This window comes from Oryctolagus cuniculus, chromosome 5, assembly GCF_051225735.1.
Source record: "Oryctolagus cuniculus isolate XC-2025 breed Fujian yellow rabbit chromosome 5, ASM5122573v1, whole genome shotgun sequence".
NCBI lineage: Eukaryota > Metazoa > Chordata > Mammalia > Lagomorpha > Leporidae > Oryctolagus > Oryctolagus cuniculus.
Window position 1 is genome coordinate 17,614,809 of NC_142871.1, and position 144,179 is coordinate 17,758,987.

Genomic DNA, 144,179 nt, shown 5'->3' on the forward strand with positions numbered 1-144,179 from the left:
CTGACAGCAGTCAGGCATTGATTGCTGACCAAGCACTTTTGAAAGAAAGCACCCCAAGAACAACTCATCATGAGCCCTATTTCCAGGAGAATCAGCACCCCGCAGAACCAATCAACAGTGGGCGATTTCCTCTTCTCTCATCATCTTTCCAATGAGCTAGGAATCCTGTGCGGTCTGAACTCAGCGGTACACAGACCTGAAAGGGTTGTGTGATTCTCCTACCCTGGGCTTCCACCCAAAGTTGCTGCAGAAGTCTGCAGTTCTGGCTGGTCAGGTTCATGTCCCATTGCCACCCAGAATGAGGAACATGGACAGAGAAAAACAAGTAGAGATGCAAGATTCTACTGCAGCAAAGAAAAGCCCCCCAGTGGGGGGCTCTCGGGGAGTTTGGCTGACAGGAGGTTGTCTAGGAGTTTATATCCTCTGGGTTGTGAGGAGGTTTGAACAGGGTTACCAGTGACCTTCTCGCTGCTGGGGAGTCAGTATCTGGAGCTGGACAGGTCCAGCTGTAACCAAATCCTGCTTTGTTTTCAGTTTCTCTATCTGGTTTTTGAGTAGCGGGAGTTTTTTTGTTTTGTTTTGTTTTGTTTTTGTTTGTTTGTTTTTTTCCAGACACATCCCTCTGCAAGTCAGATTTGAGTTTCCTACCTCTTGGGCCCTGTGTGTTCCCGAATAGCTACCACAGACCTCAGCTGCCTCCTGTCTATCAGAGCTGTAGAACCAACCCTAGAATGGGAGCTCCCTCCAGGCCCCGCCTCTCCCTCACCTTCGTGTTACCTGCACCTACATTCCTTAGGGACGGTCACCTCTCTGTGCACCTCAGCTGCTATTTTGTGAATTATGTCTGTATCAGACAGGTGATGCTGTGGGAACGCATGGAGGAGCCTGCAGCACTGCACAAATACAGAGTGGTAACCAGCGTGGGAGGGATTCAGCCCGAAGCCTTGCACAACCAAAGCTCATTTTCACATGGAAATAAATGTAAAGTGAGGAAATAACTCCTCCAGTCATATAAATCAGCAATCATGTAGGAATGCATTTTAAAAATTACTGTGGCATTACCTCCTGTATGCTACTGAGCTTGCTACGCTCTGATTAATGGCATGCATGGTGTATCACAGTCTTTGGCCTTCATCATTGACTTTTTAATTTCCCATTTCAATCCCAATCCATATCTTAGCAATAGTACCACTACCTAAATAAGTGTTTATAATAAGATACAAAGGTAGAAGTTGAAGCATAACAATAATGGTGTCAAAATAAAAGCACATGGCCCCCACTGTAACTCCAGCTGGAGTTCTTAGCAAGGAACCACAGTGTGGTTTCCAGTTGGTTATTTGTTCCTTAGCTAAAGGACATTGTCTTGGGGCCAGTGAACAAGCATGGTTTCCAGTTCACTGGGCTGCAGATTAAATTGTGCCTTCCAAAAGGATGGAGAAGTTCAAACCCCCAGCACCTGCGCATGTGACAGTAGTTGGAAATACTCTCTTCATCGATGGTCAAGTTGAAATGCAGCCAATAGGGTGAGCCCTAATCCAATACAGGCTTACAAAACAGGGAAATTTGAACACAGAGACAGCCACACATAGAGGGAAAATTGTGTTAGCAGGCAGGGGAAGACCCTGTACACACCAAGGGACACTGAGGCTACCAGAAACTCGGGAGAGGCCTGGGGTACTTCCTACCTGACAGCCGTCAGAAGGAGCAAGCCCTGCTGACACCTTGACCTGGGCTTCTGGCATCCTGAATGCTGAGACAGTAAACATTTGTTGCCCAAGCTGCCCATCTCTTGCTACTTTGTTAGGGAAGCCCCCAAACTGCTCTACAACACTGTTCTTGATTGCTTTGGTTGAGAGGGAGTCTCTTCCATGAGGTAATAGCTTATCAGTCATTCTGCTTGCAGTGAGCACAATGAGCAGTGGGAATGTAGGCATCTTGGAAATGTTTGGGGAGGAAGACGCTGTAGAAGTTGGGGTTTCCAACAAGTGAAAAATGTGAGCTCAAAGCAAAAGAATCTGGGGTACATGGGAAGTAACAATAGAAAGACTAGTTAACATTGGTTGGGCATCTCCAGGTGCCAGGCACAGAGTTAAGCTCTTTGTATGCAGTATCTCATTGAATCTCCAAAACAATCCTATAGTAACTACAGTGATCATCTGCATTTTTCAAAAGAGACAAACAAGGCTCAGAGTTTAGTCACTTATGTAAGATGGCACAGCTGGAAAGCGGGGATTTTATGCTGTGATCCTAGACAAGTTCTAGAGCACACGTCTTTCTTACGGCTGGAAGAGTCTGAGAACCACCAGTTTTTTAGACTATGATTGGTTATGTGACAAGCATCCACAGGATAACAAGACCAGTTAACACATTTTCCTCCATCCAGTACTTACTGCTGGGTCACCACGGCCAAGAGTTGTGCTGGTGTGGGAGATGCAAAGTCAAACAGATGCAAACGGTCTTTGAGGAACACATTGTTGATGGAATCAACCTCTGGCTTCACTTTCTTCCCGCCATGTGCTAATTCTTAACTCCACCCACCTAGCGGTTAAGATGCTCACATCCCATACAGGAGTAACTGCGTTTGATTCCTGGTTCCAACTCCTGAGTCCAGCTTCCTGCCACAACAGACCCAGGGAGGCTGCAGTGACGGCTCCCATAGGTGAGCTCCTGCAGCCCACATAGGAGACCTGGACTGAGTTTCCAGTCCCTGGCCCTAGCCCAGTCCCTGACTGTTGCAGGTTTTTGGAGAGTAAACTAATTCCCTCTGTGTCTGTTTCTGTCTCTCTCTCTGTTTCTCTGCCTAATTAATAATTTTTAAATTTAATAAAAGATGCATACACATTTGTGTGTGTGTGTATGTGTGTGTGTGTGTCCTATTGATTCTGTTACTGGGGAGAACCCTGACTTTTTTTTAGGATGTACTTATTTATTTATTTGAAAGGTAGAGTTACAGAGTGAGATGGAAAGAGATTGAGAGAGATCTTCCATCCACTGGTTCACTCCTCAAATGATTACGATGGCTGGGGCTGTACCAGGCCAAAACCAGGAGCCAGCAGCTTCATCCAGGTCTCCCACATGGGTAGCAGGGGTCCAAGCACTCAAGCCATCTTGCACTGCTTTCCCAGGCACATTAGCAGGGAGCTGGATGGGAAGTGGAGCAGCCGGGACGTGAATCAACACTCACATGGAATGCCGGCCTCACAGGGGGCAGCTTACCCTGCAGCGGTGCCACAGTGCTGGCTCCAAGGAGAATTCTGACTTACACTATCAATAGTCTAGCCAAAGAATTACAGGAGTAAGTGTGGAAGATTTGAGTCTGAGTCCCCCCTCCACATGTACCAGCTCTGGGACTCTCAGAAGTTTCTGAAAGTCCCAACATTCTGTTCAGAGATTCTCTTCAAGCTTTCGCTTCCTCACCTGTCAAGTAACTATAAACATAGTCTCAAATAACAATGCCTGCCTCACCTACTTTACACTGTCAATGTGGATATCAAATGACAGACGTGAAAACACATAAAATGCCACACTGACATCAGTTGTAAAATGACAGGGGTATATTTCTCACGGGTGACAGCCAGTCATCTGATTTGTCCTTCAGAGTTTGTAAAATTGGCCTCCAATGGGGTCCAGACCAAGGTGGCAGATCAGCAGAGTCAGTTCACGGAGGTGAGGGAGACGCTGTCCACCAGGGCCTGAGCACCTGGGGACATGTTCCTGTCCACTCTCGGTTGGTGTGAAGAGAGAGGGAGACAAGGAATCGTCACCCACCCCTGCAACCTCCTTCAGAGGTGAGTGACCCGGGGCAGATGTGTCTGCTCACGCCCCAGCTCTGGGTGAACTGTGTTGGGCAATGGTGGCTGCACAGAGCTTGTGTTCGGGCTGTCTCTAAGCAGCAGCTGAGCAGGTCCCAAAACAGACCTTCAGAGATTGTGAGGTAGACGCTGCACTCACCTCAGAGGAGAGGCGCCGAGCTGCTGCCTCTCTGTGGGTTAGCCGACAAAAGGCAGGGAAACCGGAACCCTGAATGCTGGGTTCCCACCCCAGAAGGTGAGCCTGTGATCACAGGGTTGTGTGGGGGTGGCACCCTGCGCAGGGGGCAGTGTGCACAGGCAGCATCCTGGGCAGGCTCACCCTGTGCAGGTGGGCACCCTATACAGGAGGCACCCTCTGCAGGTGCACCCTTGTGCAGGCATACCCTGTGCATGCATGTAGCAGTGCAGGCTGGAAGGGGCAAGTGTGCATAAACCAGCCACAAAACTGTCAAACAGCACCCTCTCGCTGTGCCTGGGATGCGCTCTGCATGGCTCCCTGTCTTCACCACCCAGAGGCCAACACTATGGATTGTGCCAAGTTCCTCTGGCCACCTGGTGGTAGTGACTTTCACATTTTCCTCCTCACCCTGCAGTCCAGGGAGTTCCGCAGCCATCACTTCTCAGGAGTTCTCTGGGCAGCAGCCTCCAGTGCACTCCTTCCCCCATCTCCAAGGAAGCCAGTGATGCACACGACGGGGCCAAAGGGCCAGGTGGCCTTTCCCGGGTCTTCCGAGACACTGGGCTTTGTTCAAGGTGCGTCTTCTCTTGCCTGGATGGAGCCAACTCCTTCTAAAACAGCCGGTGTAACTGGCCTGAACTTGTTAGAAGCCCTGCTGAGCCTGGCCTGGGATTGCCTCATTTTGTTAGACCTCCTCCCCACACACTTTCCCATAAGAGGGTTGAGTCGGGCTCACCTTCTGGTGACTTGGCACACTTTTCTTTCATAGATTCAAAACTGTCCTGAGCTGGCATTTGCTTGGTTTTCCAGAATTGTCTCCATTGCCCAGCTATGTCCCCCTGGATACTCATAAAAATCAGAAGCCATAATTCACTTCTACCGTAAGTACATCAGGTGATTCAAACAGGCTCTGGCTGTGGCTTCAGTGGGAACGGCCTATCACTCGTCTCCCCATAAAGGTATCTCTGGGAGCAGAAATTTCTGGAGGCAGCAGACAGTTCCTGCACTGTGGGGTTGAACATCATTCTCGCAGAATTCGGTATGGGGTGTGTGACTGAGGCATGCTGATTCTCAAACAGCACGAGTTCATGTAAGAAGGACTTGAACTACAAAGAAACAACACGGTGCACAGGCTACATGTCAAAGGGCAGGGGAGGGCAGGGAAAACGGGGAGAGGGGAAGACAGAGAGCCATGAATTACTGGGGAGAACGGAGTGGTTGGCAGATTTTTGAGGCTCCCTAAAACCCCTGGGAGCACATGGCAATATCTAGTCCTTTTTTTTTAAGATTTATTTATTTATTTGAAAGTCAGAGTTACACACAGAGAGAAGGAGAGGCAGAGAGAGAGAGAGAGAGTTCTTCCATCTGCTGGTTCACTCCCCAACTGGCTGCATCCACCAGAGCTGTGCCAATCCAAAGCCAGGAGCCAGGAGCTTCTTCCGGGTCTCCCACATGGGGCCCAAGAACTTGAGCCATCTTCTACTGCTTTTCCAAGCCATAGCAGAGAGCTGGATTGGAAGTGGAGCAGCCGGAACTCAAACTGGAGTCCATATGGGATGCCAGCGCTGCAGGCGGCAGCTTTACCTGCTACCTTCATGGCATTGTTTGCAGCTGCTGGAAGTGAGCCGCCTCCCTTAGAATAAATCAAGTGGCCGCAGTTATTAACACAGAAAAGTCCTCACATGTGAAAAGCAAGCTGCGGATAGATACACAGCATGATGCTAAGATGGAAAGTGCTCCAGCCGGCACTGTGGTGCAGCGGGTTAAAGTCCCAGCCTGCAGTACAGGCATCCCATATGGGCGCCGGTTCAAGTCCCGGTTGCTCCTCTTCCAATCCATCTCTCTACTATGGCCTGGTATAGCAGTAGAAGATGGCCCAAGTCCTTGGGCCCCTGCACCTGTGTGGGAGAACTGGAGGAAGCACATGACTCCTGGCTTCGGTTCAGCTCAGCTCTGGCCATTGCGGTCATTTGGGGAGTGAACCAGCAGAATGGATGACCTCTCTCTCTGGCTCTACCTCTCTCTGTCTTTCAAATAAATAAAATGATTCTTTAAAAAAAAAAAAAGAAAGAAAGTGCTCACTGCACAAAAGGAGTAAGAGCAAACGGACACAGACGTGATGACCTCCGGGAGGGAGCACAGAGAGAACTGCGTCAGGCTGACCAGGGCTCATCTCTGAAGTGTGATGTCAAGTAGATACAGAGAAGATCCTAGAACATTATGGCTGTGGTTTTCCTGTATACCAGAAAGGTTTTGTTGTAATAATTTTGAAACATTCCTGAGTGATTTCCAGCTCTTAATTAATTCCGAGGGGCTGAACTCTTTCAGGGATAATATATGGATCATTGGACAGAAGCTCCACATTTGCTGGCACCTTTTAAAATGATGACTTTATGGAGCAATGAAGAGCTTTTTTTAAAAAAAATGATTTCTCTAATTGCCTTAGGGGCAAAGGTCAGCGGGGACACGCTTGCTCTAGGGGCCTCCTCCACCTCTTTTCCCAGAAGTCCTTTCATTTTTCAGTGCTTATGGCCAAAGGAGCAGACATCACTTCCAGGAAATGCTGGTATATAGCGTTATTAAAATACTGTGGGCAGGTGCAGACAGGGTCGGTGTTGGGGGAGGGAGAGGGAGGGCCAGCCCATGGGGTGGTGATGGCTGAAGAGAGACCAGGCTCTGGCTCTCCATAACAAGAACACACTGGGAAAAGCAAGAGTGCAACCTCAGACCGCAGGGGAAGAAACTGCAGAGTGGATGCTTCCAGAATCAAACGCTGCAGATCCCAGGGAGTGGTGCACGCCGCAAATGAAGCCCCAAGGCCAGGAGGAAGGATTCTGCTAATTGGAGAATTTATTTAAGAGGTCAGGGCAGCACAAAGCCCCCGAGGAGCCGGCGGCAGGTTTAATTAAAGATGATCTTCCATAACCTTGTCCTTGATTTGAAAAACACTGGCCCTGAGGAAGGCTTGGGAAAACATGTGCGCTTTGTTAGATGGGTTTCTCGTCCTTTGAATCTTAGCAACGCGGGTCACCTGTCCACTTGTAATTTGGCCCACAGGGCCGGCTGCAGGGTTTAGGACTTTTGTCCAACTGCCGCCCTCATCTCCAGCCACACATGACCCGAGAAGCAGAAAGGAAGCAAATACATTTCAATATTAACAAAGGGAAAGTGTAACACATACAAAACAAAGATTATTTTTCCGGTGTCTCCAAGCTTCTAAGGAAGGAGATGAGAACTCTGGTCCTCAGTGCAGGAGCTTGTCCTGTGGCCATGCACACCTCAGCGCGCTGTCAGCGTCACCGACCTCTGGCGGTTTTGCATTTGCGTCTCTGCTGAATCAGATGAATGCCAGCAGTGGCCCCAGAGGAAGAGGCAGGAGGAAAAGCTAGAGCCTGGGCACAGCGGTCACTACTTTTTAAAGCGACAATGAGCAAGGAAGCATTCTAAGTAATGACCTGCAAGATACTCCTATTCACAGCACAGAAGGAAGGTGGTTCACGGATGCACAAAGGATCCGCAGAAACTTCACGGAAAATGCAAAGAAACATAAGTTGGGTGCAAAAACCTTGAAGTCCATTCATAGTTTTCATAACACACATTTTCCATAAATGTTTTTCAAGACCCTGCGTGATAGAGCAAGGACAAAAAGCCTTCAATCCATATGGACCCCTCACCGACATAACAGCAAGCAGGTCCCCATTCCTCTGCCCTGCTGATGCAGGTCCACCCTGCCTGGACCGCTGGACACACCACTATCAGCCATCAGCCTGAGCTCTCCCCGCTCCTCCCAAGCCCTCTCCCCCCAGCTCAGCAGCTCAGCCCCAGAGCCCAGCCTTAGCCTCAGCCCAAACCCCTCCCAGCTCACACTGAACCCTCCCAAGACCTTTAGAAGGAGCCCAAGCACTCCCTCTATCTCACAGCCCAGCTTTAGCTCAGACCCCCAAGCCCCTTCCTGTCACTTTGTACTAACTATACAAACCACTAGTCTGTAGGGAAGGGGCTCGTCGCTGCTGTGTGTTGGTTGGCATCTCTGCCGCACGTTCACCTGGGCGTGAGCCCCTCCCAGGCTTCCTTTTTCTGAATAAACCCGCTCTGGTTGTGGCTTCTGCCTCTGTCTCTTCTGCCCTGACACTGCGTGGATGCCTACATCTGAGATGCAAACTCTAAGCCTGCACTAGTTTCCACTTTACAGATGTAGAAAGCAAGGAACAGAGACCTAAGAGAGCACCGGGAGTCACACAGACAGTACAAGCAGCTTTGGAGCAAGCATAGACCTGCTTCCAAGCCCACGCGATTGATTGATTGATTGATTGGCACCACGTCTTTGCAGCTGTTCAACTTCCAGGCTCATGAACATATGACATTACTCCTGTGTATACACTGTGCCAGGCCTTTTCATACCAATTGCTCACTTGAGCCATTCCTGCTCCACAGATTAAATCACTTGCCCAGACACCAGGCAAATCCAAGTGTTCTTCCTATTCTATCAACTTCCTATACTCCACGTGAAGCTCACAGAAAGACCACAATAAAAACCAAATCCTCTTCCCCCTGCACCCCTTTGTGAGGTGTTATTCGGAGCAAGACCTTTCCAAAACACTGCACTGCATGAAGCAGTCCGTGGAGGATATGTTCAGATCGATGAACTAGACTCAGACTGCTTTGTCAAGCGCCTGACCTAGGGCCAGCCTCAGCACCCACACACACCAGGTGGGAGGCAACAGAAACACAGCCAGCGCCGTGGCTCACTAGGCTAATCCTCCGCCTTGTGGTGCCGGCACACCAGTCGGGGCGCCGGATTCTGTCCCAGTTGCCCTCTTCCAGGCCAGCTCTCTGCTGTGGCCCGGGAGTGCAGTGGAGGATGGCCCAAGTACTTGGGCCCTGCACCCCATGGGAGACCAGGATAAGTACCTGGCTCCTGCCATTGGATTGTTGCGGTGCGCCGGCCGCAGTGCGCCGGCTGCAGCGGCCATTAGAGGGTGAACCAACGGCAAAAGGAAGACCTTTCTCCCTGTCTCTCTCTCTCTCACTGTCCACTCTGCCTGTCAAAAAAAAAAGAAACACTCACCCAGGTAACCAACTCAGGATGTAAGTGCACCCTGTCTCCACAAGCTACACACTGTTCAGCAGAACTGCTTCTGCAATCAGACGGCCTTGAAATCCAGCTCTTATCCTCTCACTGTAGGACCTCAAGACTTTCCCAAACCTTTTCCCCTACCTATGTGACAGCAAGAGCAGCAGCCTCCAGAGGTCAGGATAACCATGAGGACTCCCTGGATGACACGTCCCAGGGCACAGCAGGGGGCACAGTGAGCATTCAAGGGAGGGTGACTGCTGGCACCGCCACATGCGTGGTTTTGGTGATGGGGATGGTGACAGCATTCCTCTGGGAAAGCAGCCTGGGCTTGGAGGGGATTTACTACAGATTCTTTGTGCAGTTGTGTTAGCTGCATAAGGACAACAGGCGGAGCTGCGCAACACTGCATGGAGCCATCCCAGATCCACAGCAACGTGGGGACGTAGACTCATCGGGGACTGCTCTCACCTCCACCCCTTTGGCCCATTCTGGAGAGAAACAACAAACCCATCCCTTCCTTTTGTCAAAACGGTGGAGAAGGGGACCTGCCCCACCCAGCTCCCAGTTCTCCGACACTGCTGTGTGTGTGTACCGCAGTCACCCCTTATCTGCTGGGATGCAGTCCCAGACTCCCAGCAGATGCCTGAAACCATGAATATGAACAAACCCTGCATATGCTATGTTTTTTTCCCCTATACGTAAGAGGGAATTTCAGGGGGCCCTGTGTTGTGGTGCAGTGGGTTAAGCCAACACTGGTGATGCCAGCATCACATATCAGAGATCTGGTTTGAGTCCTGGCTACTCCATTTGCAGTCCAGCTTCTTGCTAACATGCTTGGGAAGGCAGTGGAGGATGGCCCAAGTCCCTGCCACTCATGTGGGAGACCAGGATGGACTTCCAGGCTCCTGGCTTCAGCCTGGCCCAGACCTGGCTATTATGGTCATTTGGTGAGTGAACCAGTGGAAGAAAGCTCTCTCTCTCTCTTTCTCTCTCTCTCTCCCTTGTTCTCTCTCTCTCCCTGTAACTTTTCCAAATAAATAAATAATTGTAAAGTTTAGTTCCTAAATTGGGCACAGCAAGAAATTAACAATAACTCATAAAATAGAACTGTAACAATGTACTATAATAAAATTATATTTAAAATGTATGAACTATTTCTCAAGTTTTCCATTTAACATTTGTGGGCTGAGTTTAAGCACAAGTAAGTGAAACAGCGACTATTCATGAAATCCCAGATTGGGGGCGACAGCTGTGATCCCCTCCCCGCACCCTGAGGGTCTGCCTAGCCCTTCCCACTGCAGGCTGCAGGCGGTTTGGTCCTGTTTTCTCACGGAGCCCAACAGCCGCCCTCTGTGGATCAGGAGAGGGTTTCAGGTGACCAAGGCCTGACTGCACCTTCTCCGCCAGGGCCCATGGAAGCATGTCCCAAGCCTCACGGGCCCGACACACAGGCCCCGCTGGCCACCCTCGTCCAGGACAGTCGTGTGAGGGCCACAGGGGACAGGGAATGGAACACGTGGGCCAGGAGCAGCACTGCTGAGCTCTGCAACCTTTCGCAAAGGGGTCTTTTTTCACGCTCTGTTTCCTGATTTCAAAAATGAACGTATTAAGATGAAAAAACAAAAATATAACAGAAAAGGAATAGACAATGAATGACACCTCCTGCTCCTTACCCCATCCTCACCCCAAGATGACACTGCTGGCAGTTAGGATATTCTCTCCGACTTAAAGAAATGTGTGCAATCATATGAAGTATCTATTTATTTTTAAATAATATGTAAAATATGTTTTAACTTAAATCCTCTCCTGCAATCTCCTTTTCTCATTTTTGTAATATTCCATGTTGATACCTCACTCTTTTTTTTAAAGATGTATTTACTTATTTGAAAGTCAGAGTTAGAGAGAGAGAGAGAGAGAGAGAGATTTCTTCCATTCGCTGATTCACTCCTCAAATAACCGCAACGGCCGGAGCTGTGCTGATCTGAAGCTAGGAGCCAGGCGCTTCTTCCAGGTCTCCCACGAGGGTTCAAGGGCCCACGGACTTGGGCCATCTTCTACTGCTTTCCCAGGCCACAGCAGAGAGCTGGATCAGAAGTGGAGCAGCTGGGACTCAAACCGGTGCCCATATGGGATGCCGGCACTGCAGGCTGTGGCTTTACCTGCTGCACTACAGCGTCAGCCCCAGTACCTCACTCTTTTTGTGAAAAAATTTTTTTCCATTAATGAGCATTGGTCACTTCTTATTCATCTCTATATTATAATCATAGACAGCCTTTTACATACATATTTGCACAAGTTTCTGGTACAGTTTTGAACATAAGGGGATCCAAATGTTGCGACTTAATAGATATTTCCACGCTGCCCTCCAAAAAGACAGCTCCAGTTTGTCTGCCTGCCCTGCTCTGTCACTGGGCAAAAGGGCCCAGCGTTTCCTCCATGGGTCCTAAGTGGCAGTGCAGGCCTAATGCAGCTCATCCTGCTGGAAGCAGATCAATGGGTCCAGATGCACTCCAGTGGTTCCCATCTCCCCTGCTTTCACTAGCCCTTACGGCCCTGGCCCTGTCACACCCAAACCTTCCCCCTCAGTGAGGAATGCAACAAAGGCACCTATGATCGGAGCCTGGGACCCCTCCCAGGAGACTGTGGTGAGTACAGGGTCTTTCGGTGCGTGCTAACGCCACCACTCCTAATACTCTGAGATCATTACCCAAGGGATCCCTCTCTTTTAAAATCTGTGGGACCCTAGCTTGGCTGCAGGACCACTGTTTAAAATAGTGGGAGAAGGGAGCCGGCGCCGTGGCTCAATAGGCTAATCCTCCACCTTGCGGCGCCGGCACACCGGGTTCTAGTCCCGGTTGGGGCGCCGGATTCTGTCCCGGTTGCCCCTCTTCCAGGCCAGCTCTCTGCTATGGCCAGGGAGTGCAGTGGAGGATGGCCCAGGTGCTTGGGCCCTGCACCCCATGGGAGACCAGGAAAAGCACCTGGCTCCTGGCTCCTGCCAGGATCAGCGCGGTGCGCCGGCTGCAGCGGCGGCCATTGGAGGGTGAACCAACGGCAAAAGGAAGACCTTTCTCTCTCTGTCTCTCTCTCTCACTGTCCACTCTGCCTGTCAAAAAAAAAAAAAAAAAAAAAAAAATAGTGGGAGAAGGGCAGGATGGGGGCAGGGAAGTGTGAGCGCTTCACCCACCTCCTGGGGGAGACAATTCCCTGACACCTGCAGGGAATTTAAAAGCTTTCAGGAAGTCTAGGAGGGAAACCCAATGAGCTTTGAACACTTAGTCATAAAACACTCTCTCCCAGTCCACCGCAGATGCTAACATTTACTTTCCCAATTACCCATGAATAGCCCCCAGGGACTTTTCCCTAACGCTCTGACAACACAAAAGTAATTACCCTCTTTGTAATAAAGTGAGCGTCAGAAGGAGGTGATTAGATTGACGACTGGTTGGGGTTTTAAAATCCCTTCATTTCTGCTTGGTTTCCTCTGGACAATCATCAGGTAATATCAGGGTTTGATATTTGTTGTTGGCAACAAAATGAGAATTTCAGCTCTTAACTGGTTTCTGCCTCCGGGCTCTGGAGCTCATTAGAAGCATGGTTGTCTGGTTGGTCCTATGGTTGGTCCCACGGTTGGTTCATTCTGAATCTCTGGCGGTGAAAGGGTGAGCAGAGCAGAAGCCAGGGAAGCGTCTGTCCCTGATGTAAACTGTGCGACCTACTTTCTCCATACGTCAGCACTAAGATGTATTTTTAGTGTTTTTTTCTATGCAAAAATCATAAATTAAGGAGCAGTACTTTGGGCTAAATGAGACTTGCGATGAAGCTAAAGCAAAAAGAAAAGAACAACTGAAGGGTTTACTTCTTCCTAGAAGTTAACAAATCTTCTACAGAATAAAATCCTCGCCTTATTTCTTTGCACAGCTCTGGTGCAACAAAGGAACACACACACACACACACACAAAAGTGTTTCGTCAAGGGACAAGACACTTCTTACCCTTCCCACCCTCACTTCTCCCCAGTGGCACAGGGTGGACTTGTCTTGTACCCACTGCTGTGTGTCGTGCACCAGATTTCACATGCTCGCTCTACTTTGATAAGGGAAGGCTGTGGGAGTCGGTTAGGGGACTGGCGATGGAAGTGGGCATGGGAAGCGGAGCAGGCTAGCAGTCAGTCTATGCCAAGGGCTTGTGGTCCTCAGAACCCACAGCAGGTGGAAGTCAGGGTGGGAATCAGACGTGGAAGTGATGTGGGACAGTGGGAAGTTAGTTTATGCGGTGCTGGAAGAATCCACAACCCCTCCTCCCACACGGGATAAGGCAGGTAGCGAATTAGGGCCACAAGCTGGAAGCCACACCTGCCCTGCCCTGTCAGTCAAATAACCCCTTTCCCAGGATGTATCTCCCCTCACCTGGGACCTGGGGGAGGTGCCACATAGCCACGCCCCTTCCAACCTCCGAAGAGGCTGGCAACTGGGAGGGGGTCTCTCCCCTCCCCCCCGCCCCCGCAGGAAAGCTCCAGACAGGGTGCTGAGGCGCCAACTAGGCACTTCCCTCCCCCACCCTTCCCCCTTCCTGGCCCACTCAGTTCCTGAACAAAGCATCCTATTTGTGCCTATACTTAGAATGATTCTCTAGGTAAAAGGCAAGGACCTGGAATAGGATTTTAGACCCTTTCTCGCCCACAACAACTCCACCCTATGCAATTTTATCCTCCTGTCTGTCCATCAGAATGGCCCCTTTCCTGGGATGCAGGTGCTTCATATGGGGCCTAAAGGAGAGACACCATGAAAATACGGATATTAAGCTGCACGTGGAACTTGTGGAGGGGCCAAATAATTCCCAGGTGGATCCAGGCCTGGGGGCACCCCCCCCCACCTCATAAAAGGACTGAAGACAGGGGAGAGTGCTCCTTGGCTGGGTGTGCTGCCTGGATTCCCTCTGTCTTCGGCCAGCCCTCTGCCCGCTCAGAGCAGTTATTTCTCCATGTGAGGTGGCCCACACACCCATGAGTCTAATCTTTCTTTCACTGTTAAATACACCCTGTTCCTATCTGCACACCTACGTGAGTGTCTTCACACAACCCTCATCTCTGTGAGCGACCAGAACCTGGAGTAGAGATTGATATGCTGGTGCCCACATCACCACGAAGCCTGCGTGGGTGCAACTGCAAGAACGTCCAGCATAGAGATCTAGACGGGGAATTCCCAGCTCTACGAGAAGCACAAATGTTTGGGAGAATAAGACTCAGAAAGAACTACTTATGGAGCCGGCGCTGTGGCATAGAGGGTAAAGCTACTGCCTGCAATGCCGGCATCCCATAGGGGCACCGGTTCAAGTCCCGGCTGCTCCACTTCGGATCCAGCTCTCTGCTATGGCCTGGGAAAGCAGTGGAGGATGGCCCAAGTCCTTGGGCCCTGCACTCACATGGGAGACCCTGAGGAAGCTCTTGGCTCCTGGCTTCAGATCGGCGCAGCTCCGACCGTTGCAGCCAACTGGGGAGTGAACCAGCGGATGGAAAACCTCTCTCTCTGCCTCTCCTGCTCTCTCTGTGTAACTCTTTCAAATCAGTTAAATAAATCTTTAAAAAAAAAAACTCATGTTATCTTTTTTTTTAATCAGTCTGAGAGGATTCACTCACCTCTTCGTCCATCACCACAGAGAGATGACTCTCTAAGGCTTTTGGACATTCTGTGAAGATGACGCCAGTCCACACTGCAGGCGCCCATATGTGGGCAGATGCCTGCTGCAGCGGTGAGGACGCTGATGTGGCCACCTGATCCCCCTACGGGAGGACCTGGTTGAAGTCCCGCCTCCACTGCTGACCCAGTTTCTTGCTAGTGTGCACCCTGGGCGTCATCAGGTGGTGGCTCTAGTTCCTGGGTCCCTGTCATCCATCTGAGAGACCTGGATGGAGTTCTGGGCTCCCGGATTCAGCTTGGCCCAGCCCTGAAAGTTGGGCATTTAGGGAATGTATCAGTGGATGGGAAATCTTCCTCTCTCTCTCTCTCTCTCTGCTTTTTGAATAAATTTAAAAAAACTTAAAGATAGAAATTACCAGTCCCTCATGTTGGGACTACAGCCGAAAAGGGCAAACTACTTAAGGCTATCAAAAGATATTTTTAAAAGGACACAGAATTGGATTTGTCCCTTATCCATGCACTACCACAATGGAAGTTCAAGCCAGTCACGTCCCCTTTAAGTAATCTCAGCAGTAGCAGAAGAGTAGCTTCCTGCTACTAACAATAGAAAGACCGAACGTAAGTCATAACCCGCAGGCAACTCGTGACCAGCGGTGCGTAGGGTTACACTTCATCCGATCCTCCAGCAACCTGATGAGAACCAAGCTGGCAGTCCCAGATGTCCCCTGAGCTCACATTCTATTCTTGGTTCCGGTCACCGTTGGGTGGACCATGATACTGCCAATGAATCCGCTTCACCAAGCTGCTGTTGGAGCTCGATTTGGGACTGACCTTCAGAATAGTAGGTGAGGGTTAACTGGTCACATGAGATTCCAGGCATACTGTCATTTTCTTGTCTTCTCTGCTCTGTGCTAGGGGGTCACCTACCGTGCTCCTGAGACAGTGGTCAGCCCATTTTCTGTGAGACAGCATTCACTTCATGTTGCCAACAGTAGCAAGACAGTAGCTTTTCTGTTGGTAAATTCTGTCCACATTAACAACCATTTCCAGGCATGAAATCTCATTAAAGGAAAACTTCTGACTCAATGTGGTTGCGATCATTAATCAAGTTGAGGTTGAAACAGAGGCGAGTATCTATTAATCATGAGAATGAGGCTGGTTGTATAGAAAGACACCAAGAAGACTGACCATGGTCCATGCTTCGGTAGCATCTGATAGCACCCAATGAATTAGTGAATTAGCCTGTCACAGCTTCATGGATGCTGGGAGAAGATGCAACATGCCCTTGTCAAGAGGAGAGAGAGCTTATTCCCCATAGCAATTCTAACAAAGCAGTAGCATTTCTTGGTGTTAACTTTTAGTGTCACGTTTTTGGAAGTCTCAACATCTACAGAACTGCCACAGAGGCCGGATGACACTGCACATGCAGTGGCTGCCTTCTCTGAACTTGGGGAACCCCAATCCTTTATAACGGGCGGTAAGCATGTTTGCTCTTCGTTTTAAAGAGTGGCACTCTCTCTAGCTCCCAAGGCAGCTTGAAAAGATGGCCTAGAACAAAGGCAATCTCTGTTCACAGACATGCAGAGACACAAGAGACCTAGGTATGGTTTGTCCCCAAGGAGTCCTGTAGTGGAATTTTGATCCTCAGTGTGGCCATGTTAAGAGGTAGTGGACCTTTAAGAGGTGGGGCCTGGTGGGAGGTCACTGGGTCTTGAAGTGCTACCCTTGGAAGGGACCCAGTAATTCTCAAGGAACCCAGGCTTGCTCTCTTTTGAGAGCTAGCAAGCCTTGCCCCTCCCAGATCTCTGGATTCCGGTCACACTGTGTGATCTCTCTCTCATTCTCTCTGTCTCTCCCACGGGCTCCTGTCATGATGCCATCTGCCAATGAGGCAGCCAGGGGGGTGTCTTGCAAGAGCCAACAACGTGCTGTTTGGACTTTCAGTTTCCAAAACTATGAGCTAAATAAACCTTTTTTTTCTTTATGCCCTACCCAGCCTTAGGCATTTTGTTACAGCAATGGCAAATTGACTAATACACTCATGTAGAATTGATTCCAACAATCCCAACGCCAAACTCTCTCTCTATATATATGTGTGTGTGTGTGTGTGTGTGTGTGTGTATGGCCTATATAGTCTATATAGCAACTATATTAAAAGTGCACTCCTCCTGCCCCTCTCTGCCTGTCTAGAATCCACTAGAACAAAGGGAACTCTGAGAAAGCCACCCAGCTAGCTCTATTGAATGTTTGCTGGGGAGCCCAAACATGAAGAAAACACACACCAGACCGAATCTGGACCACCTTCTCCAATGACCCAATGAAGAACCAGCAAGGCAGGATTTTAGGACCTCATCTGTAACTGCTTCAATATCAGTTGCCTATTGAAATGTCTGTCTGGTGTGTTGTGGTAGGAACACCCACAGAGCCAACAGAGGTGGAAAACAATCCAGTCTTTTTAAAACGACAATTCTTCCCCAGGCAAGATACACCAGGAACCATTCAACAAGCGCTTCAAGCGCTTGTTTCTCAAAGGGGTGGGAGGGAACTCCATGGGGCCCGGGCAGTTCTTTCTCACTCACGGGGGAATGTGAAAAGCCACACATTTCTTTACAGGCAAATTACAAACACACAGTAAGTAATACCCCAAATCCCAAAGGAAATGAAGCTAGCTTTTAGCAGTCACTGTCTAGCATCACCTGGTTAAAATAAATTCAAGTAGAGACACCATGAGGGAAAAATATTGGTGTCCCTCCCATGTCCAATTTGCAAATGGCTTCCAGAAAGTTCCAGCTACTGAATATGAGTTTTGTCCTCTTAGACCACAGGCAGGGTTCTCGCCACCCACAGCCTTTCCCGCCATTCCCTCTGAGGCCATGTGGCGCCATGGCATCAACAGAGGAAGGCGACAGGGCAGTAGGACAGCGTCCCAGAGTGGCTGGGTTCCCAGGGAGGGTAGAATGGGGTGGGGATGGGACCAGCCGTCCTCTTGTTAAACAGCAGTCCTGCAGACAACAGATCTTACCTTCCCAACTACCGCGCTTTCCTACAAAGACCAGTAACACCAGCCCTCATCTGTGGTTGCTAAGCTGACCTTGCACAGCACAGAGTCTCTAATGGAGACTCAGTGATATGGACTTGACTATGAACTCAACTTGATATGAACTCTGTATATCCCAGGAGTTGAAAAACGTTGTTTTCTTAGGAAAGTGATGGAAGGAGGTACTCCATGCTCAGGTGCTAAGCCCAAGTCCAGGGGCATTATGGTGATGGGAAGCCACACGGGTGGCTAAGCACCCACTCCATCCACACAGCCTTCAACCTAACCCCATCAACTCAGGGACCTGGCTCAACCAGGATGCCCCTCCCGGGTCTCACAGCTGTGAGTGGGGCTGACAGTAACCCACTACAGAGGAAGGAAAAGTCAAGTTAATGAGGGCTTCAGAGTCCAATTTGCTCGGGTTTGTATCAGTTCTGTTCCTGTGTGACCCCAGGTAAGCTGCTAAGCCTCTGGGCGTTTATTTTCTCACCCGTACGATGAGTATAGTGCATCTATTTCACAAGATGAAGGTCAGGATTAAGTGAGATGAAGCTTATGAGCTCTCAGCACCGTGCGAACTTTGATGACAACTGTTATAAACAGAAGTTGCTGCATGAAGTTTAAACTTGGACTGAACACTGAATGTTAGGCGACACTGAACTAGAATTCGGATACTTTGCAGCCCTTCCCCTAGTGATGAGACTATATATGTGATAAATAGCCAGTGTGCTAATGTCACAGCTGCCACCTGCTGCTATATAAATTCATATGAGGAGCTGAGGTCGAACTAGAGCCATCCGGCAGCCTGGTGATTCTCATTCCGGAGAACTTGAAGAAACACCCCAGCTCTGGTCATAGAGGTTCTGATACAACTGCTCAGAACTGCCCGGGGTCCAAGCTTCATTTGTTTTTAAAGTGTCCCAGGTCATTTTAAATGTACAGTCAGTTCTAAAAACCAATGCCCTCGCTGCGAAGCAAACAGTTGAGTTTTCTTAAAGAATCATTTGTCATATTCTATTGGCAAACACATACTGAACTCCTTGATGGGCTTAGCCTAGGATTAAGTCCCAGTCACCTCAAAGGTCCTAGAGTCTAGCAGGAGAGGCAAACAGGTGGGCGTGCTGGCCATACCAGAGATACACGCTGTGACAGGGCGGACGCTGCAGCCCTGGGTGGAAGCTTCAGGCAGATCCAACCATGCTCTCTGGGTAGAGCTGACGAAGAGGCTGTTTCAGGCCAAGGCCATCGATTTTATAAAGTCTGGGAGGAGGAGATATATAGAATGCTCCAGAAACCCCAAGGAATTCAGTGGGACTGCACAATAGCATAAGGCCAATAGCAGAGGCAGGAGACAGGAACCAGCTGCTCAGAAGGCAAGCAGAGGGGCTGGGTTTTAAGCAGGAGCAGAATGCCCAGGTCATGATGGACACCAGGTAGCGAAGAGACTGGACACCGAGAAGTTAAAGATTCCAAACTACCTGCAGCCAATAACAGAAGTTTAACCAGAGACAGCTTTGAGGGGTGTTAGCAGGGGGCAAGCTTGTTGTGCTGGGAAGGACCAGGAGTTATGGGAGAGGCCCAAGCTTCTCGGGGGTGGGGGCACTCAGGGTGATTAGTGAAGCTAGGCCCAGAGCAAGGCGGGGGAGGGGCCGTGAGCATGGAAGAAGGGAATTCTCGCTTTGTTGGAAGATGGTAACTTGGGCTGGTCAAGCCAAATGGAAAATCCTGCCAGTTCTGCATGTTTCTGGCCGTGAGCTCTAATAATAATTGTGGGGAGCAACCCGGACTGGACTAAGTTACTGGAATTAAGACTTATTCTATGCATCTGCTCTCCCACAATATGGCACTGGGAGAGGAGAAAACAGCTTCTACGCAGCTGCCTCTTGCCAACTTGAGTGATGACCTCCAGGAGCTGATCCTGCTCCTGATTGGAGGAGAGCAGCGTACTCGGCGTGTGGGCAGCCGAGTTGGGATTGGTGGAAGAGGACTATAAAGGAGGAGAGAGACAACATGCACCAGGAACATCTATCTGAAGGAACACCTGAGCAGCCCCCGAGAGAGCCGGCTGGCGGTGTGCCGCTCCCCTGCGGAAGTGGGGAAAGTGGCCAAGGGGAACCGCCCTTCCACGGAGGTGGAAGGGACAGTAGCCAACCCGGGAAGAACCAGCAGCAAACCCGGGGAGGGCCGAGCAGACGAAAGAACAGCGCAGGGTCCTGTGTCGTTCCTCCATGAAGACGGGGAGCGACAATAATTAGAATATTTAATGGATTCAAATTCTTCCTGGAGATTTCTATTAGGTGGGAAATGGGAGTTTTAATGACAGGGAAGAGACATGGCCTGGTACCTGCTGAAGGTGACCCTGACAAGGTGGCCCGGCTGCTCTGTGTCCACAGCCCCATCTGACTGATGACACCTCAGACACAGCCAGGACTACGCGCCTGGAAATACCTTAAATAAAAACCCAGATGCTGGTACCGCGTGCCCCTCAAAGAACGGACAAAGCAACATCATCCCATCCACGGGTTGGGTGAGGCATATGTGTAAACAGATCAGTAAGCAGCTCCATTTATTTCAGTAAGTAGCTTGTAAATAAATCATTGGTAAACATTACAAAATTAAATACATTTTCAAAAGCTTGCCAGTATACGTAAAATTCACAAACATAGTTCTTTTAAAAAATAAAATATGTTCAGAGCACCCTTGATAGAAAATGCTTGACCCCTGTGCTCAGACAGGGCCACCCAGAGACACCTTAGAGCAGGTGGGGTTTCCAGGGGAAACAGCAGGGGCCACCTGAAAGAAGAGTTTCTTCTCTTACCTTTGACTCCGCCCACATCCCAGCTGAATTCAACTTTGGGCTGTGCTCAGGCCTGGCTCTGAGCATGGGGACAGGGGTGCATAATTAGGGCCAGGACCCCCCCCCCCAAAGCTCTCACCATAAGCCATGGAAATGGAATCTCCGTGCTTCCAAATCAGCAAATGGTGCCGTACTAGCGGTCTTGTCACTCCTCCACCTGTCCAGCCCTGAGGTCTCACTCCCAGTCTGGTGCCACCCAGGCTCAGGAGGGACCAGACTGCGTCAGAGGAAGAACACACTGCCTTGGTAACCACTTTTTGATCTGCTTTCAGGGAGAGGGAACAACACCCAGTATTTGGTTGAAAGCGGAGAATTCAATGCTATCCCATGCTTCCCCTTCTGCTGCAAAACACTGCTCTGAGAGCGTGGGCATTTCTCTAGAAATCAAGTTCGTTCTTCAAACAAAGGGTTCATAAAACTGTAAAAGACCACAAATGAGGCAATAAGCACATGACCTGGCAAAGCATCCCAACCAATGAAATAATACAAAGTCCATAAATGAAGCCCTTGACCAACTCAACGTTGTCGTAGCGGAGCGCGTGAGAATAACGGATACTCCGAATTCTTTCACTTTGGTGCACAGAGTGAATGTTGAGGGTCAGCTGCACGGACGGGAAGAACAGCCCAGTGACCTCCCACTAAGGGACGGCAAGGAGTTTATTCCGTCAATGTGAAATGAAGCTCACAGCGACATCTTAAATGACTGGTGTGTAGATATATACAAGTATGAGAAATTTGACCTGTGAGTCAGATGTACAATATAAGAAAAAAGTATTCCCAAATTAGCTGTAAGAAAACCATCTTCTCTGTGGAGTAAGGTCCTGAACGCCTGAGTCCTTGCAGAAAATGCTGCCTGCCCTGGCCCGTCTCTGAATGTCCACCTGCTTTGATAATCCTTGGCTGGGCTGTAGTTAGAGTCATGATATCTTGGCTATTAAAATATTACACTATCAAAAACCTTTAAAAACAGCAACAGCAACGATCTTGAATAAATGTGTAGAAGATTCCCCTGCACACCAAAAAAAAAACAAAAACAAAACAAAAAACAAACAAACAAAAAAACAAACCAAACCACTTGTTCTTAAGGACAACTATTCTTTAACAAAAGTCGTCATGGAGTCTACATCCCAGAACCCTGTCTTCGTCTCCGGAGAACTCCGCCCTGATCCAGAATCATACGCTCTTCTTCTGTGGAGGGCTCAGTTTCCGCATGCCTCTTATCCGAGAGAGGAGCTCTTTGATAAATTCCTAAAAGACATAGAAGCAATTCATATGAGAGATCACGCTATTAAAATCTGTTTAAAAATCTGCCTAAAGTAATTTATGTCGATTGCAGATGATTTTCATTGATCAATGTGGTTGGATGTGTTCTCCAGGAAATGTTCAAAAAAAAAAAAAAAAAAAACAAGCATGCTTAGGACTGGTATTGTGGCACAGAGGGTTAAGCTCCCTGCCCACAACCCTGGAATCCTGTATCACCCCTGTTCAGTTCCCAGCTGCTGCACAATGTGATCCAGCTCCCTGCTAGTGTCCCTGGGAAAGCAGCAGAGGACAGCCCATGTGCTTGGGGCCCTGCACCCACATGGGAGACCTGGATGAAGCCCCTGGTTCCTGGCTTCAGCCTGGCCCAGCCCCCAACCATTGCAGCAATTTGGGGGAGTGAACCAGTCGATGGAAGATGTCTCTCTCTCTCTCTCTCTCTCTCTCTCTGCCCTTCTAACTCTGCCTTTCAAATAAAAGTAAGTTAATCTTTAAGAACAAAACAAAACAAATGAAGCATGCTGAAACTTCACATTGCAACGCTTCCTTCCCGCTGCACTCTCTTTAGGGAGAAAATCAGGCCACCTTCCATCATGAACCTCCACCCAGTCCCTGCAGGCATTTGTGGTTAGGTCCAGGTTGGCGTCTGAGATTGCGCTTCTCCACCTAGCTCACAGGGGATGCTTGGGGGAGTCCCTGGACCGCACCTGCGCTAGCAAGGCTAGACCAGTGCTTCTCAAACTTGGGCCTGCATCAGGACCACCAGGGGAACTTACAAACCAGAGCAAAGACACATTTTATACTCTAATTCAGCACCCACACACACTCTCTCTCACAGCCCTGGACTTGAGATTTTCAGGACAAATACTACATGGATACTCTCTGATCTTCCACTTACATATTAATGCTGAGGGAAACCTACCAACATGATTTCATGACCTGCAAATGATCAGAACCCAAAGACAGAAGAGTGATCTAGAATGGCTTCCACCAAACACCATCAGGAATCTGTCCTTGTTGCCTCGTGTTTGCAAATGTTTCGCTACCAAACAAATCGCCTTTATTAGGCCATAAATGCTTCATCTTCCAACATGACATTTGTCAAAGACAAAGCTGACAGCCAGTCTGCTTCCTGATCACCAGTGGAGGAGAGATCTGTGCCCAGTGGGGACCATCGGAGAACAAACCTACCAGGAAACCTTAGTTAGTCTCCATCAGGGTGGTGGGCATCTCCTTGCTTCAAGCCATGCTCTCGAACACAAGCTCCCAGAGCAAACATGCCCTATGCTACTCCCCAGCTTTAAAACACAAGCTGAAATATCCAGTCCATTAACCACCACAATGCTTTGCTAAATAACCTTTCTGCTATTATAAACGTGCTATGTGCTTTTTTCTCAAAAAGTTGGAAAGTACAAAACAGCAGCAATGTACTCTTCAGAATTAACCACTATGAACACTTCATTCTATGGACATTGTTTTCACCTAATTAAGACCATACTGTATAAGTATATTCTTTCTCTCCCCCCACACAGTGTTATGGCAGAAGCCTTCTCCCACAACACTAAACGGCCTTTCTAAAAATGAACAGGAATGGTTATGCATTGTTGTACTGTATGGGTGCTGTACACTCTGCTTAACTTCCCAACTCTGGATCTTTGTATAGTTCCTGCCTGGATTTCCAAAATTCTAACTAGCACCTGTGTCTGCAGGCTGCAATATTCCATTTAGAGGGCTAACTCTGCAAGTAGGTCAAAGGATACAAATATTTTAATCATCATTATTTCTAAACTTGCACAGAATGAAACACAAGGAAAGTAAAATCTAGGCCCCATGTTAATGTCCTGAATACTGTCTCTGTAAAAAATTTTCTCGGGTGGAAATAGTGTCTTATTTCCCCTGTTATATTCAACTTTCAATTTGAAAAGTTAAATGGCTTTCCTTTTGCCCCCTTTACTACACAGTTTAACCAATACTGGTGTTCAGCACACCAGTACAGTTTCAATTTTGTTATTTTTAAAATCTTTTACTCAATTGGCAACTATACACTACTTTAGCATTTGGGTGTAAATTTTCTTTCTTTTTTCCAGAAACAAAGATGAGAATCAAAAACTCTGAAATTTATTTTCATAACCTCCGTAATTTTTTCTGCACTATTTTAAAAACATTTTTCACAAAGTAAAGACCAAAATCACATAAAGAATAACGTGCCATTGTCTTAAATATGAAAGTAATTTGGTCACTTAAGCCAAATTGATATTCTCTCCAACAGACTATCATGGTTGTTTAACATGCGCATAAATCTCAGATTACAAAGTTTAAAAGGGGGAAGGTATTTGAGCACCAGTTAAGACACTGCTTTGGACGTCCCATATTGCTGTGTCTGAGTTTTGAGTCTGACCTCTGCTTCTGGTTATAGCTTCCTGCTAATGAGAACACGGGGAGGCAACAGGAAACAGATCAAGTACTTGGGTCCCTGCCACCCATGTGGGAGACCCACATGGAGTTCTCCACTCCTGACTTTGGCCTGGCCCAGTTCTGGCTCTTGCAGGCATTTGGAAAGTGAACAAGCAGGTTGATATTATGCACACTCTCCGTCTCTCTCTTTCTGCCTTTCAAAGGAAATGAAAAAGACATTAAATTTTCTAAAAAGTAGCTAAGTCTTTTTTTAAAGTTTAAATAAATAATTTGTCTTATGTTTATGGCATACTAACATTAATGAAAAAGTCTCGTTTTAAATTCTGTATTAATATAATTTATAGCCTGTATCTTAATATACTGTCTTTGTTCATTATGTGCATATTTTAAACTTTTCATTAAGTTTGCATAATGGAATGTTCAGCTGAAAACAGCAAGCTAAAAACCAGCGACACCAATATTGACTCCATACAGAAACGTGGCAGCGCCACTCACACAGGATGCTGTTGGTGACAGAAGATTCTCAAGGCTTTCTAACCAAAAGTACTCTGATACTCTTGTCATGTTTCTCAACAGCACTCGAGACTGGTAGCCACAGTTCACAACTCAGACCTGGGTTAGGGACTCTGATTAAGTCAGAGAAGGGTTGCCCCTTTGAGAGGACGTCTGAGTTGAGATGGTGGTGAACAGAGACAGGTCAGCTTGGAGAAGACCTGGGGACCCTGGTCACAGCACACAAGCAGAGCCCTGCAGAGAAGCCAAGGCATGGGCATCCCTGGCACAGAAAGGCTGGAGTGAGTGTGGTAGAGCATTGCCGGGGTGCTGGGAGAGGACCTCCTTGGCCAGAGTAAGAGTATTGTTGGTACAGCAGAAGGGAAGCCACCAGAGGCTGTGAGGTAGGGACACAACACCACCTGATTCACATTTCCATAAGCTTTCTTTGAGTCTTATGAAGATGAATTAAAGGTCAATTTCAATGTGGAATGAAAGAAGTATTTTTGCAGTGTCCAGACAAGAGATGCCGGTGGCTTAGAGTCTGTTAATGGAAACCAAAATGGAAATAAGTGGGCAGATGTGGGGCCCACTTCATAGGCAGAGCCAATAGACTTGGCAGCTGGACTGAATGGGGGCAGGGGATGGTGGAGGAGGGAAATGGGACAAGAAGGGAGTCAAGGTCACACCCAGATGAAAGGATGGTGCCATGTGCTGAGAGGGGGAATAACCGGAGGAGGAAGAAACCAAGTTCACGGATTTGTGATGAGATGTCAGGAAGCCAACAAATACAATCTTGGGTCTCCCCCTTAGCTGAAAGCATAAAATATGGACATCAGTAGCATCTAGATCAGCAGCTTTCAATGTAAAAACAAACAACAGCAACAATAACAAGATACCTATGTGTGATCCACAGAGATATAAGGCTGAAATGACGGTTCTGTGTCAGTCAAACTTGCAGTATTTTCCTTTTTGAAAAAAATAATAGGTTAACATCATCTAATGTGTCCTCACCCAAAATCTGCAAACACACGATGATCTAAATATAGGCTATGCCCTACAGCACCCAGTAAGCACACATGGCTATTTAAATTTAAATTCATCAAAAGAAATAAAATTTAATATTGAGTTAAGCTTACTAATCACATTTCAAGTACTCTACAGCCATATGTGACTAGTGGCTACCTATTTAAATAATACAGACAGAGTCATTTCCAGTGCCACAGAAAATGCTGTTGGACAGCACAGATGACAAGATGAATTACTTTGGAGAGTAAGTGTACACAAAGCAGCTAGAAGGCCAAAGATCAAGACCAGAGGCCTCAGCAAGTGAGGTCAGGTGGAGGAATCGGAGCCATAAGAGATGGGGGGAGCAGGGGCGAACCAGAGGGTGTACCATTAAGAAGCCAAGAATAGAAAGTGTTTCCAGAAGGAAGAGATACTCAGTGAGAGCTTAAGTAAACCAAGGACACAGACAAAGCCACTGGATTGGGCAAGAAGGGGCCCTTGTGTTCGCGACAGAGGCCTTAGTTGAATGGTTGGGAAGAAGTTCCCCCCAGTAAAATGTTCACTGTGACTTTTTGTGTGTGTGAGCAGTTTTATTAAGGTATAACTACTGTGCCATAAACTGGACACATTTAAGGTATACAAACAGCACATACAATCTGTAGGGTCAACGTAATAATATACTCAGTGCCTCCAGAAGTGTCTTTGGGCCCCTTTGCAATCCCTTCCTCTTCCAGAAAATGTGGATCTGTTTTCTGTCACTACAATTAGTAGATTCAGCCATACTGAGAGTTCATTTCTATTTTTTTGTTGTTGTTGAGTAGCATTCCATCATACAGATGTGCCACCATTTGCTTAACTCCTCACCTGTTTTCAGGTAATACTAGTCTTCATTGATTTTTCTTAAAATTGTGTGTGGCTATTCTGGGTCCTTTAAATTTTTTTAGAATTTTACAATCAGCTTGTAAATTTCTGCCAAAACAGCCTGTCGAGATTTTGACTGAGATTGCATTGTATCTGGAGAACTGACATCTTAGCAATAATGATCCTTTAACTCATGAATATGGTATACCTCTACTCTCACTTGCCTTCTTTAATCATCTCAGCAATGTTTCCCAATTTTCAATGTTCAGATAGAGCACATCTTTTGTCAAATATATTCATAAGTATTCAGCTTTGCTGATGTTATTGTAAATGGTATGTTTTTATTTCTAATTGTTGCAAGTATATATTCAATAGATTTTCACATACCTATCTTATATCCTGAAAGCATACTCAACTCATATTATTAGTTCTTAGAGATTTTTTGCAGATTCTGTTGGGTTATCTACATGATCATGTTGTTTGTGTATCAGGATAATTTTACTTCTTCCAGTTTAAACTCCTTGAGTCTCTTTTTCTTGCTAACTGTACTGGCTAGAAGGCCCAACAAAATGTTGAGTAAAAATGGGGATAGGGGAATGCAGATCACTTTGCTGGTTTCGGGGGAGCACACAGTCTTTTCCCACTAAGTCTGGTACTGGCCTGTGGGTTTCTTACAGACGTTCTTTATAGGTTTACGAAGGTTGCTTTCTCATCCTACTTTGCTGGGATTCTTTATTGGAAATAGATATTGAGTTTTCTCAAATGCTTTGTCTGTGTCTACAGACATGATGATAAGAATTTTCTCCTCCTAGTTTGTTGATACAGTTAGTTATGCTGGTTATCTAACATTAAATCAACCTCCCATTCTTAGAATAGACCTTACTTGACTGTAATCTCTTATCTTTTAAGAAATATTATTGAAATTAATTTTGTAGAATTTTCAATTGATTTTTACATCTATGTTTGCACGAGATATTCATGTATCCAATCCTTTTCTTGTAATGTCCTTGGTTTCGGTGTCAGAGTAATGCTTGAGTCACAGGATGGTGGAGAAGCATGCCTTCTTTCCCCAGCTTCTGCAAGGGTTTGTGCAGAGTTGGTGGACTTTGTGATTCTGTTGTTAGATGTCCAGCAAAATTCCCCAGTGGGGCCTACTGAGCCTGGACATTTTTTTTAAATTTTTTAAGGGAGGTTTTCCTAGATCTTATATATTTTAAGATATTTACATATATGATAAAGGAAAAACAAGCAACTTTTCTTCTCTCACATCCCCGACACAGCACATTCTGGTCACTAACAGGAGTATCAGGGTGGGGAGCTTCCTCACACATCAAGTAATCCCCAGTGCACACCAACAGGACGTCCTGTGAGTCTATTCAGTTCCAACACTGTACACCTGGAGTTTAGGGTCCCCCACCCCATAGGAGTTCTGTGTCAGGATCGGGGGTCAAAGGGTACCTAGCACCCAAATATCAGGAAGTGACAGGTAGAAACTGAAATAAATAGAGACAGACATCAAATATGTAATTCTTCTACTGCACTACCACAGGCCTAGTTCATGTAAGTTGTTGAACTTCTAGCACAAGGTCTTCATATCTATGAATCTGTGGCAATGTCACTTCCTTCTTTCCTGATCTCGGTCCTTTGTCTGCTCTATTCCCAGTACCAGTGTGGCTACAGGTTTATCAGTGCGTTGGCCTTTTCTGAGAACGGGCCTTCATTTCACTGATTATATTTGTTGTTTTTCTATTTTCTATTTCACTGATTTATACTCCCATATTTATTATTTCCTTGCTACTCCTTATTTTATGTTTAATTTAATTTTTTTCTCCTTTTCCTGGTTTCTGAAGTAGAAGCAGAAGTCACTGATTTTAGTTTTTTCTAGTATAGACATTTAGTGCTATATATTCCATTTTTAGCCACTGGGTTGGTCACAAATTTTTATATGGTGGCTTTTCTTTCTTTCTGTTTAAGATATTTTCTAATTCACATCTTCTCTGAGCTATGGGATATTTAGAAATGCATCATTTAGGTGACGGTGCTGTGGTGTAGTAGGTTAAGCCTCTGCCCGCAGCACTGGCATCCCACAAGGGCTCCAGGTTGAGTCTCGGCTGCTCTACTTGTGATCCAGCTCATTGCTGATGGCCTGGGAAAGCAGTGGAGGATGGCCCAAGTGCTTGGGGCCCTGCACCTGCGTGGGAAACCCAGAAGAAGCTCTTGGCTCCTGGCTTCTGATCAGTCCAGTTATGGCCATTGCAGCCATTTGGGGAGTGAACCAGTAGATGGAAGACCTTTCTCTCTATATCTCCCTCTCTCTGTAACTCTACCTCTCAATTAAATGAATAAATCTTTAAAAAGAGAGAGAGAGAGAAAAGAAACGTGTCATTTAGCGTTCCTGAGATTGCTTTGCTGCTGATTTCTAATTTACTCCCATTGTAGTCAAAGCATATACTGTGTATGATTTGGATCATTGTAAATTTGAAACTTCCTTTATGGGGCAGAATAAGCCTGTCTTGGAAGATATACTGCATGCATTTTATTAAAAAAACAGCAGTCTATCTCCAGACGTCTCTCCACTGCCTTCTATGGCCCCCTCCTTAGAACCTGGACATACAAAGAACACACTAAAAGGAGGAAGGAACCCGAGCAGGTCCTCATCTGTAGGAATTCCAAGAAAAAATGCTAAGGTTTTCTGTTTTTAAAATCCTTGAGCCTCTGCATTCATTCATAAGGATTTTTTTAATATTTATTTTATTTAGTTGAAAGACAGTGTCACAGAGAGAGAGAGAGAGAGAGAGAGCCAGAGAGAGAGAGAAAGGTCTTCCATCTGGTGGTTCACTCCCCAAATGATGCATTGGCCACAGCTGAGCTGATCAGAAGCCAGGAGCCAGGAGCTTCCTCTGGGTCTCCCATGAAGATGCAGGGGCCCAAGGACATGGGCCATCCTCTACCGCCTTCCCAGGCCACCGCAGAGAGCTGGATTGGAAGAGGAGCAGCTGGGACTAGAACCTGCCCAATGGGATGCCGGCACTGCAGGCCAGGCTTTAACCCACTGTGCCACAGCACCAACCCCAAAATGTTAAGTTTTTAAAGGAGAATCTTCAGCCACAGAGGCCAGGATCTTTTGTGATGTGTGGAGCTCAACGCTTTTTGACCTTTCAGTGGCTGAGCGCCTGGGTAAGAAACACCTTGGTGGATGTGGGGTCTGTATTTAGTCTTGGTTATGCTTGATCCAAAGAAGAAGAAGAAAAGTAACAGCATTCGCAGCCTCGCAACATGTTACTATATTTACTCCAAAGCAGCAGGTTTCCCGGCTCAGAAAAGCTGATGCTTAGTTCATTACAAGTCATCTGCCCAGGGCCACAATGCAAATATTTGCATCCAGGTCCCTGGATGCCAGCCGAGCTGGGTATAAATACATCGTGAGCCCTCACTCTGCCCCCGGTGGAGTCTGTGCCAGACCCTACCCCACGCGTCAAGACACCGAGGCCTTCCTTCCCAGGAGCTCAAGGGCTGGCTTGGAAAGAAGACAGGGGGACAGGCTCTGTCCCTGCAAGCCATGAGCGCGGTGCTGAGTGTGTGAACAGCGCCCTGTGGGCCCAGCAGATGACAGGGCAAAGGAAGCTCCTTGCTCCAGGGGCGCTCCTGAGAGCAGATGATCTGGTGAGTGTCAGGCCTACAGAGATCACAAGGACCTCTTTGGAGTGAAGGGCCTGCTCCTTCTCCCTCCTCCGTCTCCAGGGAAATTTGCTCCTGGATGAACATCTCTCTCCCAGTCTCCTACTAGCCACTCGAGCACTCCCACAGCTGAAACACTGTCTCAGCTAACTGCCATGAACCATTTGCCTGGCCCGTCTTTCGGGACAAGCAGCACCTGTCTTCCAGGCTGTTACAGCAGCTCTGTCCCAACGCTCCTCAAATACGCCCTTAGGATCTGGACCCCAGCATCCGCCTCCCCCGCTGCCTGGTTCACCATGGGCCGTGAGGTCCAGCCCTGGGGCGGGGGACAAACCTGGAGCAGCACAAAGCATCTCATGCACTGCTCCTCATGGGGCAGAGACCCTGTGTCCTGAGGACCAAGGACCACACGCTGACGCAAGAAACCGACACGCAGGAGGTGGACATCTTGGATTACAAACAAAGGAGAAGGCTCAGAGATAAACGCCTAAAATGAGCTGTAATAGATTTGTTCCTATAAGGCAGGACTCTGAACAGCCAGAAAGTATGTGAGGAACAAGAGTAGCTTAACTAAGGCAGGAAGGGTGCATTAAAACATAGTGTGTGGCTGGCGCCGTGGCTCACTAGGCTAATCCTCCCCCTGCGGCGCTGGCACACCGGGTTCTAGTCCCGGTTGGGGCGCCGGTTCTGTCCCGGTTCCTCCTCTTCCAGTCCAGCTCTCTGCTGTGGCCTGGGAGCGCAGTGGAGGATGGCCCAAGTGCTTGGGCCCTGCACCCGCATGGGAGACCAGGAGGAAGCACCTGGCTCCTGGCTTCGGATCGGCACAGCACACCAGCCGTGGCAGCCATTTGGGGGGTAAACCAATGGAAGGAAGACCTTTCTCTCTGTCTCTCTCTCTCACACTGTCTAACTCTGCCTGTCAAAAAATAAAAATAAAAAAAAACATAGTGTGTACAAAAATTTTTAACAATACCAAGTGTGTGGGAGTAACGAGGTTAAAAGGGAGTTCTTATGCCCTGTTGGTGGTTATACAAGCTGGTATAAACACCCAAGAATAGCAACTGGTATTCTGGCCTAGTAGTTAAACCGACGACGGCCTCCCATATCAGAGTGCTGGTTCAAGTCCTGACTGCACCTGGGAATGCAGCTGATATCATAGCCAGCTGGTTGGACCCCTGCCGCCATGTAGGAGGCCTGGATGGAGTTCCTGGCTCCTGGCTTCTGTGTGGCCCAGCCCTAGTGTTATGGCCATTTGGGAAGTGAACCAGTAGATAGAAGATGTGTGTGTGTGTGTGTGTGTGTGCGTGTCTGACATTCTACTTTTCCAATAAACAAACATTTTTTATTTTTATTTTTTGAAAGGCAGAGAGAGAGAGGGATCTCCCATCCATTGTTTCACTCCCAAAACAGCCACATCGGCCAGAGCTGTGCTAATCTGAAGCCAGGAGCCAGAAGGTTCTTCTGGGTTTCCCACATGGGTGCAGGGGTCCAAGGTCTTGGGTCATCTTCCACTGCTTTCCCAGCCACATCAGCAGGGAGCTGGATCTGAAGTGGAGCAGCCAGGATTTGAATAGGCATCCATATGAATGCTGGCATCTCATGTGGTAGCTTTACCCGCTACACCATGGCACTAGACTCCCTACTTAAAAAAAAAAAAATCTTTGGAAAAAGAAATCACTTTAAAAAATTCAAGAACAACCTCATTTCTTGGTATATTCCTCTTGTACACAAGTTCAACAGCAGTCATTTTATTGCACCATTATTCATAGTAATGACAAACTGAACACTGTCTGAGTAGCCACAGAACAGATAAATACCTTACAGTGTATTAGTACAAAGGAATGCTATACAGTAATAAAGATGAGCAAGCAACAGCTGCCTGTATTAACAGACATAAATTTCAGACATCCAACTTAGGGCAAAATGAGCAAACTGAAAAGGAAAACTTGCAAAGTATTATCTTTACGGTTAAGAAGCCCAGAGTCCTCCATGCGCCCTGGATTGCTCACTTTCGGTTTCTGAGCAGGCTTAATAGACAAGAGGGGCTCAGCCGAGGCTTGGCAACATTATAGGAGTAAATCAACGAATTCCTACAACTCAGGCATAAACGTGAAAAGGCACGGAGAAAGGGCCCTGGAATCTTCGGGCGTGAGCTGGATGAGGAAAAAGCAAGTGTGGCAAGGGGCCTGAACAGCTCCAATGTTTCCAGGGTGCATCTGAAACCTGGGAGCAGCCAGACGGGGGTCGGGGATGGCCAGAGCCTTCTGGGGAAGGGTGGTGCCTAGGATCCTCCCTCCTTCCCTCCCTCCCTGTCTCTCTCTCTCTCTCTCTCTCACACACACACACCTCAGAGAGATAAAAAACACAACAGATTGAAAGGAGCAACATTTGTAGGGAGCTGGGAAAATGAAATGTACACACCGTGCAGCCAGCTCATTTACAAGGTACTTTAGAGAAAGGGAGAGAGAGGAAAGAAGGGAAAAGGCCAGGCAGGCGGGCAGCCGTGTTCTCAGGGGATCCAGCAGCAGCGGTGAAAACAGAAGGTCCCTTCTCGCTCTATCCCAGGGCCCTGCATGGCTGCAGCCACCTCCCCCTGAGCCCTTGTTCCCTGATCCCTTCTGGTCCTGTGGCTTCCGGCTTTCACCCCGTGTCCGTGCCTGCTCCAGCCCACGCCAGAGGCAGCAGATGGACACACATTCTGTAATTATCGCCCCAGCCGGGCGTCGGGTAGCCTTCCCCAGTCATTCAGAGTAATTAATGTGTCACACTCATTGACGATAACGCGCTGCTTAAAGCAAGAGGGGCCCACTGGCAAGCAGGAAAAAAGGACCGCAGAATCAATGCACATCACTGCCTTGTATGCAATTAAACTGATTGAAGTCATTCTTTCAAGTATTTTGAGTCATTTAAAAAGAGATAAATAAGATATATAGATGCTGTCCCTTTAATTAGAAGTGTTTCCTGATAAAAGGACTTTTAAAAGAAATACTTGAAACTACAGCTAGCGAAATGGCTTCACCAAACACAGTAACTGTGAATCAGCAGGATCCCCGGAGAGCTCGCATGTTCAGCTCGCTTCTCTCCACACCACCACGCACCCCAATACCAGGTAGGGGGCAGCGCGGAGGGAACTGGCAGCCGGAAACTCTGACACAGGTTACACAACCCTCCCCAGGACCAGTTACTGCCTTACATCTGCATATTCATAGGAACTATTTGCATATTCATGGAAGCCATCTGCTGCTGACCCTCAGTCTCACTACTGCCCTGTAGCGGATTGGGTCAAGCTGGGGACCAGCTTCAGGTGGCTGCCTGACAGATCTTCCAAGAAGCCTGACTTCAACAGACAGGTGGGAACCAGGCCAGTGTGACCCTGGTGGAGGCCAGCAGTTTCGCGAAGTGAGGGGGATGGGAGGGTAGGATGGGCTTCTCTGAAAGCCCATGGTTCCACCCAAAAACTGTTCCAAAGGGCAAAGGTCATCAGCCGAGGACCCCGCGGCGCATTTAAAGCTCACTCTGTAAGCTTTCATGAGCCTGGCACCCCAGGTCACCCAGGACGCCAGCCAGGCACTGCCCCCGAAACACAGCCAAGCAGCACCTCAAACAGCTCTGTTGGGCCCCCAGCCCCAGTGACCCTGGGATTTGCTCCCGAAGTCACTGAGCACAGTCCATCGACACTGCCTCACTGCTCCCCTCTCGGGGGGTGGGGGAGGACGGGGAGGACAGGGAGCAGGTGTTTACCCTTAGAGACATCCACCTGCTGCCGGCCACCACAACTGACCACAGCTATCATCAGGATCTGCAGAGGCTCATGACCCTCCTGAGTGCAAGGGTTTGTGGCCGCTGTTGCTTTAACGACTTCTGCTAAATAAATTCCTACTTAAGTGCAACTGCTGGGTACTTTCCCCTCTCCTTTAACTTACAACCACTGCCACCATGTTGTCCATTTATTTTCTTGACTCTCTGCCTTTAAAGATTAATTTGTTCTGCTGGGAGAGCAGTCCGATTAATCTATTTTAGAGATTCAACCCACTGCTCTTAGAATAAGTCATTTTTTAATCAAATTCCAATCCTTATGTATATGCAACTAAACAGGCCATTTGCCCTCCCCACACCCAACACTACATGCAATTCTTTCCTCACTGGTAGGTTTCTTAGAGCCGTCACACTTGCAGCATAGGCAACCTAAAATGATGTCCATATTGTCCATAACCATTGCAGGAAATTCTGTGAAATCATAATCTCCCACTTGCCAATCACTATGGAAACTAATTTCCCCAAGGTCCCATTACCCATGAGAGAGAATATTATTTGCTATGAATACCTGAATCCTGTCTAAATAAAGGAAACCCATGTCCAGACTTTTCTGCATTTGTTTTTTGCTGTTTTAACTTTGTTATAGAGATCTAAAAATCATGTGTCAGATTATTTTGATTCATATTATTTCTTCTGCTTAGATCTAAACATAGGAAGAGAGCATGGAACTATTTGTAATACGGGGTTGGCTACTCTGAATTATAAATAAGAGTAAGGCCATAAAACCACTGTCAATCATTTAAAAATGCCAGTCAGGACCATTTAAAGCCTGTGCTTTGTCCATTGTGTCTTTTATAAAAATAACAATCATTAACTATGGGGAGGGGGGTTGCAGGGGGCAACCAAAACCAAGCTGCGTGTGGCATTTCTCATAAAGGCAGGTTGTTCTTTCTTTAAACCTCTACTGTTGCTGTCATCACCATTATCACTATTCTCAGGGTCAGCCTACAACCAGGTGTGGAGAGTAGAGCTTAGCCTGGTCCAGAAAGAGGCTGGCTGCTGCCTTCACTCCTGAGAGGTAAACCCTAAGCCCTGGGAATGTGACTGCCTAATTAAAAAAAAAAAAAAAACCGTCTACCTTGGGCCATGGCGGAGGTGGGGAGGGTTCACAGGGAGCAGATGGAGCCCAGGGTCAGCCACATGGGACCGGGCCCCAGCGAAAGCCTCTGGAAGGCACGCTGGATGCTCCCCGGCAGTACCATCACACACCGCTGCTGAACACACCGGGGCCGGGCACGCCAGCTGGGCATCTGCACCCTTCCTGGACCTGGCCCCGTGCACCTCCTCCTGCGGCTCAGAATGCAGCCTCTCACAGAAATAAACAGTAAGTGTGGGTGTAACCGATTCCAGGGAGTTCTGTGGGTCCTTCTAGAGAATGAACAAGCACGAGGGTGGTCCCAGGGACCCCAAACTTGCAGTTGGCATCAGAAGTAAGGGTGGTCTTGTAGGTAGTTCCCTAACTTTGCAAAGACCAGGGAATAAATGCAGATTCTTGCCCCATGACTGCACATCTTTGGCGAGCTCACTGATTTGATCTGGTTTGATTTTCCCCAATAAAGACAATCCTAACCAGCATTATAAATACTCCAGAATGGAGCCTGTGCTCACCTAGTAAGAACTCAGAGAAACATAGAGCAGACAGAGCAGAGGATCTGGATGCAAACACGGATCCCTGAGCCAGCTCCAGCCCGCACCTGCTCTTTTACCTGGGGAAGAGAAGGTCTGGGGCATGAAGAGTCCTCAGCAACTGACATTGGGACTGATGTGGGATCCAGACACTGGGACTGATGCAGGATTCCGATAGGGAAGTGGAAGCGGCCTGGCCCTGCCCTGCCCCAAGCCACTCATGGTGGGACCAGCACTCAGGTGTCTCTCGGCGCAGGTGCTGGACCCTGGAGTAGGCTGAGCCACAATCGGCACTGCCCCACTCGGAACAGAGTGGAGCCAGAAGTCCCCCCTCACCTGTCAATCAAAATGTCTGCTTTCCCATAATGCACCTGACACCTGGACCTGCAGAGGATAGAAAAGGGGTGGAAGATAGGAGGGCGGTCTCTTTTCATCTGCACCTTGCATCAAGCTGCTGTGCCTGTTTCTTCAGAACTCTTGTTTCTTCTCTTTTTGCTGCCTACCTATATACAGACAGAGCTTTGCTTTTGCAGGTACTGTTTGGTTTCCCTTTCCTGCCTAGTTTGTGGACAATTCTTTGGTCCACTCAATTGGATTTCTTTGTGTGAGGCACTGACACTCGTGTGTAAACATATGTTTGTTCCCTCACTCCCAAATAAACTATTCTTGTTTGCACACAGCACCAGTCTCCGCATAGTATGTCTAGCTCGACAGGAGACAAGAGCCTAGATGAAAAATTAATCAGTTCATTGCCCACATCAGGACCAAGACCGTTTTGGCTGTTAGCTATAGCTACACGTGTTGCCAGCTCATACATCCCAATCCTTTAATACTTACATGCCCAATCACACCATTACATAATAAATAAGGCTCTCACTGCCAATGGCCACGGCCACTTGAATATAGTCTTTATCATACTCTGGTCTTTTCTTGGAAACTCCCAATTCTTTCTCTATTCAGAAGAATTGTTCGAAGGTGACAGCTTTCAAAAAGTGCCTTTTCAACTCACTGATCTCACATTCAAGCCGTTCCTCTTCCCGGTGCATGACTGTAGTCTTTTTTAAGGAAGCCCCACGAGACGCCAGATGAAAGGTCTGACCTAAGAAAGGTGCCACTCAGACCCACTGAACTGAGTTGCACAGCTGCTTCCCCTAGCAAATCCCCTAAAACCACATTCTGTTAAGCAATTAGGTGCTGAACATACAGAACCACTGAATACACTGACAGCCTGCCATTTCTGTGCTTTTATTCCTATCTCAATGTTCTTTGAGCATTTGAATTCCTACCAGAGTGAAGTGTGGCCTGCATAGAGACTGTTTTACAAATGGTTGTAGGAGTTCACTGCTGTGTGCCAGTCCCTAGCTTAGCTGCGAGCACACAGATGTTCAATACACATTTGTTGAGCAAATGAATCGAGAGAACCTAGGAAGATGCCAAGCTGTGTCTCCTCCAGTCACACACACAGTTTTTTTCTCCATATAATCAGATCAATGAAGAAAGGCTGTGAAGAAACTCATGTATACGTAAACTGAAAAACCATTTTTTGAAAAAGGTTAAAGTGCTAATGGGGGAGTGGGCATTTAGCCTGGCAGCCTGCACCCCACATCAGCCTGCCTGCGTTTGATACCTGGCTCTGCTCCTGGCTCCAAGTAAATGGGTCCTTACCACCCATATAGGAGACCTGGACTGCATTCCCAGCTCCTGGCTCTGGCCCCAGCACAGCCCCAGCACAGCCCCAGCCCAGCCCCAGCCACTGTGGGCATCTGGAGAGTGAACCAGTGGACAGGAACCCACTCTCTATCTGCTGTTCTCTGGGTCTCTCTCTTTATATCACTCTGCCTCTCAAATACATACATCTATTTTTTAAATTTAATGCTAAATGGATGGAGATATAATGTGAACAGGATATGGTGACAATGGTCATCAGCAAAGCCCATCAGACAAGTGACGCAGTCACCTTCCTACTGACAACCACAAGAAGAACAACAGAGCAGGTGCGAGTCTCAGAAAACACCGGTCAATGCCTATTTACAGACCAGGATCAGATATCTTTTTTCTGCACCATTGCAGCACTGTGACTTTTCCATGACCTGGCAGATGACTGGGCCTGGAAACGCTCTCACCATGCGCTCTCAAACTTGGTCATCCTAGATAAACCCTGAAGCACGTTAACTCTCAGGCTTTGATTATGAAAAGGATAGGTTATACCACCATCTTTGGGTTCATAAAAGCAAATAAATGCACATAAAGAAAAACTTGATATTTGCCAGACAGCAACAGCATAGGCACTTTTAACTATAAAATAACAACTTTAAACCCTATTGATTAGACTGACAACTCCCCTAACAGATGGACAGCAGATGTTCTAATGCCTACATTAAATGAAATTTCTCTCCATCATCCTGGTACAATGGAGATGCTACTATGCGATCCCAACATTTAAAAGTCACTCAGAGAAAGAGTGAACAAGAGAAAAGATGCTCTTCCCTGTCGTAGCTGGCAGACCCCAAATCCTCACCCATCAGTCTTACCACCTCTATTAGGCTACCAGTACTGACTTCCTTCGAAGTAATACCCAAAATGAAATCACTCTTTTACTCCTGCATGATGTAGAAACATCCTTTTGCTAGCCTTAAGTCAGTTCTGTTTTAATAATATCAACTGCATCAGAAATGGTATTCTTCCAAGAGGAAAAGTTCAAAAAGCCATCCTTACTGATCAGCCACTTGTACATTAGTATGATGACCTCAATAATATTCTATGTATTGAAGTGTCCAAGTTCGTAAAGGTTTATGTGTCAGGAGTGCATCATATTCGTCTGAATACGAATCACAAGTGAGGAACAAGTCCCTTCCCTATGGCCAGTGACCCACACAGATTGAAACCATGGACCCCAAATCCTATGATAAAAGGTGACACACACACAAAAAAAACCCTGGCAGATTCTTTAAAGTCTACTCTTCCAATTTAACAACTCAAGACTATCATTATTGGTATATTCAGGCATTCTGCACATCTAACGTGTGATGGAGAAGCATCACTTTACACACAATCAGATTCAGGTAACATGTCCAGGACCTGCCACGTGTGAGGTTCTAGTTACACGCTTTTGTATACACCGTGCCTCTCCATTTATTAACTGTGTGACCTTAGGCACATTACAGAATGCTGCAATGCCTCAAATTCCTTACCTGGTAGCAACACTGTCAACCTCAAAGCTTTGTCGCGAAGATGAAATGAGACTTCCTGTTTCCAGTCAGGCACGTGAACAGCCTGGAAATTGCCATTCCAACATAACAATGAGCTTCAAAGGTGCATCGAATCAACAATTCTTTTTAGATCTATCAGAGGAGTGAGGTCACAGGGTAAGCCAATGCTCCCAACGTGGAGAGATCAGCAGAAGAATAGAGAATTATGACTTACCAGAGAGGAAACCCTCAGGCGGCATTCTCAATGGGAATGGGAGACAATGGAGGGAAATCTGAACTGTACTTGGCAGACTGATGGGGGCTCAGAGAAGATGAGTCTAGGAGACCAGAACCCCAGGGGTACCTGATCATGGCAGTGGCCCCGTGCTGTCTTGAGTTTATCCCCGGGAGCTCTACCAGCTCCTCACAGTGAATATCACCAAGGGAAAGGCGCCATTTTGAAAATATACAAAGCGTTCTGTTCTTAATGGGGTCTGCTTTGAGGAGAAATGATTTAACCACTAAGGTTTCATAAGAGCCGAACTGACCTGGGGGAAGGGAAATACCCAACTCCAGCTGGCTCCAGCCATCTGTCCCACTTGTAGGTGGGGGTGGGGGAAGGGACTGAGACAGGCTTGTGAAGTTCAAAGCCCCGGAGCCCAGGCTCACTGAAGACTGAGATCTAATTATAGACTATGGACTACTTCCCCTGCCCCTACACCTCACCACATTACCAAAGGCCTATTTACAGCAGCTCCTTTTACCAGTTCATCATGCCTGGCTACTAAGAAAAAGCATAAGACACAGCAAAAGGCAACGTTTCAATAATCATCACAACCAGACTCAGATATGGCAGAGATACTGGAATTATCATGTCAGGAATTTAAAACTAAGATCAATATGTCAATAGTGCTCAGGGATAAAGTAGACAGTATGCAAGAATAGAGAGGCAATGAAAATTGAGAGAAATTCTAAGAAAGAACCAAAAGAATGCTAGAAATAAAAATCACTATAGCAGAAATGAAGAGTGTCTATGATGGACTGATTAGGAAATGAGGTGAAGCTGAAGAAGAAGCTCTACGACTGAGGACATCCCTGTAGAAATGGAGATATTTTATTCTCATAGATAAAATGACTCAACGTAATCCCTATCAAAATTGCGGCAAGTTATTTGGTAGACATCAACAAACTGATTATAAAGTGTGTATGCAAAGGCAAAAACACAGATGTAATATTGTAGCCAATGTAATATTGAAGGAAAATGACAAGGTGGATTTGACTGGGCATTAGTTAGCATTTAGGTCGGCTGCAACTCCTGTATCTCTGAGACCATCGGTTTGATTTGCCCACCTACCCAGGAAGCACCTGCTACATGCTAAGACCCCACTCCGTTTATATATCTGGTTGGGGTACCAACCCCTTCCTTATAAAGAGAGGTGGAAGATGGATAGAGTGTCCTTCCTGCCGCAGACCAGTCTTTGATGGACAGGTCTGATTGTTCCTGTTTTCACTCAGAGGTATCTTTCCTGGGTTTCTCCTCTCTCTCTCACTTGCAGGCAACCTTTTGGCCCACTCATATTGGGTCCTTCTCAGTGTGCGGTGGCCCACGCTAACATGTGAATGTTATGTGTATGGCCTCATTGCTAAATAAATTCTGTTCCTATTTGCACATGATTCTAGTCTCCACTGAGTATTTCTATCTCCACACGGGAGGCAAGCACCTGGATTAGGAACTCATACAGTCATTGCCCACATCAAACTGATGCTACCTGACTTGAAAACTCACTATAACAATATGGTAATCAAGACAGTGTGCTACTGGTAAAATAGACAACTAGATCCATGGAACAGAGTAGACAGCCCAGAAATAGACCCATACAAATATAGCCAACTGATTTTTGACAAAGGAGCAAAGGCACCAAGTGCAGCCATATAGACAGCCTTTTCAACAGGTGATGCTTCAACAACTGGACATTCACATATTGCAAATAAATAAATCTAGATGCAGACTTTATACTTGTTATAAAAATTAAACAGATCATATACAGATCTAAATGAAGAATGAAAAACTACAAGCTCCTAAAAGATACCACAGCAAAAAATATCCATTTGACCTGCTGCTTGGTAATGAGTTTTAGATACAACACCAAAGGCACAAACCATGGAAGAATTGATGAGCTATACCTTATTAAAGAATAATTCCAGTTCTGTGGAAGATGCTATCAAGAAAATTAAAAGAGAACCCATATACTGGGAGAAATATTTACAAAAGACATATTTGATAAAGAACTGTTGTGTAAACTATACAAAGAACCCTTAAAACTCAACAATAAGAAGACAACTCAATTTAAAAAGAAGACTGAGATCTTAAGAGATACCTCATCAAAGAAGATATATGGATAGCAAATAAGCACATGAAAAAAGATGGTCCAAGTAATGTCACCAGGGTAATGCAGATTAAAACAACAATGGGATATCACTACATACTTCTTAGAATGGCCAAACTCCAAGACCATGCTAAAACAAAATGCTGGTGAAGACATGGAGTGACAGAACCCTCACGGCTGGTGGGAACACAAATTGGTACGGTCACTTTGGAAGACAGTTTATCAGTTCCTTACAAAACTAAATATATTCTTACCATACAGTAGGGCAATCATGCTCCTTGATGTTTGCCCATAGAACCTGAAAACTTATGTCCACCCGAAAAACCTACACAGGGATATTTACAACAACCACTGCCAATACATGGAAGCAACCAAAATTCCCTTCAGTAGGTGAGTGGATAAACTGCGGAACTTGCAGAGAATAGAATATTATTCGGCACTGAAGAGAAATAAAGCCAAGTCTTGAAGCTGTCTTGGTGCTGTGGTGTAGTGGGTTGGGGTCCCGGCCTGCAGCGCTGGCAACACATATGGGCACCAGCTTGAGTCCTGGCTGCTCCATTTTTTTTTCTTTCTTTTTTTTTTTTTTGACAGCAGAGTTAGACAGTGAAAGAGAGAGACAGAGAGAAAGGTCTTCCTTCCATTGGTTCACCCCCCAAATGGCTGCCACAGCCGGCGCACTGCGCCGATCTGAAGCCAGGAGCCAGGTGCTTCCTCCTGGTCTCCCATGCGGGTGCAGGGCCCAAGCACTTGGGCCATCCTCCACTGCACCCCCAGACCACAGCAGAGAGCTGGCCTGGAAGAGGAGCAACCGGGACAGAATCTGGCGCCCCAACTGGGACTAGAACCTGGGGTGCCAGCGCTGCAGGCGGAGGATTAGCCAAGTGAGCCATGGCACTGGCTGGCTGCTCCACTTTCAATCCAGCTCTCTGATGTGGCCTGGGAAAACAGTGGAAGGTGGCCGAGGTCCTTGGGCCCCTGTTCACACTTAGGAGACCTGGAGGAAGCTTCTGGCTCCTGGCTTTGGATCAGCTCAGCTCTGGCCGTTGCGGTTATTTGGGGAGTGAAGCAGCGGATGGAAGACCTCTCTCCCTCTCTCTCTCTCTGGCTCTACCTCACTCTGTAACTGTCTGTCAAATAAATAAATCTTTTTTAAAAAAAAAAAAAAGAAGAAGAAGAAGAAGAAAATCCATGGAACAAACCTGAATGCATATCACTTAGAAAAGGAAGCTATTCTGAGAAGGCTGCATATTGAATGATCCAACAACACAACATTCTGAAAAAGGCGAAACTATAGAGGCAGTGAAAGAGGGGAGGGAGGAATAAATAGGAGGAGCGCAGAAGACTTGAGGGCAGTGCAGCTACTCAGTGCGACTAAGTGATAGCAGATATTTGTCATTGTGCATTTGTCAAAGCCCAAAGGACATGCAACAGCAGGAGTGACCTCCGATGGTTGATGATAATGATGTGCAGATACAGCTTCACCGCATGTACACTCAGGTGTGAGACGCTGATAACAACAGAGGCTCTGTGTGGTGGGGGGAGAGGGAGAAGCGGGAAATCGCTACACCTCCGGTCAATTTCACTGTGAATGTAAAACCAACATCTGTTTGTTTAAAAATTTGAGCTGTGAAGGATTTAATAAGTGTTGAAAATATTTTCAGGAAACATGATTTAAATGAGTTCATCTATAAAATTGGATAAATCAGTGCCTGGCAGATAGTAAATGCTTAGTAATTATCTAGCTACTATTAGCATAATTGTTACTACCACAAAAATTAGTATCACTGCCAATAATCCTTACTAAAACCCAGGGAGCTGATGTGATTACCTGCATTTCTTCTAGGAGGGGACAGAGGCTCAGAGAGGTTGAGGAAATCACTTAAGGCCACACAGTTAGTGCTGGCACTGTGTAAGACTCCATTGGAAGTCCAGCCTTCTTTCTACCACCTGTCCCCTTTGCAACAAGAGGCTATAAATAAACGTGTCTGAGCCAGCAAAGACATCATCTACACACATGCACCCACATGGGAGACCCAAAGACCCAGATCAGCCCAGCTCTGGTCATTGCGGCCATTTGGGGAGTGAACCAGCAGATGGAAGATCTTTCTCTCTGTCTCTCCCTCTGTCTGTAACTCTACCTCTCAAATAAAAAAATCAAATAAAAATCTTAAAAAAAAAAAAAAAAGAGCATAGTCCTTGAAAGTCCTAAATCCTTTGCTGCACCAAGTGATTCTGGCAGACTGGCAGGAGGGAAAGAAACACAGGGGTCAGAAACCCAGGGTTGAGTCCTGGCTCTGACATCTCGGGCAAATTACCCAAACCCTTTGAACTCCACAAGGTCATGGTGAAGATGGAACAGAATCACGCCTGTTAGTGAGATGTAAGCTAAGCAGCTCTAGAAAAAAGCAAGTACCAGCTATTAGTGTTACCCTCACAATCCAGGTGCCAGTGGAATCCAGTTCTTATGGACTTAAGAAATTCTTATGAACTTAAGAAATGATCCTTTAACAGATAAATGAACGTGCATACAATTTCTCAGCATTTTACATCATTTCCATTCCCAGAGACCATGAGCTAAAAAAAGAACACAGAAGGACCAGCATGGTGGCACAGTGGCGTTAAGCTGTTGCCAACTCATATGGGCAGCGGATCGTGTCCCAGCCGTTCCACTTCTAATTGAGCTCCCCACTAGTGTACCTGGAAAACCATCAGAAGATGGCGCAAATGCTTGGGACCCTACCACTCATGTGGGCGACCCAATGGAGTTCCGGGCTCCTGGCCTAGTCTCAGCTGTTGCAGCCATTTGTGGAGAGAACCAACAGATGGAAGACCTCTGTCTTTCCCCTCTCTTTGTAACTCTGCCCTTCAAATAAACCAATAGATCTTAAAAGAAAACAGAGAGACACAGAGATGGTCATTTGGAACATCTACTCTGTTTTCCTTCTTCCTTCAGTTGGAACCCTGAAGAATATTTGAAGATCATAGCCGTTCCTCTCCCAGGCTTGCACACAGAAACCAGATGGGGGGCACTTTTGCTCCAGGGGGCAGGCTGCACTATTTTCATTTAATCACACAAGTGTTAACCACTATAGCTATTCTGTTCCCTAGACACTGCAAAAACCGGGGGAGAAGAGGCCTCATTCAATGAGAAAAAAATGGAGATTCGTTCCACTGTTGACTCCAAGGGATACAGTCAGAAGAGACTTCTGCCAAGTGCAAACTTTCCCACCTAAATCACCAAAGCAGTGTTATTTTCTACCCAGGAGTAGAGGAGAAGAAAAAGAAAAGAAAAGAAGGAGCTAGTGTTGTGGTGCTGGGTTCAGCCCCCGCTTGGGACACCAGCACTCCATGTGAGTGCTGGTTTGAGTCCCAACTGCTCTACCCCTGCTCCAGCTCTCTGCTAATGTTCCTGGGAAAGTAGCAGAAGATCCAAGTGCTTGGGTCCCTGCCACCCATGTGAGAGACCTGGAAGGAGTTCCAGGTTCTTGGTTTTGTCCTGGTCCAGCACTGACCACTGTGGCTATTTAGAGAGTGGACCAGCAGATGGAACATCTCCCTCCCTGTCTCTCCCTCTATTTCTGTAACTCTGCCTTTGAAGTAGACAAATAAATCTTTTTTAAGAAGGAAATAAAATGAGCAAATGGCAAGCCTGCACCTAGCACGCTGGTTACTCAATCATCACCTCTGCCCCCACATAATAGGTCATTCACCTGCACAGCCATCACTTTTCTTGACTGCAATTCTACGGTTCTCGTTTTTCAACTGTATTTCACTTATTTTGAAAAGCAGAGATTTCCCATCAGCTGGTTCACTTTCTACATGCCTGCAATAGCCAGTGCTGGGAGCCAGGAACTCAATCCAGGTCTTAAACATAGGTGGTAGGGGCTCAAAACAGTTATGTCAGCACTGGCTGCCTCCCAGGGCGCACATGGGCAGGGAGCTGGAATTGGAAGGAGAACCAGGACTTGAGCCAGGCACTCTGACTGGGGATGCAGGTGCCCCAGGTGGTGTCTTACCCACAGCACCAAACCCCCACCCCATTCTGACTACTCCTGTTTCACCCATTATAACAATTGAAAATCACTCTCCAAATATCTAATTGTTTTTAACTTATGTATTAATTCCCCAACACCCATAAATAAAGAGTTGTGTTCCCAAGAGCTCAGTGGTGAGGTTTGCAGACTCTTCCCCTCTGCTAAGGTCAGACCAACGTCAGGCAGGAGCGTAGACAAACACTAGAAACACAACCTTCCCCAGGAAAAAGCCACAGAGTGCGGGCCCTCAGTGTCCCCTTCTTCTGCGTCTACAGGGCCAGCCAACCACAGATCAAGATATTCAGAAAGAAAAATTCAAGCAGCAAAACTTGAATTCACCACACGCCGAGCCACACACTGCTGAGGACACACGAATGAAGGAGCCCGCCCTGCCGTGGCCTCTGTGGCCACGTCACACCTTCTCAGTCTCTTCAGCATTGCTCATTTGGGTGTCATTCAGTGCTACGTGGTTAGGCATAGGATGCCTGTGTCTATCCTACTCAGGTAGACTTTTTTTTCTCTCACTGTTATTTGCTAAACAACATAGCAAAAGCTATTATTTAAACAGCATATACATTGTGTTAGGCATTAAAGCAATCTGGAGATGACTTAAAGTGAACGGGAAGAAGTATGCAGGTTACGTCAGATATTTTGCTGGTTTATATAAGAGACTAGAGCACTGATGTTTGGAGCCCATCCCCCACAGACACAGAGGGACAACCACACCGCTGTCTTTAGGAATCCGCACCCACAAACTCCATACCCTGCAAATCCGGCTTCAACCTGATCACTCCATCTTAAGGCTCCACGTTGCTCGCTCTCTCTTCATATTTCACAGAAGGGTACACAATTCAAAAACCAGTAGAGGGGCCAGTGCTGTGGTGTAAGCATCCCATATGGGCTCCAGTCCAAATCTGGCTGCTCCACTTCGGATCCAGCTCTCTGCTATGCCCTGGGAAAGCAGTGGAAGATGGCCCAAGTCCTCGTGCCTCTGAGCCAGCATGGGAGGCCCTGAAGAGGCTCCTGGCTCCTGGCTTCAGATCAGCACAGCTCTGGCAGTTGTCATCTGGGGAGTGAACCAGTGATGGAAGACCTCTCTCTGCTTCTGCCTCTACCTCCTGTAACTCTGCCTTTCAAATAAGTGAATAAATGTTTAAAAGATGATAAACTAAATAAGTGTCTAACAGATGTAACACCTAAACAGAGAGCCAGAAATAAGGAACACCAAGGAAGTAAAAAAAATAAAGAATAAGAAATAATTTTTAGAAAGAGAAAAGATCATTCCTGCAAAAATGAAAGACATGAATAAAAAAGGACCCACAGCAGAGCAACATGCATAAAATTTCAAAATATAGAGGGAGTCTTACAATTAACTGATATGGAAAAGTCACATACAAAGGTCTAACAGCAGAAACAGCACAGACTTCTTAACACTAGATGTGATGGAATAACAGAGTAACGACTTTAAAATTGGGTGTTAGTGGTAGCTTTTATCTTAGTATTTTTATGCCATCTAAATTATTAGTCAAGATACACTGACACATGTACAGGATTCAAAAAAATTTACCTCTGTGTACCCTTTCCACAAAAGCTACTGGATGAGGTACTCTAACAAAAATGCAGAATAAAATCCAAGAAAACAAAGACTGAACATGGAACAAGAGTGAACAGAAGTCTCAAGACAGCAGCTACCCAGCAGGCTCAGAGACTAACTTCTCCAGCTTGTCGCATGAGCAGGCTTCAGAAAATTTATGGACAGGGCAGACAGTGGCAATGATGTGTTTGAGTATACAGAAAATACATTACATGCTTGACAAAGACATTAGAGGGTAAAACAAAAAACAGCAACAAATACTAGTCAAATTCAAAGACAATGTGGTTATCAACTCCAGGAAAAACAAAGGGCTATGAGGGAAAGGAGCCATAGCCATATTTCATTACCAGCTCAGCAGTGAAAATTATTTGTTTGCATCATAATATTATAAACCTTGGTGATTGAGTTGACAAAATATTGTCAAATATCTTTACTAAGGGGTTAGACAGAAAGGAATTATGTGGCGATTGAAAGAGCTAACGTATTTACCCTTAACTCATTAAATGAAAAAAAAAGTAGTAAATGCATATTTAAGAATACAAGAGAAAATATCAGGGAAAAAGCCAGAAGTATTGTTGTATAAAAATATATAAATATTATCATATACAAATATGATATATAAAATCCCTAGGGCGGAGCTGAGGCGTGGGGAAGGGCACTAGTTTGTCTTTATAACCCTTACCATACTTGTTGTACTGTGTTAGATCAACGTAAAGTAAATTTCAATAACTAAAATTAAAATTTAAAAATCTCTATGGTTGCAAGATGCAATTCAGACAGGAGGCTATAAAAATAGAGTGCAAACAGATAACTAACCTCAAAGCAAATGATCATAAAACTTCCTAGTTACCGAAATCTTTCACATTCATAAAAGCACGCTTTCTTCTCCCATTATAATTTACCACTTCAAAACTCCAAAGTCTTTTACCACCATTGCTTTGATGTATCAAATAGATTCCAAAACATCTGATGGATCTTTTAATTCCTCTGATTTGTCACAGGAACAAATGGAAGGCACTTTTTTCGCTAATATTTGCATAGCTGATCAAAACCTTAAACTCTCCACTTTTTTGCTTTTGGCCGTTGAAGTCTACATTAACTGCTTTGGTCTAATCAGGTTAATATCCAAGGATGTTGCTGATTTTTTTAAAAAAATTATTTATTTATTTTGAAAGACAGAATTACAGAGAGGCAGAGGCAGTGACAGAGAAAGAGAGAGAGAGAGAGAGAGAAAGAAAGAGAGAGAGAGAGAGGTTTTCCATCTGCTTGTTCACTCCCCAGATGGCTGCAAAGTCTGGAGCTGTGCCAATTAGAAGCCAGGAGCCAGAAGCTTCTTCCAGGTCTCCCATGTGGGTGCAGGGGCCCAAGGACTTGGGCCATCTTCTACTGCTTTCTCAGGCCATAGCAGGGAGCTGGATTGGAAGTGGAGCAGCCAGGATGGGAACCGATACCCATATGGGATGCCAACACTGCAGGTGGCGGCTTTACACACTATGCCACAGCGTTGGCCCTATCCAGGGTGTTTGTTTTTTTTTTTTTTTACTAATATTTATATACTTAATAAGTATCCAAGGTACAACATTATTTCTTCCAATAAAGGTAATTCTTTTGAGAGACAGAATTGGCTTCATTTTTTTTAAAAGGCTTAAAGATGAATAGAATACATGAGAGTACTTCAAATAGTTCATAGAAACATATAATTAGACAATAAGTTAATTTCAGTTCAAAAATATCTGAAATAGTTTTTTCGTGATACACATTTTCCTCAAGCTTTTTGGAGACCACTTATTTTCTCCAGTTCTAAATCTATAAAATTCTAATTAAAAGTATTTCCAACACTTTCATATTTTCCTTGGAAGTTTGGACTTTATCTGAAACAAGCAGCACATGCCATTAGTTTTAAGTCTGCCTGAACTGGGCATGTTTCAGGTTAGACATAAAGAAGCTCGTCTGTTCACACGCATGCACTCATGGATAGTGACGGCTGACAGCAGACACGTAATCAACCCCGTTTATCGTGGTTTAGCTTTAAGAGTAGACAAATTGATTTAATAAAAATCAATGCAAACACAGCATTAAGGAAAAGTGATTTGTTTACCTCCGTTGGCTTGTAGCAGTCTACAAGAGCTTCCTAGAATTAAACACACAGAAAGTCAGTTTAAATGTTTTAAAACTCAGTTTCAATTTCCAAGTAAAACTGAAAACCATTCATCTTCGTGGTATTCCTTTTCCAGCAGTAAATCACGAATTGTTATTGACCTTCAGGAATCACACTTTATGTCAGCACCAGCCGGTCACCCGAAGACACAAAAATGCCCTCAGTTTGCTTTGTTCTCCAGTGCGCCACACAGGCACATGCATACACACACTCATGCTCGCTCGCTCGCTCTCCCTCTCTCTTTCTCTCTCTCTCTCTCTCTACACACACACACACACACACACACACTAGAGCGAGGGTTTGTTTTTTTTTTTAATCAGAGAATATTTCCATAGGGCTGAAGATCAGCTAGAACCCTGGACGAGGACACGATCACCCCACTGCGGAACACGCTTACTTACCTGAAGGTCTCTGCTAGGCTGTGGACTGCAGGGAGCCGTGGTCCGACTCAGTGGTCGCAACCCCAGCACAGCCTCCAGCAGGAACTGGGGTCTCAGCCCACCCCGTCAATGCAACCCACAGGGATCCAAACAGTTTCACACCAACCACCTGCTCAGTGACTTTCTGCCTCTGTATACACACACACACACACACACACACACACACGAGCACACACACTCCTTTCCTTCCTTGGTTAATACGGAGCTGGACGTACTGAGAGCTGAGATAGGCTGGTAAGATGGTGACAATCGCACTGGTCACAGACTGCAAGGGGTTCGACCATGATTTAGCCACAGGCCAGCTTGGAACACAGCCTTCACAGGCCCCAGTGCTCTCAACTGGGAACCCAGCGAGTGACCTGAGTACAAAGCCCCTTTCAAGGTCTCTATTTTTAGGGGAAAAAAAAGTGTATATATTAGTATATTTTCTATAGAATTGGTACCTGCTTTACTTTTTAAAATTTTTTTTAGCTTTTAGGACTAGACTGCTATTGTCTCCCATCTAAATCAACCAATATGAAATAAACATTACAATTGAGGCTGGCCACCACTCAGGGGACAGCAGTAATTATTAACACATTAAAAACATTAATCATTCAACAGTGTCCTTTAAACGCTCGGTGACCCTTTGCCACTGGTCCTACCCAGCCAGCCATTAACAGTCATTATTGGTGAACATGAAGAATGATGACAATCAAAGGTTAATTGCTTTAAGAAACTCCCAGATGCAGAGTTTTAAGTGATAGATGCGTCCACCTGTGGGAGGGAAGTATTTTATTGCTGTCTGCTAAGGAGACACGAAGCATTCACAGCTTCTATTGCTGCACCAGGGTGCTGGCAGATGAGAACGGTGTATGAGGACATATTTGATCACAGAATTTTACCTAGAAATTAAATCCACACCTGTGAGACCAGAACCCTGGGCATGGAGACCCCAGTTCCGGCTCGGGCCCTCTCCTTCCCAGATAACTATGGGGCACTACTGCTCGCCCAAGAAAATGAGGCAGGAGACTGTCAGAGCCAGGAGATGCTTGGAGAGCTAATGGCAACAAGAGCTGCTTTGCCATCAGAGAGCAGTGCATGGCCGTGAGAAGCACCTGCAGTGGTTTGGATGTGGTCGGAGCCTGTCTGCCAAGGATCTGCGCAGTGAAAGCTTCGTCCTCGGGGTGGCGATGCTGGCAGGTGGGACCTTTATGAGGTGGGGCCTAGGGGGAGGTCCTTAGGCCACAAAGGGGTACTGCTCTCAGGGGGATTGTTGAAACTCTGCCTCTGGGCTGGCGCAGTGGACAGTAGGTTAGGCCTCTGCCCCTGGCATCCCATTTGATTGCCGGTTTGAGTCCCAGCTGCTCCACTTCCGATCCAGCTCTCTGCGATGGCCTGGGAAAGCAGTGGAACATGGCCCAAGCCCTTGAGCCCCTGCACCCACGTGGGAGACCCGGAGGAAGCTCCTCTGTCCTGGCTTCGGATCGGCTCAGCTCTGGCCATTGCAGCCATCTGGGGAGTGAACCAGTGGATGGAAGACCTCTCTCTCTCTCTCTCTCTCTGTATCCCCCTCTCTCTGTAACTCTGCCTCTCAAATAAATTAACTAATTTAAAACAAAAAGCCCAGCTCTGCGGCTTCCTGTTTAAAGCTGTGATCTCTCCCTCCTGCACGTGCTCCTGCCCTCTGCCATGGAGTCCTCCCCAGAGCCAAGTCAGGCCAGTGCCTTACTCTTGAATTTCCAGAGCGCTGGGCTAAATCAACCTCTTTTCTCTGTAAGGCTATCCTCCCTCAGGCATTTCATTGTAGTCTTTTTTATTTATTTATTTTTTTGACAGGTAGAGTGGATAGTGAGAGAGAGAGACAGAGAGAAAGGTCTTCCTTTTGCCGTTGGTTCACCTTCCAATGGTCACCATGACTGGCGCACTGCAGCCAGCATACCACGCTGATCTGAAGGCAGGAGCCAGGTGCTTCTCCTGGTCTCCCATGGGGTGCAGGGCCTAAGCACTTGGGACATCCTCCACTGCCTTCCCGGGCCACAGCAGAGAGCTGGCCTGGAAGAGGGGCAACTGGGAAAGAATCCGGCGCCTCGACCAGGACCAGAACCCGGTGTGCCTGCGCCGCTAGGTGGAGGATTAGTCTAGTGAGCTGCGGTGCTGTCCTCATTATAGTCTTGAAAATGGACTAATACGGCCCCACACTGGTTTCCTCTCTGCAAATGGCCAAGGCCCAAGTCCCAGAACCAACACTGTCACAGCTGCAGAATTGGTTCGGGCCAAGGCCTTGGAGAGTCAAGTGCATTTAAGCACCCATGATCAGAAGCTTCTAGATTTTGGAAGCTGCTTACCTGTAATTTTGAAGCTCTCTCTTCCTCACTGTCTGCATCAAGAAGATCGTCAATGTCAATTTCTACATCTGGCATTTCTTCTTCCTGGGTGGCAAAAATGAAGGCATTTTACTTAGGGAGAAACTGTACCAAACCAGCTTAGCTGAGTTGAAAGAACACTACGTGATCAATCGAGAGGGCAGGACAGGAAAGAAGGGGGCAGTGGAGGATGGAGGAAGAGGAGGGGGAACAAGAGAGGAAGGGACACAGGAGAGAAGGACAAGGAGGGCAGACGGGAGAAGGGGAGGGGGAATGGGGAGAGGAACATCTGACAACGCAGTAAAAAGGAGTATTTCAAAAATGGTAGTCATCTACTTCGTAGCAGAAAATGGCACCTGTAAATATCAGTAGGGTGTTGGCAGATTACAGAAAGAGTAGAGAAAGTTCTGTTTCCTACCCAAGGTCTACTCTTTACTTTGTGACTACCCTCATCTGTACACAGGGTCCGCACACCCCAGGGCTGTGGGCACCAGCATCACCCAGCCCCAGTCACTGACTCAAGAGAGGACAGCACGTGGTCCCCCACCAGGTGAGCCGCAAGGGGGCTCTGAGAAGAGAGGCTCCTTCAACAAATGCATGCCCCTCCCTCTCCCTCCCCAGGAGCACACTGAGGGCGCTCAGGCTAGGGGATTGCTGGCGGCCCCATGCAACCGTGAGGATAAGTTATGTTAGGATGACGTTGACCCCACACTGGGCAGAGCACGGAGGAGAAAATAGGGTCTGGAAGAAGCCACGAGGTCACCACCTCCCCATGAGTGACAAACCCTTGTATTGTCTCAGCCAGTGTGGGTGGGGTTCCATACTCCTGCAACCAAGGCCATTCAGTGCAGGCGAGAGGGCAGGAAAGGCCAGGTGAAATCCGAACTTCCAACCAAAGGGAGAGTTTGGTTACCTCTCGTCTCGTCTGTTAGCGAAGGCTTCTCGCTATCTCTCAGAATGGCATCTTAAAAATGTCAAAATAGCATTTAAGAGAGCATGGGAATGTCGCATTTCATCTTGCCATTGGGAGTCACCCAATTGCTCTCAGCCACAGGGATGGCTGCAGGGTGTGCAGGGGCTCAAGAGAGAGCTGTGCATGGGGACGCCCGGCAGCCACCTGGGCTGAGCCACTTGGTGTACCTGGCCTCATCTTCACTTCCCAGGCCAGGCTGACTCTCTGTGTGTGTGTGCACGTGTGTGTGTGTGTGTGCTGGAGAAACAGAGATATGACCCACTACTTTCAGGAAGACCAGCTCCAAAGGGTATCCCCAGGGGCAGGAAGGTTCCAGAACCCACTCCCCATGAGCCCCTAGCGATCGATCCCTGCTCCTGGGCAGAGTTTCTGATCTGATCCTTCGCTTGGGTGTTTTTAGCAATGTGAAGGCTTCAGGGTCATCTGCCAAGTTCTGCCCAACAGAAGAGAGGTTTGCTATTCTTCAACACCATTTCCACATCTGGACTGAAAGACCATCTGCCTGTTAACAAATGTGGATGATCTAGAAACAGGGAGTTTAAGCGTTCTAATGAGAGTACAGCTACAGGGTGATTTTTGTTCTGCTACAAACACGGGTTCCGGCGCCAAGCAGCCCGGGGCCAAGGCCAGCTCTGCCATCAGTGCGCTGTGTGACTCCAGGCACTTTCCTTAACCTCTCTGGCCCCAGTTTCCTCACCTATAAAAACAAGATAGTAGAGGCAGGTGTTCCACCTGGAGGGTAACCCACCTGGGGCCAGTGTTGTAGCCGAGTGAGTTAAGCCGCTGCCTAAGACACCTCTATGCTAGGTTGTTGAGCACTGGGTGCTCCACTTCTGATCCAGCTTCCTGCCAGTGTGCCTGGAAAGGCAGCGGAAGACGCCCCTAGTACTTGGGCCCCTGCCACCCATATGGGAGGCCCGGATGCAGTTCCTGGTTCCTGGCTTCAGCCTGGCCCAGACCTGGTTATTATGGCCACTGGGGAGGGAACCAGTTGACGAATGATCTTTCTCTCTCTCTCTCTTTCTCTCTGTCTCTCCCTCTCTGTCACTATGCCTTCCCAATAAATAAATAATTAATTAAAACCAATTTTCAAAATAATTTTTTTAAATTGCATCCCACATCCGAGTACTTGGGCTAGATCTCCAGCTTGGGCCCTTAACTCCTGCTTCTGCTAACAGGGGTGATGGCTTAAGTATCTGGGTTCCTGCCACCCATGTGGGGAGGGGGCCTAAGTTGAGCTTCCAGTCCCATCGTCTGCTCTGGCCTATGCCAGCCATTGCAGGCATTTAGGGAGTGAACCGGCAGATAGGCACTCTTGCCGTCTGTCTGTCTTTCTCTCTGTGTGTATCCCTCTTGGTCCCTCTGCCTCTCAATAAATAAATAAATATTTTAAATGGAATCGCAGATATCAACTACCTCATAGGGCTTGTGTGTGGGTTAAACTAGTTAACTGATATCAAGTTCTCAGAGTAGCACCTAGCACATGGCTAAGACTTCTTGAGCACCGATTACTATTTCTATAACATTGTTCTAACAACGTGGCTTATAAAACAGAAAGAAAACTAAATATTAAGTAGTGGGGCAAGTCTAACACCTTTAGTCTGATGAGAATCAACACCCTAAAAAATTATAATACTAACAAGAGGCAGGAGGGGAAATAATCCTTCAGAAAATTCTAAAGAGCTAAGAACCAGGGGCAATGGCTTCTTGCAGAAAAGGACAGCAACGAGAATAAAATGCAAAGGTGATGGCCTGGCTGGCCAGGGCGTTGGCAGAGCTGTTCGGGTGGGAATGTGTTCTGGCTATGAGAACAGCCACAGCTGCCTTGCCCTGGGAACTGGATCCGTGTGGGCCAATGAGCACAGGCGTGGCCAGCATCACTGCACTCTCATTGGATGTTGCTGGGTTGCTGTGGCTTTGCCCTCTCTCACCAAATCCCTCCACCCCACCTTCTATGCAGCAGGACAGACCCTCCGACAGGCCCAGAGCAGCTGCTGCTGCCGACCAGAGGCCATGTAAGCCCCTTCAGGGCAGGGCAGGGCAGGGGGTGGACCCCTGTGCTCTGGCAGTCCCAAGGCTGGGAAACCCACAGGGAACGGGGGTGCGACTTTGCTCTCTCGGCCCCAACCTCCCTGGCCAGCACCACCTGCTCCTCTTGCCTGCGGGCTCTGTGTGCCCAACCTCTTCATTTCGGGGACATCTGAAATCACCTCTGCGAGCAAGATCGGTGGGGGAGCAGGGGAGCCATTAGATCCATGAACGAGAGCAGCAGGCAGGGCTGCTCCAAAGTGTAGCTCCAAAGAAATGAGCGTGGCTTTCAAGGGTTTGCCAGACTTTACGTGGTGAAAGGCTCTGTGGGGACCCAAAACAGCTGCAAAGAGAGCCATCAGCAGGAACACAGCGTGCCGGGGAGGCCCCAGGCCAGGGAGATCACCCACAGGGCCTCCCCCCCGCCAAGGGGTGTGGCTGGCCCCCCAGGGGCTCAGTGTATATACTGCATACATGTTCTGGAAAATGCAGACTTATTCAGCTACATCACAGCACGGGGTGGCTTCAATAACTACCATATAAGGCCAAAACAGCACAGCCAGTTTCAGCTGACTGTTCACGCAGAATCAAGCGAGAGATCAATGCACAAGAAACAACCCGTGGAGGGGTCTGCACAGCCTCCCCTCCGTGATTCCCCACTCCTACCCAACTGTCCTTTGCGTTCAGTGTGGAAACACAGAATATGTTTCTGTGATGGGCTACGACATCAAACAAGGGAAGCCGGATATAGAAAATGTGTGCAAGAAGTCACGGCCAAGGGTAGGCTGATGTCTGCTATCCTCACAGGAAATAAAGAACAATAAGTAAACGACGCCATTCTCAAACCCGCACAGCCGTGGGTTTCCCTGCAAACATCGTGCAAACAGTTCCAAAGCCTCAGCCACACACAGTCTCAAGGGCTCTGGCTTACATAGCCATAGAGAGCCCCACCCCATGTAGGAGGCATTTCCAGCAAGGCATCCTCTCATTAGGATTACACACGGGGGCTGGCACTGTGGCATAGAGGGTAAAGTTGCCACCTGCAGGGCCAGCATCCCATATGGGTGCCGGTTCAAGTCCTGCCTGCTCCACTTTTGGTCCAGCTCTCTGCCACAGCCTGGGAAAGCAGTAGAAGATGGCCCAAGTCCTTGGGCCCCTGCATCCACGTGGGAGACATGGAAGAAGCTCCTGGCTTCGGATCAGCTCAACTCTGGCCATTATGGCCAACTGGGGAGTGAATCAGCAGATGGAAGACCTCTCTCTCTCTCTCTCCCTCTCTCTCTCTCTCTCTCTCTCTCTCTCTCATTCTCTGCTCTGCCTCTCTGTAACTCTGCCTTTCAGATAAATAAATCAATCTTTAAAAAAAAAAAAAAAGGATTACACATGGCTCTCTGTCACGTATTACATTTGACCCATTCTCCCCAGCCCTCGGATCTGGATTGCTCCACGTGGTAACCACACCTGGGATCTCAATACAAATTCAGTAAGAAGCAGGACAAAGAAGAATCCAGTTCTTCATTCACAAGAATGGCATTTCAAGCGCTCAGTAGCTACCTGTGGTGAGTGCTACTGTGCTGGACAGTACATGGCATTCCTGTGGGAAGTTCATCAGACAGCACTGCCCAAGAAGTCACTTGCCCTCTGGCCTGGAAGTCGGGGGGGCAAAGCCCCTTCCCCTTTCAAGGGGCTTCACAGGAGTAAAGGAAATGCCTGTCACCTTGAGGTCACTCCCACCATCCAAGGGCACGTGGCTGGGAAGGCCTGGGCTTGGTCTTCCGTGTGGGAAAGCAGATGCAAGCCACGTGCTCACCGAGCAATCATGAAGCTCATTAGGCACTGGCACTGTCTACCAATCCATCCAGCTCTCCTCTCCCCCACCCAGATTCATCAGAAACACAGGAAGAGCCCGGGCTCAGCCTGCAAGCGAGGAACACGGGGCCAGGGTGTTGTGAACGCTGGCAATGCCGAATCACTGGCATCCTCGTCTCTTCTACATGTCAGTGTCACTGCATAACCTTAGTGACAGATCAGTCTCCTACAAGGGAGCGGACACGCCCAGAGCCACCACAGTATACCGGAGTCTGGCGGTGTTTCTCCCGTGGTGGGGGGCGGCGAGAGGTGCGGTGGTTAAAATACCATTTGGGACACCCAATTGCATATCAGAGTGCCTGACTTTGAGTCCTGGCTCCACTCCAATGCCAGCTTCCTGCTAATGAGGACCCTGGGTGGCAGCAGTGATGGCTCTAGGAGCCAGGTCCCTGCCACCAGTACAGGAGACCCAGGCTGTACTCCTGGCTCCTGGCTTCAGCCTGGCCCAGCCCTGGCTGTTGCTGGCATTTAAGGAATAAGTTTGCAGATGGGAGATTTCTCAGCCTGTTCCTTCCTTCCTCTCTCTTCCTCCCTCTTCCTCCCTTCCTTCCTCCCTCCCTCCCTCTCCCTCTTCCTCTCCCTCTCTCTCTCTCTCTCCATGTCTCTCTGCCTTTCAACATTTTAAAATACATAAATTTTCAAATACACAAATAAAGAAGAGTCCCCACAGAGCGGCTCAGGAGATGAGAAGTGAAGCCACAGTCTTCTGAGTGGCTGGGGGAAGTCAGCAGCTAACACAGTGCTCACCCTGCTCATGATACCCACAGAGTAAGGCCCAAGACCGGCTATTTCAACGCAGTTTTCTGGCAGTGGATCTACTGGGAACCCACGACATGCGAGGCATGGTGAGTCAGGCACCGAGAGACCCTGGCAGTTATGATAAGCAACACAGTGGCTCCAAAAGGCAAAGACAAACCCAGAGTGTGCCAGGGACTCAGGGGAGAGAACCCTTCCACTTGGGGCAGCCAGGGTGGCTCCGAAGAGGGGAGAAGAGCCCAGCTGGCCTCAGGGAAGGCCAGGATTGAGACAGGATTAGAGGGAGAAGGGCGGAACTCACAATGGGTGAAGTCTCACTAGGGAGCAAAAATGCAAGATGTGTTCTGGTTACAGGGTTTAGAGAAGTCCATGGTCTGCAAGGGACGCAGTTCTGGGCTGCAAATATGAAAGCCTTTGGCAGGTGCTATAGGGAGGAGTAGGGAGTGTGGCAACCTAGAGAAAACTCAGCCTGAGAAAGAACTACTGGGTATGCTCCATGCCCACCACTTGTCACCTTTTAGGAACATGTGCTCAGGGTTGCTAGATTTTCCCAAGTTTTCAGGAAAAACTTACAGTATGAAAGTGCCAAATTTCCTTAAAATACTGGTATTGTGTAGGACAAACAAACTCCATCCGCCCATTGGCTGCCAGCTGCCCCTCGTCCCACAACCAAGCCACTGAGGGGTGAGGAGCAAGGAAGGTCAGCACAGGGGAAGCTGGGCTCAGCTGCAGGGCCACGGGCGTGGGGGAGGTGGCGCTTCTGCATCCAGGTGGAAGGTGACAGGCCTTAACGCAAGGCATGGCAAGATTGGAAAGAAGATTCTAGAACAGTGACGATCAGGGAAAAGGAGATGGAGTTTGGAGACGACTGGATGTTGGAGGAGAGGGAAGGAAACGGGTGAGAAAAAGATCAGGATTCTAAGGCTGGGGGAGTTTGGAGAAAGGTCACAATGACACAGGGCGCCCCAGGACCTTGAAGACAATTCACAAACCTACCAGCCTTCAGCCAGCCTCAGCCCTCCTCCCCCAACTCATAAGCAGAGGTGGGCTCCACATGCCACCACTGCACAGGTACACACTAGGCCTGCCACGGCCAGGAGCTCAGCAGAGGCTTAGGCAAGGGGAGCAGAGCTGCCCTGCGGGGGTGTGCGGGGGTTCCACTCACTGCATGCGTCCACAACACAGACACATGTGTACACCTCTAACCAGCTGGAAAATCTACACTGTGGACCCTGTCACGTGCCACGTCAGCTTTTAAACCTACAAATGCTCACCCTTGCAGGCATGAGCAGGAACGCGGAGGTTAAAACTTAGCTGGGAGCCGGCGCCGCGGCTCAGTAGGCTAATCCTCCGCCTTGCGGCGCCGGCACACCGGGTTCTAGTCCCGGTCGGGGCGCCGGATTCTGTCCCAGTTGCCCCTCTTCCAGGCCAGCTCTCTGCTGTGGCCAGGGAGTGCAGTGGAGGATGGCCCAAGTGCTTGGGCCCTGCACCCCATGGGAGACCAGGAGGAAGCACCTGGCTCCTGCCATCGGATCAGCACAGTGCGCCAGCCGCGGTGGCCATTGGAGGGTGAACCAATGGCAAAAGGAAGACCTTTCTCTCTCTCTCTCACTGTCCATTCTGCCTGTCAAAAAAAAAAAAAAAAAAAAAAAAAAAAAAAAAAAAAAAAAAAAAACCTTAGCTGGGGATGGATCACAGCTGTCAAACTCTATGAGACACAGCTTAACGGCTCCCAGAAACCGACCATGGCAAACAGCTCTCAGCAGTCTCCCTCTCAAGTAGGGATGGAAAAGCACCATGGGATTAAGCTCCTGTGAACACTGGCAGCTGACGGAGAACCATGAGCCAGCAGGGGAGGGGATGCCAGGGGGAGCCCAAGCATCCGGGCAACAGGCCCAAAAACCTCACTGTTCACCTTTCTAGAAGCCTGCCGGGGGAGGGAGGGACTAGCAAATAAAACCTAAGAAAGGAACTGAGGGCAGGTGCTTGGCTCAGTAGTTAAGACGCTGCTTGGTGGGGCTGGCACTGTGGCTTAGCAGGTAAAGCTGCTGCCTGTAACACAGTCATCCCTTATGGGGGCCGGTTTGAGCCCTGGCTGCTCCATTCCCAATCCAGCTCCCTGCTAATGCACCTGGGAAAGCAACGGGAGATGATGTAAGTGCTTGAGTCCCTGCACCCTCGTGGGAGACCTGGAAGAAGCTCCTGGCTCCTGGCTTCAGATCGGCCCAGCTCTGGCTGTTGTGGCCATCTGGGGAGTGAACCAGCAAATGGAAGATTCTCTCTCTCTAAGTCTGACTTTCAAATAAAAACAAATATTCTTCAAAAAAAAAAGGATGCTGCTTGGGACACCTGCATCCCATATCAAAGTGCCTGGGTTCAAGTCCTGGTACTGCTTTCAAGTCCAGTTTCCTGTGGGTGGGTGCATGTCCTAGAAGGCAGCCGGCGACGACTAAAGTGGCTGGGTCCCTGCCACTCAGGTGGAAGATGGGGAGTGAGTTCTGTGCTCCTGGCTTCAGCCTGGTCCAGTCCTAATTGTGGTGGGAATTTGGGGAATGAACCAGTGAATGAAAGATTTCTATCTATTTCTATCTCTGTTTCTCCTTTGCTGTTTCTCTGCCTCTCAAATAAAATGGAAACAAATAAATAAGTTTAATTAATTTTAAAAGGAACTGAATCCTTGGGATTATGTCAGCTCTTAATGGAAATGTTTACCTTTCATGTTCTCATGGCAACAACAATCCCCAAAGTCCCTGGCAACAAGCACGCTCACGTTCTGAGAACAGCCTCTACGCCACGCTCTAACCACTGTGCCCGGGCTGCTCTGTGGTTTCACGTGGGCATCAAGCAGAATCATGGCAGCTGTCAAAGGCTGATGAGAAAAAGGTCAAAGGGCAAATGTAATACATGAATGTCTCATTCACACCAAATGAAGTTGCAGCAAGCTGCGCCTAGATCCTGATTGGAAAGCAGGAAGTGACCACCACAGTCCATGAGTGGTGTGCATCTGAGCTTCATTGGTTGGTCGCTTCATGTTTAATCTGCAATTCCGATGCGATTTTATAATTGGAAGGACCATAAGCATAAGGAGCTTACGCTTGGTTCTAAGTGGTACGTATTTAAACAAGATTAGCCTATTAAACATTTAAATCAGCCCTGGAATCTGCAAGACATTTTTTTTCCATTTAAAAAGGGGCCAAGCCACCCTATGGCACATTGCTGCAAAATATCAGAGCGCTGGAGCTGAAGGGAAAATCCTGGAAGCCTTCGGAGGGAAAACAGGTCACACGTGGAAGGAGAGAAACTCAGGCAGCAGGCTCCACCAGCAATGCTGAGTGCTGGAAGCCAGGAGCAGAGCCTAGTCCACTTTCTGTTGCCCTAACAAAATACCAGAGGCTGGATAACTCGTAAAGAGAAGAGGTCACAGTTCTAGAGGTCCGGGAGCATGGCACCGGCACCTGTCTGGCTCTGGTGAGGGCCTCACGGCTGACAGCATCTCATAGTAGGGACACTTGCAGGAGGTCACACAAATGATGACACAGGAAGCAAGGGACTATGGAAGGCCTGGCTCACTCTTTTATAATAACCTCCTCTTGGGGAAAGCTAACCAACTTCCTGAGATCAGGATTAGGGGCTGGCGTTGTGATGCATGGTGTTATCATACCGGAGAGCTGATTCAAGTCCCTGCTGCTTTGCTTCTGACCCAGTTCCCTGCTAATGAACCTGGGAAAGCAGCAGAAGATGGCCCACGTATTTGGGCCCCTGCACCATGTGGGAGACCAGAATGGAGTTCCTGGCCCTGGCCAGGTCATTGCAGCCGCCTGGGGAGTGAATCAGCAGATGAAGATTTCTCTGTCATTCTGCCTTTCAAATGCATGAATAAGTCTAAAAAATAAAAAGCAACAGGATTAGTCCATGAGGAGGATGGATTTCCCATGACCTACTCACCCACTACTGGCCCACCACCTCTGCACGGCCATGCCAGGACCAAGCTCCCAGCACATCCACCTTGGGGTACACGCTCAGACCCTACCCAAAGTGCAGCAAGCTATGATTCCAGAATCCAGATGAGAAACAGTGATGTGCAACCTCAACGCCTACTCCTAAACCAGAGGGAAGCCACAGACACCTGAAGACACATCAAGTCTGACATCTTGATAGATTACCTCCCGTCTGGGGAAGAAGTGCCACAGCAAACTCGGGAAACAAAGGAAACCAGTTGTCGTTGTGGCTCATCAAGACTGAGGGCATAGAAGGGGCACGAGGTGGGAGTCAAAAGGGAGCAATGCAGCAAATGGGGCATGGGGAGCTGGCTGGGAGGGGAGGGGAGGAGCATGGTGGGCACACACCCGCACAGGCAGGCAAGGCACTCAGAGGGGGTGGGGTAAGACGGCCTCACTGAGGCCTTAACAGAATGAACACAGTAGGTAGATACACGCGCGTCATTCCCGTCGGACCCCATGTTACAGGTGTCTCCCTAACACCCACTTGCTTTAACATCAGCCTCCAAAGGCTGGAGCCTGCCCGGAGCCAAACAGCAAAAATGCACCCCCACCTCCTCCTTTAAAACAAATCCATGCCAGCGCCGCAGCTCACTAGGCTAATCCTCCGCCTGCAGTGCTGGCACCCCGGGTTCTTGTCCCGGTTGCTCCTCTTCCAGGCCAGCTCTCTGCTGTGGCCCAGGAAGGCAGTGGAGGATGGCCCAAGTGCTTGCGCCCCCTGCACCCACATGGGAGACCAGGAGGAAGCACCTGGCTCCTGGCTTCGGATCGGCGCAGTGCCAGCCATAGCAGCCATTTGGGGGGTGAACCAACAGAAAGAAGACCTTTCTCTCTGTCTCTCTCACTGCCTAACTCTGCCTGTTAAAAAAAAAAAATCCAAAAATCCTGACTACACTCGTCTCTGTGGAAAGGAGAAGGCTTTAAGTCATCTCCTTTCCTGCCACCCCAGAGAGGTCTTGCCTGCCTGTATCTCATGCACCCCACAGCTCACGCTCCTTCCTAGGCTCTCAGTGCACCAGAGAGGAGAGCCTGGCCCTGCATCCCAGCATCCCGCTCCACCTGCTCCGGGCAACACCTAGAGATGCAAGTGAGCAAGTGGGATGGTGATGTCACTTTACAGATACTCTTGGAACAGGCTGTGAGAGTTCACAGGCTCTGTTCAGTAATCTTGCTGTTACTGACAAATGACTCGGGACACGCCCATGTGCCCTAGCAGCTCAACCACCAACAACTGACAGCAGATGCCAGCTGGGGGCCATGGAGACTGCTAGTACCAAGCATGTCTAACAGTTCTAGAACAGGGACACGGACCCCGGGATCTGCGAACTTGGGGAAAATTCACACTTCATCTGTTTACCTAGCACCTACTTAGAACGGCCAGCCCTTCTTCAACACCCCAGGGAGAAGGAAGGAACAACTGACACAAAACTCGCTCTCCTGGGGCTGAAGACAGACAATTAACAAGTGACTACAATACACAGTGTGACAAATGGTGATGAATATTTTGGAGAAAACCTAGGCAAGGGAGAGGGATGGGGATGCGGATTCGGCAGGGGAGTGCCAGAGCCAGTTCAGAGACAGAAGACGGGGAGAAGGGGAGGGAGGGAGCTGGGTGCACACCTCGGGGCCCGCATGTGCCACGCTGGAGCCTGGGTCTCTACCGTAGAGCTGGGGCTGGGTGTCGGGGCCAAGCAAAGCACGTGGAGGCTGGGACCCTGTGAAGACCCTGCCCTGTCCCCTGAGCGAGAGACCAGCCATGGGCGGGGTTTGGACAAAGGGGTGACAGGATCTAGTTTGTCCTTTGAAAAGCATCACCCTGGCTGCCTTGTGAGGAACAGGCCAGCATAAGCAAAGAGACTACTTAAGAAGACACAAAAAAAGGCCAGCAAGACATGGCCTTGGCCTCGAGCAGGACAGCCACATAGCATCCACTCTGCTCTTTGCAGCGAGCGCTAACCTGGCTCAGGCCAATCCCAACCTCGGGGCAAATGGACACACAGGCAGCTGCACCAGGTATGCTGTGGGCTGGGGTTAAAGCACTTTGCCAGACGGCAGGTGTAGTGGTGGCTGAATCACTGGTGGTGCTGACCACACAGCTAGGACAGGCACTGGGTGAGGGGAACCCCATCCTGGAAGGGAGGTGTGGCCATGTGGGTGTTAACCCAGGCCTACGTCAAGGGGACAGTGGCAGGACAGGAGGGAACCAAGCTGGGGAGGGGCTCTCCTAGGCCTCGCTCCCACCACTCTGGAGGCTGTCCGCCCCCTCCCCCTGCACGGCTACATGCGTGTCAATGGAACCAGAGCCGGCCTCCTTCACCCTCCAGTCTCTCCCTTAGGTTTAGCAGTGTATTTTAGCAAAGGAATCTCTAGACAGATAATCATAGTTCTCCAGACACAGTTGTAAAAAAGAGACAGAGTCAGGGCGGAAATGGTGCCCATGCCCCATCCTTGGTCTCACATGGCTCAGGATGCCACCCTTTCCAGGGATAGAAGGACCCAGGGTGTCCGAGTGAGCCGGGCACAAGGTGGGCATCAAGCCACCCAACCTCTCTCATCCCACAGAAACTCCAGGCTGCTGCTCAGTGCAAGGGCCTCAGGTCAAGGCCAAGTGGCGGTACCATCTCTAACACTTTCTTTCTTTTACTTTTCTTTTTTTTTTTTTTTTAAGATTTCATTTAGTTATGTGAGAGGTAGAGTTACAGAGAGAGAGAGAGAGGAAGACACAGAGGGAGAGGTCTTTCATCCGCTGGTTCACTTCCCAGATGGCCGCAGTTGCCGGAGCTGCGCCGATCCGGAGCCAGGAGCCAGGAGCCTCTTCCCAGTCTCCCATGCAGGTGCAGAGGTCCAAGGACGTGGGCCATCTTCTACTGCTTTCCCAGGCCATAGCAGAGAGCTGGATCAGAAGTGGAGTAGCCAAGACTCGAACCGGCACCCCTATGGGATGCTGGCACCACAGACAGAGGATCAACCTACTGTGCCACAGCGCCGACCCCTCTACCACTTTCTTTTTTTTTTTTTTTTTTTTTTTTTTGACAGGCAGAGTGGACAGTGAGAGAGAGAGACAGAGAGAAAGGTCTTCCTTTTGCCGTTGGTTCACCCTCCAATGGCCGCCGCGGCCGGCGCACTGCAGCCGGCGCACCGCGCTGATCCAATGGCAGGAGCCAGGTGCTTCTCCTGGTCTCCCATGGGGTGCAGGGCCCAAGCACTTGGGCCATCCTCCACTGCACTCCCTGGCCATAGCAGAGAGCTGGCCTGGAAGAGGGGCAACCGGGACAGAATCCGGCACCCCGACCGGGACTAGAACCCGGTGTGCCGGCGCCGCAAGGCGGAGGATTAGCCTAGTGAGCCGCGGCGCCGGCCTACCCCTCTACCACTTTCAAGCTACATGAACCAGACCAGGTAACTCGTGCTCCAATCCTTTCCTTCCCTTGCCTACAAAATGGGGCCTTCTACCTGATTCTTGGGCTGGATAAAGAGCTTGCTGGCCTGGCTGGGCCCAACTATGTGGTGCAAACTCAACACACGGCAACAGGACTTCAGCACGCACCAAGTGGACAGGGCACAGATGATTCCTCTTTCAGCACATAAATAAGTCTTGCGGGGAATCTTTCACTCCCGATGCCTGAAAATTGCAAGTAAAGACCTAGCACATTACCAACATGAAACCACAAGGCTTAAAAGGAAAGAACACATAGGCAAAAGTGCCCAGACACAGAGCTTTCTGGAAACAACACAGCCTGCTCTGCCTGTGAACACTGCAAGCATAACTGACCGTTAACAACGCCAAAGTGGTGAGAAAATCAACAGAGTGTTCCTGACAAGGCCTCTGAACTAAGAGGGAGCTAAGACAGTTCAGAGAAGCCACAGGACAACCTCCCTAGCCAGGGCACCACTGAGGATGATGAAAACACCCTGGAAAACCTGGTCGTGGAACGCTGGGTGATCTCTGCCCATCATCCCAGAGGCCACCACGCTAATGCATGGCATGACCCCCTGGAGACCCCAGATCTCCACCAAGACCCGCATCAAAATGCCACGGAGTGAGAGGACACCACATGTGAATGTCCAAGCATGTGCGGAGGCAGCTGAGGGTCCTGCACCCTACAAACACAGTACCCCACGCTCACTCGGGAGGGATAGACACCCATCAGTAAGCTCAACTGGGCGCTGGGCCACAGGCAGTGGCTGAGGACACTGGGAAGTAATAAAGGAGGGTTCAAAAGAAAAGGCAGCTGTCGCTCAAGGAGAGGGGGCAGCTGCAGTCCAGCCAGATTTGGCAAAGCCCCGGCTGGGGAGGGGATATTTGGCCTAGTAGTTAAGATGTCCGCGTTCACACCGCGGTGGAATCTCACGTGGATTCCCAGCTCTGGCTCCTGCCTCCAGCCTCCCATGAATGCAGACAGGGTCATAGGGATGGCTCAAGAGGTTGAGCCCCTGCCACCCAAGTTGGAGACCTGGATTGCGTTCCTCGCTCTGGCCCCAGCCCTGGCTCAGCCCCAGCCTTGTGGGCATTTGAGGAGTGACCAGTAGATGGCAGCATTCGTGTTCTTGCGCTCTCTCAATTACATTTAAAAAATTTTTTTTTTTTTTTAGTCATGCCTGACTGTGTCCTGTGCCCTGCTTCTCATGCATTTAGCGCCAGGCCCTGACCTGTTTTTTTTTTTTTTCTACTTTAATGTATCTCATAGTTATGCCTTATTAATAAACAGAGATGGTATCGCTAAGAACTGCACCCTCTTCAGAAGATGACTACGGCTTAGGCTATTAGCTCTTAGTCCTCAGGCAGCTTCATTCACTCCAGGGTATAGCCATTGATCTAATGTTAGGCATTTCCTCAACTTCAGTCTGGACAGATACAGAACAAAAATCCTTAAGCATTGGGGTATAAAGACACAAGTTTAAGCATGGCACATTGTTTTCATAATATTCTTGGTAAACTGGAGAAGCCAACCACTGGGCCTCCATGGGTGGATAAATAAAGTTTCGGGTTGTGACAAGGACTTGTCTTGCTAAACAGTCCAAGACACGGGCGTGAATCCTCTCATTGATGATATTCTTGAGATAGATGTTAGTGAAGCATTAAAAATGACCAATTGTCAGTGCTTTCAGGCTGACTTGTAACCAAGGGAGACTCTAATGTGCTTCAAGGGCTTTTGGTGCTCCATATCCAGAGAAAGTCACAGCAGCAAGTAAAGCCAACTGGAAGAAGAGTCGTCATGCTACCAGTTCACGAGCCTGACCTGTTTTCTGGTAGAAGATGGTCCATACCCATCTTTTTAATGGAAGTGCTAGGGGATCAAGCCAAACTCTCCTGGGCTGGAAATGATTCATTATCTTCTTCTTCGAAAGAAGCCGCCTCCCTTACACACCATCACACAACCTCTCGCTGTTGCCTAGGACAGAGCCATTATGACAACCACCCAGGACTGACTTCTTAACACGGGACGCTAAACCCAGGCGCTTTCCGCCGCCTCTCTTGGGAAGTCCCCTAGGCCAGCTGTGGCCAACTGTGCTCTGGACTGGTGAGTCCACAGAAGGTGAGACTGAGAGGACCATGTGGAAAGATCACTTGGAGGGGCCTGAAAGGAAACTGAGAGTACCACTCAGGGACCAGGAGGCGGGTGGCACCCTGCACCTGCTGGTCTCAGAGACCACTGCTGAAATGAGCTATCAAGTCATGAAAACACACAGAGGCGGCTTCCATGCCTGCTAGGAAATGAGAGGAGCCAGCCTGGGAAGGCGCCATCCTGTAGGAGTCCAACTATAGGATCTCGGGAAAAGGCAAAACTATGGAGACAGCCAACAGATCAGTGGCTGCCAGGGGCTGGCGGGGAGAGGGATGACTGGGCAGAGCTCAGGGAGCTCTGTGCTTCCTTAAACACATCCTGTGTGCTCCTGCACAGGCTGACACCTGTCATCACACAGCTGTCCAAACCGAGTTACACGCCCGCAGACCCACCGATGCACAACCTGAAGAGTAAGCCTTACTGTAAGCTACGGGCTTTCGTCACTGATAATGGACCCCAGACCAGCTCATCAACTGCAAGAAATGCACCACACTAATGCAAGATACTAATACAAGAGGAAGCTGGAGAGGAGCGAGGGGAAGAAGGAGACAGAGGCACTCTATGCTCAGTATTTTGGGAAGCCTAAATGCCCTAAAAAATAAAGTCCAAGAATTAAAAGGAGGCCAGAGCCGTGGCTCAATAGGCTAATCCTCCGCCTTGCGGTTCCGGCACATCGGGTTCTAGTCCCGGTCAGGGCGCCGGATTCTGTCCCGGTTGTCCCTCTTCCAGGCCAGCTCTCTGCTGTGGCCAGGGAGTGCAGTGGAGGAGGGCCCAAGTCCTTGGGCCCTGCACCCCATGGGAGACCAGGAGAAGTACCTGGCTCCTGCCATCAGATCAGTGCGGTGCACCGGCTGCAGTGCACCGGCTGTGGCGGCCATTGGAGGGTGAACCAACGGCAAAGGAAGACCTTTCTCTCTCTTTCTCTCTCTCTCACTGTCCACTCTGCCTGTCAAAATATTAAAAAAAGAAAAAAAGAATTAAAAGGAGACCAGGACTACTGCTCTGGTGATGCACGCACCCAGGAGCACGGGCAGGCGGCCCCCTGCCAAGGGCTATGCTGAGTCTTCCTGTGATACACGAATGAGTACAAGGTCTCAGGATGACGCTCCACCACCTGAGGCTGATTCAGGTCCCAACTGCACTGTGAAAGTGGGGCAAGTTGTGTGGGAGGCACCCTGGGAGCTGCCTGGACAGGGCAGGAGCTATGCAGACAGCAACAGGCGCTCTCCCAGAAGCAGGCCTCCCACTATGTGCCGAGAGAAGCCAGACAAAGACAGGCCAGGAGAGCAGGAGCGGGAGACGCGAGCTCAGTCCAGGGAAGACATGGCGCCCAGCCTGCATGGCACAGCAGGGGGCAGGGAAGGGGCAGGGAGATGACCCACAGCTGGCAGCCTGGAGGGCTGTTCTGAATGAGGATGAGGAGCCACCCCCAACCACATGGGATGCAGGAGACAGGTGCTCATCCAGGGTCACCGCACAGGACCCTGGCCACCACTTTGGTCAAATTCCACACTTCCAGACAGAGGTCATCTAAAAATGTCCTGAGAGTCATTTATCCAGAGCTGCTGTGTGAAATAAGCAGATGAAAGGGCAGGCTGCGTTGCAAATAATTGACATTGGCCAGCGCCACAGCTCACTAGGCTAATGCTCCACCTGCGGTGCCGGCACACCGGGTTCTAGTCCCAGTCTAGGCGCCGGATTCTGTCTCGGTTGCTCCTCTTCCAGTCCAGCCCTCTGCTGTGGCCCGGGAGTGCAGTGGAGGATGGCTCAAGGCCTTGGGCCCTGCACCCCATGGGAGACCAGGAGAAGCACCTGGCTCCTGGCTTCGGATCAGCGTGGTGCGCCGGCTGCAGCACACTGCCATAGCGGCCACTGGGGGGTGAACCAATGGAAAAGGAAGACCTTTCTCTCTGTCTCTCTCTCTCTCACTGTCCACTCTGTCAAAAAAAAATAAATAATAATAATTACCATGGCCACTTATGCTTCATGGTGTCCGCTCTGCATGGACAACATGGCCATTCCTGGGATGCCCTATCCCTCCCTGACTCCACTTCTTCTGTCTTCGCCATCCAATCCACCACCAAAACCACCAGTTCCATGGCTTCAGTGCCTTTTGAACCCGCACTTGTCCCCGCCTCCACTGCTCCCAAGTCAAAGCTAAATCCTCTCTCACCTAAGCCATGGAACAGCCTCCTAACCAGCCTCCACACGTCCCTCCCCCTCACCCACCCCCTTCCCCCTCCTCCTCCAACTCCACATCCACTAGACAGCCAGAATAGCAACCTAAACCTTTCAGTGGCTTCCCATTCCTCTTAAGACCAAAAATTTTACCACCAACCACAATGCTGTGGTTGCTGGGCTTCTGGCTCCTCTCCTTTCAAAACCCCATGCCCTGCTCTCTGAGTTGCAGCTACTTGGACCTCTTCCAATCCCTCACCATACTTCCCACCTAGGCCTCCCCAGGGCCTTTGCACATGCTGGGTACACATGTAGTATGTGCTCCTCATTATCTCATGCCAACACCACTTCTTAATGCAAAGTGGTACTGAGGTCAACCTCCCACCCCTTGAAGCTTGGTGGATAACACACATACCTTTCCTTTCACTGCACCTGGCACATTGTTAACATCTTCCATTTCTTCCTAAATTAGAAGTCCACACAGAGGCTCTCTGCACAGAGCCTGGCACACAGTCAGCCCTTGATCACTACTTTTTGAATTAGTGAGTAATTCCCTGAGCCGGTCATTGTTATCATCTCCATGGAATGTCTGAGTATCTTGCTGAGAGCTGAGAGCTTAGTTTCAAATCTGGACAACTTGACCCCAAAATACACAACCCCTGTGCCTTTCAGGAGGCAGCCCTGCTGGGGAAAAGACTTCTCCCTGGTGGTTTCAGAGACTTTGGGAGCAGCAAGGGGAGACGGCAGAGTCCTTTGAGCAGCACGCAGACAGCAGCAGAGAGCCATGGCTGAGGACCAGGCACCCCACACATGAGAAGTTGCCAAGGACCCAACAGCCATCCAAGCCCAGAAAGCTCCAAGGAAACTTGGAGGAAGACAATGTTTTGAGACATTGAAGGGCCCACTTGTGAGATAGATGTAAACAGACTCAATGCACCAATGAAGGAAGGGCCAAGTTCAGAGACAGAGAGCCATTTCTAGAGAAGCTGATGGACTCCAAGCTGGAGGCCTGGGTCTCGCTAGCAAAAATATTTGAAGCAGGTGGCTCCTTTAAGCACTGCTCACCTCTGCACCTGCTACAGAAAAGCTACGTCTGCACCATAGAGTGTGTGCCAATGGGAAGGGAGCCAGGGCCTGGACCATGGGACCTGGACCTGTATCTGTTCCCACCACCCTCCATTCAGCAGTGGAAAAAGAGCACTTGCCAATGGGACTGGACTGGACAGATGCTCCTGAGGTGCAAAGATATACCCAGGTCTGCAGCCTTGGTGAGGATGCTGTCAAGGTTGCATGGGAGGGGAAAAAGCAATCATCCCATAGAGGCAAGGGATTAAGACCCTGGCACCAGGGAAAGCACTGTGGCATAGTAGCCAAAGCTACCACCTGCTACTCCAATTCCAATCCAGCTTCCTGCTAATGCACCTGGGAAAAGCAGAGGAATATGGCCAAAGTCCTAGGACCCCTGCCACCATGTGGGAGACCTGGATGAAGCTTCTGGCTCCTGGCTTTGGCCTGGCCCAACCCCGGCTGTGGAGGCCATCTTGGAAGTGAACCAATGTATTGAAGATCAATCTCTCTCTCTCTCTCTCTCTGCCTCTGTAACTCTTTCAAATAACAAAATAGTAAATCTTTAAAAAGAAAAGAAGATCCTGACACTATGGCAGATCTCTGTCACTGCTGCCAGTCTCTTTGAATAAAACAGAATTTATTTAAGAACCTACACTTTGGAGACTTGTTTTTAAGTGTATTCTTAAGATTACATCAAATTGAGAAGCATCCACACTGCAAAAGAAACACTCAGCAAAGTGAAGAAGCAACTGACAGAATGGGAGAAATTATTTGCAACTGAAAAAGGATTAATATATGGAATATTTAAAGGGCTCGAGGAACTCAACAACAATAAAACAAACAACCTAGTTAAGAAATGGGCAAAGGACTTGAACAGGCATTTTTCAAAAGAGGAAATTCAAATGGCCAACAGACACAGGAAAAAATGCTCAGGATCACTAGCCATCAGGGAAATGTAAATCAAAACCACAATGAGGGGGCTGGCACTGTGGCACAGTGGGTTAAAGCCCCAGCCTGAAGAGCCGGCATCCCATCTGGGTGCCAGTTTGAGTCCCGGCTGCTCTACTTCCAATCCAGCTCTCTGTTATGGCCTGGGAAAGCAATAGAAGATGACCCAAGTACTTGGGCCCCTGCACCCATGTGGGAGACCTGGAGAAGCTCCTGGCTCCTGGCTTCAGATCGGATCTGCTCAGCTCTGGCTGTTGCAGTCATTTGGGGGTGAACCAGCGGAATGGAAGACCTCTCTCTCTGGCTCTACCTCTCTCTGTAATTCTTTCAAATAAATAAAATAATTCTTAAAAAAAACACAATGAGGTTCCCCCCAACATGCAGAATGGCTTTCATACAGAAATCCACAAACAATAAATGCTGGCAATGATCAGGGGAAAAAGGTACCCAAATCCATTGTTGGTAGGAATGTAAACTGGTAAAGCCACTGTGGAAAACAGTATAGAGATACCTCAGAAATCTGAATATAGACCTACCATATGACTCAGCCACCCCTGGGAATTTACCCAAGGGAAATGAAATCAGCATATGAAAGAGTAATCTGTAACCCCATATTTATTGCAGCTCTATTTGCAATAGCTAAGATATGAAATCAACCCAAATGTCTGTTGACTGAAGACTGGATAAAGAAATCATGGGATATGTTCACCACGAAATACTACACAGTGATTCAAAAAAAAAAAAAAAAAAAAGGAAAGGAAACGCTGTCATTTGCAACAAAATGGACACAACAGGAAAACATCATACTTAGTGAAATAAGCCAATCCCAAAAGGACAAATACCATATGTTCTCCCTGATCTGTGGTAACTAATAGAGCACCTAAAAGGTAATCTGTAGAATGAAATTGACACTTTGAGATGCAATGACTTTGAACAGCTCTTGTCTCGACTGTTGAGGAACAGTTTGTTTTTTTTTTTTTTCATACTACTTGTTGAACTCTTTACTTAGTACAGGGTTAATCCTACATGTATAAAGTTAACCAAAAATAGATCTTAGTAAAAAGTAAGAATGGGAAAAGGAGAGGGAGGAGGAAGAAGGATGGGAGTGCAGGTAGGAGGGCAGGTAGGGTGGGAAGTATCACTATGTTCCTAAATTTATATTTATGAGATTCATGAAGTTTGTGTACCTTAAACAAAAGGTTAAAGAAGTTATATTTCTCTGATTTGGGGTGCTATAAAAGCACTCAAATGTTAATAGATAAACTGTTTCAACCAGATGCTAGAAACTGAAGGTGAACTTTGAGATAATTTTAAAGTCTATCTAGGGAACTCGACAGCATGTTACAAAAGAAATCAAGGTGTAATGAACCCAAGGTGTAGAACGAGCCAGGTTTCCCACTTCATAGTTGGGTTCCCAGAGCAGTGCATTTGATTCCGTGCCTGCTGCTATAACAAAACACCATAGACTGCGGAGCTGAGGGACAACAGAACCTACTGCTCACAGTTCTGAGCCTGGGACTTCATGATCAGTGCCCAGCAGGTTCCGTGTCTGCTGAGGGCCCACCTCTGCCTCCTGCTGAATGTCCTGTGGCTGCACCCTGCACAGAGAGGAGGGCTGCGTCCCCCTGCCCAGTACAGGGGACAGGCAAGCAAGCAGACCACCAAGCAAAGCCTCTTTCAGAAAAGTCTTCATCCCACTCACAAAAGAGGGCCCCCCCAAGCCCTATCGGCTCTTGCAGATGCCACTAAAAGATGCTTACTGTTAGCAGGGATGGGTGGATTAGGTTCTTGTCTTCATGCAAGAAAGAATTCAGGCATGACATGAGAGGAGTGGCAAGCAAGGCAAGGTTTAATGGAGCAGGGTGTCTGTCACAACAGACAGGCATCTCCCCAGACAGAATCGAAGGCAGCGCCTGGCCACTCAGACTGGGGAAAGCAAAGTTATGCAGTTTGATGAAGAAAGCACACCTGACAAGCCATGTGGGCATCTTGGCAAAGAACTGAGAGAGCTGAGATGAGAGAAATGCATTTGACGGCCAGGCGGGCACCTCGGGAGAGAAGGCGTGCACACTCAGTATTCAGACTGGGGCTTATAAGGGAGCAGGATCCAGCTCCTCCTGCCATTCCTCCTCCCCCCATGCCTCCCTCTTCCTCTGCACAAAGGGTTTGCTGGGTATGAAACAGGTGCAATTCCTCCCAAGGTTTTATTGCCCAGCGTTATCGGACTGGGCAGCCCGCTCGGCACACAGCAGAGAGGACTCTCCTAGGCTGCCTTCCATACGCTGCTGGGACCACTTATAAAGTTATCGGCATATGGGCAGGACTTTGTAGTGCCAACTACTGAGCTGTCCAAGGTGTGCTTCCGAGGCTCCTTCACTCTTTCCCCCAGGGGCTTTGTTTGCGTTAGGCCCCTGTCACACACAGAGGCTGATTTCCAACTTCTTACCTCACCCTCCTGTCACACTGGCCAGTTTCGATTCAACCCTGAATCTACAGGGGGCACGCCCACACCACAGCTGTCTTGGCTGCAAGGCTGAAGTGTTCTTTCTCAAGCTGGGACCTCTAGGAGACCTGTCTTGGAGCCTCTGCTCTGTGTGTGCACTTGTAAAAATGTAGATTCGTGGGAAGCCCCCTCAACAGCCCTCGACCCTAATAGCTAAGTGAGAAGCCCAGGGAACGAGCCCCAGCCACCACACATTGTACACCTTAAATATACACCCAGTCAGTTGTTAAAAAAAGAGCCACAGGTGACCAACATATGAGAACCATCTTCTCCAAAGGTCCTGAGCTTCCTTCAAATAGGGGCAGTCATTGCGTCCCGGGCAGTGACAATAACCAAGGAGATGCCACCGTCCAGTCACCTGCTGACCTCCACGTGGATTTTTCAGAGAAAACACAGCCTCGGGCCGCATTCCCTGGCTGTCAGTGCCCGGGCCCCCACAATAGGTGCTGAGGATTCACAGGTCAGTGGGGCGTGCGACCCTCGCCTACAGCAAGCAGTGATGCGAGGGGCAGATGGCTGCTCTACGAGGTACCCTGCTCTTTGGCATGGAGGCACAGCTCAGCGGCGTGAGGCTGCTGGGGCTGGGGGCTGCCCGGGTTCACTCATGCAAGGGTGTGCCCTGCTCCTCCCAAGCCCCTCGGAGAACAGATGGCTCTGTCGAGGTCCCCTTACTGTTTCTCAGCTCCCGTGGTACCAGCATTTCTAAAAATGAATCAAGAAAGCCGTTCCCCACAGCTTTGGTAATCACAGGAAGTCTTAACCCCAGCATGCAGCCTGAGCAGTAAAAAATGCCAAGGAAGAGGCCCTTCTGGAAGGGGACTGAGCCACGCACACCCTCCCTTAGCGAGCGACGCTCCCCTCTCCCTGGGGCACACAAAGCCAGGCCCCGACCAGCCAACCATGGCAGGCGGAGGGACGGGTGTCAGGGCCAGCTTGTCTCCACATGGGAAAGCACATCTCGACGACGCTCCGCCGCCCCAGACCCCGGCACCAGGCCACCCCTGCCAGTCAGGAGAGCAGCAATTCGCCAGCCCCTACAGCAGCCCCTTGAGCTTGCAGGCCACCTGCTCCCTTCCCCCTCATCTCGCAATCAGCAGGCAAGCAGGAGACATCCAATTCAATTCGAACACGTACTGCCTCTGCCCAGGGGGGCCAAGTGCCCTGTGGACCCAGGGATCTGGCGCCGTCTCCTGGCACTGAGTCGGGGGGAGAAGAGGCCCAGGTCTAACTTCCTAGTCGAGGAGCAGCATCTAGAAAGCCAGTATGTTCACAGCAGGTGTGGTTGATGTCCACCAGGCTGGAGCTGCATCTCTTACACTAGCTTTTTCCTCCCACACAAAAACACGCCCCCAACCCCACCTCTCCGAGGTCTGAGAAAGCAAGGGCAGCTGCCAACCCTGGTAGCCTCCCATAGGCCCTCAGTGCTCAGGGCATCTATCTGTATGCCAGAGGGGGTTGGTTACGTGTCAGGGACCCAAGGGGAGAAGCGGGTACCAGAAGTTGGAGCCCCGGACCCTGGGGGTGGACTGTGACATTGGAGGTGTGTGGCAGGAGGCAGTGAGAGTCCTGGGGCCTGAAATTCTAGACTTTCTTCCACCAATGCTGTTGGTCCTGATAAGGCCAATCAAAGCTCTCCAGTCGCCACTTTGTAGCTTAGACTCCAGGCAAATAGCATTTAATAAAATTCCAATAATTTCAAAGACCCCGATTTTGTTCTTCTGATTCAGTCACAAAGTAATTTTCGGCTATTAAGGTAGCAGGTTGTTATCTCACCTACATCTGTTCCTTTTGCTACCGAACAGACACTCAATTTAGGCACAAATAATGGCAGACGGGAGGGAGGAGGCGACGCCACACTGTAACAAATGGGGCTGATTGAGCCACGTGTCTACTTAACAAAGGAAAACATGGCGGCAAATGCCAAGCGGGCAACTTCTTCACCCTGATGTGTTTTTATTCCCAGGAAGAGGCATTAAATGGTGACATCGTCCCCCAAAGCTTTCCTGGTTTCCCCTGAGTCAGGAACAGTCTGTACTGAGGAGGACATACTCAAAACAACCTTACTGATGTAAAAAAGAAAAAATCATTTCCTTGGAACAGAAATTGGCTTCAAGAACCTGATGCCTGCTAGCTACTGACATAAAAGGAAGGAAAAACAAACGTCTCACACCTGGTGGGCGCCCCCAATTAACTGTTGAGTGACTAAATGATTTACTTGTAATCCCAATGGCTCTTTGCACTAGGAAGTCTACTCACTAGCACAAAGGACAAGCAGTTCTCAAGATTGATGGTTGCCCGGTTGCCCCTGCTGACCATAAATCCTCACCAGCCTCTTGGCTGTGCCAAGCAGCCCGGCTAGTAGTTGAGCAGGCTTTGTGAATAGTTTAGCGTGATGATTCCCTTCCGAAGACCCCACTGGAGCTCCTATTTAGAAGAGAGGGGCCACTAAAACCATGGGTCTCAGTCTCTAGGTCAGAGGAGAGGGACATCCCAACCCCTGCAAGGACAGAGAATAAGACTTTCCCCCACACTCGCTGAGATGCTGAAGGAAAACAAACATGTGCTTCTGAGCAGTTCACATCAACAAAAAGGCTCTTAAACTACAGTGACTGGTTACAAGAGCTTTTCTTTCATTTACTCAACGTTTTAGTCTCTAGGTTTATGTAAATCATCATCAACTTTTTGAGAAAATTTGAATTTGCTTTTTAAATAAAAAAGGAAGTTGGGGGAGGGGGACGGCTGTTGGGTGCAGCAGTGAAGTCTCCACACAGGATGCTCCCACCCAATACTCCAGCGCCTGCTTCCCGTCCTGGCTCCTTGGGTTCTGGTCCAGCTTCCTGCTAATGTACATCCCAAGCAGCAGCAGATGACGGCTCAAATACTTGGGTCCCTGCCACCCATGTGGGAGACCCAGACTGAGTTCTAGACTTCTGGCTTCAGCCTGGCCCAGCTCTAGCTGTTGTGGGGAACCAGCAGAGGGACGATCTCTCTCCATCTCTCTCTGTCTCTTTCTCCATCTCTGTCTCTCCAACTTTCAAATAAAATAGAAATAGGTACTTGTTAAAAAATTGTCGGCTACATAAGTGTACCCATTTCTAGGGTACAATATGATGCTTCGATACACGTATATACTGTATAATGGTCAAATCAGGGTGATTCACATATTCATCACTTTAAATTTTATCGTTTCTTTATGATGAATCATTCAAAACTCCTCTTCCAGCTTGTTGAGATCTGTCATTCATTAGTGTTGCCCATATGCACCTCACTGCAACAGAACACCAGAACTTCTCCTCTTCTCTAACTGTAACATTTGTATCACTGCCCCGCCTCTTCACCTTCCTCCTCCGGACTCTCCCCATCCTCTGGTGACCAGTACTCTATTCCCAGCTTCGATGACTTCCACTGTTTTGGCTTCCATATACAATATTTGTTTTTCTGAGCCTGGCTTATTTCACTCAACATAATGTCCTCTAGGTCCACTTTGCTGCCAGTGACAGGATTTCAGTCTTTTCAAAGGCTGAATAGTATTCCATTATGTACATAGGGCACATCTTCTTTATCCATTTATCTACTTATGCGCATTTAGGCTGACTTCATTTTGTGGCTCTTAATAAGAGTGCTGCAATCAATGTGACAGTGCAGATGCCTCTTTGAATTCTATGAGGCTAAGGAAGGCATTTTATCAGGTTAACAAAGGTGAGGGCCCTGTGCTAAATGTGAAGTGAGACATTAGTATTCAGTGGCTAAGGTGATCTAATAAAAGGTAAAACATTTTAAATGAAACAGCATTTCATCATTTTAAAGTAACACCTTAAAAACATGTAGCTAGTGCTTGGTAGACAAAGACTTCTTCCTTCAATTAATGGAAAAGAACATTTTCTAATTGACATGCAAACTGTCAATAGTGTAACAGTATTTGGCTCTCTTAACTCAATTACACACATGACTTAAAATCTTGTTTACAGTATCATTTTGTACACACTCTCTAGAAATAAAACAAACAGAGGTTTGCTGTGCAAAGATAAATCTTGGCTCAAGTTGTGTTCAAACCCTCAGAAGGGCTTTGAATTAGCTGAGTAATCATTTCTTAGGATAAGGGGAAGATAACAGAGTGGAAGAGGCATTTGGAGAAAAAAAGAGATAAGAGAGCCATGCCCACATTAGGCATTCAATACATGTCTGTTACAGAAGGGAGGTAGAGGGCCAGGGAAGGAGGTGTGTGCCAGTGGGCTCCGCATGCCGGGGAACGCACTTGCTGAGACCCAAACCAGAAAGCGCCACCCTGGGAGAACATTCCAGAGCAGGCTGCCCTCCACCACGCACATCAGCCCCTGCAGCGGGTTCATCACCCAGGGTAAGCAGGCCCACTTCCTCTCTTCACTTCCTCCTCCTCCTGTTTCCCAGCTTAGCTCTCTCCTCTTTTGTCTTCCTAATCTCCCACTCCTGGGAATCCTTTTGAAAATGCAGACTGAAATGAACAGCCACACACTCCACTTCCACTAAAGCAAACATATTCTTTGTTGTCCTTTTTTTTTCTTCTTATTTTTCTGAGCAGCATGGCATTTCAGGACCAGTGATGCTGCCAACCTTCTACTTGGTACAGCAAACTCTGAGAGACACCAGACTCCTTCTCCCCTCTTCGCCTTCCCCATTTCTTCTTTTTAAATACTGATTCTCTAGAGATGCTGATTCAGTAAGCCTGGGGGGACCTTGACCGCTACTCCAATGATGCTCAGAATTAGCAGGTCTGGGAAACCCTGGACTTGGCCACCTCTAAGCTTCCTTCTAGCCATCAAACAAAACCTGGCCCACAGCTGCCAGGGACAGTCTACAAAAAATGACCTCGACATTGTAGTTAAGCAAGGGATTAGGAAAGAGAAAACTGGAGAAAGAGGACTGATCACTAAGAATATTCCAGTGTCAATATTGCAGTGTCAACCTCCCTTCCCCTAAAAAGCCAACCAAGTGTGCAGGTGTGCCGTGTCCTCTCATGAAACAAGGCAGCAGGCATCCATGTCCAGTCCACGGAGCAGATGGGAACATCAAAATGGGCCAGCCTAAGCCTGCTGTCAATCAAATCTCCAGGATGGGAGCCCCCAGGGGCGGGGCATTCCGTAGTGCCTCTCCAGGCAGACACAATACATAAAGAGCAGAAGACTTGGAAATCGAAGCAAGGGACTCGTTCCCCACACTGAGTCTGACAGCTCCAGCTGCCATGGAGGTCATCTCCGTGCAGTTGGTCATGGACAGCTCCGTGTAGTCACCCATGCCCCGTTGTACCTGGGCACCCCCACTGGAACGCTCCTCCCTTCTCCTCTAGACCCCATGCCTACCACTCTGGTCCCTGAGACCAGCTCCCTCTTGATGAGTCAGCAGGCCAACTGGGCTCTCTTGAAGTCTCACCTTTAAATTCCCGGTGATAACTGCAGCCAGTGTGCGTGCCTACTCACACAGGCAGACACCCCTCTTTGCACACTGAGATGCTGAAGAAGAGCAAACATCTACCGCCAAGCAGCTGAAATAAACAAAACAGGGTCTGCGGCATTTTAAGAGGGATTCTGAGGAGGAGGTGTTCTGCGTGAGTCTTTGTTCTCACACTGCTGTGAACACTTTGAGCAAATGATACACATCCCATTGACTTGTGTGTGTCTCCCAGTACTAGGCGCTGTTCTCTGCACACAACAAGCAAACATTTGGTGGATAAATGCATTCCAAAGCTATATAGTGAGTGCCTACTATAGGCCAAGCATTGTTCTACATGCTGGGGATAGAAAAGGAAGCGAGAGAGAGAGAAGCCTTGCCACCCTGGTTGTCAGATATGTAAAATAACATCTGGGAAGGCAGGCAGGGGAGACAGGAAGTGTGGAGGGGTTCACAGTCTCCACACAGTCGATCATGGAAGAGGCTGATGTGTGAGTCAAGTTCTGAGGGAGGTGAGGAAGGGAGCCATATGGACGTCGAGGGGAAGAAAGGTGCAGGCAGAGGGACCAGCAGGCTGCAAAGCCCTGCGGAGGAAACACAAACACCATGTTCAGGAATGAGGAGCTTGCTCTCGGGGAGCAAGAAAAGAGAAAAGCACAGGGAGCCCAAAGATGTGAGGGAGGTCAGATCACACAGGCTACATATTTCATAGTAACGACACACGAGGGGGTCTTCCAAATGTTCATGGAGAGTGTGTAGTACCTTCTTTTTTTTTTTTTAAGATTTATTTATTCATTTCAAAGGCAGAGTTAGAGAAGGGATGAGAAAGAGTACGATCCTCTATTTGTTGGTTCACTCCCAAAGTAGCCACAACAGCCGGGGCTGGCTCAGGCTGAAGTCAGGAGCTGGGGACTCCATCCAGGTCTCCCACATGGGCTATAGGCCCCAAGCAATTGGATCATCTTCTGCTGCTTTTCCAGGTGCATTAGCAGGAAGTTGGATCCAAAGTGGAGCAACCAGGACTTTAATCAGCACCCATATGGGATGCCAGCATCACAGGCGGTAGCTCAACCTGCTGTGCCACAACATTGGTCCTGTGCGGTATCTCTTAATTCCAGTTTTCTGTGAGCTTTTTGAAATCCCCTTATATATAAAACAGGACTTACATTGAGGGGATCATTCTAGCATCTATGTTGAGAGGAATAAAGGAGTAGGAGCAAGAAAGAGCAGGAGCAGGGAGAACAGGTAGAAGCTACAAAATAATCCAAGCCAAAGAAGTTGGTGATGGTGACCAAGGAAGAGCCAGTGAGATTTACTGAACAACTGAAAAGAGAATGTCCAGTAGAGAGAGTGGTCAAGGAGCACTCCAAGATTCCTGCCTTAGCAACTGTTAAGGAGGAGCCACCATCCCCAAGATGAGCAAAGTGGGCAGGATGAGCAGCATGGGGGACAGACAGAGGTGACCAGGAGTTGGAGCAGGACACTGCAGGCAGACCTTCCTCATCAGCACACACACGGAGACATCGAAGAGGAGCTGGGAATGTAAGCAGAGTTTGGAAGGCAGTCCAAGGTAGAGATACAAATTTGGGGCTCACCAGTGTGTAGCTGGCATTTTAGGTCAGGAGACTAAGAATCCCAAAAGATGGAATACAGAAAGACCAAAGGCCTGAGGGGCAACGCCTGAGGCCTCCAATGCACATAGCTGGAGAGCTGTGGAAGAACCAGGAGGCAGACGAAGGGAACCAGGAGCCAGACGAAGAACGTGTGCGTCTCAGGAGGAGGAAGGCCAACTGCTGGGCTGCAAGGGACACTCGGGTCAAGGACGGACGCCGGGTTGAGCAGCATGAAAGATACAGGCTCCCTGACAAAACAGCTCTGGCCTAAGTGCTGGGGCCGAAACCCAAGTCAGTTCAAGTTTGGAGTCCAAGAATACAGAACATGTTTTCAGGGGAAAAGGGGCGCTAACTAGGAAGGAAGTAGGGTCAAGAAAACGTGCCGGGTTCTTTGCAAGAATGAAGCAGTAATAGTTTGTATTCTGATGGGAAGGCCCCAGCAGTGGGGATCACAAAGCGACAGCAGAAACCAGCCACACTCCTGGGTGTGGGCACGGAGGGCGGAGCCTCGCACAAGAGCGGGCGAGGGTTCTCATTTTGGACCTGGACAGCTCATTTGCTCCAGGAGGAAAGCGAGGCGGCACGTGTGGGCCCCGATGCCAGCAGGGGCATGTGGGAGTTTATGCACTGGAGGAGGCACTGGAGAACAGGAGAGAGGAGTGGTATGAATTGGCCATGCAGGGAAACACAAGGGTGAGCAGACACACACAAGTGTGGCGTCCCTACTCATCCACATCAACGATTCACTGGTAGTCAGTGATCATGATTTTCAAAGCGAACAAATGGCACAAATGCATGAGCTAGTGCACAGTCTGCTGAGAGAGATCAACAAGCCTGAATCTAGACAAAGGGCAGTTCTGGCTGGCTCTACGTCTGCACGCTGTGTGTATTGGGACACAGTACAGTCGATTCTTTTCTAGCCGACTACACACTACCTGTGCTCGGCTACCTGCTCTCAGAGGAACATTTTTCAAATTCAACACTAGGCAGGAAGAGTAATGAAGTAGTGATGGTAATTAAGAACCCAGACTATTCGAGACCACAGTTTTGGTCCCCGTTCTGCCATTTCCTGGCTGTGTGACTTAACTTCTCAGCAGCGTTCCAATATCTTCAGCCATAAAGCAGGAATAAATAACAACAGGACCCTCCCCACTGAGAAGCTCCAGGGAGTCGCTAACATGTACTTTGCCTAAGCCGGCACCTGTCTTAGAGTAAGTACTTCACAAACAAGAGCTACTTTAATCAGTGGATCCAGGCTGGATTCAAATTCGTTAGCCTATCTGGGTGATGCTTTGTAGAGCTCAAATGAAAAGTTTCATTCGGGAGTTCCCAAGCGTGACCAGCCTCTGTCCACAGGACTGCTTAGTTCTCCCAATCAGGCACCCCTAGGGGTCAGTAAATCCTTAAAGAGTATTTTGATCATGGGTTAATAATAAAAGGCAACCCCCTGAACCATGCATCAGCTATGAATCAGTGACTTCGAGTCAATGTGCTAATGTCTGTGAAGAAAGGTGTGAAATACAGACTATCACCCAGCATTGTCTGAGGCCTGGCCAGAAGCACAGAACTGAGTCAGTGCTTTTCTTACAAAACAGGAATAGCCTCCATGCACCAGCACCTCTGTGCTGGGCACCATGCCAACAGCTTTTACAATCGGGGGTTTAATTACTGCTCACATCAGCTCTAGAAGTGGGTACTATTATTACACACGAGGAGGTCTTAGCACAGTGATAAGATTTGCCCTCAGTCAGGCAGCTGGAGGGAGGTTTTTTTTTTTTTTTTTTGCCACAAGTAGAAATCAAAGCCAGGTAAAAGCCTAAAAGACCTTGCAACAGGGCTGATCTTGGCCTTCATCCCTGTGTAGGCAAAGGAGGCATCTGTGCTGGGGACAGGGGTGGTGGCAGTTAACAACCCAGACCTATCTGGAGCTGCAGGATTTGGTACACAAATCACCAAGGTCAAGATTCCAAACTGTGTAGCTGATGTTAAGGTTTCTATAGTGGGCAGACTTTATCCAAGTGTGTGCCAGAATGCAAAGCACATAGGAGCCTGAAGGAGTTTTTCATAGGTTCCAAGTGGGAGCAGCCCTGGAATACAAAGTCAGAAAATGTCCCTACTGAATGAAAAGTGAAAATAATCACTATCAAAATGACGTGCTCGGCCGTCACCAGAAATCCCTCCCATGTTAAAGACAGCTGATAATATCTCGCAGAGGGCAGTCCTCCACAAGGACCAGAATGCTTGCAACTTCGGTCAAGCACGGGTATCTTCCCTAGCCAATCAGGAGACCAGCATCTCCCTCAAATCCAACAGCAGAGGCCAGGAAAGATGGGAATCCGCGGTGCCTGAGGTGGCACTGAGTCAACAGAAAGACCAAATATGCCACATGGCCCACAGCTCCCCTGCCACTCTGGGGGCAAAAAAAAAAAAAAAAAAAAAAAAAAAAAGGATGCTCAGACCCTCAACCATTGGTTCGGGTTATAACCAGAAAAAAAGGGCTCCCAAGAAGGGAGAATTTAGTGAGTGAACAAAGGTTAATGACAACATCCCCTAACTAGGTAACCGCCTCTATTCTGTCCCACTACCGATCAGTCTCCTGAATGGCTTTCTGCTTTTGCCTGGTGCCCTGAGCAGATGAACGCCATCTGGTGCTGCACCCGTGTCCACAGCCCAAGGCACGTCCAGGTCTCAAGTCTCCCTCCATCTCTCCTGGCCTTAGAACTGTCCTTTCCAGTCTGTCCTCCACCCAGCAACAGGGGCTTTTTTAAGCTCTGATCTGCCTAGAACTACTTAGGAACAAAATTGATGGTGTTAGAGTGTGTTATACAAACATTTGCCTGATCATTTAATTAAGCTATTACCAAAAGAAGAAAGATTCAAGTAAATAGATGATCTCACCATCAAACCAAAACCCAGAAGTAGATTATTCTAAATTAGAAACCCTTAATGCCTTAAGTACACACACAGTTACTTGTGGACAAAACAACAAATTGTAGCGATCACCTAATGAAACAAAGAAACTGACAACAAACAGATCTTTCTCAATGGGGCTGAAATTGTTAGAGAGCACTAGTCCACTTCAGTTCTTTATACTGTTGAATTTTTTGTGTGTGAATGAAAAATAGTAAAAGGATTAGATTTGTCATCAATGTAATCAATGTAAAACATGAATATATCTTCAGGTTTAAAACAAATATTGCCAAAAGCAATTAATTGTGGAAATATAAATCCCACCAAAAAGCAAAGTACATAAAAATAAAAATAAAGAATAAATTAGCATACATTTGAAAAAATATCCAAACCTGGGGCCAGCATTGTGGCGCACTGGGTTAAGCCACCACTGAAGACCAGCATATCACATGAGCACCAGTTTGGTCCCTGCCACTCCACTTCTCATCCAGCTCCCTGGAAAAGCAGTGGAAGACGGCCCATGCTTGGGCCCCTGCACCCACATGGGAGACCTGGAAGAAGCTCCTAGCTCCTGGCTTCAGCCTGGCCCAGCCCCTACCGCTGTAGCCATTTGGGGAATGAACCAGAAGATGGAAGACCTTTCTCATTGTCTCTTCCTCTCTCTCTCACTCTTCCTTTCAAACAAATAAATTTAAAAAAAAAATCCAAACCTGACCACCTTCCTCCCCTGCTTCAGCTTACAATTCTGACTCCCTGCCTGGGTCCATGAAGAAGTTCCCGTGGTGTGACCCCAGCAGCTCCTCCAGCTGCACCTCCTGCACTGGGGCTCAGCCCCAGCCCCAGGAGAATATGAACCCCAAGGCTTCTCCTGTCCAACACTCCCCTTTGAGGCCAGCTCTGCCCTTTGGAGACAGACAGTAGAATCAGATCCTTCAGAATGGATGGGAAAATGGTCCCTGGGGACACATGAAGCACTTCACAGAAAGAATAGCCCATTTGTTATGCTTCGTGGAATTTATGGCTTTTATTTCTAACTCAATAAAATCATTACTTAAAATGAGGGTGGTGATGTGCAGGGAACAACGCCCTGAGGCAGAGCTGCTGGCTGCCACGCAGCCTCCATCCACCAGCAGGTCCCCTGCCTGGCACTGCACGGCCAGCAGGTCCCTGCTTGGCACAGGCGAGGTCTGCGCTCTGCTTGCCTCTGGAAGGTGTGGCCTCCTGACCTGCAGAACGGACAAACTCTAAGGCAGAAGTGACGTGGGGCGTCCATTTAGAAACTTCAGGAGCTGACAGGTGCTTCCCATGGCCCCTGCCCTGGCGGATCTCTTTCTGTCTCTCTGTCTCTGTCACTCTGCCTATCAAATACAAAAAATTATTTTAAGTGGAGTCACTTATGTCAAACTTTAATAACATGGAATCAGGAGGCCTTGAAGGGACAGTCCCTACTCACGATTTGCCTGATAACAGCAAACCACAACCTTGCACAAAGAACCAGTCTCACAGGAAGTCCACCCATAGGCTGTCTGCCCAGCAACTGTGCATTCAGCCCTGGACTGACAGCACCCTGGTTATCCATCCTGTCACCCATGGGTAATGAGGCAGCCTTCCTCATTCACCTTAGAGGATCCTTGCCTTCTCTTGCTTCCCCAGGATGCCTCTGCCCCACCGTACTGTGTATGCCCCGGATTCACAAGTGCACTGCTCACCCCCAAATCAACTCCTTGCTTCTTCAGAAAGTCTTTTTCTCTGTTCATCATTTAGGTTGACACCTTGGTGTGCAGGACTAGATGAAGCTTCACCAGTCTGGGTCCTGACTGGCTGCAAGGGTGGAGCCCCCAGGTCAGCCAACATTATCTACACAGCACAAGTGAGGCGGACAACGTGATTTGGTCTTGTTATCATTTTTTATTTACTTTAAGGTCAGAGAGACAGCAAGTGAAAGAGAGGCAGAGACAAGAGAGAAGTCTTCCACCTACTGGTTTACTTCCCAAGTGCCTACAACAGCTGGGGCTGGGCCAGGCCAAAGCCAGGAACCCAGGACTCAATCCCATCTCCCACATGGGAGCAGGAACCCAAGAACTTGAGCCATCACCTGCTGCCTCCCAGGGTTGCAACTGTAAGCAGAGTCAGGACTCAAATCCAAGCAGTTGGATAAACCAAATACCCACTCCCAACTTGGTTATTTTAAGCCACTGAAATTCTGGGTGCCTCCTGACTGCGGCGTGCCCAGCCTATCCCGCCTGACACACTGAGCCACCTCGTCACTGACTGCTGGAACCACATTGTCATCTGCTTCCCATGGCTGCAGATCTGGCCTGTGGCAGAGGCCTTCCCACTGCCAGGACCTGAGCCCCACCCCCAGCAGCAGCGCCAGGCAGGGAGCCCCAGCACCTGCCAATCAATAAGTATGCACTGATGCACACCCTTTTTCAGACACGGGGCTCAGTGCTAGGGATACAGCAGTGGACTGGGGCTGCAGATTCCTGTGGTTGCTGGCAGGAGGGTCCCCGCAGCAAGAGGAACCAAACCAGGCAGCTGGCGCAGGCAGAGGGCAGGACAGGTGGCAGGAGCAGCTCCATGTACACAGAGTGACATCCACGAGATGCTATCAGCGCTCAGCGCTAACTGCTAGGTGCTTCTCAAAGTGCTCCCCTTGCCCTTTTGTCCTCACAACCACACTGCAAACACAGGCGATACCACAGCTGTCATGGGATGCAGAAGGAAGTTGTACAACTCGCCCAGAGCAACAAGTGAAGCTGAGAAGCAAGGAAGTGAGACTACTCTCACAGAAACTGGCCTGGAATTGAAAGGCGGAAAAAACCTGTAAAAATAAACACGCATGATGGCCCAGAGTCACCAGCAAGTGGCCTGTGCCCTGGCTGAAGGGGAATTAGCCAACCCCAGCCCTGAGGGATGAGTACAGACCAGAACCTCACAGGCAAGCACATCGCAGCCAGAGCTACCTTGGCTCTAACAGACAAACTCAATCGTTCATTAATTCCTGCCCAAACCTTGTGGGGCACCCGCCAGGGGCACAGTACCTCCCTACACTCTGCACCAACTGATGCAGTGGCTGCTCTCGGGGCCTTACACTAGAGTGGAGGAAACAGACAGAAACTGGGAGTGAGGGCTCACGGGGCAAAGTAAGAGTCCCCTGCCCACGGCTCTGGCAGAGGGAAGTTCTAAGCATGCTTGGAGAGGGCTGTTCCCCAGAGCAGGTGTTTAGCCTGGCAGCTGGGACCCCTGGGGCACACATCGACCAGCATGCTGGGGTTCAGTTCCTGGCTCTGGCTCCGGGCTCCAGCTTCCTGCTAATGCAGATCCTGGGAAGCAGCAGCAGTGGGTAAGGTCCCAGGGATCCTGCCACTCGCAAGGGAGACCTGGACTGAGTTGCCCAATGCCAGATTCTGCCCGATCCAACGTCAGCCAGTTAGAGCATTTGGGGAGAAAACCAGGGGACTGCAAATTCTCCCTCTCTCTCTCTCTCTCTCTCTCTGCCTCTGAAATACATAATTTTTTAAAAAATTGCTGTCCTCCAAATGCAGGTAACGTAACACAGCACATGGCCATAAAGGGGAGGGCTGGGAGGAGATGGGGCCTGGGCTCCCATATCTGCCGGAAGGTACCAGATGTGCTCATCAAGGGAGTCCACTGACCTGTGAGCAAGACAGGGCAGCAGGCACAGATGCAGCCTCTCCCCCTACCCCACGTAGGAGCTGCCTTCACTCAAACTGCACAACCAGCCAAATGTGGCGTCCCTCTATGTTCTCATCACACGCCACCTGGGACACCTGCTCATCAGTACACCTGGACATGTGACTGTATCTGCAAAATAGCTACTGGAGAGCTCACAGATTAACTTGTGAGGCCCTGTGTGCCACAGGAGAAAATAACCAGTCCTTCTTCAAAAGTCAAAGCAATCGCTGACCTGCCATCAAAGTACTGCTCAGAATTGGGAAGTATGTGAACGACCAAAAAGGAAGCACTGGGGCTGGTGCTGTGGCACAGGTTAATCCTCCACCTGCAGTGCCCACATCCCATATGGGTGCTGGTTCGAGTCCTGGCTGCTCCACTTCCCATCCAGCTCTTTGCTGTGGCCTGGGAAAGCAGTGGAAGATGGCCCAAGTGCTTGGGCCCCTGCACCCACGTGGGAGACTCAGAAGAAGTTCCTGATTCCTGGCTTCAGATCAGCTCAACTCTGGCTATTACAGTCATTTGGGGAGTGAACCACTGAATGGAAGACCTCTCTATCTCTCTGGCTCTTCCTCTCTCTGTAACTCTTTCAAATAAATAAAAATAAATCTTAAAAAAATAAAGTGAATATTCTTATAAATGTTTGCACCAACTCAAGAGTCCACATGAATCGCTGAGGCCTCTCTATGTTTCATTCACTCATCTTAAGGCCCAATGGTAGATGTGGAATGACTCTCCATGTACTGCAACTAAAGCATTTTTCTGAACACTGAATTTCCCTTAAGCCCTACAATAAAATGCATTTATGTTTCATTCCACTTCCTTTCAGCGGAAGTAGAGAGAGAAAGTTGAATTTACACACCCATTTTTACCAACTCATTTCTGTTTTATAATTTCGGGGGCTAACCATGCCCCAGAAAATTAAGAGTTTATGACTAACATCAGCCAGAATTGTTTGCAATACTCCAAGATAACTCATAAAAAGTCTAATTTGCCACAGTAATCATGAAGACTATCAACTGTAAACCAGCTGATTTGTACTGTAAATGGGATTTCTGGATTTCTGCAATGTGTTGTACTTTCTTGGTGACAGGCACTACCCAGTGCAGCTCATTCGGATTCTCTCATCCCATCCAGACAACAACCCTGCAAGGTTCCATCCCTATTCCACAGCTGAGGAACTGGAGTGTGATGGACTGAAGATCTCGTGTTCCCCCCAAACATTCATGCTGAAATCCCAATCCCCAACGTGACAGCTCTCAGAGGAGGGGAAATAATAAGGAAAATAATTGGGAAATAATAAGGTCACAACGGCAGATTCCTTCCACCCCTATGAAAGGAGACACAAGAGAAACCATCTCTACCTTTCTGTCGTGTGAGGATACGGCAAGGGGAGTGACCCACAAATCAGGAAGTAGGGCCCTCACCAGACACCAGATCTGCTGGCCGTGACCTTGGGGCTCCCAGGCTCCAGGACCATGAGAGACGAATGCACGGTGCTTACGCTGCCCGGTCTGTGCACTTTGTCATAGCAGCCAGAGCAGAAGAACACAGGTGGGATGACTTGCCCTGAGAACACAGCTTGGAAACGGGGAAGCCAGAGTCAACCCAGCAGGTCTGGGTGTAGAGCCCTTGCCTTCAGCCACTACACTGAAATTGTTCTGTTGCTGAACATGACCATGACCTGAAGATGTACTGGTATTAGGCCAACTGGGTGAAAATGGTTGAGTTCCATCAAATGCCAAGATTTCTCTAATACCTTTTCCACCCAAGCTAGTCAGCCACCCAGTTCATTTGAAACTCAGCATTTCCCAAGAAACTAATTCTTATTCCACCCGAATTCTCTTTCCCACCGCCATTGGAAGCAGAGGATAAACATGCTGCCCACCATTTCCTGCAGAAAGCAATTCTATTTCAAGTCAAATTAGAGAAGCAATGAAAAGGAAAACCTGTCAGGGTCCCAAACTATAAATAAATCAAGTCACTTTTAATAAAAGATCTTAACAAAGATCCAGAAAAAGTGTGCTGTGTCTGCCAGAGAGGCGGCTCACCCAGGCTCAAACTAACAGAACAGTTCTGTGACGATGCGCCATTCGGATGAAGGACAAAGCATCTGACTACGTTTAGAAGCTATACAACGAGGCTCACGTGTGACAGTCTTCCTAATTAAGGTATCAGGGGAATAAAACACCACTGTGTGCAAGCAACCATCTTTCCATTTGAGGTGTGGATTACCTGGGAACAGGAAATAACGTAGCAGAACAGACTGGTGACCGTGCAGCCAGATCTCCAAGACATCACTGGTAAGTGTCCTACACATTAAAATGTCTCCTCTAAGGTCGGCCTGAGGCCAAGAGCAGACAGGAAGGGAAAAAGCTCACCACTGCTCCGGCCCTGCAAACACCCCCGAGTAGTACTGACCTCAGAGAGACCCTGGACTCCAGGCCAGGCCAGGCAACCCTTCCTAGGAAGCCTCACAGGATGCACTTGGCTGTTCACACATCACCAGACCAGAGGGGGCTACACACTGCTCTCCTGCCGACAGCTCTACTGCACACCACTTTCTTAAGAAAATGCATCCCCAGTACTACATTAAACTCCTGAGAGACAAACCATTGTCTCCCTGCCTTCCTTTCTCTGGTAAACCTCAACTTAGACCATCCGTGCCTATTTGGGATACACTGTCAGAAGACCATGTATACTGACGAATGCTTCCAGACACAATGGAGATGCGCACTGAATCCAGAGCCCTTCCTGGGCCTGCAGACACAGTCCAAGGTCATTGCCCAGCACTGCAAACCATCCTTCAAATGAACGGCTCGGCCGCCGGGCTTCCTTCACACGCATGCACCCCAGTCCCAGGCACGTTGCTGGCTGCTGATCCTACTTCACTGAACAGTGTTCTGGTGTCACTGATCTCCACGTCACATGCTCCTCCTCCTGTGTCACCCACTGGAAGCGACCACTGGAAGGTGCTCAGGCACACGACCACATTTCCATCAGGAAACACAACAGGAGGTAGAGGCAGGCACTTGGCACGGAAGTGAAGACGCTACCTGAGCTGCTCACATCCCATACGGAGTGTCTGGGTTCAAGTTCGGGTCTGCTGCTAATTTCAGCTTCCTCCTAATGCGCACCCTGGGAGGCAGCAGCAATGGCTCAAATATCTGGGTCTCTGTCTCCCACAAGTGACACCCGGACTGAGTTCCCAGCTCTCGACTGCACCATGGCCCAGCTGCTGCAGGGCATTTGGGGAGTGAATCAGCAAACAGGAGATTCTCTCTCTCTCTCTCTCTCTCTGCCTTTCAAACACACAAAGTAAATAAAATGCAGAAGGCAAACTAAGGAACCCAAGGGATTGATCTATACATGTGCAGTTATTTATGAGGTGAACAATGAAATATAAAAGTATGTCTTTTTAAAACATGTCCATTCGATCCATAAAAAACTACATATTTATGAGGTACCATGTAATGCTCGAATACATGCACACTTGGTATGATGTTCAAGTCAGGGCAAGCATATCCTCGCCTCAAATATTCACATTTCCTCCTGGTGCAAACTTCCTGAGCTATGCCATCAGCACGTGAAGTCACCCCGCCACGCGACAGGCCACCAGGGCCTTTCTCCTACCCAACGGTGACTTTGCATCCTGAAGTATCATATAGTACAGGCCAGAGCGTGTCGACAAGGGCTCTTCAAGTAGTGTGTGGAGAAGGCACGGCATGAGCAAAATCACACGTGGATTTCTGACATGCTTTGCCCCAGAATGAACCATCTCTTAATTCTGCTTGCGGCTGAACTCTCTGCAGGGCCTCATACTCACTATGGCCTTTTCCCCAACCACTGCCGTGCGCAGATCTCAGAACGACCCCTTCTTGCAGCGGGAACTAACAGTCCCATTGTACAGATGACGTGAAGGAACACACAGCTGGAACTGAAGCCAAGATTTGTACCAGGGTATACACAGTAACAGCCGAAATTCATTCAATTCATGCAACACTATCTACCAGATACCACAAAAAAACACATTACACAGATCATCTGTTAATTCTTACAACACTCAACACTCCTTTTGTAACCACTACCCTCCAACACAAACACACACACACACACACACACACATAGCCAGGCTAAGCCACTTCTCCAAGGTCACACAGTCAGTATGTGGCAGAGCTGGGACTTAAACTCTTGTCTTTCTCAATCACTCCATACATGGTTGTTTTTCTTCACCTTTGTGGCAGTCGTACTTTAAGAAGTTATTTTGGGCCCGGCGCCATGGCTCACTTGGTTAATCCTCCACCTGCGGCACCGGCACCCCATATGGGCGCCGGGTTCTAGTCCCAGTTGCTCCTCTTCTAGTCCAGCTCTCTGCTGTGGCCCAGGAGTGCAGTGGAGGATGGCCCAAGTGCTTGGGCCCTTGAACCCGCATTGGGAGACCAGGAGGAAGCACCTGGCTCCTGGCTTCAGATTGGCGCAGCGCTGGCCATGGCGGCCATTTGGGGGGTGAACCAATGGAAGGAAGACCTTTCTCTCTGTCTCTCTCTCTCTCTGTAACTCTGTCAAATAAATAAATCTTTTTTAAAAAGTTATTTTATCACACAATTGCAAGGAGTCATAATGAACATTGTATATATTTTTAAATATATTATGTATTTGAAGCCAAGAGGAGAGATAAAGACAGAGCAAGCTCCGCTCTGCTGGTGAACTCCCCAGATGCTCACAACAGCCATGGCTGGGCTAGAGCCAGTAGCCAGGAACACAGCCCAGGTCTCCCACGGGCGTGGCAGGAACCCAACTGCTTGAGCCATTGCCACTGTCTCCCAGACTCCGCGCTGGCAGGAGGCTGGAGCCAGGAGTCCCAGAGCTGGGAAGGGAACCCAGGAATTCCAAAGCAGGACACATGCATCTTTACTGCTGGCCCAAGGCCTGCTCCCGCATGGTCATGTAAAGGCCCAGAAGCCAGAGACGTAACCAACACGAGGACCACGTAGCACTTCTGCAGAGTACATTTAGCAAGACTCTGGGCCCAGCCCCCAGGTCTGCTCACTTCCTGGCCTCTCCAGCTCTGGGGGGCTGAGGGCTCTACAGTGGGCAGGCTCATCCTTCCAGGCTCCCCCACACCTGCCCACACTGCTCCTAATCTCAGCACAGGCAGCACCCCAGGCCTCCCTTGCTCCCGGGAGGAGCTGGCTGGGAGGCATCATTTAGGGAGTAGAACAAAGCTCTGAGAAGCACAAAGGACTCGCAGGGACAGGGAGAATCTAGAAAGCGGACGAGGACAACTGTCTGCTTTGCCTCCAACATTGCATACTGAGCCAGTCATCCATGAGGTACCCACGCCTCTCCCCTCTTTCCTCTCCAGGAAAGAACCCAGGCACCTGCGAGACCTGGAAACCCACAGGGCAAGGGTGCAGCGTGGCGCTCCCCTGGCCTCTCACCCCTGCTCAGGACAGATCAGTTGGAGACAAATCAAATCCCTCTCTTCCTCCTAGACTATCATTTCCAGCCCCAGGACTCAGATAACCCATGGCCCGAGGACCCTCCCTGGCAGTTCTGATCTCATGTTCTGTATCCTCGTGGCAATTTCGAAAGCTGGGAGTCACTTTCCCTTCATGACTCCAAGAACTGAAAGCGAAAATGAAGCAGCTGGCCTCTGCTTAGGTCAGGGGTAACCCCCATCACCCTAAGACATCTGGGAGGTCTCTAAATCAATCGTATTGACTGCTTAAATTGAAGAACTGAACTGCACTGGCTGTCCCACGTGTCAGAGAGTACCAAGCCTGCACCTGCAGGAACCCCTTCCTCCCCAGCCGTGCCCCGAGTCTCCTGACCCTCTCAGGCTGGTCTCCTCCCACGGAAGCAGCTTCTTCCCCTGCCCCCCGACTGGCTCTGCAGCCTGCACTTGGGGCGTCCCACAGCCTCCTACCAGAGACAGATCCCCCCGGGCCCGCAGGTCCAGCCCTCTGGCCACAGTTCCCAGCTGAGCCTGCAAAAAGGCACAGTGAACCCCACCAATGAGGCATCCAGCATGGATCACACGATGCAGATACCCCAGGCTGGCCACTCGCGGTACGAGGAGACACATGCTCAAACCCACCAGGAGCTCGTGGCCGCCACACACAGCTGCCTGGGAAAAGCCTACTCACCAGCAAGGTAAAGGTTAATTCCTGAGCAACCAGACCAGGGCAGACTCCATAGCAGGGAGGAAACAAAAGACAGGGAAGCCCACCCTCCTCCCTTGAAGCAAGGCCCCAGATGGCGAGCCTGTCCCCAGCCTGCGGGTTGGGTCGGGAGTCACTGGGCAGACCTGGCCCCTGGGGCTCCGCTGCACGTCCAGTTGGCCTCACCCACATTAATTCCCCAGACCAGCCTCCATCTGGAGCTGGGCCCAGGCGCTCTCAGGGTCTCCGGCGGAATTCAGGGCTGTGGGCAGGTGGGGGCAGCACCAGGGAGAGGAAACTGGGGCACTTCCGCTACTCGCATCCCACAGATATGCACCTGCCTGACCCCACTGGGGAGAGCAAGATGGAGAAGTGGACAGAGATGGCCAACCTGACCGGGACATCGCTGGGGCTGCGCAGACATGCCCAGGCACCAAAGGCCAGGGTCTAAGACACCACGACACACGGCCCTTTGCCTGCCCCTTTGCTGTTGACAGACCAGATTCAGCCTGCGTCACCTTGGCAAGGATTTTCACTTCTTATCAAGCAACGCAGCTCCCTTCCCAATATAAACCTGGCCCCGGCGCTTGCTCCATGTATGGGCCTAAAACTTTCCCTTTGTCTGTTTTCCCTCTTGCTGTGGTTTAAGCAGTGTGACCTTATGGCTCTGAACTCATGCAGATGTCTAATCCCCAAAGTCGTCAAGTGATGACAGCAAGATAGCCACAGGAGGCGGGCCTAGTGGGAGGTTCCTGGGCCTCTGGGCGTGTGCCCTGCAGACACTGTTCTGTTGTTGGGCCCAGCTGTTCTCTGCTTCCCGTTGACCGTGGGATCTGTACCTGCCTTCTGCTGCCGGCCTCGGGCCTCGCGACACGGCCGACCCAGTGGGGCTGGCCTCATCTTGCACTTGAACTTCCAAACTGTGAGCCACACAGAACATTTCTTGTGAGAAAGTTCACGTCTCTCAGGTACTCCAGCACAGGCATGGCAAGCCAACCAACACACGTCTCCCAGGGCCTTTCACAGACACCACCATAGGTGGAGACACGGCCTGTGCCAGTTCTTCCAGGATTCCCAAGTGCACCACTGCTTTTAGACAGACAGTGTGGGGATGGCTGCGTCCTGCTGCTCTGTGGGGAGATCGGCTCGACCGTGCTCAGAGGGCGCTCGGTCATCAACAGCGCCTACAGTGAAGCCACCCCACAGCAAGGCTACCCTACAATGAAGCTACCCCACAAGCGAAGCTACCCCACAATTAAGCTACCCAGCAGCGAAGCCACCCCACAACAAAGCGACCCCACAGCAAAGCGACCCAGCAAACCTGTGTTGGGAACCAAGATCAGACTTACAGACCAGAAACCTAGACACTAGCACTTCTAGTGAAGGGAAGACAACAACCCAGAAGCGGAGTCAGGAATGCAGAAGCTGGAAGGCAGCGAGAGACAGGGCAGAGCCAGACCGCTTGGCAGTGGGCCTGTGCTTACATAACTGGCTGTTCCCAGTGCTCTCATCCCACTTCCCTACAAAACCCTCTCCTTTCCCAGAGTGCCCCCCACCCCACCTGAACCCCCACAGTGAACAAGATTTGCCACGCCACTCCCATCACCTGGGTAAGGCAGACCTGCCCTTGCAGCAGCCCCATTGCAAGGGAACACTTATGAGAATAATGTCACTTTTGTAAGCCAAAAGGGACTTGTTTGGGGACTGCCTGAAGATATAATTGAACCCATCAGCCCCAAGACGCAGACTCCTAATCCAGCAGATCATGGCTCGCACTAATAAAACCTGCAAACAAGTGAAGAAAGTGCTCCCGTTTACGGAGCCCTGAACGCAGCCAGCACTTTAAGTCAGAGAGCACAGACAGAAACAGGATATGGCTTCCCACCGTCCCTTTGGAGCTGTGACATTCAATCAAGGGGAAAGATTCCGATACTGTCTGGTATCAGAAAGCAAGAGGAAGTCAGACACAAATTGTATAACAGTCATCCTGCCTCCAGCTTCCTTTTCGGAAGCAATTCTTGATTAGGTAACTCCAGGAGGCCCTGGGCAGAGGGCCCTCCAGGTCTGCCCTCCCCAGGTCGCCCAGCAGAGCTGCCTGCAAGCCTGCACATTCACTCAGGCCATGGTGCCCACAGAGCCCTCCCTGCTTACCTCCAATCGTGAAAACCCATGTCCCCCCAAAACCAGGTCGCTGATCAGCGGATAACTCCACAAGGAAGGGAAAAGAACACAAGACCATGTCAGGCCGGTGTTCTCAACAGCCCAGTAGGGTTCTGAATTCTCCTTTAGTAGAGCAACCTTGGGTGAGGCAGACTTAGAGATCTTGTCACCAGAAAGACAACTTCAGAAGTTCTGGCCCCTGCAAGCAAATGAGTCAGGCCAGACAAGCAGTGCTTTCGCAAACCAAAGGCAACCAAAGGAGCCAGGAAGGGGTAGGGTAGGACACCCAGGTCTCACCTTACCTGAGTCTGCTAAGAAGGCCAGCCCTCACCTGGTACTCTCAAAAGCCACGGTCATGTTATACAGTAACCCAGGGCGAGACTCTGTGAAATGACCAGGGACAGTACACAAAAGCCAGAGTTCCAGTAATCACCCGCCCTCAGTACCCGGGCTGACCCAGCCACCACCAGGAAAACGTCTCAACAGCTTCCTTGCACTTGGAGAGGAAAACCAACTGTGCACTTGGGAGCTCGCCTTTATTTGTGCTTTTTATTGCTGAAGCAATATTTTACAAAGGAGATTACTAACCAGTCATAAAGAGCAAGGAGTTATTTATGGACTTTCAATATTAGTGAACTCACTTTGCCTGAAAGTATTCAATATATCAAAGTTTTCTAACCTCAGAAAATGACTACTGTGACTTCACACACACAGAAAAAAATGCTATTTGTGGGTCCATCTGTGACCTCCGCTGGCCGAGACCCAGCCCACAAGGGGAAACCCTTCTGCTCAACCACTTCCTCTCCTAGCTCTCAGCAAGTTACAGAACCTTCCCTGCCTAACAATGCAGGACTAGCAATGCAGTCATCCCCCAGCGGCGGACAGTAAGACTCCCAGTGGACGACTGAAACCATGAAAGCGTGGCAAGTACCAGACCCTACACATACTCTGACTTTCCCATGTCCGGCAGCATGACCACACACTATCACAGCTCATCTATCTCTGTGTTTTATGCCCTGGTGCCTCCTCTGTATCTTGTGTTTTGAGGCCATTATTAAGTAAAATAGTGGTTATTTGAACAGAAGCTCTCAACACCGAGCCAGTCAATATGAGAACCAGGACAGCTACAAAGTGACTAATGGGTGTGCAGCGTATACAGCAGGGATACCCTGAACAAAGGGATGATTCCCATTCCAGGCAGGAAAGGGTAGGACAGCACATTTCATACTGCTCAGAGTGGCACCCAATTTAAAATTTATGAATTATTTATTTCTGGAGTTCCCAATTTAATATTTTTGGACCACAGTTGACCTTGGGAAACTGAATTCATAGGAAAGCGAAACTCTGGATGAGGGGCAGGTGGCTACCGTAGCATAGAAGTGAGAGGGCTGGTGTGGTGGTGCCATGGGCTAAGCTGCTGCTAAGACAGCACCCCACACCAGAGAGCTGGTTGAGTCTCAGATGCTTCGCTTTCCATGCAACTCCCTGCCAATGCACCTGGAAATGCAGTGGAAGCTAGCCCAAGCGCTTGGGCCCCTGCCACCCACTGGGAGACACAGATGGAGTTCCAAGCTCCTGCATTCAGTCTGGCCCGGCCCTGTCTGTTACGGCCATTTGGGGAGTGAACCAGCAGATGGGAGATCCTTTCATGTACTTAGCATCCCGAGGAAAACAATGGCTTCACATTTGCACAGTATTTCAAATGATCATTTAAACTCTTTCCATAAATTCACTCCAAATGGACTGCTTGGGCGCCTGCCTTCTACAGTGGAGGCTCCCAGGATGACTCGGGTGGCCCCAAGACCAGAGGATCAGATGTCCCACTGCACCTCATTGCAACCATTCCCCACGCACACTGTACCCGCCTTGTATGTATGAACGGGCTCCAGTCTCGGGAGCTTATTATAGCTCCTCTGTCTCGTCCCTGCTGTCAGGCTGTCGGCTGTCACGTCTACATGTTCTCCCAGCACTTACAACTATCAGCCCTGTGTGTTGCTTCCAAATCCTAGCGAACCTAGAAGCCAGCAAAGCACCCCTGTTGGCTAAAGAAAAAGCAAGCTTTCCATGAACAGCTAAGGCTCTCCTGGTAAGGAAAGAACACAACTCGAGGAGATCTCTAAGTTCTCACAGTTATTCCTTCTGCAGCAGGCACTCAGCCTGGTGGCTAAAATGCTGGCTAAGATGCCTGCATCTCACAGCCTGGCTCTAATTCCTGACTTCAGCTTCCTGCTAATGCAGACCTTGGAAGGCAGCAATGATGGCTCCAGTGATTAGGTTCTTGCCATCCAGGTGGGAGACCTAGATTACAGTGCCAGCTCCTGACTTTGGCCTCAGCCCAGCCCAGGCCCTTGTGGGCATTTGGGGGAGTGAATCAGTAAACACAGGGTAGCTAGGGGGCTCTCTCCACCACCCCACCACCACCTCTCAAATAAATCAATTTCTTTAAGTCAGTCTTGCTTTCTTTTAGGTTCTTCACTGTGTTCCAAATAAATGAGGTTATAGAATCAATGGCTTCCAGGTAGGTGAGGTTTCACTAACCACAAAATATTTAACAGAAACAAACTAAAAAGCAATAAAGCAAGCGATGACATTAAGCAAATAAGAAATGAATCAAGGCCCTGTCTTCTAATTCTTAGACAACAGCACCAGATGCCCTGTTTCTCTCGCCATCTGTCTCCTGTCCCCAGGCAGGCTCTGTCCCCTGGCTGCCCCTACCAATGCCCAGTAAAGGCTCTGGAGCAGTCGCAACTGGCAACCACCAGAAACAGGTAGCATGGGCAAGAAGTGTGAAGGAAAAGCCTGATCTTGCAACAGCTAATGTGTGGGGGCTGCCATTTCTGGAGGCAGGAGAGAGAACAGAGTGCTTGTGACACGTACCCAGACCCTGGTCTACATGGGAAAAACGGTGGCCATGGGGGAAGCTGCCAGCTTCCAGGAGCAACAGCAGCAGCCAGCACATGACCCACCCATCACACATCACGATGTAACGGCACGGACCCACACGTCCACAGTAGACACCAACTGCTCGAAAATGCACTTCTCTCTTTCTCTGAACTTGGTCTTTGGCACTAAAGTTTGCAAGTACTTAACTGCTTGCCAGATCCATTGTATGAAATATAGTGGTTACAAATTTTAAAATCTTTTTTCTAGGGTTTTGTTTGCTTTAAAATAATTGGGTAGCAACATAAAACGCTCTAATTCTTAGGCCTGTTATTTACTCAGACTGTCACATAAAAATTTTTAAATAACTGTAATAGAACAAAGCTACCCCCAAAATAAAATTCCCAAAATTACCATCTTTGCACTGAATGTTTAACTTGTAGAGAAAGAAACAACCAATGATCTAAATTAAGAATAGAGACTCTGGGGAGGATCCCATTATTCCAGCTCCACTTTATGCCTGGCCCACAGTAGGCATATAAATAATAGATTCAGTGGATAACCAGCTGGCTGCTTGAATAAATGCAGTCAGTCCTACCCACTGGGTGGTCTGAAGTCCATGGGCCTTCCCTAAGGACTCAGGCCAGCAGGACTGTCCAGAACCACATTCAGATCTGTTGGAGCAATATAATTAACTAGCCAAGTACAGTCTTCTCTCAAATGAAGTATGAGTGTCTTGGAGCCCGAGGCTGGAGACTAAATCCTCTTGCTTCAACGCAAGCTCAGACCCATCCACCAGCCAACTAATATTTAATGACCACTTGTAGTGCATGGGCCGTGGTGCCAGGAATAGACATGGAGTGTCATGGGCAAGGCAAGAAGGCCTTGGTCAACACCAAAACACAATCATTCTACGACGACCCACACAGCCCCCGGTCAGCCCAGAGGAGTGGAACAGAATACCACAGAGCAGGGGGCTTACACAGAGGAAATTTCTTCCCCACATTCTGGAGATGGAGAAGTCCAAGAGTGGAGCACCAGCAGATGCCACGTCTGGTTCATAGATGGCTCCTTCTCATTGCACCCTCAGAGGGTGGAGAGCAGAGAACAGAGCCCCCCAACTGTGTCTTCATAAGGGCACTACTAATCCCACCAATGGGGGCCCCATCTGCATGACCTAATCACCCCCTAAAGATGCAGCCACCTCACAGCGTCACACAGCAAGTGAATCTCGAGGGGCCACAAGCATTCAGTCCATAGCATTCCCCGATATGTGACCATGGTGCAGTGGACAAAGGATAATCTTTTCAACGAATGTTTCTAGTGAATGCCCAAGTGGGAAAAAAATGAACCTGAATCTCTACATTACACCACAGATAAAAATGAATTTTAGAGGGGTTACAGATATAGAAGACAAAACAATGAAGAATCAAAAAGACAACAGGAGAATATGTTCCGTCCTGTCTTAAACAGGATGCAGAATGAACTCACTCTAAAGGGAAAACTGACAAATTAGCCGGTGTTGAGATTAAAACCTTCTGTTTATCAAAAGACACCATTAACGGAGTGAAAAGGGCAATTCATCAAATGGTAGAAAATGCTTCCAGCACAAATTTTGGACCAAAGACTCACATCCAAGCTATATAAAGGTCAATATCCAGGATATTTGGAAGACACACAGTCCAAACCCAAAGTTGGCTGTCATTTTCTTATTGAGTAGGAGAGTTGAATAGGGGCCAGCAAGGTAGTACAGAGGGCTACTGCTTGTGATGCCAACAACCCATATGAGCTCTGACTGGAGTCCCAACTGCTCCATTTCTGATCAAGCTCCCTGCTAATGTTCCTGGGAAGGCAGCAGAAAACAGCCCAAGTGTTTAGACCCCTGCCACTCATGTGGGAGACCTGGATGGGGTTCCTGGTTCCTGGCTTTGGACTGACCCAGCTCTACGTATGTAACCCAACAGAAATGCAGACGTGTGTTCAACAAGACATGTGCAATAATATTCACAGCTTAACTCAGGATAGTCCACAAGAGGAAACATCCCAAAGGTCCGTCCAAAGCAGAATAAACAAACAAGCAAACAAAAACCTTATGGTATGAATACTCCATGGCAATTCAAGTGAACAAACATCGGTGGACTGCAACAATACAGAGATGCACACACCGTGTATGTATCTCCCACACCTAGTGTTGAACAGAAGAAATAGACACAAAAGCTTTGAAAGAGGCAAAAGTGGGGAAGGGGTTAGCAATGGGACAAGGGCTCACAGGGGCTCCCGTCCTGGCAATAGTGGGTTTGTTTCTTGATCTACAAGATGGCTACATGGTAGGTTCAATTTGAGAAAATTCATGAATCTCTCAACCTGAGCACTTATGATTTGTATGCTTCATGGGAAAAAATGTTTTTCAGAAAATATTCTCATTCATGACTTTTTCTCACATTTCTTTCTGTGCTCTGTCCCTTGGGTGGGCCAAGGTCCATTCTGCCTTAGGGTCTTTGCATTAAGTGAATTCACTTAGAGAAAGCACCTGCCCCTGGGCCTTTGCACAGATATGTAGGTCCAGGTTCAAACGCAACGGACTTCCTCAGAGAGGGTCTTTCTGCCCGCAGTCTCCCACTCTTTATCCTATTCCTTTTTTTTCTTTTGTATTATGTCTGACAAGCCAAAACCATTTTGATTTATTCATTTGTGTTTGTTTTTAGAACTCAAGGACTTTGCCACTCTAAGTCACTCCGTATCTCAAGCTCCCATATGTCTAGCACTTCAAAGAGCATCCGGCATTTTTACCCAACTGATTTCAAACTTATACCCACATAAAAGCCTGCCTTCAAATATTTATGCTGTTTATTCATAATCATCAAAAGCTGGAAATAGCCAAAAAATGTCCTTGAACAGCTCAATCAATAGCCATGGTATTTCTACAATGGATTATTATTCAGCCTTAAAAAGAAATGAGCTATCAAGTCACAAAGTCACATGGGTGAGTTTTCAATGCATATGTGAAAAAAGTCAGTATGAAGAGGTTTTATACTATATGGATTCAATTCTATGACACTCTGTAAAAGGCAAAACTACAGCACTATTTAAATGATCAGCAGTTTCCAGAAATTCAGGGGCAATTGGAGAGGATGAATGGGTGAAACACAGGGTTATTTTAGTAGGGTCCCATAAGGGCAGACACAGGACACCATGCATTGGTCAAAACCCACAGAACTAGACAGTACAAGGAACGAATTGAAAAATCATTTCAGAGATCAGAGGATCCCAGGATGGAATACAGAATGCAACACCAATAACTCTATTCCAAAGTATGAAACAACCTCACTGAAGGGAGGGGAGTAGGGGGAAAGCAGGCTGCCCTAAGTATCGGGAAACAAGTGGAGTCTGTCTAACTAACTACAAAGGGACTGCACATGGGTACTGTGCTCTGGTTGATAAAGCTGCTCTCCCTAGGGGTGTGGAATAACAATTCTGATACAGCTTTGCAGGTAAACAACAATTGAACAATTAATGGAATGGACAGCATGGGTGGGGACCACAGGTCTCTCACTGTTGGGGTAGACGTTCAAAGACAGGCAAGGTCAGGAAGGGAGAATGATGAGGGTTGGAGACACTAGTTTGAACACATGGTTAGAAATACATCTACATATATGTAGATACACATACACAGTCAAGTTAGTATACCCTACATGTATACATGTATACCCTACATGTCCTTGTTTTGTCAGCTGACAGAACATAGAAACAATGACATCCAAGTAGCAACAAACATGCCTAGGAGCCATATCTGGGATTCTGACACCATTCTCTGATGATAGAAGCCAGGGCTTCTTGTAGAAATGGCTGATGATACACCTGGGCAAGAATACACAAGGGGAGCCCAGAGCATCCCAGAGTGCCAGGAAGCAAAGAATTGTTAAAGACACACAAACACCACAGTGGGGGTATGTCAAATAGACAGGAACCAGCTGAAACAGCTCTCAGTGGCCAAACGTGGGATAATCTGAGCAACAAACTAAAACATTGTATCATAGCCAAAGTACATAATAAGTATCCATGATCCATAATGGCTGATACAAATTATTGACTAAATAAACAAAAGAAGAAAATCCACACAAACCATATAAACACAAAAGTAGGTAGAGCATAAGTTCCTATCCGTTAAGTCTGGGCTGCTCATAGAAGTTCCTTCCAAACACGGTATGGAAAAGGAGGGAGCAACCTCACAGTGGAGAAATCTACGGATGGTACCTGAGCCAGGTGGTCAAGGTCAAGGACAGGGAAGAATAGTTCTTTCTGGGGCCAGGGCTGCGATATAGTAGGCTGAGCCTCCACCTGTGGTGCTGATCTGTGTCTGATCTGGCTCTCTTCTATGACCTGGGAGAACAGTAGAGGGTGGCCCAAGTTGTTGGGCTCCTACATCCATTTGGGAGACAAGAAGCTCCTGGTTCCTGGCTTCAGATCCGCTCAGCTCCAGCCACTCTGGCCACTATGGTCAACTGGGGAGTGAACCAGCAGATGCAAGATCTCTCTCTCTGTCTTTCTGCCTCTCTCTATCTTTAATTCTGTATCTCAAAAAAATAAATAAAATCTTAAAAAAAAAAAAAAAGAATGGTTCTTTCTCTTTTGGGTCTTCCTCTCAAAAACCCAGTATAACTACAATATAATCATGAGAAAGACACCCGAGAAGTCCCATTTCGGGGACATTTTCAAAATACCAAAACAGTGCTCCAGTAAGGTGTCAGAGTCTCTGAGACACTGACACAGAAGAAGAGCTTAAGACACGATGACTACATGTGACATGGTGGCATCCTGGAACAGAAAATGGATTCAAGGTGAAAACTAAGGAACACAGGTAATGCATGGATTTTAGTAACAGTAACATATCAATACTGGCCTATTAATTGTAACAAATGCATCACACTAACGCAAAATGTAAGCAAAACCAGTTCCAGAGCATATGAGAACTGTAATATCTCTGCAGGTTTTTTTTTGAAAACTCAAAAACCATGTAAAAAAAAGTTTAGGGGCAAGAACTTGGTACAACAGTTAAGACACTACTTGGGATGTGAACATTCCACACCAGAGGCCTTGGTTTGAGTTTCAGCTCTGCTCCACATTCCAGCTTCCTGCCAATGCACATTCTAGCAGGCAGCAGGTGATGACATAACACTAAAAACGCACAATTAATATTTATTACATTTTGTCCCAATCTCTTTTCTAGGCACATACAAAAGATAGCCTAAGAAAAGATTTTTTTTAAAAATTTATTTATTTATTTGAAACTCAGAGTTAAACAGAGAGAGAAGGAGATGCAAAGAGAAAGAGAGAGAGATCTTCCATCCACTGATTCACTCTCCAATTGGCTGCAATGGCTGGAGCTGTACCCATCCCAAGCCAGGAGCCAGGAGCTTCTTCCAGGTCTCCCACGTGGGTGCAGGGGCCCAAGGACTTGGGCTAGCTTCCACTGCTTTCTCAGGCCATAGCAGAGAGCTGGATCGGAAGTGGAGCAGCCAGGACTCAAACTGGTGCCCCTTATGGGATGCTGGCACTGCAGGTAGTGGCTTTACCTGCTACACCACAGCACTGGCCCCAAAAAGAAGATTTTTATACATAATGTATGTCATCTCGTGCTACTTTTTATGAATATTTATTTTATTTATATGAAAGGCAGAATAACAGAGAGAGGGAGAGACAGAAAGAGATCTTCCATCCTCTGGCTCATTCCTCAAATGGCCACAACAGCCAGGGCTGGCCCAGGTTGAAGCCCAGAGCCAGGAACTCAATCTGGGTCTCCGATGTGGGTAGCAGGGGCTCAGGTGCTTGGGCCATCCTATCGTATTCCCAGGCACATTAGCAGGGAGCTGAATCAGAAGCAGAGCAACAATGCTGGTGGCAGCTTAACCCACTGCATGGCAACACCAGCCCCTCTCTGCTTGCTTAACTGAAATGTGATGTGGTCCATGCCACATGAAGGCAATTCTCTTGAAGCAACCCAACAGAAATACTTCATTCTGGAATACCGACTACATTACCCTGTGTCCATAAAACCTGGTCTGTGAGCAAAATTTGCAATCAAGACAGAAATCTCACTTAAAAAAATTAAAAAAATAATTAAGTCCCTGCCCCCTTTCTGGTCAAAGAATACACTTTTATTTGAATGTAGGTGTTAACAAGGCAGAATTAGTTATGCAAAAGGATGGAAGGCATTGCTAACGGTGCTTGTATAAACATCCTGGGCTTTTCTTGCAAATATTGTTAATCCTCAAAACATTGCCTTAGTTGTAATGGCTGGCTAAGAATTTCCCTTTCATTTTAGTGAATGTTTGATGTTATCGTATCTCACTCTTCGCTCTCTTTCCCAGCTTGTAGGAAGGTGTCCATGGTAAACTCATTCTTCATTTTGTGAGAAGTGAGAAGTGACCTCAACCTTGGATGGCTCACTTACTGACTACAGCCCACCATCCACCTCTCTGCAGAGGCCAGAGGCAGGACCAGCAGCTAAATGTGGTTGTTGTCTTAGGCCAGTGTAGGTGATGGCCTGTTTATCTAAATACAGACAGGATGTCAGCCGCTAAACATCTACCCGTAGAAAATGCTTCTAGCCTAAGATTGCTAAATGCTGAGCCATCTGGGGTTTGATGAAGAAATGGAATATTTTAGCTTAACAAAAGGCACTTGTCTCCCAGAAATAGTACATGTTGTTTTTTGAGTTGTAATATTTGTAGGGTGTTTTCATTATAGCAAGCATAATCATGTTTTAGCACCAAGTCAATGACTCATTTTCTTTTGACTTGTCAGAGAGCTGCCGCACCCCGTCGCAAACAGGAGCAAAACCAGTTGAGTCATTACTATTGTTACACAGAGCATTAGCTCACAAGAACGAAGCAGAGAAAAGCCACCATGGCCAATCTCAGAACTCAGTGTCTTACTTCCTCGTCTTGAAACAGATTGGATTCCATTAACATTATGACTACAGCAGCTATGGCAGTTGCCCTACTGACAAATAGGAGATAGGAGGAAAAGATACAGCAGCAGATAAGCCACAGCAGCTGAGGCTTTGGGCAAAACCACCCGCCAGCATAAAAGCAAAACAAGTAGCTAAGAGTTCCTCACATCTTTGTAGCAGATGTTATCATGTTAAAGGTAGTATCTGCTACTTTTGAACAGGTAGGATAAAATACATACTCCATATCCTATGGCTTCTGTCCAGTGAGCTTCTAGCTTGTAACCTCAGCTGTGACTGAGCCTGGAGCCAACTCCACGCAAATGGTGAGTGGAGCACAGAGGCCCCACCGCCAACAACTCTTGCAAACCTGGCGGCCACAGGACACTCACCGTGATGGGCCCCTGAGAGAGCTAAGGGATTTGCAGTTTTCTAGAGAAATGGTTGAATCCTGCAAAGGGTTTGCTAAGATGAAGCACACGAGGGTCCTTCAAAACGCATGTGGGAGAAATGGAATTGTATGAGTTTATTTTGGTGCAAAAATGTCTTTGAAATCCATACACAGTTTTCTCCTAATATGCATTTTCCACTCACCCTGGTATTTGAAAATGCAGAGAATGGAGAGAAAAGCCTTGCCCAGCGTATGATCAAACACACAATACACAGAAGTGATCAGGGGATGAAAAGTGAAACTGATGGTGACAGTTTTGGACTTCCTCTCCTCACTGGTCGTCTAAACTTGCCCTATGAGCCTCAATTTCCTCCTCTTAAAAAATGATTCATTCATTTGAAAGACAGAGTTACATGGAGAGAGGGAGAGACAGACACAGAGAGAGATCTTCCATCCACTGATTCACTTCCCAGATGGCGGCAATGACCATGGCTGGGCCCGGCCAAAGCCAGGAGCTTCTTTGGGGTCTCCCAGTTAGGTGCAATGGACCCAAGTCCATCAACAGAGAGCTGGTTCAGAAGCAGAGCAGTCGGGACATGAATCGGTGCCCAGATGGGATGCCAGTGTCATGGGTGACAGCTTTACTGGCTACACCACAATGCCAGCCTCAATTTCCTCATTTTAAACACTGAATAACTACCGATCACAGAGTTTCTGTACAGGTTGAATAGGATTATCTGATAGCACTAATGTAGTCAGGCATATAGGATAAAACTGATTAGATTGGGGAGCTGGAAGACCACACCCTCACCACAACCCCTGTGTGGTCTCCTGCCCCTACCTGACCACACCTGTGCGCCCACCTGCCAACCAGACTAATTAACCACTCCCCTTTGGAAGTGGATGAAAGGCCTGGAGCACTGTGGGCCCACTCTCTTTTTCCCTCCCTGCCCTTGATCCCCTTGTTGTCCCACCACTTCGGGGCACGTGGCCTTCGGGCCACCAGCTCCATGCCATCTGGCCTGCATGCTCCTCCACACGGCTGGCTCCTGGCCTGCTTCTGCTCGGTGTGAATCCAGATTTCCCTCTCTCTCTTAGACAGAGCCCTCACTCTCCTATGCATTTCTCTCACTAAATAAAAAGCTTAAAACTTACCATGTTGCCTAGTTTATTCGAGTCGGTATTCAGAATTCCTCTCTGAATTCATGGCAAGAGCCCACACGGCTTATTAATATGGAAATATTAATAGGCAAATCGGCATCAGTACCTTATAATGATGCTAACATTATATCAAATAAACAAGTATAATAAAGAATAAAATCTGTTTTGCACTTCCTACCAGAACTGTCTGTAAAATATTTTAATTTCTTTTTTTATTAGCCTGTCATGTTAGCTCTCAAACTAACTATAAAGTGACATTCCAGGAATAAATTCCCCAGTGGAAATTAATATGTTTAATATGGATTTATTCATGCTCTTATTCCGGCTAATTTGTGCTTCACCTTTTAAATTTTATTCCTTAAGGCTGCTATGATCCTCCCCATCAGATGCTCATCTTATGTGTCAACACAAACCTTCCTCAAACTAAACTGAACACCACCATTGGCCCATCTGAGCAGCCAAGACAAAGGACAACTAAAAAGGGAAAAGCTCTCCCAGGTACCCCCAGCAGCCGATGCTGTAAGTTATATGCCTACAACTGAGTCAAGTGGGCCGGCTTTTCTTAAAGGTTAGCCCAATTAAATCCAGAAGATACAGCAGCAGAGCAACTGAGCATGCGGACTGTCAGACTGCAAATGTAACTTGGAAGCCAACAACTGGAGGGAGGTTTTAGAGGAGATTTTTAAAAAGCTTCTCAATACGACCCTCCCATTCCTGGTCCCCACCTGAGTGACGTCACATGAGACACCTTGTCCAGTAAAGGAAGCTGGCTCCGGGAGCCACACGACCCTCTGAATTGGTCTCATTCTTCTCTCAGGTTTGCCTTGAGAGGAAAGACACTTCTCCTCCTTCTGCTTTCTGCATCACCCTCTCCTTAACAAACCTCCCTCTCTGCAGTGCTAGGTCGGCTTCATCACACAATAAAAAAATAAATAAATATTAAAAAAAAAGTTCATGGAAATGAAATTTTACAAAAGCTTATTTTGGTGCAAAACATCTTTGAAATCTAAGCATAATCCTTCCACAATGCACATTTTCTGTGAACTTCTCAAAGAACCACATAGCTGGGCCTTTGAAGAGCTTTCAATCTCCTGGACTATCCAGGCCTCCCCAGGGGGAAGGACTCCCTTCCTTCTTTTTCTCTTACACACTTTTAAAGGACAGCCACTTCTTCTCTCTCTTATCTAAATCTCTGTTGAGTGAATGAGTGACTTTTTCCCTCGCAGTTTGCCCTAATAAGGATTCTTCCAGGGACCAGCGCCGTGGCTCATTTGGTTAATCCTCCGCCTGTGGCGCCGGCACCCCATATGGGCGCCGGGTTCTAGTCCCAGTTGCTCCTCTTCCAGTCCAGCTCTCTGCTGTGGCCTGGGAGTGCAGTGGAGGATGGCCCAAGTGCTTGGGCCCTGTACCCCATGGGAGACCAGGAGGAAGCACCTGGCTCCTGGCTTCAGATTGGCGCAGCGCTGGCCATGGCGGCCATTTGGGGGGTGAACCAACGGAAGGAAGACCTTTCTCTCTGTCTGTCTCTCTCTCTCTGTCTAAAAACTCCACCTGTAAAAAAAAAAAAAAAAATTCTTCCAAACAGGAAAAGTCCTTCTTTGATCATTCATCCTCAACCCTAAAGTGAAGCTTTAGCAACTAATCCACACTGTGGTCTCTACTTTTTTTTTTTTTTTACGATTTTATTTATTTATTTGAGAGGTAGAGTTACAGACAGTGAGATGGAGAGACAGAGAGAAAGGTCTTCCTTCCATTGGTTCACTCCCCAAATGGCTGCAACGGCGGGAGCTGCGCTGATCCGAAGCCAGGAGCCAGGTGCTTCCTCCGGGTCTCCCACGTGGATGCAGGACCCAAGGACTTGGGCCATCCTCCACAGCTTTCCCAGGCCACAGCAGAGAACTGGACTGGAAGAGGAGCAGCCAGGACTAGAATCAGTGCCCATATGGGATGCTGGCACCGCAGGTGGAGGATTAACCTACTGCGCCACGGTGCCGGCCCCTGTGGTCTCTTCTTTCTTCTCAATTTTTCCACACTAGAATAGATCTCCAAAATGCCAGCGCTAAGACAAACCTGGTGAGACTGTATGAGCCTGGACTTTTAAGTAGAGGCGGGAGTCTGGGCACTCTCACTCCCCCTTCTACCAAGACGTACGTGTGTGAGCCTGTCACTTCGCATCTTATCCACAGATGGAAAAACTCTCAACCCTTCCAAGAACATACACGCATCTCCACTCCCAAAGAAGTGAGCAGTTCCTGTGCACAGAAGATAGTACTCCTGTACGTGCTGGAACAGAACTGCAGAGAATGGCTGTGACCTAAGGCTTCTTCCTTGGAAGACTCGTAGCAGCTGTATGGAACAACTGCCTCTCGTTTCGCAGGTTCAAAGGACTGCATAGTAGTTGTACCTCGTAAGCATGGAAAAGAACTGCAAGTTCAAGTCCACGGTGAAGGAGCAAGGGTCCAAAACAGGCAGAGTCAGATTCTACGAATGCAGTTAATTAATGGGGGCTATGTATAAGTGTTGTGAAATGCACATGTGCAAACCAGAAGATGTGCCCACTGCTCACACGGCCAGTTTCTATCTCACTCCCTTGATGGATACAGGTCTGTCTCGTCTGGTGCCGCAAGTCCAAGATCAGGGTGCAGGCACGGTTGGGGTCTGGTGCCATCTCCCTGGTTGGCAGGTGGTGGTCTCCCTGCTGCGCCCTCACACAGCTAAGAGAGGGAGCTCCCACCCCTTCCTTATCTTACAAGGGCGAGAATGCCATCACCGGGCCTCCACTCTCACGACCTCATCTCACACAGCTCACCTCCCCAAAGCCCCACCCCCACACATCATCACCTGCTGGGTTAGTGTTTCAGCCTATGCATTATGGGGGGGGGGGGGGCGCAAACATTCAGTCCACAGCCAGGTGTGTGACAGTAGCACAGGGGCAGCAAAGACACACAAGGGGACGGGAGCCAGGATGGCAGAAAGGCATGCTGAGAGAGGCCTGTGGGCCAGGCCGACGACAAGGGACAGAACAGAGAGGCTTTCTGGAGAAGATCCCACCAAGTGACAGCTAGGACCACAGGTAAGAGGTAGACAAATGCAGCAGGGGTAGGGAGACCCGGGCCTGGCACAGGGTTCCTGCTCACCTGTAGTACAGTCTCAACTGAGACAAGCAGCAGCAGGGGGAGGTGTGACATTGGCCAAGAACAAGAGAGAACTCTGATCTCAGTTTCTCGCTCTGTAAGATGTAGGTGATCTTGCTCTGTTCAGAAGGTCGCATGAGGACGGACTGTGTAAGATGACATGTTTCAGTCACCAGGCCCCGACCCGAGGGCTGCAGTAGTGGCAGAAGTAGCAGGGGTGACAGGAGCAATCATAGAGGGCACTGGTCCTCGTCATTCCAGAGGAATTAGACTCAAGCGGCCATTGCTGTAATGCAGGTGCAAAGCGCAAGGTGCTGGGGCACCAAGGAACCAGACTGCAGGGAAGAGCAAGCGTCCACTGGGCGTGGAGGGTGTCAGGTGCAGCGGGCAAGGGAGAGGCAGCAGATAAGGATGCCACAGAAGCTTCTGCCGGAGCAGCTACGGCCAGGAGTGGCTGCCCCACAGCACGGGAACTGAAGAAGGCAAGAAACTCACACTCAGAGCAGTCCACCCCGAGGTCCCCCTGGGGTATCTTAGTGGAGGTGTCCATTTCAAAGCTTCCTGAATCCATATGACACTCAGGAAACAGACGGGAGCTAAAAATATAGACTTAGAAGTTGTCAGCACAGGGGCAGAAACTGACACCAGGGTGAAGATTCATGGCACCCAGAAAGGGCAAGGCAAGAAGGCAAAGAAACAGAGAAGATGCGGCAGGGGCCAAAGACAGAGCTGAGGCACGTCGGCACTGAGGGAGCAGACAGGGAAGGGAGGCTTGGAAAGGAGGGTGCAGCGGGAGAGGTTCTGGAGCACAAGACGACACGAGGACACATGACTGCCTCCGAAGCCATGGGCTAAGGGCTTCTGCAGGAAACGGAGGAGAGCATCACACACTACGGAAGTCAAGTCAAAGATGGATCCAGGCCGGCGCCGCGGCTCAATAGGCTAATCCTCCGCCTAGCGGCGCCGGCACACCGGGTTCTAATCCCGGTCGGGGCGCCGGATTCTGTCCCGGTTGCCCCTCTTCCAGGCCAGCTCTCTGCTGTGGCCACAGAGTGCAGTGGAGGATGGCCCAGGTGCTTGGGCCCTGCACCCCATGGGAGACCAGGAAAAGCACCTGGCTCCTGGCTCCTGCCATCGGATCAGCGCGGTGCGCCGGCCGCAGCGCGCCGGCCGCGGCGGCCATTGGAGGGTGAACCAACGGCAAAAGGAAGACCTTTCTCTCTGTCTCTGTCTCACTGTCCACTCTGCCTGTCCAAAAAAAAAAAAAAAAAAAAAAAAAAAAAAAGATGGATCCAGACAAATCCACTGCACTGAGGAACAGTGCAGGCCTGGGGGAGGCTGTTGGCACCAGACACCAGACTGTGAAGGATCGTGGGTCATGGGCGGAGAAAGAACTGCTGGGAAAACAGTAAGGGATGCAGGACAGGGTGGCAGCCGGGGGTCCAGGAGACAGGAGGAGGGGCTTCATTTGGCTGTGCGTGTTTGTTGTTGAAGACTTATTTATTTGAAAGACAGAGTAACAGTGAAAGATGGAGACACATCCGTGCATGTGCACATGCACACACACACAGTGCTTCTATCCATTGATTCACTCCCCAGATGCTCACAATAGCCAGCACTCGGTCAGGCTAAAGCCAGGAGCCAGGAACTCCATCCAGGTCACTTGTGTGAATAGCAGGAACCCAAGGACTTGAACCACCTTCTTCTGCCTCCCAGGCACATCAGCAGGAAGCTGGATCTGAAGCTGAGTGGTGGGACTCTGACCCAGGCACTCCACCAGGTGATGCAGGCATTTCCAGGCTGATGCGTCATCTGCTGCACCACAATGCCCACTCCTGCCAGGCCATTTGGTTCTAACCAGAAGAGAAAGCCTCCAGTTTATGTACATGCTGAATTGCCAGGGGAGACAGAAAAGAAGAGGGTGACAATACACCCAAGAAAGGAACACAATGACTGGAAGAAGGGCACTGGGCTGGCTAGACCAGGAGGACGCTGTCAGGACACCAGCTGAGAGGAGGGTGCAATGAAGAGACAGGTAAGGTCTGAACCAGCCGAGCACACGCAGGAAGAGGGTAAACTGCAGAATAAAATCATGCATGCAGGGCACACACCATCTCGAAAACAAAACAGTTCAGCTTCACTCTTTCCTCCATCTACAAAGAGAAGACCTCTTGGATAGGACCAGCTATGGGCTATGCAAGAGATGTTACATAGAGCCAGGTTGTTTACAGGCTAGGAGGAAACAGTTTCCACGTGCAGCAGACATGTATCAGAGAGGAGAACTAGTGTGGCCAAGGCATGTCAGAGCAAAGACAGACAGACTCAGGAGGAAGAGAATGGGTGAGAGTGAGTTTCCAAAAGAACTGTCTCAATGGCAACTCAAAACTCAACTGGTATTGGAATGCCTGGGTTCCAGTCCTGGCTCTGCTTCTGATTCCAGCTTTCTGCTAATGTGCACCCTGGGAGCAAGCAGCTGATAGATCAAGTACTTGGGTCCCTGGCACCCAACTGGGAAGACCAAATTGAGTTCCAAGCTTTCTGGTTTCCACCTGGCTCAGAACCAGCTGTTGCAAGCAATTATGGAGTGAACCATTGAATGGAAGATCTCTGTCCATTTGTCTCTCTCTGCCTTCCAAGTAAAATGATGATTAATAAATACATTTTTTTAAAGAATCTCAAACAGAATTCCTGTTTGGTGCAATTAAGGCAATAAAGGCAGGTGCCATTTTCAACAAGGCTGAAATAAAACACTAATGATACAATATGATAAGGATTATAGAAACCAAACTTTGTAGCCATTTTTGCCCTAGCCATGTCTTTGATAAAGGAACACTGTCAACTACCTCAGATATTAACACATCAATGACTTTTTAAACATTTTCTAAAGACTTCATTCCAAAAAAAAAAAAAATGCTCAATGTTTGAGGACCAGGTCCACAGGCTAAGAACATTAAGATAGTTAATTTTCAAGCTGCGAAGGTCTAACTTCTCAGCACTCATAGGACAATCCACTAAAATATCTAGAATGAGAAAGGCTTTAGGAAAAGGTGGGATAATTTAGAGAATTGATAATTTGCCCATGTTCAATTTCAAATACTCACCGACACTCTAGATCCCAAGTACCCACACATTCTCCCTCAAATTCTAGCACCAAAGACAGGTGAAGACATTTTTTTAACCCTACTCCCCTCTTCCCATATTACAGAAGTTAGTGACCAGTTAGGGCTCCATTAACACTGACCACATACTTAGTACACTCCACATACTATGTTTCATATATTACGTTAAGTTCTCACAACATTATTTACTTTTACTTGAAAGGCATACACAGAGACAGACAGAGTTCTTCCATCCACTAGCTCACTTTCCAAAGACTAGCAAGAGTTCAGGCTGGGCCAGGCTGAAACCAGGGGCATAATCCGGGTCTCCCTAACTACATGAGCCATCACCTGCTCCCTCACAGGGTGTGCATTAGCAGGAAGCTGGAATTTGAAGTGGAGCCAGGACTCGAACTCAGGCACTCTGTTATGGGATGTGAACCTCCTCAATGGTACCTTGACCACTGTGCCAAACACCTGCCCCATCCTGCAAGGTGCCAGAGAAGTGGAGGAAATTGCCTAATCTCACACACCTGCTGAAAAACAAGGTCACAGTGTAAATTCAAGCTCACGCAGCTTCAAAGTGCATACCACTTCCCCACTCCAGATTTTCCTGTTGCAAAGGAAAATGTGTCAAGTGCAGTTTTCTTTTCTTCCTTGGGCAATTTAGAATTCTTTTCTTCACAGACTTTTAACAAATTTAATTTATTCCTTAGTGCTTTGTAGGCTGAATTTATGGAGATTTTTTTAAAGAGCAGTGTTTAAAAATCTGTTGTTAAATACCAAACAAATGGGAATTCACCAAATGATCAATTAGCTAAGTGCTCAGCAGCAGTTTCTACTTTCAGCTGAGGTCGTAACAAGTGGAAAAGCAGACTATTTGATGTCCTACAGTGGAACCTATATCCAAAACAAGCCCATGAGTTTAAAACAAGGGGTCTCTGCCAAGTACAAGAACAAACCAGGGGCTGGTGCTGTGACACAGTAGGTTATCCACCTGCAGTTCCAGCATCCCATAAGGGCGCCAGTTCAAGTCCTGGCTGCTCTACTTCCAATCCACTCCCTGCTGATGGCCTGGGGAGAGCAGCCAAACACGGCCCACATGCTTGGGCCCTTCTACCCATGTGAGAGACCCCGAAGAAGCTCCTGCTTCCTGGTTTCAGATCAGCCCAGTACCGATACTTGTAGCCATTTGGAGAGAGAATCACTGGATGGAAGACTTCTCACCCTCTCTGTCTCTCCTCTCTCTGTAACTCTGCCTTCTCAAATAAATAAATAAATCTTAAAAAAAAATGAGAGCTGCCCTATGGATAGTATCAGTCAACTTGGAAGTTACAATAGTAGTAGCATCTGGAAAAGACAAATTATGGGAGATGGCAGGCTCAGCACCTGCACCTGACTCTGCTCCACCACATCCCTGCTGCAGGCCTTGAGAAACTTCTCATGTGCTCTGTGCCTCAGTTTCCACATCCATAAAATGGGCATATCAGGGACTATTACTCAGACTTCATGAACCTTGGCTAATACAAACAAGGGATTTTAAAAAGGTTCACAAAAAAATGTATATAGTATTAAAAAGTTATACATAGATTTCATTTTTTTTGAACCAAAACACATTTATCTTTTAATTCCATTTTCTACAACCTTTCTGAAGTCCCTTCCTACAAAGTGCTTAATCAGTAACAGCTAATTCTGTCACACCCGCTTGGGCTTTTCCCTTTTAGAAGGAGCATTTTTAAAACTACAGGTCACAGCTCATAAGTGTGTTATGAAATCGATTTAGAGGGTCACAACCAGTATTTGAGAGAAAGGAAATAGAATAGAATGTTGTTGTAAGCCTCATTGAAGTCATACTTTAGATGACTAGTACAGCTTTTCTCATGGTGACATTAAGTGGTAATTCCTGCATCTCTCTTCCTATAGAGTATCCACATTTCTGTGGATGCACAGGCAGCCATCTATAGGGGCTCTGTTTCAGCGTCACCATCAAAAACTCTTGACAAACACTGCTTTATAGAATGGAGATGATGGGGAGCTAAGGAAGATGGAAAGGTTGAAGAAGCTGGAAGCCATCTGTTAAAAAGCAGATACCTGGAGCAAATGGGAAACCTTCCTCGGTGGACAATCAATCGGGAGCACACAGCAATTCCTCTTGCATACAAGGTGGTTGAAGGCTGGGCTGCTACCAGCATTTTGACAATATGAGCTTAGCAACATGTTCATTTCCAAAGCAAACCAAATTACAAAACTGGAAGTACAGATGTTATCTTGACATTGGGCAAGATTGGAAAAATTAATATGATTTATCCGGTAAGTCATCGTGCAACACTTGTCAGAGTAGACACAATACCAGATTTCAAATGCTCTTCAAAGTCATCAGGGTTTGGAGGAGACAGGAAAATGTTTTAAAACAGAAATCCTTTAATGTGGGTGTAGATTTAACATAACAGTTCCATTATAACCAATTCCTAGGTGAAGATTTAATTACCTGTATAAGCTTTCCCAGAAGATGAAATGGAGAAGAATGTAAGCATATATCTAATCATTTTAGAATCTAACAGAAACATTTACAAATGGCTTTACAATATGGTGTCTATCAACACCTCTTAGACCACTGGGTAAGAGGAGCCATAGCTGATATAGACAAGGAGGTAGCTAGCAAGGAAGAGCTGCAGTCTCCCACCTTCCTACAACCCTGCCTGTCCACCCTACTCCCCCACCATCACCTTTTTGTACTGTGCAAAACCACACTTCCTACAAAGCCTCCACCCAGAATTAGTGCCAGCAGAAAGCAACCAACATGGTGCTAAGTGCCTCCCCTTCCCCAGTGACTACTTAGAGCTAACTGAAATATCATTATAGTAAGATTACCAGGGCTGACACTCCTATTCCCATGATGCACCTGAAGCCATGACACTTCTGAGACTGCTGAAAAAGAGCAAGGAGATGAGCAGTCCTCAGACCTTGCACCACCCCATGACTGTTCAGTTAAACCTCTCCCCGCACACTATCCATACACGCCTCCAGCTCATTTTGAAGAGATGCCAAATTTTGTTGGATGCAGATCACTCTTGAGCATGCCCACACGCCCTTCTCCAGTGTGTGCTCTCACTTAGCTAAGAATAAATCAGGTTCTTACCTTTGTCTTGTCCTCCAGTTCTTGCACCAGAGACAAGAACCTGGACCCAGCCATTCTGCAACACTTCCATACATGCTCCATCCTCCTGAGACTTCCTGGGACCAAGTGGGCCCTCCTGTTAGGAACTTGTGTTTCTCCACCTGGCTTTAGGCTACACTCCCAGAATCCCCTCATCAAATATCAAGCAGCTAAGGCATGAACAAGCATCTCCCTGGTCTGCTGTGAGCCAGGGGCAGGGATGAGGGGTGGCAGAAGTTGTGCACAAAGACCGGCACTGCCCACGGACACAGCGCCCTTCACTAGGTGGGAACGTCCCAGAGGGAGGGAGCCCAAAGAGAAGACAGCTGGGCCAAAGGAAGATTCTCCCAATTGCATTTTAACTCAGAGGTCAGGGACGTCCACAAACTCAAAATTCAAACCTAGTCTTCCAGGTCACTAGGAAGACGTGGTTGCAAGGATGTGTGGACAAAACAAATTTCAGATTCCTGTTGGCTTCACCCATAAGTTCCAAGTATTGAGACAGACGCTGTGTGGGCCTCCATGAGTTCTATAAAGGACACTGAAAAGCTACAGGCAGCCCAGTGGTCAGAGGGGGAAGGTATGGTCACACTGCCTGGATTCAGAGTCCCATTGCCAGCTACTCGCTGAGTGTCCACACTCTCATTTATGATACAAGAATAACAGGAGGACCATTGCAAAGGGTCAGAGTCACACAGAGTGCCACAAATACCCCCCAAACGTGCTCTATTATGCCACACTATAAACAAAATGTCCACTGCAAGCTTCTAGATAAGACCTCAGCCAGGTAAGTCTGTGCACTTATTCTTTCCCATTTCTTTCTTAGTACAATCATCTTACTTTATGCCACTGCAAAAGATAATTATTTTCCATTTGGCAAAGATCAAGTCCTTGCACCTCTCCCTTGCCTGGGACAGGCTCTTCTGAAATTAAATAAGTGCACCCCTTCTGCCCCACCAAAGCAGGAAACTCAGGGTTGGGACCAGTTTGAAGTCTGTCGAACTGGCTTTCTATGCCAAGTTCAAGCAGTAAACATTGGAAAACATTACCAACTTTAAATGCAAAAAGGACATTTCCCAATCGTCATATGCCTGAGGCTCGGAGTCAGAGTGGGTCCTTGTTGACTGATGAACCAGGCAGGGGCTGAAACACTTGCAAGTATCAGTAAGGGAAGACCAGCAGGCAAGAGGGCTGAAGTGAACCACAGAGCCCTATCAGCAGGGGAAGAGAAGGGAAGACACGGCCTTTCCTCGGGTACCTATAGTACACAGGTTTATTATACAATGAAGGTAATCACTAGCACAGAGATTACAAACCACCAGCTCCCTGCCCAGTGATTTCTATTCCATCGGCCCACAACTGCCTGAAAAAAACAACCCGAGAATACTCACCACGCATTAATGGCATGCAGGCAGCATAGAGCACTTTGTATGATTTCAACACAAACCCTGTCTCTCAGACACCTGACAGTTTTCACTGTGGGTAGAAGGTCTACAGCTCTGGTAGACAAGTACATGGGAAAGATTCAAGGTCATATTTACCCTTTAAAGTGTGTCCCTAATCGACATGTGCATCACAGTGAACATTCAAACCTCCATTTTTTCCCCCCAATTATTCTGAGGAATTCTGAGAATATATGATTGGTCATCCTACTAAGTTGGCTTAGACTTATTTCTAGTTTGCCCAGCTACATCTAATTAGTCTCCTTTAAGGATGAGCAAGGCTAAAGTGTTATTAATTTCAACAATAGTTTTTCTATTAACTCAAATCTTCTCCAAGCCCAAAATGGAGTAGAAAGGCTAGAATGAAATAAATGAAAATCATTTGGATTCAAGAGAGGCAAGACAGAACACATCCATTCACCCAACAGTAATCCCGTCTAAATCAAATATACTGTGTTTTTAAAGAGGTCTGCCAACTTCCTATAAAAATCCCAGGAACACGTCCTATTTTTGCCAGTTTTTACTTATGCAATTAAATTGGCTTTTTGTGAGAGCTGGCTGGAGAAACATATTTTCACAAGCTCATTAGTCATACAGTCAAGTTTCATTATATCATAATCATTCATCAATAGTCAGCGATGGGAATACTGTCTCCTTGAGCAATGAGAATTATTAAAGAAACTATGCGTGCACAATAGGCCATAAAACGTGTGAAATACACAATGCCCAAAGCCAGCGGTAAAGCCAGTGACCAGTGTGGCTTCCATTCTCGCCGAAGAGCCCAACAGCTCTGGGAACACAGACCTAGCTTTCTCCTGAAGCCACATCCTTCATCAGGAACCCCTTCCTGCCTCCAGCCCTTCCAAACTCCACCCCTCAAGAGAGTGGAATGTGTTATTTCATTTACAACTGTCGTTATTAAAGACTCTCACGGGAGACCGTTTGGGCTTGGGTCATCTTTCCAGCATGTGTGTGGCAGCTTATTCTACGTATTTCTCCCTACATCAAACGTGTACACGTCAGTCAGCCCTGCGTAGAACCTTGGCCCCTGAGCCGTGGGAGACTCCGCCGGAGCCCGGAGCAGGGCGCACGCCGCACACCACCCGCGGGGCTGCCTGACTCCCACCTGGGCACGCTCGGAGGGGGCCCACGGAGCATTCTGCGCCCATCTATGGGGAGAAAGAAAAACTGATTTGGCCAAGCCTAACACATACAGCCTTGGAAATGCAAGGACTAACGTTGGGGGCCAGGCGTCCGGGCTGGCTGGCAAAGGGAAACTGATCGTCTCACGATTTTTGCTGTAAATTTCAGGAACCGAGAGGTTCTCTGAGATTCCCAGAATCTCTCCTCTCTGCCCAGCACGCTCAAGCCCCTGCCCTGCTCCTTCTCCCCTCAAATCGGATCCCAGCAGGAAGCGCCGATCTCCCCGTCCGCGGCTGGGGCGCAGCTGGAGTGAGCCCCTCGGAGGCTCCACTTCGTGCAGCTGCCCTGCAGCCGAGACGCGCCCGGCGCTCAGAGAAAACCACAGCGCTTCGCGGGACCCAATCCACCCCCAGGGCCATCACGGGGGCACCGGGCAACGGGAGAGCCGCTGCACCTCGGCGCCAGGGCGTGCTCCGGGCGCTCAGTCCCCGGGAGTCTGGACCGAGCGCAGGCGCGCGCTGGAGCCCCGGAGATCCCGTGTGGGCACAGATGCCTACAGGGTCCCGACCCACCCCGGCCCCGCGCCCTGCTACCTCGCAGCCGTACAGCTGACCCAGCTGCTCCACGATCCACTCCTCCAGCACCAGCCGCCTGCGAAGCTCCTTGCGGTCATATTTCACCGTCACTTTTCCCTGCTGGTGGCGCCGCTGCTGCTGCTGGGGCTGCGGCTCCTGAACCTGCCCGGCAGCGGCCGCCGCGACCTCGGGCGCCGAGTCCTCCCGGGAGGAGCCTGAGCTGTTGCCGGAGCAGGGGCTGCTGCCGGCGCCGCCCCGGGGGCTCTGGAAGAAAACCCGCGCGCCGCCGCCGCCGCCGCCGCTGCCGGCTCCGCCGCCGGCCGCCTCGCTGCCACCAGTCACCAGAGACATGGTCCCGCGCCGGAGCCGAGTGCGGCCCAGAAGCGGCGGGCGGAGCGCGCGGGCGCCGCTACCACCTCGGGCCGGGCAGCCGCATGAGCGAGGCTCGCCGGCACCTGCTCCGCGAGCCGCGCACGCCCGGCAGCCGGGCTCGGCGGGGAGGGCGGGCGGGACCGCGGGGGCGGGGAGGAGGGCGGGGCGGCGAGCGCGGGCTTAAAGACACAGCCGGGGCCCCCCTCGCCGTCCAGTCCCGGGAGGAGGGATCCAGCGGCTTCCTGGTGGAGCGCCGCCGGCGCGGGAGTCGCCCGCGGAGACGCGCAGACACGGGCGGGGACTGCGTGTAGACCCAGAAGGGACTGGCCAGGTTCGGGTGTCCCGGGGTCCCGGGCCTTGCTTCTTGGAGACGGGAGATTGCGCTTCACCCGCGGTTCCGGAGCGCTGGCCCGGGCTGGCGGCAGCCGGGCAGGGGGCGCGGGAGCGGCTGGCGCAGCAGGGTGCAGGGTCCTCGCGCCCCCGCCCCGCCCCGCCCCGCCCCGCCCCGCCCCGCCCCCGGCTCCAAATGCAGATTCCCATTCACGGCGGGTGGGAGCCTCTTCCGCTCTGTACGGTGAGAAAAATCGACGAGGCGTCGCGGGTGCGATCGGGCAATCCGCGCGCTCGGGAAATCGTCGCAGCCCATTTTTCTTGGCTCACCGAGCCACTGGGTAGGCGCACGCATTGTGAGGTATCTCTGCCTCCAAAGGGCTTGGGGCCTGGGGGTCGCGCGCGGCGCTGGGGCTGCGGGGCTGGGGCCATCGGGACAGTAAACATTTCCGGGAAGGGGTCGGCGGCGCGGGGCTGGCCCTGCATTCGCTGCCAGCCAGCTTTCCTCTCCGTCCACACCATTTCCAAACAGCCTCTTTTTCTCCCCCGGGGAAGGCACCTGCCTTGGCTGACTCCACTCTAAACGTCAGGCCGCCAAGGGGAGTTAGGAATGAATGAGCTGATTATGGAGGCGTGGGGCGGAGAGGTGGGGAGGGGACTTGGAAACCCACGGGGGTGGGGGTGGGCTCGCGCACGCATTCACAAGGAGAAACATTTCCGTTACCCGTAACAGTGCATTTCTGTTCAGGCCACTGAAACAAACTACAAAGAGGTTCAGATACAGGTGAGCAATTTTATGAACGTTTAAAAAAAGAAATGAGTAAAGGTTCCTGGCAAGTCCTCAGCTTTGTCAGCGGTGAGATAGATAAGAAGGGCGCGCAAGTCTATTTCCTCTGCACACTTGCTGTGTGGCTTTCTAGACTGACAGCTAGGAAGGGAAAAGAGAGAAGTCCCCAGCAGCCTCCCCCGCCTCTGCTGCCTCCGGGCCTGAACTGCAGGTGCGCAGGTCTGCTCTACCCAGGTTTGGGATGGCCTTGGGTTGGGGTTTTCCAGCCAGAGACTGAGAAGGGATTTCCCCAAAGTGGTCTGTGCCTCAGGCTCATCCCAAAGACAGGTCAGGACCAGAAGAGCTACAGGGAAGGACCCAGGTGAGGGTTGTGTGAAGTCAGCTGGCTCCCGCTGGCCTCTGATGGCTGTCCCCATGAGGACATGGTCAAGACTAAAAGAGCAGATCTCTGCTGGTAGCAGGGGCCGGCTGTCCTTTAGAAGGCAGGTTGTCCTACAAATACAGCAGGGACCAGGACGCCACATTACCATGATTGACCCCTAGGGACCGATGGCCACTCTCCACAGCCGCCTCCCGCCATCTGCCTTGCAGGGTAGATCAGCTTAAACCCTGACCCTGACCTCCTGGCCCAAAGAGTGAGACCCTCAACAAAATGGAACTCTGTCCACAAGGGGGAAGAGGAGGGAGAGCCACAGCAACCAGCACACAGAGGAAGCTTGTGTCTCCCCAGCGTCTGGCATCTGGCCACGCTGGCCAGCGCCAGCTTTAACCAGTGGCACTCACCAGGAGAACTTAGAAACAGCTAACGTTTTAGCGAATGAAAAAGAAGCTATGGCAAATCTTTGCCTCTTTCTGGCTCTGGGAGCTGGCCATCCCGATTATTTTGGAAAATTGGGCCTGTGATCCTGCAGCAAAGAGTGGGAGATTCCAACTCCTTGCTTTTGAGTCTGGACAATGAATTCAGTCATTCGAGACCCGCTTCAAAGAATTTAGGAGAATTCACAAAGTTCTTTCTGAAAAATTCCTGTGTTAATTTTTTCTCACTGCATAGAATGCTTTTTTTCCCTTTGTGTTTGCAACTTGGCTCTCACTTCCAACTTCAAAAATGTCAGCTTCTAAAAGACACAGCATCTTAACTGGCAGAAGTGCGGCTGGGAAGTCACTTGGTCTCCTCCACGAGTACAGTGACCATCAGAGGCCCAGAGGGCTCACCCTGACTCGCAGGGAGGAACAGAACAGATCTGGAGAGCTCTTGGTACACATCCACTTGCTCTGCCCCCCTCCAAACACACACGCACTTCACCCTGCATTTGAATAATTAAAACTCAATGTTCCAGTCCTTGACGGACAGTAGAAATATTGTTTCTGCACATTTCAAAAATTGAAGACAAATATTTAAGAATAAAGGAAGTTTTCCCAGGTGAGAGACCCTTTGCCTAAGTGAATATGTAAACTCAGCAAAACCATCCAAGGGTGTTTCTCTTCTACAGTACAATATACATGTTTGTTCAAGGCAAATGCTTTTATTTCTAACCCACTAGGCGAGTTTTCAAAAATGCTAGTGAATCAAAAACAATGAACAGTTTTTTTTTTTTTTTATTTGACAGGCAGAGTTATAGACAGTGAGAGAGAGACAGAGAGAAAGGTCTTCCTTCCGCTGGTTCACCCCCCAAATGGCTGCAACGGCCAGCACTGCGCCGAGCTGAAGCCAGGAGCCAGGTGCTTCCTCCTGGTCTTCCATGCAGGTGTGGGGCCCAAGCACTTGGGCCATCCTCCACTGCACTCCCGGGCCACAGCAGAGAGCCAGACTGGAAGAAGAGCAACCGGGACTAGAACCCAGCACCCATATGGGTTGCCAGCGCCTCAGGTGGAGGATTAACCAAGTGAGCCATGGCGCTGGCCCCCAGTGAACAGCTTTGAGTGAGTGAATATAGTCGGGGGCTTTTCCAGAATGCCAGGCATGCGCGGTTACCTTGAGGCTGCGCCTCCCTGCTGTGAATCAGCCCAAGGAAACCTCATTGGCCAATCCCCTTGTCTTCATAGATTTGTGTTTTCTTAACTGGGCACTTTCCAGTGGCTCTCAGATTTGGGGAAAGACTTATTTTTTAGGAATTATATAGGTCCTTTATCACCGAATATGATCTTTACGCTCAGAGGTTGTCAGATAAGATGCCTTAATTAGGGATCCCAGTACTGTCTTCACCATTACCCCCCCCCCAGGGAAACAATTAAATACTGTATAAATGTTTATACTTGGATGCAAATGTCCTTACTCCTTAAAGACTGGATGTCACAATCATTATGCAACACCTGGTAATCTACCTTGACAGTGTCACAATTCCAGCCCCAGGCCGCAAACCTGACCTTAACATTCTCTCCTAGAGTCCTAAGAGCCATAAGGTGCCTAGATCTAAATGCTCGCAATGATTTGATAAACCAAAAAATGATAACAAAAGGTAATTTTAAGTCTGGCTTTCAGCATAAGCAGAAGAAATAGCATCTGTCCTTTGGGATTTGGCCAATTTCCTGCAACATTTCCAGTTTTCAGAATGCAGACCATTATTTCACTGTGCTTCATGACACAGTTAAACAGAACAGTGTTGTTCGCAGAGTATCAAGTATATCAATGCAGTTTTTCTTTTAGCTACTTTTTTTTCTCCTTCTAGTTCTGGGTTTGTTTATTTGTGTTGAAGAGAGAGAGAGGGAGAGAACACTCCCCATCCATTGGTTCACCATCCAAATATGCACAACAGCCCAGGCTGAGCCAGACTGAAGCTGGGCACTCAATCCAGCTCTCCCCTCTGAGTAGCAGGAACTCAATCACTTGAACCAACACCATTGCCTCCCAGGACATACATTAGCAAAAGGCTGGGCTCAAGAGCCAGGGACAGGCATCAAACCTAGGTACTCCCATGAGGAATGCAGGTATCATATAACTGGTGTCCCAACCACTAGGCTAACCACTGGCATTTAATCTGGATTTTATTTTCATTGGCTGAGGCTTTACACTTTAGAATCATAGTAGCAAAATAAACTTCCTCGCTACTCGCATCAATAACCACAGCAAAAGCAGTTACTGCCACAAGTTCTGAAGTTTTGTCTCAGTAATTAACAGAAATGTTTATCTAACTGTTCGGACATGATGAACGACAAAAGAAAAAAAAATCCGTAACTTCATCTCATGGCTTTTAATAAAATTAAGCATCTGCTTCTTCCAGTAAACCTACCTTGTGGAGTATTTTGTCTTTTTCTGTAAAACTAGGTTCAGCTTGGATTCTTGAAGGAGTTATCCCGCATGGCCTCTCATCCTCCCTTTCACTTTCAAAACCATCTGAAGCTTCCTCCACTTCTCTCTCTTCTGTTCCACACTCAGCCCTCCAGAGACTGCTTGCTACCCATGGTGCTCAAGTTCACGTGCGCATTTCAGCGCCTAACTTGACCTTCTGCCACATTCGCTATCTTAAATCTCTCCTAGGTTTTAAACTTCTCCTCTCCTGACTCCTGATGCCAGCACCCCCTCGGTTTCCTCCCTTGTTTATTACACTGCATTGCTTGTGGTTTTAGTGAATTTCCTTTTTCTATATCCCTGTTCCAAGGCAGCAGGCTCCCAGGGCTACTCATGGCCCTTGCCCTGCTCACTGGCAGACATTCATTATTTATGGCAGCCTAAATGACAAACCCAGAGACATTCCCCCCCAAGAGGAGTTTATTTGGGAGTAGCATTACAATGGGAATAGGTATATATATATATAGGTGCTTTTGGAGGGTGTAAAATAGGAAGTTTAAAAGGCAAAATGAGAAGGACTGCATGAGCTGTTCTGAAACAATAACCTTGGGTACAACATTAGTGAGCAGCGTGGCACCAGTCCAGGCTTGGACCGGGAGTTCTTAGGCAAATGTCCTTGGAGAAGCAGTGTCTGTGTAAGTTTGCTGTGGCCCACATTGTCCAAGGTTGGGATTTTTGCCTGTGCTGCAGCTTCCTCTGCTTCAACCACCACCCACCTGCCATGGTCTCTGCAAGACTCAAGCAGCTATCCAACCCAAGCTGTACTCCGCGTGCAGTGCCAGTGCACAGAGCAAACGTGCACATGAAATGCAGAAACGCAAACCCATATCAGCTCATTAGAAAGTAAAACGGTACAGTGAATGTTATTTTGGCCATGGATGGTCAGCACAGTAAGGAGTATTCTGGTCCAGTGGTTTTTTTTTTTTAATTTTTTATTATTTTTTTTTACCACAATAGGAAGTATATCTTCTAGGGCAAGCATTGTAGCCTAGCAGTTAAGAAAGGCATGGGTGTGTCATATGAGTAACTGGGCTAATTTCCTGGCTGCAGCTACCGATTCCAGCTTCCTGCTAATGCAGACCCTGGGAGGCAGCAGTAATGGTTCAGGTACATGGGTTCCTGACGCCTACAGTGTGAGACCCAGATTTCATTCCCAGCTCCTGGCTCCAGCTCTGGCCATTGTAGGCGTGTGGGGAGTGATCCAACAGATGGGAGATCTGTCTGTCTGTCTCTGTCTCTCTACCTGTCAGATAGATTTTTTAAAAAGAAATAGATTTTATGTCATGACCCAAATATACACTCACCCCCACCCACTTACTACATCACACATGCTAGCTCTAACATTCTGCTCTGTTCATTACACTTAAAGAATGCTATCACAACGTGCTAAACTGACTTTCCAGCCCACTAAAGGATGCAACCCACTGTTGGAAGATTCTCAAAAAACCCACAGTGCTCAACACTGCTGTGAGCACCCACCAGGCTGGCTATGACCACTGGGCACCAGCATTCTCCTCCCAGCTTTATAAAGTGATTAAAGGTACTAGGGAATAACTTTGATCCCAAGTGGCTGACACGGGGCATGTGTGTGATCCTCCCAGAGGTGCCACAAAAGGAGCAAAGAAGAGAATTTTCTGGACATCCAAATGCACCCTGGCTGGCCCTGCAGCCCCCTCAGGAGATAGTGGGAGCAAGAAGGCAGGTAAAGATCAGAAAGCAGGAACTGGTCGCACCCCCAGTTTGAGAACAAGCACATTGTGGTGTCACAAGCATAATCCTGGATCCCAACTGCCTGGATTGGGTCCAGAGCCTGCCACGTAGGCCCTGGGTGCCCGGGGCAAGTTACTTAATCCCTCTGGCACCATCTGCTGTGCTTATCTTGCAGGCTGTTAGGAGAACTAAATGGGTAAGTGGGAAGCAGGCACCTAGGCGGACATCGCCTGTTGCTATATACAAAGGGTTCAATCAAGTTCCAACTATGTCCCAGAGGAGCCAGGGCCACGGCAGTCCTGACTTCAGGGACAGGCAGAGAACAATGGGACAGCATCACCATGGAGACCCTGCTCCAAATTCCATTAGTGCTCTCTCCCACTGACAAGGCCCAGCAAATGGTGGGAAGCACATATAAGCCATCACTCAGTGCCCACCTCCGCGTGAATGTCTTGCCATCTCCCCAAAAGTTCCGACTGTGGTCTGAACGTGCCCCCCAGAATTCCCACGTTAAAACTCAATCACCAATGTGTCCGTGCTAAGAGGTGGGCCTTCGAGAGAGAGGTGATTGACTTGCAAGGGCAGAGCCTCATGGCTGGCTTATCCGCCTTCCAAAGCAGGCTCCAAGAGCTCCTTCCGTCCCCGTCTTTGCTCTTCTACCTCTTCTGCCAGGGCAGAGGGCAGCAGGAGCCCTCACCAGATACTGAATGCCTGCACTGTGATCTTGGCCCTCCTGACCTCCGGAGCTGTGAGGACACTGGTTTCCGCATTTCTCACGTTGCCCGCTCTGTGCTGCTATCTTGTAGTAGCAGAAATAGACTGAGACCCTTGTCTTTCCAGACTGGACACAGCTCACCTCCTGCATCCCCTTTGCCGGAACTGGCTAACAATTGACCGAGGAGTCACCGACCTCCCTTTTACCCACCATGTTCGATCGATAAACACATCCTACTGATTCCGCTTTTGTCTGGGTCTCGTATCTGTCCCCTCTCATTAGATTTCTCCTGCGGGCCCCCGGCTTGTCCCCCTGCCCCCTCAGAATGTGATCCTGTCACTCCCCGGGTTGAGATTTTACTTGAAAGTCCCTCGGTGCTCCCCTGTCCCTGCAGGCTGCAGCCCAGGACACCTTAGCCTTGTGCGCAGCTCACCTAGATCAGGCCCTTCTTGTCTGCCCCGGGTGTGTTCAAATGCACCCCAGCACACCCCAGACACTCGCCCCTCTGGCTACGTGATGCTTTACTGACCTCATGATAGCCCAATATGTAACACCTTCAGTCTATGCTTCCCTGCGCCTACAACCTCGCCCCCAGGATCTTAGATGCCAGGCTAGCCCCCCACACCCCTTTGGGTCCAGCCCAGGGTCCCACCTCGGGGAAGAGGCCCTCCCCACCTTCCCCATTCTGGCTGTGCATCACTCTCATGCTTGCTCCCTGACTAGCATCCCCATCTCTGTCACATCACCATCATGTGTGCTGTGACCACCTTCTCAGACAGCCTTTCTCTCTGCACCCTCTGTCCCATGCCACCTTCATTTCATTTTCTCATTCTTTTTATTATTTTAACAAGAGGCTTTCAAAAGTCATGATTCCTGCTTTTCACAAAAGAAATTCATTTTATTTATAGGAAAGAGAGAGAGAGGGTACAAGCTCCCATCCCCTGGTTCACTCCCCAAATGCCCACAACAGCTAAGGTTGCACAACAGCTAAGCTAAAGCCAGGAGCCCAGAACTGAATCTGGATCTCCAGTACTTAGTGGCAGGGACCCAAGTACTTAAGCCATCACCTGCTGCCTCTTAGGCTGGGTATTAGCAGGAATCTCGAGTCAGGAGCAGAGCCAGGACTGGAGCCCAGGCACTCGGATCCAGGATGTGGGCATCCAGGGCAGCATCTTAACCACTGCCCCGAACACCCACCCCTCTTCATCCCATTCTTGTGAGTACCTGGAAGTGATTCAGGTGCTTGCTCATTGCCCTACCCTCCCGCCAGAATTGAATCTTCATGAGGACATGGATGCCCATGATTGCAATGTGCAATCCAAGTCCAAGGCCAGGGCTTAGCACATGGCAGGTGCTCCAGAATTAGAGAACAGGTGAGACTACCCCGGCTTCAGGCTGAACACATTATTCTTCTTCATTCTCCAATATAATCGACTGGAAGTGCTCTCATCTCTCCCCAGAAGCAGCCCAGTCTGGTGGAGGTGATTTTAAATAGCAGGAAATTACACTTCTCTCCTTCTCTCCATGGTCCTGTGGGTTCCACTATGTTTCCGTAACAAAGGCACAACTGTCCCTCCATCCTCCCAAGGCCCCACACAGGAGTGGCCTCTCTAAGCCCCTCATTCTTCAGTATTTAGCTTCAGATTTTCCACACCCACTTGGTTTGAGGCACTGTTGTGAGACAGTGGTGGGGGGATGCAGCATAAAATCAAACTGTAATTCCAGCTCCCGGCTGACCCGGCTGTGCCATCCGCAGATCGAGATCCCTGCCAGCAGTGGTTTTTGCATTTAGAAAAGTGGGAATGAGTCTGCAGGCTTCTACCTAGGGCCATCTGCTGAGGGACTGGTTTTGTTTCACCCCATTCACTGCAGAGAAAAACGAGGTCCTACGGTGCATAGCCGATGCATGTGTAGCTTGTGCATCTGCCATTCCCTGTGTGAGACCACACGTCGCTGGTGGAAACTCTGTTCCGACAAACTGGTCGAAACCAGTTTGCAGCTAGTCTCAAGACAACGTCAGATTCTTCTGAAACTTTCTAAACATCTGTTCTCCATGCCCATGCTTTTCTCACCATGGGCTAACAGCAAACAGTGCAGCCAGCACCAGTCCAGGAACCACGCTCCAAAAGCCCTGCACTACAGGTCTCATTTTGTAATTATAAATGGCCTGTAAACTTTAATAACTAGAATAATAGCAATAATAAATGGGATTGCCCTCCAGCTTGGAAGAATGAGACACTGGTTTTAATTTCCTGCTTTGGAAATCTTTCATTAAAGTAGAACTGATCACAGTGACCCAAAAAGTTACGAGCCTCTGACTGACACCCATGGTCTCACACTGTTTGCCTACCGCATACTGTGAAGGATGGCGTGAGAATCCTTGTTTTATTAATCGGCATCCTGCTCTATACGGGCCTCTTGAGACTGCTGGGGGCATTGCATCATATTGAATTGCTCCCCTGGGCTGCCCTGCCTCCTAGTGCACGAGGCAATGGGTGCCCATGAAGGGTGTGGTATCCCCAGAGTCCATTATCTGGAGGTCTGTCTAGAAGCCAAAATTCGCTAGGCATTGCCAAGGGAGGCGGGAGAAGGTAGGGCCTCGGTTCAGCCTCATGATTGGACTCTGAGGCGATTTCTAGACCTCAGTGTGCTTGTCCATGTGCCCCACGGGGAGGGGGCCCACCTCCAGGGCAGGCAGGGCCTCAGCTGCTCTTACCTGTGAGCAGATGAGTCAGGTTTATAGCAGCTTGGGTCTAATCACACCCAGATGTGCATCTCCGATACCTAGTGTGTCAGTGATAATGCTGTCTCCTCACATAGCCCCACTACTCTGCAAGATTGATTATCAGATTCACTGAAAGATAAGAAAAGCAATCTATTAGGAGCTACGTGACCCCCAAAGGGCCACACAGGGCATCCACGCTGAGGTTTTACGGACAGTGGAGCTGGAACCTTTTCTGAAATCTGCTGACCTCGTCTCCTGTGTATTCTTTCTTGAAGCTTCCAGCCCCTGTCAGTTCTGGGGCAGGGTCTTTAGGCACAGGCTGTGGAGAGTCAGGACAGAGCTTCCCTGCTAGCATGCATGGCTTTGTGGAGCCTGGGCCACGATGCAGGCGCTGGGGTCGGTCAGTCCCAGAGGAGCAGTCCCTGCCCTCACACGCACGGCTACTCCAGTCCCATATTTGGAGTAGCCCGGTTGTGTTCCTAGTAAAGGAGGCAGCTTCCTTCCCCGTTCTGTGCCTGAGAACTGAGATCAACTGAAATCAGTAGCTCATCATGGATGTGCCGACCCACCGTCCCTGCCACACAGGACGCCGATCTGATTGGATGCTAGGCCCCACCCAGACTCATTAAGTCAACATTTCTGGGGGTTGTCCCTGAATAGGTTCCAGATGAGGGACAGGTGCTACACCTAGCAGCTAAGACACAGGATTAAGATGCCTACATCCCACATCACAGACATTTCCATACCTTGCTCTAGCTCCTAACTCCAGCTTCCTTCTGTTAGGAAAAGAGGTGCAGGTTGGCGCTGGGTCATTTCCAATATCAGTGCCTCCTCACGCAGAGTGCCAAAATGTTAGGAAAAGAGGTGCAGAACCGAGAGGAGGCAGGGTACGAATTTACAAGGAGACTGAATTTCTTCAGGGAAAACAAATGTGCAGCATGTTCCAGCCTGCAGTTGGACACATGGCAGGAGGCCCGGACCCCAGGGGCCAGGCCTTTGTATCTTAGGTGGGCTAGGGGTGGGATTGGGGGTAGGGGGCTGTTCAACAGGCAGAGGTGAATCCTCCATCCTGGTTTTTCAAGTGGCCAGGGAACCTGGGGAAGAATGCAGGGATGGGGCGTAAAGACAGTAGGGTGTGGGATGGAATTGAAACTCAGGGACCAGGGAGCAATGGGCACAATGGCTAAGGTTGAGTCTTTGTTCCATCACCTTCTGATCCAGATCCTTGGAGGTGGCAGTGACGGCTCAGTGTTTGGGTTCCTCCACCCCTGCAGAGGCCTGGATTGAGCTCCTGGTTCCCAGCTCCAGCCAGGCCTACCACTGGATAGTGTGGGCATTTGGGGAGGGAACCAGATGATAGAAGATCTCCATCTATTTATCTGCCTCTCAAATCAATTAATTTTTAAAATGCCACTACAGATGCCAGCATTGTGGTGCAGCAAGTTAAGCCACCGCTTCAACACCAGCATCCCAAATGGGTGCCAGTTCCAGTCCCAGCTGCCCCACTTCCAGTTCAGCTCCCTGCTAATGCACCTGGGAAAGCAGCAGAAGACTGCCAAGTGCTTGGGTCCCAGTTACTCCAGATGGAGTTCTAGGCTCCTGGCTTCATTCTGGCCCAGCCCCAGCCATTGCAGCCATTTGGGAGCAAACCAGCAGGTGGAAGATCTCTTTCTCTTTAACTATCTCTTGCTTCCAGTCTCTCAGCCTGCCTTTCTCCCTCTCTCTCTCTCTCTCTCCCTGTAACTCTGATTTTCAAATAAATAAGTAAATCTTTTAAAAAAAATTCCACTGCACAGGTAGGGTTGCAGACCAGTGTCCCAGGCCATTCAGGAACAATCTCCAGGTGACAGCTGTGTTCCCCAGGTATGGCCACCTCTTCTCCACCTCCTTCCATCCTTTCCCACTCCTTACTACTCTCTCTTCCATGGCTCTGCCCCACCAAAAAGTCAGAAGGGTCACCGTCATCATCATCACCATCTCTGCCATTAAGTGCTTTTTCAAATGAAACAGGGCTTCACACACTTCACAGGAAATGGAATTAAAAGATAATGCTAGGCCGGCGCCGCAGCTCACTAGGCTAATCCTCCGCCTAGCGGCGCCGGCACACCGGGTTCTAGTCCCGGTCGGGGCACCGGATTCTGTCCCGGTTGCCCCTCTTCCAGGCCAGCCCTCTGCTGTGGCCAGGGAGTGCAGTGGAGGATGGCCCAGGTGCTTGGGCCCTGCACCCCATGGGAGACCAGGAAAAGCACCTGGCTCCTGGCTCCTGCCATCGGATCAGCGCGGTGTGCCGGCCGCAACGCGCCGGCCGCGGCGGCCATTGGAGGGTGAACCAACGGCAAAAGGAAGACCTTTCTCTCTGCCTCTCTCTCTCACTGTCCACTCTGCCTGTCAAAAAAAAAAAAATAAAAAAAAAATAATAAAAAAAAAGATAATGCTGGGTAGGCATCCAGCCTGGCATTAAGATGCCCACAGCCCTTGTTGGAGCATCCAACTCCAGCTCCTGATTACAACTTCCTACCAGCAATGATAGCTCAGTACTTGGGCTCTTGCCACCCACGCGGGCGACCTGGGTTGAATTCCTAGCTCCCAGCTTCATCCCTGCCCCAGACACAGTTACAGACACTTGGGGAACAGACTGTGAATGGGAACAATCTCTCTCTCTCTCCCTCTCAAATATATGTATTTCTAAAAAATATATAAGACACACTTTCCATCAGCATTTCTATAGACATGCACTATTCTGTCAGTCTGAATTTCCTTGTACAATTTGAAACTGGTAAAGCAATTTGCCAGTTGCTTTGATGTATAACAAAAGTGGATCTCCCTGGGCTGACAAAAACACCTAGATTGTAGAATAATAAAGTGATCAGATAGAGTCATATAATTGTACCAGCCAGTAAATCTATCATCCCACCATGAATGCTAGTTACTTAATTTAAAAAAAAAAAAAAAAAAAAGCAAACCAACTTAGGGGGTTGTTCCATGAGAACCTTGTGTTGAGAATTATGTTGATCTCAGGAATCATAATAGGTTGAAAAATAGAGAACAGCAGTTAGTTCTACCTTTCATGTTTAGGATGACAGAAAAAAAATTGTTGCAGTATGCACCATACACACTGAAAAACAGAACAAATTATAGCATTGCACGTCACGGTACAGCAGTAACGCTACAGCCTAGAAGACAAGCCAGGGAGTGCACAGAGGGTATTTAGTGTGCACAGCAAGGCAATAAGCTGTGGAATCAGTAATAAATGACATTAACCTCCTGTGCCCTCACTGCCTCACCCACAGAAAGAGAAAATTATCAACTCTTCCACAGACGCCCTTTGGCTGTCTGAACCCTTGTGGACTTAGAAAGATGCTTTCTAGTGAAAACCCAAGAAATGCAGCAGGGCATAATGAATGAAGACAAGGCTCAGGTGCTTCCAAAACTGTCGCTGTGTCTGCCACCTGCCATGACAATCGTGGCCATCACTTCCGAAAATAAAAATTCTAATTAATGTTCACTCAGGGAGGCCAAGGGATGCAGAGTCTTTCTGGGAAGCGGGGTGAGACTCCAACTCACCTCTTGGGCTTCATCCTCTTTTTGTCCTTTAAAATCAGCCAAGTGGGGACAAGCCAGAACCAGCGCGCGTGGGGCCCCCTGCAGTTACTGCCTGGGAATGCAACTGCAGGTGAGTTCCCAGCCCTAAGAGCTGTGAGCGACTGTGCGTGTTCCTCTTCCTGCTGTGCAGGTCAGCCACCTCCCAGATTTCTACTCAAGGTGGCCTCCTGCTCATCGCTGCTTTTGGGTGCCAGTTCTTGTAAGCCTTTCCCTTCCCTGTCTCCCTGACTGCCAGCTTGCTCTCTCTCTCTCTCTCTCTTTCTTTTTTTTTGACAGGCAGAGTGGACAGTAAGAGAGAGAGACAGAGAGAAAGGTCTTTCTTTTTCCATTGGTTCACCCCCCAATGGCCGCTGCAGCCGGCGCACCGCGCTGATCCGATGGCAGGAGCCAGGTGCTTCCCCTGGTCTCCTATGCAGGAGCAAGGCCCAAGCACTTGGGCCATCCTCCACTGCATTTCTCGGGACACAGCAGAGAGTTGGACTGGAAGAGGAGTAACTGGGACAGAATCCGGCGCCCCAACTGGGACTAGAACCCGGGGTGCCGGCGCCACAGGCAGAGGATTAGCCTATTGAGCCGCAGCACCAGCACCGGCCTCAGCTCTCTAAGACAAAAGCAGCAATGAATAAAGCAGCTGGGTTGAGCAGTGCCCCCCACCCCCAAGTCATGTCCTTCCTGTCTCTTGGAAATAGGATCTCAGTAGACACCATTAGTGAGGATAGGTTCATGCTGGAGTCAGTGGGCCCTCAGCTCACCATGATTGGCGAGCTGGGAGGAAGAGGACCAGAGGAAGACAACATGCAGAGACAGGGAGGCAGCCACGTGAGAGCCAAGGCAGTGACTGATGCAAGTCAATCAAAAGCCAGCGATTGCCAGGGGTCTCAGGAACCACCAGAAACTGGAAGATTCAAGGAAGGAGCCTCCCTAGAGTCTCGCAGGAGTACAGTGCCTCCCAACCCCTTGCCTTGGTACTTCTGGTCCACAGAACTTTCTAGAACATGCTTCTGTTATCTGACGCCACCCATGTTGGTGCTTCATTACCCCAGCCATGGGAACTAGTACAGGGTCCTCAGAGGTGGCTGTGTGTCGGTCTGGTGACTGGGGTCTTCTACAGATCCAGGGTGGGAAAGAGGTTTCATGTCCAGTGACAATGCTGCTATTTCCCAGAGGTCATGAGGGCTGAGTGTGGAGAAGGGCTCTCAGGCCAGGTCGAGCTCAGCAAGGAAGCTGGGTGTTGTCAGCCAGAACCCAGGAGAGCGAGCCATGGCCTCATGCCCTGCATGCCAATCCTGCAGGAGACACCAAGGCCCATGCCTTCCCAGCACCCAATTCCAGATGGACAACTCCTCCCCATCACCTGCTATCCTGCCACACTGAAGCAGTTTCTGGTTTTCACCCTACCAGGAAAAAAGGAAATGGATGCAAAAGAGCACAATAGAATTAGGAGTAATCTCTTTGAAATGCCAGTTATCTAAGTCTAATATTTTATTTTAAAAGGTTTGTTTTATATACTTGGAAGTCAGCGTTAGAGAGAGAGAGAGAGAGAGAGAGAGAGAGAGAGAGAAGAGAGATCTTCTATCTGCTGATTGACTCCCCAAATGGCCACAATGTCCAGGGCTAGGTCAGGCTGAAGCCAGAAATCAGGAGCTTCATCCAGATCCCCTACATGGGTGCAGGGGCCCAAGCACTCGGGCCATCTTCTGCGGCTTTCCCAAGCATATTAGCAGAGAGCTGGATCAGAAGTGGAGCAGCTGGGACTCGAATTGATGCCAATATGGGGTGCCAGCATTACAGGGGGCTTAACCTATTACACCTCAATACCAGCCCCAAGTCTAATCTTTTATATTAAAAAAGTGGAATGATTAATTTTTATACAAATGCTCTGCCAGCCAGTTGCTTTCTTAACCAATGGAAAGTGGAGCTGCAACCCAGTAAGTAAGACAGAGAACATTAGGGGAGGGTCTTAGAGAAGAAGACCAGCGTCTTAAGCTTACAGATTTAAAATAAAGTCAAAGGGATTTCAGAAAATGTATGGGGCTGGGCAAAAAGATCTTAAACCAAAAGGGTTTAGATTACAAAATCTCAGCGAACAACAGAGAATGCTTTCGGCTTATTGCGCTCACTCGGTCTCACCAGTGCCTAGCGGAATATTTGGCAAGCAGTGGGCTTCATTGGTAAGCAAATGACTACACATGCTCATTTTTAACACATGAAGACATCTAAACATCAAATGCTATTTGGACATAAGAAAGTCATGTTGATAAGCTCTAACAGTTCTATACTTTTTCTACTCAGTTTGTTAAGAGGAAGGCACTGCAAATCACTTCTGCATCCTGACTGTCAGCATTCAGTCACGTACTGATAACACAGCTGGACTAGCCACACTCGCAAAGCCTCACTAAACGCCGGCGGCTTCGCCTACGCCCAGTGACTGCTGCATCCCCACAGTAGCTCCTCATCTTGCAGATCAAGCAGTGGAGGCCCGGGGAGGGTGAGGGCAGAGCTAGCCAGGGGCGCACCAGCCCCACAGGGTCCTCTCTGCACCTGCTGTGTGCAGGCACCACGTGTGCCCCTCACTCTGAGCTGAGCAAGCACCACCGAGGCTCTTCAGAGGCAGTCCCCGGGGTCCCAGCCCGAGATGCCAGCCCACCACGGCCTCCTGCATAAATCTGGTTTTCAGACTAAACGGGCTCTCACTTACCCGCTTCTCTCTCCCCTGAGGCAGGTGGGCAAAGGAAGTCTTCAAGTTCATACAGTGAACAAGGTGTGAGCCCGGCGCGATGGGGAGCACCAGTGGTTTTGGCTTGTCTTACTCAGGGGAAAATGAGAGTTTACAAATGAGTTACTTTAAAAAGCTGACCTATTTTTGCTCAAATGGCCATCTTTCCAGGGGCTGCATTCCCCCTGGGCAGGTTGGAATGGCTAGAGCTGAAGAGAATGTGAAACAGACAAACCAGAGGACTGCAGAATGGTTCTATTCGCAAGATCAAGACAGCTGATTGCCTTTGCCAAACCTCCTGGAGGTTTTAGCAAATTTTCTGAGTGTACGTGAGAAATGAGGGTGGGATTTAGGGAGTTTTGCTAATGGGGACCATTTGCTCAATATGGTGCAGATGAAATGCGGATCATGTTTATTTATGGGCTCATCAAACTGCCCCCAGGACACCTCCCAGCCTGCAGCTAATTAGCCCACCCCTTATGAAACTTCTCAGGAAAACTTGAATCGATACATTGTATTTTTCTGGGAAATAAGTAGCAGCATCAGCAGACCTGGCCTGGGTTTATGGAGTCCTTTCCTCCATCTGGCCTGTGAGCCACAGGCTCAGCTCATGCACCTGCTGATGGATCAGTAACACAGTGTGTGTTCCTTGGAATAAGCCAATTGCTATGGCAGGGGCCCAAAACGGCTGCGGCAGAGGCCTCACCACGGTGGATGTTTATCCCACGCTCACATTAATTCTGGGTAGATAAACAGCTCTCCAACGCACAGTCATTTAAAAAAGAGGCCCAGGTTCATCCAGGCTCTGTCATCTTCTACTCTCCACGTTGAATGTCAAGTGTTACTTTCAAAGTAGTCCTAGGTATTGCAATCAAGTCCTGGAGAGAGGAGGGGAGGAGGAGGGGCGAGGCAGGCTAGCAGAGGCCAGGCAGGAAGAGGCACACACCTCTTCTGCTTTCATTTTTTCTTTGTGGGTGGGACTCAGACACATGGGCCACTCCTAAGGCAAGGGACCTGGGAACAGAGGTCCACCATGTGCCCAGGGAGGAGAGAGGATCAGGTGGTGAGGAGCCCTTAGCAGTGTCTGCCCCTGAGTGAGTTATGATGTCATGGATGAATCCAGAATCTTACTCCCCACTTTCAATACAAGGGACCAACCGGCACTGAGCTGTAGGAGGCATTTTATAGTTCTCTTTGGAAAGAATTAAGTTCTCTTTGTAGGGCTTTTCTGGATAAAAAAAAAACCAATAGATAAAAATCTTAATGGCAGGAATCCACATTAGGTCCTTATTGTAGTCTATTTTCTGTTGCTTAGAACACACGGCATTCCCAACACAGCAAGCGATAAAGACAAGAGGTTTCCATTGGCTCATGGTTCTGGAGGTCCAGGTTTGGGGGTTCCTCATCTGATGATGGCAGAGCCCTGGGTTGATACAGGACAACACATGACAAGGGACAGGAAACGTGTGAGCTTTCTGCTCTCTCCCCCTCACCTTATGAACCCCAGGGGCCCCAGCCCTAGGAGTCCCTCCTCCCCTGGTGAATTTATCAAATCCTCATTATCTCCCACAGGACCCACTTCCGCCAGAGTGGGATTAAGTTTTCACCTTCTTAAACCTCACAGTGAGGATTCAACATGAGTTTCGTGTTTACACCCAGCAGCCCTGGAGTCAAAGAGACCTGGTTAGAATCTGGGCTCTCTGACACTTCATCGCTGGTTGGTCTGGGCAGGATGTTAAATGCCCAAGCATTATTCTCCGTATCTGTAAAATGCGTACAAGAACAGTACCACTCTCTCAGAGGTGTTTGGGGGTTGATTGAGATCACTCACATAAACCGTATACTGTAGTCGTGAACATATGGCCTGACTCAGTAAGCCCTGGTAACAGGAATCGAAGCACATCTCACTGGGACCCCACATGACAGTCAATACTACATTCAGGACAAGGGAGAAAGGAGTCAGGCAAGTCTCAACCTCTTCTTTCACAATGGGGCTGCAAGTTGGGAGGAGGTGGGAGAGAGGGCTGCTGAAAGTCCCACCTACTCATCCCCTGCCAAAGGGTGCCTGACTTCAAAGCCGTGAGGGGTGGGCTTCCACAGAAGCACTTGGGAACACAGTGTGCTGGCGTCCATCCCAGGCCTGGGAAAGCTGACAGAGCCAGAGGAGGCAGCAGCTCAGGGCCAGCGGCCCTCCCACAGCTCATCAGGAGAGCCTGAGGGCTCCCTGGGGACTCACAGCGCAACCCTGGTGAGAGCACCATGTAGGAGCCGAGGCAGGAGGAAGCCATGGATCCCAATCAGTGGGTCCTGGAGGAGCCAGGATAAGGAGGGACCAGGGAGACACAGCAGTCAGAGACAATAGCATCGATTCTCCCTCGCTTAAGAGCTGTAAGTGGGAGACTGCAGGGATACAGACTTGGCCCTGGGCTGGCTGGGCAAGAGGAGACTCCCACAATGGCCAGAAGGGCACCGGAGGAAAACAAGTCAGCTCTCCAAACCTGCCAGGGCCCGGAAGGTGCCGCTGCGTGTCTTTGGGGCTGAGTCACACATTCTCCCAACAGGTGCCCGTGAGCATCCTTCTAGCTGGGGCTACATCCGGGAGCAAAGCAGAGATCTCGCCTTTGTGGAGCTTCGGTTTTAGTGAGATGAGATCCCAAGACACACTGAGCGTTGCAAGTCAGTAAAAAGTGTATGAAAAGGTGATGAGAGCTAAGGAGAGAAAATTCAGCTTTTACCAGGAACCCCTGGGGGACAGCCACTTCCATCTTAAAAAGTCAACTTTTCTGCTTCCTTGCCCTGATCTCCAGACGCTGGGGGACTCCGTAGCTGACTGGGGAGGAGCCACAGAAGCCCTGGGTAGAGACACAGGGGTGAAGTCCACTCTGCACCCCTGCCATCCCTGCCAAGACGAGTCCCTAGCCTGCTGCAGGAAGGGAAGAAGCTTTAGAGAAGTGGAGCTCCAAGAACACCTGCACCTGCCCAGCTAATGTCTGCGTTGAGCCCGGCTGCCCCCTACCCCCGAAATTGACCAGAAAGCTTCCGGTGCTTTCCCCTGGAGCAAAAGACAGGGCTAAGTCCACAGAACAATGTAAGGACAAGAGATAGAAACTACACGGCCATGGTTACACGCCAAGCCAGCATGCCTGCATGTTGTAACAGTTACATGCTAATGACAGCTTTTTAAAAATAGGATTCTCATAGAATTCTCTAACATCATTTCTTAGTACCACAATCCTCTGTAGTTTGCTTTGAGGCACAAACCTTGGGAGATTAAAGTGAGATCCAGATATCTAAACATATGGAGTGCCTCTTTTTTGTAGTTCTAAAAGTAGACATCTAGAAAGAACTAGATTTAAAAATATAATATTGAGGAATATCTGCGTATCCATTTCCTAGAGCTGCAGTAACCAAGTAGCACAAGCTGAGTGGCTTAAAACACTGGAAAGTAAGTCCTCTCAGTCCCACAGGCAAGGAGCCCAGAGGTGCCCAGAGGACCTCCCACCCTCTGCAGCCCACTGGGAGAAGTCCTCGCCTGCCCCTGCCTCTGCCTTGCCGTCGCTGTTGGTCATCCTCCGGGTTGCAGCACGCCAGTCTCCACCTCCACTGTCACAAAACCAGCTCCCCATACATGGCATACGCAAGCCCGCTCTTCTTATAAGGACATTGTCATAATGGATTAAGGGCTGACCTTGCTGTAGAATGATCCCATGACTCATTACATCTGTAATGACCCTGTCTAAATAAGGTCACGTTCTGAGGGGCTAGTGGTTAGGACTTCAACACATCTCTTTGAGAGATACAATTCAACTCATAAAAACCTCCTAGTTCACCTTTTAAAATTTACTAAATTTTTAGGCTATGGGAACAAAAGAAAATTCTAGACCAATGTCCCTGATGAACACAAATGCAATAATTCTCAAAAGCATACTAGAAAACCGAATTTAATAGTATATTAAGCCAGCGCTGTGGCTCAATAGGCTAATCCTCCGCCTAGCGGCACTGGCATACCGGGTTCTAGTCCTGGTCAGGGCGCCAGATTCTGTCCCAGTTGCCCCTCTTCCAGGCCAGCTCTCTGCTGTGGCCCGGGAGTGCAGTGGGGGATGGTCCAAGTGCTTGGGCCCTGCACCCCATGGGAGACCAGGATAAGTACCTGGCTCCTGCCATTGGATCAGCGCGGTGCGCTGGCCGCAGCGCGCCGGCCGTGGCGGCCATTGGAGGGTGAACCAACAGCAAAAGGAAGACCTTTCTCTCTCTCTCTCTCTCTCTCTCACTGCCCACTCTGCCTGTAAAAAAAAAATAGTATATTAAAAGGATCATTCCCCATGAACAAGTGGGATTTATTCTCAGGATGCAAGGATGATTTGACATATGCAAATCTACAAATGTGAAACACTGCTTAACAGAATACAGGACAAAAACCATATGAACATTTCAATAGATAGAAAAGAAAAAAAGAATTTGACAAAATTAAACATCCATTCATGATAAATACTCCAATAAATTAGATATAGAAGAACGTACCCAAATGCAGTAAAGGCATTCATGTAACAAATCCACAGGCAACACCATACCAAACAGGTTTTCCCCTAACTTCTGGAAGAAGATGAAGATTCTAACTTTTGCCACTTCTATCAAACATAGTACAAGAAGTTCAAGCCCAAGTAATTAGGCAAGAGAAAGAAAAAAAAAGGCATCCAAATTGGAAAGGAAGAAGTGAAATTGTTCTTGTTTGTAGATGACATGATCTTATGTATAGAGAATCCTAAAGGTGCCACCAAAAGTCCTGTTAGTAATAATAATGAATTCAGTGAAGTTGTAGAATAAAAAATCAATCTACAAAAATCAGTAACATTTCTTAACACTAACAACAAACTATCTGAAAAAGAAATCAAGGAAACAATCTCATTTGCAATAGCAATTGAAAACTTAAGTGCATAAAAATAAATTTAATCAAGAAAGTGAAAGACCTGCATATTGAAAACTATAAAATATTAATAAAAGAAACTGAAAAAAATACAAATAGTTGAAAATATATCCTGTATTCATGAGCTGGAAGAATTTGTTATTGTTAAAGTGTCTGGAGCTGGTGCTGCTGCAGCACTATATAACTCTGATTTTCAAGTAAATAAATAAATCTTTAAAAAAATTTTAAAAATAAAATGATCCCTGTTAGGAATTTGGAAAACATGCTGAGTGTAATAAGCCAATCCCAAAGGGACAAATACCACTTGTTCTCCTTGATAGGTGACAACTAACTGAGCACCAAAAAGGAAACCTGTTAAAGTGAAATGAATACTATGAGAAATGGTGACTTGATCAGCCCTCACCCTGACTGTTGATGAGCAACTTGATATGTTATCCCTCTTAATATTTTTTTTGTTTGTTCTACTTAATACTTTTGGTTGAATACTGTAATCAATACACAATTCTTCTTAAGTGCTGAAACTTAACTGAAAAATGATCGCTGTTAAATGTAAGAGTGGGAATAAGAGAGGGAAGAGATGTGCAATTCGGGACATGCTCAAGCTGACTTACCTCAAACGGTAGAGTTAGAAACATACCAGGGGATTCCAATTCAATCCCATCAAGGTGGCATGTACCAATGCCATCTCACTAGTCCCAGTGATCAATTTCTGTTCACAATTGATCGTAATGATAGGACTAGGAACCAAAGGGATCATATAAACAAGAATAGTGTCTGCAAATACTAGCTGATAGAATAAAAAAGGGAGAGAATGATCCAACATGGGAAGTGAGATACACAGCAGACCCATAGAATGGCAGATGTCCTAAACAGCACTCTGGCCTCATAATCAGCCCTTAAGGCATGCAGATCCAGCTGAAAAGCCCATGAGACTATTTCAGGCATGGAAAGCCAAGACACTCTGGGGGAAAAAAAACCTAAATGAAAGATCTCTGCGAGTGAGATCCCAGTGGAAAGAATGGGTCATCAAAGAAGGAGGTACCTTTCTCTGAAGGGAGGAGAGAACTTCCACTTTGACCATGGCCTTGTCTAAATATGATCAGAGTCAGTGAACTCAGGGGGCTTCCATAGCCTTGGCAGCTCATGACAAGAGCCTAGGGTGATTACTGATGCCATAAACAAGAGTGTCAATTTGTTAAGTCAACAACAGGAGTCACTGTGCACTTACTCCTCATGTAGGATCTTTGGCCTTAGTGTGCTGTACATTGAGATTTAATGCTATAACTAGTACTCACACAGTATTTTTCACTTTATGTTTCTGGGTGGGAGCAAACTGTTGAAATATTTACTTAATGTATGCTAAACCGATCTTCTGTATATAAAGAGAATTGAAAATGAGAGGGAGTGGGAAAGGGGAGGGTCGCGGGTGGGAGGGACATTACGGGGGGGAAGCCATTGTAATCCATAAGCTGTACTTTGGAAATTTATATTCATTAAATAAAAGTTTGAAAGAAAAAAAAAAAATAAAGAGTTCATTGGACCCAAGACAATCTGCAAATTTAGTACTATCCCTTTCAAAATTCCATACACATAAATCAACCCAAAATGGATTAAATATTTAAACATAAGACCTGACCCTCTAAAACAGTAGGGAGAAGACATAGTGGGAAAGTTCCATGACATTGGCCTGAGTAATAATGTTTTGAATATGACCTCAAAAGCACAGGAAACAAATGCAAAAATAGACCAATGTTATTGTACTGGACTAAAAACCTTCTGCACAGCCAAGCAAACCATCAACAGAATCAAGTGACAGCCTATGGAATGTGAGAAAATATTTTTAAAATACTCATCTAATAAAGGTTAGTATCTAAAATATATAAAGAACTCAAATGAATAGTAAGAAAACAAATAACCTGATTTAGAAATGGGAAAAGGACCTGAACAGACATTTCTCAGAAGAGAATCCACAAAGGGCCAATAGATATGTGGGAAAAAATACTTGGGGGTGGTATTGTGGCATAGTGGGTAAAACTGCTGCCTGTGACGCCAGCATCCCATACGGGCACTGGATCATATCCTGGCTGCTCGACTTCAAATCCAGCTCCCTGATCATTGCCTGTGAAAGCAGTGGAAGATGACCCAAGTGCCTGGACCCCTGGCACCCACGTGGGAAGCCAGCATAAAACTCCTGTCTTCTGGCTTCCACCTGGCCCAGCCCGGCTGTCACAGTCATTTGGGAATGGAACCAGTGGGTGGAGGATCTCTCTCTCCCTCTCCCTCTTCTTCTCCCTCTCTCTCTGTAAACTTTTCAGATAAATAAATAAATAATAAAACCTTTTAAAAACAACAAAAAAAATGCCCAACATAAGGGAAATGCAAAGCAAGCTATCACCTCACAGTTGTGAGAATGGCTGTTATCAGAAAGATAAAGAGGTAAACATGTTGGTGAGGATGTGGTAACTGTTGTATGTATACTATATATCCATATATACTATATATATCATACTACATATGTATATCACACTGTGTATAGATCAATTCCACTTTGAGGTATATACTCAAAGGAAATGAATCAGTATGTGGAAGAGACATGTGTACTCCTGTGTCTAGTCACAATAAAGTTATGGAAGCAATTTAAATGTCTAACAACAGAAAAATGAATAAATAAAATGTGATGTGTGTGTGTGTGTATACACACTGTTATATAAAAAGGCTTCAAAAATTCATGGAAGTGGAAATCAAAGATCTTGTGAATTTTCCATGAGCTTTTTGAAGCCCCCTTGTATGTAACACACACAATGCACACAATATAAACTCTACAGCCTTTTTTGCAAGGCCACGCTGTCAGGGCCAGCAACGTGACATAGTAGGTTAAGCCACCACATGCAGCACCAGCATCCCATATGGATGCTGGTTCCAGTTCTGGCTGCTCCAAGGCTAATCCAGCTCCATGCTAATGTACCTGGGAAAGTAGCAAAAGATAGCCCAAATGCTTGGACTCCTGTACCCACGGGGAGACCTGGATGAAGCTCCTTGTTTCTGGCTTCAGTCTGGCCCAGGCTTGGCCATTGCAGCCATTTGGGGAGGGAACAAGCATATGGGAGATCTCTCTCTCTGTAACTTTGCCTGTCAACTGAATGAATATATCTAATTGAAAAGGGCAACCCTCTCACTTGTGATGACCTGGATGAACCTGGAAGAGAGGCTGGCATTGTGGTGTAGTAGATCAAACTGTTGCCCGCAATGCCATCATCCCATGTGAGCACTGGTCCAAATCTTCTGATCCAGCTACCTGCTAATGCACCTGGTAAATCAGCAGAAG

The 144,179-nt window shown here is 48.6% G+C and overlaps 1 long non-coding RNA gene across 1 annotated transcript; it reads right to left on the reverse strand.

Annotated features, from left to right (window-relative positions):
* Positions 1–20,291: 20,291 nt before the first annotated feature.
* Positions 20,292–120,550, reverse strand: LOC103349936 (protein phosphatase 1 regulatory subunit 14C). Its single transcript, XR_007915900.3, has 4 exons — positions 119,705–120,550; positions 51,884–51,967; positions 49,057–49,089; positions 20,292–21,847 (listed from the first exon to the last, which is right to left on the reverse strand). It is a non-coding gene; the product is annotated as a protein phosphatase 1 regulatory subunit 14C (long non-coding RNA).
* Positions 120,551–144,179: the final 23,629 nt, after the last annotated feature.